The 143,609-nt window shown below is 44.9% G+C and overlaps 2 protein-coding genes, 1 long non-coding RNA gene and 1 pseudogene across 5 annotated transcripts; 2 read left to right on the top strand and 2 right to left on the bottom strand.

Annotated features, from left to right (window-relative positions):
- Window positions 1-6,502: 6,502 nt before the first annotated feature.
- PI4KA (phosphatidylinositol 4-kinase alpha) lies at window positions 6,503-110,556 on the top strand. Of its 2 annotated transcripts, XM_081893169.1 has the most exons (55): window positions 6,512-6,943; window positions 16,881-16,997; window positions 18,336-18,429; window positions 19,622-19,710; window positions 21,249-21,321; window positions 22,998-23,257; window positions 24,321-24,387; window positions 27,377-27,525; window positions 28,172-28,237; window positions 29,152-29,248; window positions 31,245-31,436; window positions 31,858-31,958; window positions 33,849-33,978; window positions 36,203-36,332; window positions 36,627-36,722; window positions 37,267-37,450; window positions 39,777-39,880; window positions 40,822-40,990; window positions 41,410-41,460; window positions 60,099-60,207; window positions 61,554-61,690; window positions 63,502-63,635; window positions 65,278-65,360; window positions 66,510-66,580; window positions 67,869-67,993; window positions 68,146-68,227; window positions 69,292-69,375; window positions 70,937-71,026; window positions 76,166-76,285; window positions 77,263-77,355; window positions 78,223-78,379; window positions 79,013-79,140; window positions 81,489-81,647; window positions 83,502-83,653; window positions 84,970-85,077; window positions 86,178-86,305; window positions 86,396-86,515; window positions 89,294-89,373; window positions 90,053-90,246; window positions 90,963-91,053; window positions 92,123-92,290; window positions 93,112-93,165; window positions 94,121-94,241; window positions 94,764-94,893; window positions 96,601-96,671; window positions 97,168-97,240; window positions 97,465-97,535; window positions 99,934-100,043; window positions 102,062-102,166; window positions 102,588-102,713; window positions 103,535-103,655; window positions 105,520-105,679; window positions 106,157-106,246; window positions 108,698-108,781; window positions 109,814-110,556. In XM_081893169.1, exons 1-55 carry the CDS (start codon window positions 6,776-6,778, stop codon window positions 109,863-109,865), a joined length of 6,318 nt encoding a protein of 2,105 aa, XP_081749295.1. In that variant the 5' UTR covers window positions 6,512-6,775; the 3' UTR covers window positions 109,866-110,556. The 2 variants fall into 2 exon arrangements, with proteins under 2 accessions (XP_081749296.1, XP_081749295.1); XM_081893170.1 differs by lacking the exons at window positions 99,934-100,043; window positions 102,062-102,166; window positions 102,588-102,713; ... (3 more) ...; window positions 108,698-108,781; window positions 109,814-110,556 and adding an exon at window positions 98,094-98,239 and having other exon boundaries at window positions 6,503-6,943; window positions 97,465-97,639.
- LOC309359658 lies at window positions 44,900-70,900 on the bottom strand. The gene is made up of 2 exons (XR_014163903.1): window positions 70,636-70,900; window positions 44,900-44,976 (listed from the first exon to the last, which is right to left on the bottom strand). It is a non-coding gene; the product is annotated as an uncharacterized lncRNA (long non-coding RNA).
- On the bottom strand, window positions 45,904-57,898 carry SERPIND1 (serpin family D member 1). The gene is made up of 5 exons (XM_081893385.1): window positions 57,849-57,898; window positions 53,089-53,972; window positions 50,762-51,035; window positions 49,591-49,735; window positions 45,904-47,598 (listed from the first exon to the last, which is right to left on the bottom strand). The coding sequence occupies exons 2-5, from the start codon at window positions 53,954-53,956 to the stop codon at window positions 47,407-47,409; spliced, it is 1,479 nt and encodes a 492-aa protein (XP_081749511.1). The 5' UTR covers window positions 53,957-53,972; window positions 57,849-57,898; the 3' UTR covers window positions 45,904-47,406.
- Window positions 110,557-140,168: 29,612 nt separating the features above from the next.
- Window positions 140,169-140,852, top strand: LOC309359203 (cytochrome c oxidase subunit 6C pseudogene; annotated as a pseudogene). Its single transcript has one exon. The product of its transcript is annotated as a cytochrome c oxidase subunit 6C pseudogene (transcript).
- The last annotated feature ends 2,757 nt before the right edge of the window (window positions 140,853-143,609 follow it).

Below are 143,609 nucleotides of genomic sequence, written 5' to 3' on the forward strand. Positions count from 1 at the left end.
GTTGGGAAAGATGGAGGGCACAAGGAGAAGGGGGCGACAGAGGACGAGATGGTTGGATAGTGTTTTCGAGGTTACCAGCATGAGTTTGACCAAACTGCGGGAGGCAGTGGAGGACAGAGGTGCCTGGCGTTCTCTGGTCCATGGGTGACGAAGAGTCGGACACGACTAAACGACTAAACAACAACAATATATATATATATATTTCCAGAATATGGATATTTTTTCAAAATGAGAGCAAGAGCATCAAGCGATATGGAGGACAACCCTAGTTGTGATCCAGAATTGCCATTTGAACAGTGCTGGAGAAGACTAATTGAAAACTATATTTTGGATATGCAATGACTTCCCTTCTTCTCCTTCCATGGTTTATTTTACGTATCATACTTTCCTGCACATTTTATTATAACTATTCAAATCAGTTTTCCACTTTTACATTTGTCAAAAATTATTTCAGGTGACAGCAAAGGTTGCAAGGTTTTTAGCTGGGGCAATCAGAGTAAGATCCACTATTTGACTATTGATTCAAAATCCTAAAATGTATTTTATATACTTGACTTTTTGTTGCTATTCTTTGTATATTGTATTGTTGTTTTATTGCTATGGCCCATAGCTGACGCAAATAAAGATTCATTCATTCATTCTGTCTGGGTTATTCCCAACAGAAAAGACTCTGGGTTTTTGTTTTGGAATGTAGTTTTAAATACTTTTTTCAATTCATTATAAATCATTTCCTAATATACTTTTACCTTTTTACATGTCCACCACATGTGAAAAAAGTTTCCCTCTGCTTCTTTACACTTCCAACACGTTTTATACTTTCTGGATGTTTCACGATCATATTATGCCAGGCTTCCTCCCCCCCTTTGGCTGTGCATCAGCAGAACAAAGAAATTTAAGTTTACCAGTTTAAGAGTGCTTAATGATCAGAGCAAAAGAACAAAGCAACCCTTCTTGGAACGAAGGTGCTCCCAATTAAGCTTTCCTCTTACTTCCCCCTTCTTGCAACCTGATGCTGCAGCCACTGAGCCTTCTCCTTGCCCTTGGAGATAAAGGCTGGGTGCTTTCTAGCGAAGGGGAGTCAGTTCTCTCAATCTCTTCCTGTTCTGCTTCTCCTAGTTGTTCCCTGCTGAGTTCTGCCCAGCTGTTGTTTTCGAACTATGTCCCTCTGCAAACCAATAATCTAAATCTATGCCACTCCACTGTTCCCAGGCAGCTTCAGGATCCTGGTCAGGAGCAGGAAGTGTGTGTGTGTGGGGGGGGGGGGTTCCCACCATTCCTCATCAGAGCTGTAATCCTCATTCTGGTCTCTAACATATTATAAAGTACGTAACTGTGTTCCACGTTATACAGTGGTACCTCGGGTTAAGTACTTAATTCGTTCTGCAGTTCCGTTCTTAACCTGAAACTGTTCTTAACCTGAAGCACCACTTTAGCTAATGGGGCCTCCTGCTGCCGCCACGCCGCCGGAGGACGATTTCGGTTCTCATCCTGAAGCAAAGTTCTTAACCTGAGGCACTATTCCTGGGTTAGCGGAATCTGTAACCTGAAGCATATGTAACCTGAAGCGTATGTAACTCGAGGTAAAATTGTATATAAATCAAGCACTGCTAGGAATTATTTCCTTTTGTTATGCAACATATTTCTTATCAATAAAATTTTTGGTGTAGCATGAGCAAATATTTACAGTGGTACCTCGGGTTACATATGCTTCAGGTCACAGACTCTGCTAACCCAGAAATAGTACCTCGGGTTAAGAACTTTGCTTCAGGATGAGAACAGAAATCGTGCTCCAGCGGTGCGGCGGCAGTGGGAGGCCCCATTAGCTAAAGTGGTGCTTCAGGTTAAGAACAGTTTCAGGTTAAGAACAGACCTCCGGAACGAATTAAGTACTTAACCCGAGGTACCACTGTATTCTGAAAGTGTGTCCCAGAGAAAGAAGTTTGAGAACCGTTGTTTTAGGTCCTTGCTAAAGACTTCTCTGTTTAACAGCCTTTTCCTGCCCTGTGATCCAGGCAATTTGCTTGCATTGCTGAAGCAGGCTTACCCAAATATACTAGCTTTAGGATCTGATCACAAGATACAGGGCACTAGGACAAGAGCATCACAGAAGCTAAGAAGAGGCTGTCTGAGCAATAATAAACTAAGACACCAAGGCTGTGTACAGGATGATCCTTATCATGTGCACTTGGAAGCAAGCCCACACAGAGCAATGAGACTCATGCTATTGTCAACTGGTAGTTGCCAAATTCTTTAGGACTTACTTTGCAGGAAGTGCAAGTAACAATGCAGAGAATGCTCCTGGGCCCTACTCCAAGTGCTAATTTTGGCACTTTTGGCACTTCACAGCTTAGAATCAAGGTAGTTAAATGATCAATTAGCTCCATATGTACCTGTTCAGATCTTAAGTCTTCTTCAAGGTGCCCCTACCAGGTAAGGTGTGGCAGAAGGATACAGAAGAAAGGATCTTTTTAGTAGTGGCATCCCAGCTATGAAATGCTCCCATCCGAAAGGTTCACTTGGTGCCCACCTTGACATCATTCCAGCACCAGACACAGGCATTTAAAATTTGTTTCAGTGTTAAATTTCATTTTTATCAAGGCTACTGTTGCTATGTTTTTTATAACGTTTGACTAACTTATTTTAGGCTTTTTAGATTTGCATTTATTTTTGTTAACAGCTACCCTGAAAACATAGCCATGGGATGGCACCATACCAACATTTTAAAATAAAATTAAAAATAAATACTACTCACAGACCTAGGTCAGGTGTTGGGCTAGCAGCAGCCCTAACTCTGGGTTTAAAAATAAAATAAAAAATAAGCCACTTTGAGGACTATTTTGGCTCAAACAGCAGGATAAAAATAAAACAGTACGCCAATGGAATTACTATCATGAACCCAATTACTCATCACTGCTAGTTTATTACCATCATCAAAAACACACACCATACAATTCAACATAATCTTAAGTATTGACCAAAATACAAAGCAAAGTATAACTGGTGGGCAAAGGGATAGAGGGTTTTTTTAAGCGATCTGATGAAAGACTATCCCCCCACCTGTTTCGAAAGGGGAACCTGTGGCCCTCCAGATGTTGCTGAGAAACAGTTCACATCCTCCCTGGCCCTTGGCCACGTTGGCTGAGACAGATGGGTGTCGGGAACTGAAAAGCATCCAAAGAGCACCAGCTTGCCAATCCATGGCATAGAACAGGGCGTCCCAAACTTGGGTCTCCAGCTGTTTTGTTTTTGGACTACAATACCAATACCAGATTGCTTTTAAAAAATCTCCATCCCTTTGCCCTCCGGTTATACTTTGTATTTTGCTCAGTACAGTGTTTGGTGTGCATGTTTTTGTTAATGGCAATAAACCTGTGGTGATAGGTAATTAGGTTCGTGACGAGTAATTCCATTGGTGTACTATTTTATTCCTGTCCTGCTGTTTGATCGAAAATAGTCCTCAAAGCGGCGTGCATATATACACACGCACACATATATATCATCTATCTCATATGTACATATACGGTTTACACACACACACACACACACACACACATATATATATATATTTTACACACACACACAGTATATCATTTCAGGAGTCAGCAAACATTTTCAGCATGGGGCTGGTCCACTGTCCCTCAGACCTTGTGAGGGGCTGGACTATATTTTGAGAAAGAAAAAAAAAGAATGAATTCCTATGCCCCACAAATAACCCAGAGATGCATTTTAAATAAAAGCACGCATTCTACTCATGTAAAAACACCAGGCAGGCCCCACAAATAACCCAGAGATGCATTTTAAAGAAAAGGACACATTCTACTCATGTAAAAACACGCTGATTCCCGGACGGTCCGTGGGCCGGATTCAGAAGCAGATTGGGCCAGATCCAGCCCCCGGGCCTTAGTTTGCCCACCCATGATATATCATATATAAACCTCAACATGAGGCCTGCTGCTAGCCCAACACCTGACGTAGCTCTGTGGGTAGTTTTTAAAAATTCGTTTATTTCTAAATGTTGGTACGGCGCCTTCCCATAGCTACATCCTCGGGGTAGCTTTTAAACAAAAACAAATTTAAAATAAGTCAATCAAACATTTTAAAAAATAGCACCCCTGATCCCCTGGTGCTGCTAACCTTGGGATGATGGGAGCATAGCTGTCAACTTTCAGATTTGAAAATAAGGGACCAGCAACCTCACCTGTCCCGGGGACAGTCTACGGGATAATAATAATAATAATAATAATAATTTATTATTTGTACCCCGCCCATCTGGCTGGGTTTCCCCAGCCACTCTGGGCGGCTTCCAACAAAGATGAAAGATACACTAAAATGTCACATATTAAAAACTTCCCTGCTATCCGGGATAGCAGCGGGAAACGGCACTGGAATAAGGGAATATCCCGCAAAAGGTGGGCTCACCCAAGGAGCCACCTTATCTCTCAGCCCAACCTACCCGGCAATGCTGTTGGGAGGACAAAGCGACTCGCAAGCCTACCTCGCAGGTTTGTTGTTCTGAGGACAAGGAAACACGGGGAGGCGTGTGAACACTAGGAATGTTTCCTTTTGCTCCTTGGGGGCGGGGGGGGGGTATAAACCTGGTTTATAAAATGTCAATAGTTCATCCTGAGGAAGGGAAAAAAGAGAGAAAAAGCTGCTTTCTGTTAGCTCCTTTCCCCGTCACTCACTCACTCACTCACCCACCAGCAGCGGCGGTCCCCGCTCTTCGCCTTCTCGCTTCCCGTCACGAGTCGAGTCTGCTTCCTCTCCTTCTTTTCCTCAGGCAGGTCAGGCGGGCCAAACCACTTCTCCACCTAAGGCGGGGGGAGCAGGCCGTGGAGAGGAAGAGAGAAGGAAATGGGAGGGGCGAAACAAGATGGACGCGGTCGGACTGAACCAACACACCGCTTTGAGAGAGGGTTTTTTTTTTTTTTGAAAGAAAATAACACAAAATAGTAATTTCAAGGCTTTTTGATCCTCGGGAAGAACAGCTCACGGTGGGCGGAAGCAGACGTTGGATTTATGTGCCCAAAGTGGTCAACACGCTTTGGGCACATAAATACAGTCTAGCCTGAGTTAGTTGGTTGAGTCTCTTTTTTTTTTAAGGTCGGGATTCCAGGAATGAAGCCGCTGCGGGCGCCGCCATGTTTGTCACGTGCCATTGACACACACACACACACACACACACACACACGCGCGCGCGCGCGCGCCTTGCTTTTAGACTTTAATAAGAGGGGTGGTGGATGGTGATAGGAAAAAGAATTATCTGTGGGATGGAGTGTAGGTATGTTTGAACATTTTTAAGGATTGTATGAAATGTATGTTTGCATATTTGCAATATGTGTGTATTAATGCTGAGTTATTTTAACAATAAAAACTTTTCAAAAAATATAAAATAGACTTTTATAAGTGGATCGGCACAATCTGCGGTCCTTTCGATGGGAAGGTGTTGGATTCAGACTTGCCCATACTTTAGAGTAGGCTCCCTGAAATAAAAGCATTTTAAGGATTTTTATTTTAAGGGGGTATACGCAAAATCTGATTTAGAACTCCCCAGACAAATTGAATTCAGTGCTGCAGGTGAGCAGACATGGTTAGGATCGGGCTGTAAAGTACCGGGCAACTCTAACAAACAGCTGTCAACTTTTCCCTTTTCTTGCGAGGAATCCTATTCGGAATAAGGGAGTTTCCCTTAAAAAAAGGAAACGCTGACAGCTATACTAACAAATTTCTTACGGCATTGGCTACAACAATCCATGTTTTGGGCAGCCACGAAAGTTTATGGCGTAATAAATTGGTTGCATCTTTGCTGGGTTTGCTTATGGGCCATTGTAACAGTTTTGCTGTAATGTATTTTTCTCTCCCTTTCTTACAATTATGTTGCATACCTTTGGCTCTTAATTTCTTTTGTAACTTGAGGACTCCTTTGAGGTGATCGACTCATAAGTCAAATAAATAATAACATTTATAATTAAGAACTGAAGGTGCCACAACACTCTTCGTTCTTTCTGAAACAGACCACTCCTCCTAATGCGAAGTACTAAGCAGCTTCTTCAGTTTTTGAGTCCCCAGATACTTATCCCAACCTTAACGATTGGGATAAACTGGCTGGGGCTGAGGTCCATGTACAGGCACATTATGGTAAAAGAAACACAACCCTGTTCAGATTATTTATATATATTTGTTATTTGTTTCATAAAAATTACACACCGCTTTGTTGTAAAAAATACAACAACCTCAAAGCGGTTTAGAAAAAGACAAAACCATAAAATCAGGGGGGAGGGAATGCAGGATACCTTAAAACATACCATGCTAGAACAGATTAAAATTCACATCACCATTTCTAAATATAAAACACGTCCAAAGTCGCTCGCTTTTCCCTTTTATTTATTTAAACCACTAGTTCAGCTTCGTGCGCCACTCTACACTCTCCGCCCCTTACGTCTCTCTATGTGCAAGGTTAGTACATTACTGGACCTCGGGAGGAGCCCACGGACCGCCTCCTATTCCTCGCCCCAGCAGCCGCTGAACTACAACTCCCATCAGCCCCGGCCAGCAAAGCCCTCGCCAAAGAAGGAATGAGGGCAGCAAAGGCTGCCGGGAGCTGTAGTTCATCCGGGGCTGGTTCGCGGTGGCCGGCGTCGTTCTCGCGAGAAGTCCGACGCGAAGCCGGGCTGCCGGTTGCTGCTGGAGAAGCAGGGAAGGGATGAGGGGAGGGGCCCACAGGCGCGCGAGAGGCCGCGAGTGACACTCTCGCTGTGAGGAGGCTCCTCGCAAGATGTCGGCTCTGGCCGTGGCGACGGCGGCGGCTGCCACCGCGGCGGCCGTGACCGCGGCGCGCTCGGAGAAGCCCAGCAGCCCGGGCTCGTCGAGGGGCTTCTACTTCAACACGGTGCTGTCTCTCGCCCGCTCGCTGGCCGTGCAGAGACCCGCTCCGCTCGAGAAGGTGAGGGAAGGAGGCGCTGCCCGAGGCGACTGCCCGCTGCTCCCAGTTACCTCAGGGGTGGGGTGGGGGGTCTCGTTTACGTCACCGCGCACGGCGTAGGTGCGGGGGCGGGTCTGCGCTTCGCTCCTTGGACGACTTGCTTACGTTATTTCGTTTCATTCCATCATATTTGATTTGCAAAAACAACCACTGCAACAGAAAGTGCAACCCCTTTAATAATAATAATCAGCCCTTTAATAATAATAATCAGTGCTAATAATAATCAATGTTTAGGGCTACTCTCATTCCCCCCCCCAATTTTTTTATTGATTTTCACAAAGTTATAGACACACAAACAAATAAACGAACATAAATCACAACCTTGTTAAAACTAATCTTATTAACATTGTTAAGTGACTTCCCCCTAGTTGAATTTCATTGCATATCCTTTTAACGGTTTTCCAAATCAAAATTCTTATAAACTTAACTTAATCACTTAACATCTTTCTTTCTTACCAATTCAGCATTAAACATATTAATTCATCATATTACATATTTAAATCCTAAGCCTATCTGGTAATTGCAAGCTTTTTCCAATTAATTTAACTTAACATATTAAACTAAGTAATCATTAAATTTCGTTCATTCTTCCTGGTATTCCTCCTCCTCCTGGTCACAGACTCTTCCAGTCAGGTCGGCTAGGTCCGGAAAATCCATCATCTTCATCTGCCGTTCTTCCACAGTTGGTACTTCTTGCAAGGGCTACTCTCATTTTGACTCAAAGAAAAAATCACCATTTTATAGTTCAAATCCGGAAAAGTAAATACAGTAAATGGGCAAAAATACAAATATTCACAAAATGCTTAGGGGTTTGCGTACCCCTGTGTCCCTCCAGAAAAAAGCACTGATAAAAATAATAATTCCAAGACATACCTACAGAATTGCCTCAAGTTTCCTAGACCCCAGATCTGAGTAGGCTTAAGCCTTAAGTAAGGACCTTTCCTGGCCGAAAAGAGGGCAGTTGAAGAAAAAGGTGCCTGATTCGGATTAAGTTGATGGATTATTATGCCAAAATGGCAAAAAAAAGATGGAAGAATCTGAAATCAGGAAGACCAACGTTTTAATAAGGCATGGGGGGGGATTTATAATTTATCTTTTAAAAATCATTGCAAACAGTTAAAATCGTTATTAGGATTGGAATAACACTTGTAGTTCAATGGTGAATTTTAGATAAAAGATTTGGATGTGGGAGGAAATGACTAACAGTGGGGGACCCACAAAGGGGAGGAGGGAAGTCCAGGAGATTCTGTTGGAATTTCTATGATGTATGTTGGATACGTGATTCTAAAACTTTAATTCGAAAAACCAAATAAGTAAATTTATTAAATTAAGAAAAGGTTCCTGCTTGGTCTCTGTAGGCGGGGAGTTCCAAAGGGCTTTGGATAAATGGCCAGCTGCAGGGGTGACAACTTGAACGAAATGTTGGGGCTCCCGGGTAAAGCCCTTGCCCCACATAATGGATTGATGGCAATGCCCATCAACTTTGGGAAGAGGGTGAGGATTGGCTCCTACGGCCAACTGGGCTCTTACAAATGTGGAAACAGGTATTCTGTGGCACCTGTGTTGGGGGCCGGCTCACAAGGCAAGGTGAGGTGACTGCCTCAGGTGGCAGGATCCGTAGGGGCAGCAGATCCTGATGTCTATTGCTCTTCATGTAGGTCTTCACTCACCCCTTTTTCCCTGGTGGGGAGTGGGGCCACCGTTTTGTGGTTTGCCTCATGCCAAAATGTCTTTGGTTGCCTGCTTGTAGTGGTGCCAGTTCTGCCTCCAACTGAGGCAGATCTCTCTCTTTCAAAACATTATTTAAGCTTTTCAGGTTTCTACATTTCACTCATTTTACAATCATTTTAACATTTCAAAACTTGACTTCCGTCCCCCTCTTTCTGCAGTTCCTTAAATTTATTTTTAATATCATCTGCATATCCAAATTAACGTACCATATTTTTCCGTGTATAAGACTTGGTTTCCCCCCTAAAAAATAATGTCAAAAATTAGGGAAGCGTCTTATACACAGATATATTTCCCCCCATTTTCTTACTTCTGAGTCCCCCAAATTAGGGGGTGTCATACATGGGGGCGTCTTATAGACGTGTCAGGGAACTGCCATCGGAAGAACTGGAGGTGCAAAGGCTCATTGAGGTTGAGAGAGAAGTAGCAGCGGAAGAGGGAACCAGTAGAGGGCAAGCAAGAACTCCAAGGGAAAGTGAGTCGGAGGGATGGCTCAGAGACGCTTCCAGCGAAAACAGTGGGGAGGTCTCAGGACCTCCTATAGGGACACCCACTCCTCGCCGGAAACTGTCACGCCGAGAGTCCAGAAGACGTGTTTCCGTTAAAGAGCTTTTATGTTGGAAACGATTCCGAAAGCAACCACTTTCGGATTCTACTAGCGATTGACGCAGCCATGCCGGAGGGGCTCCGTCACAGGCAGAGGTTTGAAAACCTGATCAAACTCTGAGGGACTTGCATTTTACGCACAAGCAGCTCATCATCCCATCACAAGACGGAAAAATACAATTTGCTCATTTATTCATCTACTTTAAATATATTATTCTCATAATAATAATATATTATTATTAAATATATTATTCTGCAATAATAAGGCAGGTTGAGTGGGCACATGTGATCTCGTAGGTAAATTGGTCCCAGTTTGTTAAGCTTGTGTACTGGTTTTCTCTGGAAGTACAGCTGGATATGCCAGGGGAGGTGATGGTGGAAGAGGATGATTTCTTCACCATCTACCACAAGGATTGTCTGGTCTAGGAACGTTGTTATTCTTTTACCGTTTAGCATTTTCCATTAGGATTCCCTGGACAGGATGATTATTCTCATTTTAAACATAATTTCAAAATCATAACCCCAAGAACTGCCACCCCTTGTTGTGAATGGGGATGGAGAAATAAAACAGTGATAATTCTGAAATGGCGATAAGGAAGATGATAATGTCAAGATACTTATTGTGATATTTTACTATCAGCGTTTAACCACAATGATTGCCTGATGTAAGGGTTATTCTTTTTTAATATTATATTTAATGTAAGAATAATCCTGAGATGCGGCAATCCTTTGGCAAATGGTGATGGTGAAATGTAACAGTGATCATCCTGAAGATAATAATTAGTTTACTACTACTATTTCTTCACTATTTGTCACTGGGATTGTGTTCCTTGTAGCAAATGTTTATGATGAAATATGGTAGTGATAATAACCCTGAAGTAATAATGTGCCCATTCAATCACCACTGGGATTGCTGGGTCTCAGGATTCCTGTTCTTATTTTTGATTTTATATATATTAAAAAATAACCCTGAGATTTAGTGATCCTATTGGTAACTAGTGATGGTGAAATATAATAGTAGCAATCCTGAAATCAGGTGGTTTTTGTGGTGATGGTGAAATTGTTACAATATTACAAATACTAATCTTGAGGCCTGACAATTCCTGTAGTTAACGATGATGGGGAAAATTATAATATTGATTTTGTATTGTGATTGTACAGTCATACCTCTGGTTGCGTTCGCTTCATGTTGTGAATTTTCAGGTTGCGAATGGGACAAACCTGGAAGTGTATACTTCCGAGTTTCACCACACACGCAGAGCCACTTCACGCATGCGCAGAAGTGCTCTGCGGCACTCTACTTACGGACTTTTCAGGGTGCAAACGGCACCCCGAAACGGATTGCGTTCATAAGTAGAGGTACTGCTGTACTTTTCTTTTATGTCAATTGCACTGGAATTTTTTTACTGCAGGGTAGTGTAGAAGTAAAAGTAATATACAAATCCCCAAGACCTTGTGGTAAATGATGATAGTAAAATAAATAATATTAAATTTCACCATCATCACTGTCCGTTGGAATTGTTAGGTTAGGGAAAATAATAATAATAATAGTAATAAAATTTTATTTATACCCAGCCCTCCCCAGCTGGAGCCAGGCTCAGAGCAGCTGACATCATATAAATAATACAATATACATAAAAAACAATTGATTAAAATGCATCCCAAAATTAATTCAAATGAATTAAAATTAAAGTTAAAACTGAACAAATGACAATCCTCAGGTTAAAACTGAAAGTGATTAATACTCGCCAGGATCAACTGTTTCCACTGATATTATAAGGACCTGTGAGCGGGCTGGGAAACCTCCTTCGTGCTTGTTCTTAGACAAAGAGAAAATGAGTCAGACTGAACCCTGACCAAAGGATAGTCGTCTGACACATATTAACAACTCTCTTAATTGTCTGACTGTCAGTCTTTAGGCTGTCAAAACTCATGCTCAAGAGGGTGGTACTGGCATGCTCAACTATTATTATTTTTTGAGGGGAGTGATGACTGAGCATGTTCAGTGGGTGTGGAATTCAGGCTGATTATTGGGAGAATGGAAAACAGCACTTCTACATTTAAAGCAGTCTCATTCCCACTTTAAACAGACAGGGCTTCTCCTAAAGCAGGGGTCAGCAAACTTTTTCAGCAAGGGGCCAGTCCACTGTCCCTCAGACCTTGTGGGGGGCCAGACTACTGGTATATTTTGAAAACAACAGATGAACAAATTTGTATGCCCCACAAATAACCCAGAGATGCATTTTAAATAAAAGGACACATTCTACTCATGCAAAAACACCAGGCAGGCCCCACAAATAACCCAGAGGTGCATTTTAAAGAAAAGGACACATTCTACTCATGTAAAAACACACTGATTCCTAGACCGTCTGCAGGCTGGATTTGGAAGGCGATTGGGCCAGATCCGGCCCCTGGGCCTTAGTTTGCCTACCCATGGGCTAAGCAATGGTTTCAGGTGTAAGGTACGGTATTTTAGATAGTACCTCTGAACCGTAATAGCCATTCAACACAGAAACAGTTCAAGAACTTGCATAAAACCATCCTTAAGGAGACATAACTATTGTGGTGTTTGAATCGGCAAGGCAGCATGAGAAACCATGATTTGATATGGGTTTGCACTTCATGGTTTGTGCTAATTGTTTTGCTATGGTCTTTGAATTGATAAACTATAGCTATGGCCATCACTGTCTCCAGACGTGGCTGCTCCTAGGGACTGAAGTGATGAGCAGGAGGAGAATAAAAGCAGACAGCTCAAAACTAATGTGTGCCTAGAAGTTTGGAAATCGTGTTTTAGATTCTCACTGGTGGTTGGTGAGTTTTTAGTGGGATGCCTGAACTGCGCGTGCCTGTAAGTGTATGAGGATAAAAGTAGTGGAGTCTTGATAAAGCTATATCAGCAAACAAACAAGGCACATCAATCCAAAAATTGTCATATTTTTAAAAAACTGTTCTGTAGGTAATTGAATGGTCTGCCTTTTGATTACAGCTTTTTAGTAGTTTTGCATACCTTGGCAAATTAATGATATATGAAAGCGGAAGGACTTTATTATAAGATTTCCTTTACCAAATATGAAATTTATGGGAAGTTGTTTAAAATATATGTTTGTTACGAGGATCACTGAATTGGTTTGAACACCCAACATCAACATGTTTTTCTCTTCTATGTTTAACACAGGGCAACATCAAAAGGGGTAGTGGTTTAGCATGAAGTTAGATATGCAGCATATACAATAGGTATGTCTGACCTATGAGCTGATTTCCTTCTTTGTTTTGTTTTAGTGTTAAACAAAACAAAGACCCTGAACAATTTGACATTGTTCAGAGCTCCGTAATTTGTTATGTGCAGATCTATTAGGTAAGGGCAGGCTTACTGGAATCAGATCGTGGGTCCTTTTTTGGGTGTGTGCTCTAAACCCCAGAATATTACAAACATATTATGAATCATTAAGGATGTATGATGAATCGGCATATAACGTTTGTGGAAGGCTCTTTTTCTAATCAATTTAATATGAGAATTTTAGAAAGAAGTACCTTCAGGTGCAAAACCCTGGCGAGACTAATTGTAGTTTGGGAGAGTAGTAATCAAGGAAGACACTTAGTACTCTTATGTAACAGTACTGAAACTACGATTCCTTTTAGAACTTGCAATATAATCCATTTGCCTACTTACTATTACAAACAAGTGGATTATATTGCAATGCTGTAGATTGGGGTGGAGAACCTGTGGCTCTTCAGATATGGACGGAATAGAACTTGCGTCATCCCTGATGTGCTGGCTGGAGGAGAATTGGAATCGAATAGCTCCAGGGCCACAGGTCCCCCCCAATCCTCTTGTAGCTGAAGTTAACATATGCAGTGCATGCCTGTGTATGTTCACTCAGAAGTAAGCCCTGCTGAATTGAGTGGCTCTTTCTTTCAAGTAGATTAAATCGGATTGCAATTTATGGCAGTCCTGCTTATGTCCTGTTGAAATCATTGTGGCAAGCTAGTCATGACAAGCTTAAATCCCATTGAAATCAATGGGACTAACTTTGGCTGCAATCCTGTGCCCTCTCACCTGCGAATAAGCTCCATTGAATTCAGTGGTACTTCTGAGTAAATATGCATAAAATTGCACTGTAACTTATTCTGGATCCAACATGCTGGGTTCTGTTCAATTCTTATATCCAAATAAGTTTCTCATTTTTATTCATTCATTTTTTGCATTTACAGTGGTACCTCGGGTTAAGTACTTAATTCGTTCTGGAGGTCCATTCTTAACCTGAATCTGTTCTTAATCTGAAGCACCACTTTAGCTAATGGGGCCTCCTGCTGCTGCTGTGCTGCCGGAGCCTGATTTCTGTTTTTATCCTGAAGCAAAGTTCTTAACCTGAAGCACTATTTCTGGGTTAGCGGAGTGTGTAACCTGAAGCGTATGTAACCCGAGGTACCACTGCATGACGAATCCATTAGATAAAGAATTCATACTGCAGAATAGCACTATTTCTGGGTTAGCGGAGTGTGTAACCTGAAGCGTATGTAACCCAAGGTGTATATCCCACCTTTTTTCTCAAGGTGGTTCTGTGCTTCTCCTGCTCCTCATTCTCCTGCTCCTGAAGCACTATTTCTGGGTTAGCAGAGTGTGTAACCTGAAGCGTATGTAACCCAAGGTACCACTGCATGACGAATCTATTAGATAAAGAATTCATACTGCAGAATAGCACTATTTCTGGGTTAGCGGAGTGTGTAACCTGAAGCGTATTATAACCCAAGGTGTATATCCAACCTTTTTTCTCAAGGTGGTTCTGTGCTTCTCCTGCTCCTCATTTAATCTTCACAACAACCTTGTGAGGACAGGTAGGCTAGGCTGAGAGGCATAAGGTCACCCTGTGAGCTTCACGACCGAGTGGGGTTTTGAACCCTTGTCTCCCAGGTCCTTGTCCAACACTAATTACTTTGCCACACTGGCTCTCGGGGAAAATTAGGGCTGCAATCCTCTACACATATCATACCTGCTAGTAAGCTAAGTCAGTAAGGCTGAAGACAATGTGGTTTATCTGCAAATAAACATGCTTAGGATTGTGTTGCTAGTCACTTGATTTTTTTTAAACGGATCACATTTTATGCTCTTTTTTTAATGCTACTGGGCTTTTGAGAATACTTGCTTTTTGTGCACCATGCGACACCAATCACACACAGAAATTGTTTTGAACACTGGGTGAGAACGAACACAGATTTTAATGCTTAATTTTGGCAGGTTTATCTGCTGTTTAATTGTGAAGATTTAAATCCATCAGGCACACCTTATTGGGAAACATTGTGTGCTTTAGCAATAGCCATGAGCATGCAGAATGTGTTGGCTCAGCAATACCAGTATCACTGCATGGCCAAGAACAGTTTCTGCCCACAAAACCGAGCCACGGCTGAACCATGTAATTCTTACAAACACACACAAGTACTTTATGTATCCTAAAAAGCTACTAATAGAATAAGACACTATGCATTTTTCCGGGAGTAAGCATCACAGTGGGACTTACTTCTGAGTAGGCATGCCTAGGATTGCATTGTTAGTTTGTTTAGAGGTGGGCGCTTCTGTCCAAGATGGGTAGCTGGTCCCATTGCATGAACAAAACAGCTTTTTGGGGGGGGTCTGAAAGCTGTTCAGTATTGTAGACTGAAATAAAATACCGTATTTTTCGCTCTATAACACGCACCAGATCATAACACGTACGTAGTTTTTAGAGGAGGAAAACAAGAAAAAAAAATTCTAAATGAAATAGTGGATATATGATTTTTGTGGTTCATGCTGTGGCCACAGACATGTGATCTGACAGTGAGTTTGGAGTAGCCCAATGCAAAAATCATGAGGATCCATGTGGATCCATGTTTTGTAACCACGGAGGAGGGAAGGAAGGGGAACCATGGATCCTCTGCTCACGACTGCAGCAGATCCCCCCGCCACCCGCAGGCTTTCACTCCATAACACGCACAGACATTTCCCCTTACTTTCTAGGAGGAAAAAAGTGAGTGTTATGGTGCAAAAAATACAGTAAGTAAATGTTGCTGTAGAGAGCTAAAGTGGGGGAAAGGAAAAAGATGGATGCAGCTGCCTGGAGACAAATTATTTCCACCTTGTTGTTTGTTTTCCCCCTGTGTGCTTGCATTTCATTTCGCCAAACCCTCCTTAACGTCATTCTCCTCCCATCTGTCTTTCTGATACCCATCTGTCTTTCTGATACCCATCTGTTTAATCATTTAATTGTTTGATACTACCCAACAGCCCGTGAAACTGCCCATGTTTGGAATCCTGCTTTATTGAGTTGGGGGCCTCTTTGTTGGTGATGTCCAGGCTCTGAACTCCTCCTTTGGGAGGCTCATTTGTGCACCCACCCAGTCACCCACCCACCCACCCACCCACCCACCGTTGTTCACCATTAGCCACCAAGGCAAGTCCCTGTTGTTCAGGCTATGTTGACCTTGTGCTCCATACTGCTACCTCTTCTGTTGGTTACCTAATGCTTCTGCTTATTTATTACCGTATTTTTCGCTCTATAGGACACACTTTTCCCCCTCCAAAAATGAAGGGGAAATCTGGGTGCGTCCTATGGGGCGAATGCAGGCTTTCGCTGAAGCTTGGAGAGCGAGAGGGGTCGGTGCGCACCTACCCCTCTCGCTCTCCAGGCTTCAGGAAGACATCCGCAGCCTAGGCAGCCCTGCGGGAGGTCCCGCAAAAATGTCTAGACTGCGGATAGCAGCCTGCTTCCTGGAGCGTCGGGCGCCCTGAAAGCAGAGCGCCCGGCGCTTCGGGAACACATCTGCAGCGTGGGGAGCCCTGCAGGAGTTCCCCGCAGGGCTCCCCGCAGGGCTCCCCACAGTGCGGATAGCAGCCTGCCGCCCGGCGGGCAGGGCGCCCTGAAGCAGAGCGCCCCTCGCGCTGGGCAGACATCGGCCAGCCCCACAAGCTCAGGGGACATCAGGGAGGCGCAGCGCCGCCACCCCGCTGTTCCTCGACCTGGTTCGGTTTCCCCGACCTGCTTTTGGGGGGGAAATAAAGGAAATTCCCCCCTTTATTTCCCCCCCCAAAAAACTAGGTGCGTCCTATGGGATGGAGCGTCCTATGGGACGGAGCGTCCTATGGGACGAAAAATATGGTACTTAAAAGATACATTAAACCACCTTTCAGGGCACATGCCTCCACAAGGAGACGTGTAAGACTCCAAAATGCATTAATATGCAGTTGCCAAACCTGCACATGCACTCAAATCCTAAGACTCATCTCCGTCAGCAGGAGTATTTGGGCATGGTTGCTTCCACCCACAACTTTTAAATGGACTCATGGCTTAAAAGGACATAATTTTGTTCCTGTGGTCTATAGGGAATGGATGGTGAGATGATTGTGCTGCTGATAATTCCCCAATGCTTGCTGAGCTTTAGCATGGTGGTATGGAAGGGGCTTAGAGCTTTAGATGAAAATGTCTGGGTCTTTTTTAATCCTTAACGTGTACTGTTGTTGCTTGCAGATGTTTGGGAAAGTATGACTTTTTAACAATAGCTATTTTCACATCCTCTGTTTTGCTTCTTATAGGTACAGAAACTACTCTGCATGTGCCCAGTTGACATCCATGGGATCTTTCAGCTGGATGAGCGCCGCAGAGATGCTGTGATTGCTTTGGGAATTTTTCTAATCGAGTCTGACTTGCAGGTACAATATGCTTCCTACTCTAAAATATGTTTGTTTACTTGATGGGATTTATAATCTGCCAGTTCAACAGCTTCCAAAAAGTTTTAAATCCTTGTAAAACTAAACAAACAAATAAACAAACAAACAACCCTGTAATATGAAAGTAGCATAAAAGCAATATACTGAAGTTTAAAGAGGCTGGTAAAACAAAACTATCATCTTGGTCAGGCGTCAGGATCCTTTTTCAGCTTTGGGCCGGTCCACCATCCCTCAGACCGCGTGGTGGGCCGGACTATAGTTTTTTGGGGGGAAATGAACAAATTCCTATGCCCCACAAATATCCCAGAGATGCATTTTAAATAAAAGCACACATTCTACTCATGTAAAAACACCAGACAGGCCCCACAAATAGCCCAGAGATGCATTTTAAATAAAAGGACACATTCTACTCATGTAAAAACACGCTGATTCCCGGACTGTCCGCGGGCCGGATTGAGAAGGCGACTGGGCCACATCCGGCCCCTGGGCCTTAGGTTGCCCACCCCTGTTCTTGGTGCTGAAATCACATCTAGGTAGGTGTTTGGTGGGCCTCCTTGAGAAGTTCTTTCCAGTCAGGGTGCCACCACCAAGTAAGTGCTTTTTCTTTGTAGCTATTCACTGCATCTCAGTTGGGGGCACCCAAAGAAGGGCCTCCATTAAAACTCCTACTGGAATGTTTTAATTTGATCTGTAGCATCAAATTTAGTTGGCGCATTGGCTTTGAAAGGATATTAAAGCTGTGTGGCGATAAACATAATCAGATGGCTGTTCCTTTTCCTCTGCATACAATATCTAGTTTCACAGTCTTCTTGCCTTTGCCTTCAAAACTTTCCATGGCCTTGTCCCTTTGTATATCCCTGGGCTTATTTCCTGTTGTATCCTTTCCTGTGTGATTCGGCTCCACCACATACTGTTGTCTGAAGATGTCCCACCTTCGCTCAGTTCCGCTTGGTGCCTGGTACTAACCGCCTCTTTGAATGCCTCCTTGCACCCACGTGCTTTATTTCTGTTAAGTTCCTCCTCAAAGTTTGCCTTTTTCTGGGAGACCTTTGTATCAGTCCCCTAATCCCCATGTCTTATCATAACCGAGGCAAAGTCCATGTAATTGAAATAATCACATCTTCTTCCCCTGTCTATCCACCCCTAAATTATCTGTATTCCTTTACTGTTTGCCTGAGTCTATTTTAGATTGTTGACCTCACCACCTTGGGGCAGGAACTGTCATACCGGATATTTGTAAAGCACCATGTACATAGACGTCACTGTGTTAATTTAGTAAATTAATTCAGATGGTTCTAAAATTTCCTCTTTCCATTCCAGCATAAAGATACTCTTGTTCCTTATCTTCTCCGGCTGTTAAGGGGCCTTTCCAAAGTCCAATGGATAGAAGAAAGCAATTCACGCAAAAGCAGAGGTGAGGTTTTAGATTCTTGTTGTCAGAATATGGTCCTTGGTGGCCTTTTTTTTGTAAGTAAATGACTAAGTTTTGTAAGTGCAATCCTATGCATACCTGCTCAGAAATAAATCCCATTGAGCTCAATTAGACTTACTCCCAGGCAGTGTTATTTTGGTAAAAAGATGAGGTAAAAGGTAAAGGTACCCCTGACCATTAGGTCCAGTCGTGGCTAACTGGGGTTGCGGTGCTCATCTCGCTTTACTGGCCGAAGGAGCCAGCGTACAGCTTCCGGGTCATGTGGCCAGAATGACTAAGCCACTTCTGGCAAACCAGAGCAGTGCACGGAAACGCCGTTTACCTTTCCGCCGGAGCGGTACCTATTTATCTACTTGCACTTTGACGTGCTTTCGAACTGCTAGGTTGGCAGGAGCAGGACCAAGCAACGGGAGCTCACCCCATTGCAGGGATTTGAACTGCCGTCCTTCTGATCGTCAAGTCCTAGGCTCTGTAGTTTAACCTACAGCGCCACCCTTGGAAGATGAGGTACTGGTACTCATATTTTGATAAAAGTGCTGTGGGTGCCAGAGTGAAATAGTTGCCATGGGTAGCAAAGAAAAGCAGTGATGGTACTCTGTACAGTGGTACGAATTTAATTCATTCCAGAGGTCCGTTCTTAACCTGAAACTGTTCTTAACCTGAGGTGTGCTTTCCCTAACGAGGTCTCCTGCCACTGGCACATGTTTTCCGTTTGCATCCTGGGGCAAAGTTTGCAACCTGGAGCAACTACTTCCAGGTTAGCAGAGTTTGTAACCCGAGGTACCACTGTCCTGGTGCACACAGTCACAAAAAGAAAGCAAGTGCTTCCAGGTAAGTGTGCAAATATGTAGTGAGGATTCTTTTTCAGCCCCACAAGACATCCAAACTGGAAAACTAGCACTGTTAACTTATCAGAAGCTGATGCTGCTTTGATATGCTGGTCTATAAGCCATGCTTAAATCATGGTTTCCCATGGGAATATGTAGTTTAATAAATCAAAATATCTTTTTCAAATCTGCTAGCAAGGGCAGGAATGAGGATCGGGCACATGACTAACTCTCAGTCCAGTAAACCATGGTTTGTCTGAACTAGACCTTAAACAATTTGTGACTTGTGATGGATTGCAGTTGTTGGTGCTAGTCATAATCTTGATTTGCTTCTTCCATACTTGTAGGCATGCTTCCTATTCCAGAAAACTTCAGTTTCTGTTTGGTGACTTTGTTGTCAGATGTGGCTTACAGGGATTCTGTTCTGAGAGAACAGGTAAAATTCACCGGGAAAATGGGGCATGCATGTCTTGGGTAGTAAAATAAACGTTTCCTGTATTAATCATAGTTCCATAACTTGTGTATCAACAGCTTTTTAAAAAAAAAAACAAACCCTGAAAATATTTATTGACTAAGGCAGCATAAGTAATGACATTTGAACAGATATATAAATTATTAAATAATAATCTATGAAACCAGGAGTTGTCTTCCTTCTTTTTCTCTGCCCCCGCTCCCCCCCCCCCCCAGCCAGGGAATTAATAGTACAAATCCTTCTAAATGTTCTCATTCTTCAGTGTATTAATTACACGAAAAGCTTATATGGAGCAACTCATAAGAGGGCTTCTAAAATGCGGACAGTTTACCAAACTTTCTCCCTCCTGCTAGCAATTCCTTTAAGTCAGCAGTCTTTTTAGCAGTCTGTTTAGGGAAGTTTTTAATGACTGATGTTGTAATGTATTTTTAATCTTTTGTTAGAAGCCGCCCAGGCTGGCCGGAGAAACCCAGCCAGATGGGTGGGGTATAAACAATAAAAATATAATATAATATAATATAATATAATATAATATAATATAATATAATATAATATAATATAATATAATATAATAATATAATATAATATAATATAATATAATGTAATGTAATGTAATATTATATTATGTTATAATATTTTTTTATTATATTATATTATATTATATTATATTATATTATATTATATTATATTATATTATATTATATTATATTATATTATATTATATTATATTATATTATATTATATTATATTATATTATATTATTCTACCATGCTGTAAAAAGTTGCCATGATGCTGATCATTGCAAAGTTCTCAGACCATTACAGACGGTTTTGGTGACTTTACATACATTGATTTCATTGACACAAATGACAAATAGGATCTAGTAGAATCTAGAATCCTATCATAGTAGAGTCAATAAGATCTACTTTTTTGTCCCCTTGTATATCAAGCAGCAATTGATTTCCCATATATGCTAAGGGTGTGAAAGTGTCCCTTATAAGAACCACTTTCAGAAGTGTTCCTTCACGTGTTCGTGAGCATGGAGAAGGAGGGTGTGCCCAGAGTTCCTTCTTCCAATGTAATGACCCTTGATCCTTTGAAAATGGAGCCTTTATTAACATGTGTGGGCTTCCCATTCAGACCTGTTGCCAAGTATGCAGAGGTTAAGGTGTGGTAACATTGGTGGGTTTGGCCAGCGGGTACAACCCTGTTCCCTCTCAAAACACATTTGGTTAACATGTAAATAGCACCAATAAATTGGGTCTAAAGGAAATCGTTTTGTAAATGGTTATTTCCTATAATTCTGTTGTCTCGGGATATTCTGCGAACTTAATTTTAAATATTAATGCCTCCCCCCAAAAACCTGGCTGAAATTATAGAGTACACTGCTAAAATTCCCACTCTGTCTTAGTGTTGCACCTTTAAGGTGCCATACTCCTGCACTGCAGATTGAAATTCATCCCACCTGTAGATTTTTAAAATGCCTGTTTTGATTATTTCAGATTTTAGAGGCAATTTTGCAAGTGATGCAGGTCCTCCTGGGAATGTGCCAGTCCCCAGAAATCCAGGATAAAGGTATTGAAAATGTTCCAGTAGGTGCTGCTGTTTTTATTATTACAAATGTAAATTCAATTGTGCACTCTCACTCTCTAGTTACCTTCATGCTGTATGGTATACTTCACAGTGGGTTTTCTCTGAAACCTGCTCCCTTGAAGTTCCTCAGAACATTTCTGAGTAGAACTTGTGGTCCTTTGCTCTTGCAAATTGAGAGTCTGGTTCATCACAGCACCCTCTTATTGGCTTCTTTCTTTTTTCTGTGTCCAGATTCCTCCCTCTTCCGTCTCTTGGATTTACCACTGTGCACAATTACCGTATTTTTTGCTCTATAAGACTCACTTTTTCCCTCCTAAAAAGAAAGGGGAAATGTATGTGCATCTTATGGAACAAATGCAGGCTGCGCAGTTATCCCAGAACCCAGAACAGTAAGAGGGATTGCTGCTTTCACTGCGCCATGATCCCTCTTGCTGTTCTGGCTTCTGAGATTCAGAATATTTTTTTCTTGTTTTCCTCCTCCAAAAACTAGGTGCATCTTATGGTCTGGTGTGTCTTATAGAGCGAAAAATACGGTAATACAGAAATTACTCCTCCTCTTTCCCTCGGTACCATGCTCCTTTATTCACCTCATCAGACTTCCCTTTTGCTCTTAGGAACTGAGGTTGACACATTTCATGGACTATATCACCCCTGACCCTTGGCCATGCTGATTGGGGCAGATAAAAGCTGAACTCCAGCACCAGACTGGAGAAGGCTGATACGTAGGCTCAGTTTAGATGCAACTGGAAACCATGGCTTTCTCTTATGTAAATAAGCAGAGCTGAACCTTGGATTTACATGCCTCCATTCTCTGTCCTTTTTTGTGGAAATGGGAAAAAGATCAGCAGCATCTTCTCTTTGCAGTTCCCTGGAAAAAATGTTCCTGTGGCGTGTTCAAAGTCTACTTAGTGCAGGCATAGGCAAACTCAGCCCTCCAGATGTTTTGGGACTACAACTCCCATCATCCCTGTCCGCTGGTCCTGTTAGCTAGGGATGATGGGAGTTGTAGTCCCAAAACATCTGGAGGGCTGAGTTTGCCTATGCCTGACATAGTGAAATCAATTCAGGTTCTAAAGGGAACCAGACAGGGGAGGGGGCCTTCTTGGTAGTGGCGCCCTCCCTGTGGAACGGCATCTCTTCAGATGGCAAGGAGATAAAGAATTGCACAACTTTTAGAAGACACCTGAAGGCAGCCCCGTATCGGGAGGTTTTTAACATTTGATGTATTATGTTTTTAGATATTCTGTAAGCCGCCCAGGGCGGCTGGAGAAACCCAGCCAAATGAGCGGGGTATAAATAATAAAGTTGTGGTGATGATGATGATGATGAAACCCCAGTTTGATTCTGATTTTGCTCTCAGTAAGTAGAATGTAAACAAGCCACAGTACCATAAGTTCAAACGTAACAGAGAACTGTGGTTTGCTTGAAGGCAGAAGCAGATGCTTCTGATTTCCTTGCAGCTGCAAAAGAAGGAGATAAATGGTGGGATTTGAGTCTTCCTGCAACCCATTTGCAAAGCAGGAAAAAGAATGGTTTCCAATGATGTCTGAACTGGGACATCGTGACAGTAATGTTGTTTAAAAACCAACGTTGCATTTTCCAATTGGAAGAAGCAAACTTTTAGAAGCCAAAGATCAATGGACTACTTTGTTTTCCAGAATATTTATGCAAATACGCTGTGCCATGCCTGATTGGAATTTCACGAGCGTTTGGGCGCTACAGCAACTCGGAAGAGTCTCTCCTGTCAAAGCTTTTCCCTAAAGTTACTCCGCATTCCCTCAGAGCCCCACATGAGTTGGATGGTATTCGTAGACGCTCTTTTAATGACTTCCGGTCGATACTTCCACATTCTCTACTGACAGTCTGCCAAGAAGGATCTCTCAAGAGAAAGACCAGCAGCGTATGCAGCATTACACAGGTTAGTTCAGTTGGTTTTGGAATAAAATTAACTTATCACCTCTTTTCTGAACCATGGATTAGTTTTTAGTATACAGGATATCACTAATTTAGCATGGCAGGCCCCAAAACATCTGGAGGGCCAAGTTTGCCTATGCCTGGGCTAGATGGACAGCTTCCATTATTAGCATCTTCTCCAGAACCAGATGTTTTCATGATCTCAGAAACTCATTGTAAATTCCACCCAGTGGCGTAGCGTGGGGGGTGCAGGGGGGGCCGGCCGCACTGGGCGCAACATCTGGGGGTTAGGGTTAGGGGGCGCAAATCCACGGGTTAGGGGGTGCAAATTACTTGCCTTGCCCCGGGTGCTGACAACCCACGCTACGCCACTGATTCCACCTAGCCCTTCTGTGTTGAAAGAGCTGAGGAAATTAAAGCAGAGATTTTTTTTGCATCTGGAAGTTTCTAAGGGATGAAACACTTACTATATATCCTGATGGGGTGGGTTTGGCCACAGATTCTAATTACCATTGGGTAGTACAGTCGTACCTTGGTTCTCAAACGCCTTGGTATGCATATGCTTTGGCTCCTGAACGCCGAAAACCCGGAAGTGTTCCGGTTTTCGAAGGTTCTTTGGCAGCTAAATGTCTGACACTACTTCTGCGGGTTCTGATTGAGTACAGGAAGCTCCTGCAGCCAATCGGAAGCCGCGTCTTGGTTTTCAAACGGTTTCAGGAGTCAGACTCCCGGAATGGATTAAGTTTGACAACCAAAGTACCACTGTATCTCAGAGCTAATGTTCAGCATGGAAGTTATATAGGCTCTTATAGAGCTGTCTGCAAAGTGAGGAGTGTGGGCTTATCCTTATGGGGCTGTTGTTTTTTCAAAGAGGGAGTGGAATCTTTGTTTATATGCAGGCCTGAGATGCGTAGATTTGCTGGAGATTTTCAAAATCCCATCAGCTTCAAGGAAATTGGGCTATAGCTACTCTTCTGGAAATTTCAATCAGAGTATGTGTGGGGTTTTTTTGTATGTGAAAAGTGACCTTTCCATGACCGCATTTTGTGTCCATTGCTACAATTCAGGTCAGTCCCGAACGTGGAATTCCTCCTCCCAGTTCCCCCGGAGGCACTACTGTGCAGTACTTTGAAGGTATGTTTTTGCCTTTTGGTGTAAAAGATTTTGAATAGGGGCGTAATAAGAGCTATTGACCAATTTATGGTATGACTTTAAACAGTTGTCCTGCAATGAACATTCTAGGGGTGATTCTCACCATCAAGGTTAATAAAACAAGTGCAAGCAACCAAATAAATAACACAGCCTAAAAATAAGCAAACAATTGCTAAGAGCAGATCAATGTCAATTGCTCTTAAAGGCCTGAGATAGCAAGTCAGGCTTTGCTTGGTGTCTGAAAAGTAATGGCAGTGACAGACCCATTATCTTTGGGAAGAAAATTTAACTATCAAGTTTTCACCTTAGCTCAAGTAGTCATCTTTGAAGGTGGAGAAGCTCAGGGCAGAGCTTCTGCTGAAGATCTTGGCTGATAGGCAGGACGGTATGGGGTGGCAGTGTTTAAATTTATGCAATTTATCCAGCGCCGAGGGCCTTCTGGTGGTTCCCTCACTGCGAGAAACAAAGCTACAGGGAACCAGGCAGGGGGCCTTCTTGGTGGTGGCACCCGCCCTGTGGAAAGCCCTCCCACCAGATGTCAAAGAGAAAAACAACTACCTGACATTTAGAAGACATCTGAAGGCAGCCCTGTTCAGGGAACTTTTTAATGTGTGACATTTTAATATATTTTTAATCTTTGTTGGAAGCCGCCCAGAGTGACTGGGGAGACCCAGCCAGATGGGCGGGGTACAAATAATAAAATATTATTATTATTATTAAGCAAACCCCACAAGGTGCATGCACCCAGTTGTGCAGCCTCCCATTGGGCCGATGGAGGGCATACATTTGAGGTGTCTGAAACAGCTTGTCCCTCTCTGTATTCAGGAGGAAAGCCAGTGCCTATATATTTAGCGAAGGTGCTCATTAATAATAATAATAATAATAATAATAATAATAATAATAATAATAATAATAATAATTTATTTGTATCCTTCCCTCCCTGGCCGAGGCTGGGCTCAGAGCAGTTAACATAATAAAAAAAACCCATAACTTTAAAATAAGCAACCTACATCAAAAAAGTAACGTTCAACAATCATTAGGATAGTATAAAATAATAATAATATCACCATATAAAAATTAAACCGAAATCCACTCAACAGTTACAATAAATAATTTCTAAACTATAATCAATAAAACAACGGCAAGCCACAGTACATAAAATAATACAATACAAATTGAGAAGCAGAGACTAGAGGGTGGAGCAAGGCAGGTGTTTAGACCTATACACCTTTATTTGGGAGTAAGCACCTATGAATTCAGCAGGAGTTACTTCCAAGTAGGTATGCATAGACTTAGATTGCACAGCAGCAGTCCAAAGTTTATTTACCTCTAAGGAAGTTTCCTTGAAATCATCAGGACTTCTAAGTATGGAAAGATAGGGTTGGACTGTGAGCTGCTTTTTCTCAGCATTCTTTTGGTTTTAAGGGTAGGCTATAGCCTTTTGTTGCCTCCCATGTTTTTAGCTGCAAAGAGCTTTGTCGTACCAGCTAACACGTAATTTAGAAGATTAACCAGACTAATCTTAAAACAAAAACAGGTTGTGTTCAGCTTTGCTAAAATGCCTAATGAGAAAGGAGGGATCTTGAATTTCCTTTTACAGTTGCAAAAGAAAAAAATTAAGTTTCATTGCGAGCGCAGTTTCTCATGCCATGGTGAAAAAACCATACCTGATACCCTTTTTTCTGTGCCGCTATTAAAGATAAATGAACTCTGTGCTCTTTGCATCTATTTACTCCCTCTTTTGTTGTTTCTCTGCATCTCTCCTTCACTTCAGAAAGAAACCCAAGCAAACATAGAATGGCATTAGCCTCTTTAGGTTCGAATACAACCCTCTGTGGATCTCCTCCCCAATGAAACCCACTGTGGATGCACACTAAACTCTTCCACTGAAGCCAGGGCTGGCTCCAGAGAGTGGCAAAGTTGGGCATTTCCCCAAAGCTAAAAAACATAACAGAGGGCCCACAACCCTTACAGTGCTTCCACTTCCATTTTGCATGGAGTTTCCAAGACGATCATCTGATGCAGAGAAACCACAATTAACGTGTCCTACCTTTTCAAGCTTAGCCCCTGTCAGCACACACACGCAGAGGCTGCTGTGTCGGTGGGCCCCCCAATTCTGGATTAGAATTGACTAGAAAGGTAAAAGTAAATGACCCCTGGACGGTTAAGTCCAGTCAAAGGCAACTATGGGGCTGCGGTGCTCATCTTGCTTTCAGGCTGAGGGAGCCGGTGTTTGCCCACAGATCGCTTTCTGGGTCATGCGGCCAGCAGGACTAAACCTCTTCTGGCGCAACGGAACACCGTGACGGAAACCAGAGCGCACGAAAATGCCGTTTGCCTCCCCGCTGCAGCGGTACCTATTTATCTACTTGCACTGGCGTGCTTTCGAACTGCTAGGTTGGCAGGAGCTGGGACAGAGCAACAGGAGCTCAATCTGTCACGGGGATTCGAACCGCTGACCTTTGATCAGCAAGCCCAAGAGGCTCAGTGGTTTAGATCACAGCACCACCTGCTCCCAATTGACTAGAAACTATGCACTGGTTGAAGGCCAGTAAGTTAGTTTGTTAATACCCCATTACAGCTAGAGATCATGCAGATACTGTCTAGGGTGTTCTTCATCTCATCGTCTTTACCTTTGTATTCTGAATTTGTATTGGAATGTGTGTATATATAGCATGCATATATGAAATTATTTATTTATTGTTTATTGTTGATGCTTTGATTCAATCTCTTTGAGGTGTTTTATAGAAAGCTATTCCTGAATGGAAATAAATAACGTTTCCCCCCTAATGAAGATGCTGCAAATCAGTGGAGCTAGCATAGCCCTGTTCACTTTTTAACCTCAAGTATGATTTGTTTTCTGTGTTCTTTTGATGAATGGGCTACAGACGGCATAGGCAAAGCAGTAATTAAAGAATAACTCCAATGTTTTCTGCCTCTTCTCCCTCCACCTTTAAAAAAAAATAAACAGGGTCCTACCTACCTGATGGGAGTGCGTTAGATCCCGATTATTACTTCTCTACAATCAGTTCCAGCTTCTCGGTCTCGCCTCTCTTTAACGGCATCAGCAACAAAGAGTTTAACATTCCACTGGAAATGCTCCGACAGCTGCTGAACATGGTATGTCACGAGGCACTTAGGCTAGCCTTCAGTAGCCTGCTGCCCTCCAAGATGTTTGGGACTACAGGTCCTATCAGCTGTGCTGGCTGGGGCTGATGGGAGCTGTAGTTCAAAACATCTGGAGGTGCCAGGTTGGCAGGTAAAAAGGTAAAGGGACCCCTGACCATTAGGTCCAGTCATGACCGACTCTGGGGTTGGGGCGCTCATCTCGCTTTATTGGCCGAGGGAGCCGACGTACAGCTTCCGGGTCATGTGGCCAGCATGACTAAGCCACTTCTGGCGAACCAGAACAGCGCACGGAAACGCCATTTACCTTCCCACCGGAGCGGTACCTATTTAGCTACTTGCACTTTGACATGCTTTCGAACTGCTAGGTTGGCAGGAGCAGGGACTGAGCCACGGGAGCTCACCCCGTCGCGGGGATTTGAACCACTGACCTTCTGATCGGCAAGTCCTAGGCTCTGCGGTTTAACCCACAGCGCCACCCGCGTCCCGCCAGGTTGGCAGAGGCTGGTCTAAAAAAATAGCAATGTTGCTAGCATGCCTCTTTGAGCCAGAATGCGCCAGGGCCTAATTTGTGGGTTGAAGAAAGAAACACTTTTAATAACACTGAAAGAATGTCTGGCTTTTGTTTTTGTGCATGTAGGTAAAACAGATTGTTGGGGATTCAGTCCTCCGAAACTTAGATGCCGTTGTCTCTGAGGTTATTGAGGTATGTTAACTTCTTTACCACATTATTATTTTTAAAAGAACTTAGTTTGCTGCTTGCTATTGTGAATTGGATGGGCCTGGTTCTTAGAGTTTAATCAAAAGCTTAATGCCTACAGAGGATTTTCCACACATATTATTAACAAATATATGGGGGGGGGGGCTTCTAAAAATTTGAGGTTATCTATAGTATTAGCAATGTAGAAGTAATGTTTGAACTCTATAGATTAGCATAGGTTACATCAGTGTTCCCCAGCTGTTTTTGGACTACAACTCCCATCATCCCTTGCTAACAAGACCAGTGGTCAGGGATGATGGGAATTGCAGTCCGAAAACAGCTGGAGACCCAAGGTTGGGGAACACTGGGTTACATGATTAATTTATGCCTCATTTAATTCTTTTTTAATATATAAAAATAGTAAAATCTGTTCAGAAAGCAATATATGTGATGGTCATTCATAGGCTTACTTGTGTTTCAACAGTATATTTGTTGTAAATTATTTATAGTATCAGCCGGTGCTTTTTTTTTGTGGCGGAACACAGGAGTACGCACACCCCTAAACATTTTGTGAATCTCTGTACTTTTGTTGATTTACTGTATTTACTTTCCCCGATTTGAACCATAAAATGGTGATTTTTCTTGAGTCAAAATGAGAGTACGCCTAAACATTTTTAAAGGAAAAAAATCACTGGTACCAGCCATATATGTGGTGCTTTATAAAGAATTGGGTTGGGGGCAGGTCTTTGGCCTAAGCTGCTCAGTCAAAGCTCAAGGAAGATGAAGGGAGGAGGGAAGAGGAAACTCAATCATTCTACAGAGATTAATCCTGGAAGAAAGCTTTGGGTGTTCCAATATTGCTCTCCAGATGATTTTTCAAATTGGCTGTACGTAACTACAACTCTCTTTCCGTTTTATAGGAAAATCCCCATGCAGATTTGTTCTACAAAATGTTCAGTGACCCACTTTATGTTGCCCAGTTCAAGATGCTGAGAGACACGTTGTACTATATGAAAGGTGATATTTGAATTGATAAGCTTTTACCCTTGGTGACGAAAGAGAATTGCAAGTATATGAGTTTCATGCTTGACATTGTCGACCGGCTTAAATATAACCAGCTGTGTGAATGAACTGGACTCACACAGTTTCCCTTTTCTTCTTCTTGTGCAGCAGCGAGGAGGAGGTCAGAAAACCTGTGGTTCAACTTTTAAACAAACTTCAGTTTCCTATTATACCTAAACTTAGGAAACGGGGGGTTGTTTAAACTAGGGTGGATATGGCCCTCCAGATTTTGCTGAACTCCAGCTTGTGTCATCCTTGACCATCAGCTAAGCCATCTGGGGCTGTTGTTAGTTGAAGACCAACAATATCTGGTGGGACATGTGCTTCCCACCCTTGGTTTCAAATGTAGTTTGTTAGAACAAGCCAGAATAAAGCTGGTGTCCTGAACCACAGTTTAAATAATCCTTAGTTCCCTGAATTTGGACATAATGAGGAACTAAGCCATGAGCTCAGGTTCAGGCTACATGTTGAGCCTAACCATGCCTTAGCACAGCAAAGCAGAACAAGCAGAGGAGGCAGATTTTGTGATGAACTATAGTTTGACGTGTGAACCAGGCCCCTGCCAAGCCAAGCATCTCCAGTGCTCTAAATATCTAAAAATTAAATTACTATCATTCAAAATATATTACTGTAAGCTAAAAATAACTTTGCTGCTTTATATAAAAACCTCTGGTGCCTTATGGTATTCCTTCTAAGTGTGTATATGCTTATTTGTCTTTATGTTTAAGACTTTTAAATAATACACTTTTCCACAAAGCCTTTCCTTTAGTTCTTATTCTGTGTACTATTTCTTGTCAGTTAACTTCAGTCCTCATCATTCAGTACTAATCTCTGTCCCAGGGAAAGGGACCTTGTGGCATTCCAGATGTTGTTACACTCCCAGCATGGCCAGTGATAATATGAGTTGTAGTCCACAATTTTAGGAGGACTACAGGTTTGCCACCCTGTTCTTTTAATTCCTTCAATTTTTCTCTTTCCATTTTTCTTAGGCTTCAAAACTCTTGAGAATCGCTGCTCTATAGCATGCAAATGTCTTTAGGGTGAATGATGGTGCAAAAAGGAATAGTTTAAGTAAGGCGTCAGCAAAATTTTTCAGCAGGGGGCCGGTCCACTGTCCCTCAGATCTTGTGGGGGGCCGGAATATATATTTTTTTGGGAAATGAACAAATTCCTATGCCCCACAAATAACCCAGAGATGCACTTTAAATAAAAGCACACATTCTACTCATGTAAAAACACACTGATTCCCGGACTGTCCACGGGCCGGATTTAGAAGGCAATTGGGCCACATCCGGCCCCCGGGCCTTAGGTTGCCTACTCATGGTTTAAGTCCTCAGGAATAGACTAGGTAGCGAGACTGTGAATTGACTGGTGCCTTACACTTTGAAATAAGTTTGTTTTAGAAAAGTGCTGTCGTGTTTCACCAGTGTCAGGGAACTGCCATCGGAGCTAGAGGCGGAGGCAAGGCTCCAAAGCGGTGCTGGAGAAGGGCCCAGCAGGGAGAGAGGCAGCTCATCGGCTGGGGAAGGAAATCAGCGTAATACCAGGGATAAAGGGGGGCAGATGGGGGAATCGGTGAGGGGGTTCCAGGACTCCTCGCCGGAGACCAGCGGGGAGAGCACGGTTCCTCCGCTGCCCACACCCACCCTGCGCAGAAGACTTCCGCGCAGGGAGAGTAGGCGGAGACTTGGCGTCAAAGAACTTCTTTGCTGGAAGAGGTTCAAAAAACGCCCAGTGATGGATTCTGCCAGCGACTGAAACAGCCACGAAGTGAAGGGCTGTCCAGCCAGGAAAGGTTTAACCAGGCTACCTAGCCAGGAGTGGTGGCAACTTACGCACGAGCAACCCCTATAACCATTACAACCAGCTTTTAGCTTTTGTTGCTCCTTTCAGTTTAGAGGTGACCACTGTAAGAATCTAAGCTCCCCCTCCGCTCTCTTTACCTTCTCAGATCTCCCAACCTCGTTTGTGAAGGAAATTCACGATTTTGTGCTGGAACAGTTCAACAGCAGCCAGTCGGAGCTCCAGAAACTCCTTCACGACGTAGACAGATTACACAATGAGCTGAACCCTCTGAAGCTACGTTGCCAAGCTAACGCTGCTTGTGTGGATCTCATGGTGTGGGCTGTGAAGGATGAGCAAGGTGTCTTGAAGCATATTTTTTTAAAAATATATATTTTAAAAGTTTCTGGCAAAATAGCTTGCGCTATTTTTGGTAGGCTGCATTTACCCCCCCCCAAAAAAACCACACACCCCAACCCTGCATGACATTTTGTAAAGAGCTTTTAATCCAAGTTTTGGGGTGGATGGGGCGTTGGTGGGAAATCTCCACAAAATTCATTATCTAGCACTTTCCCCCAGTTTGCCTGAAAGGCTCCTTGGGTGTCTTTTGAAACACGCAATTCAGTTGGCCTTTTCCCCCAAGAGAAAGCTAGTAATTAATCATTCATTCTTCCAATGCGGACTTCATAAAAGTCGCAGCTGTCAAAAGAAAAGAAAAGAAAAGAAATTATTCTTAGATGGCCAAGCATGCTTTTATATCCTTTTGTTCTTTTGCAAATAAGGTGCAGAAAACCTGTGCATTAAACTGTCGGAGAAACTGCAGTCCAAGACTTCCAGCAAAGTAATCATTGCTCACTTGCCTCTTCTGATTTGCTGCTTACAGGTATGCTAGTAATTTTGAAATGATTATGTAAGTATGGTGTAAGCTCTATTTCCACCACCAGGATTGGGAACTTGTGACCTTCCCACATGTTACTGAGACTACAGTTCCCATCACCCCCCCATACCACATGCCCAATGGTCAGGGATGATGGGAGTTGTAGTCCAACAGCACCTGGAGGGTCCTAGGTTCCCCATCCCTGGTATAGACACTGGACTGCTTCAGACACAATAGCCAAACTCCTTCCAGATAAATTATTCAGTGGTGGTAATAATAATAATAATAATAATAATAATAATAATAATAATAATAATAAATTTTATTTATATCACGCCCTCCCCAGCCGAAGCCAGACTCAGGGCGGCTAACAACAATAAAATACTGCAACGTTCTAAAAACATTTCATTATAAAAATGAATTAAAATCAAATTGATGGCAACCATAAGCTTAAGTTCTGTAAAGATTGCCAAAGGAGGGAGTCAGGCTGCGCCCTGACCAAAGGCCTGGTGGAACAGCTCTGTCTTGCAGGCCCTGCAGAAAGATGTCAAATCCCGCAGGGCCCTAGTCTCTTGTGACAGAGCGTTCCACTAGATTGGAGCTGTAGCCGAAAAAGCCCTGGCTCTAGTTGAGGCCAGCCTAACCTCTCTGCGGCCTGAGACCTTCAAGATGTTTTTATTTGAAGACCGTAAGTTCCTCTGTGGGACATACCAGGAGAGGCGGTCCCGTAGGTACAAGGGTCCTAAGCCGTATAGGATACAGTGCTGAGATTCTTCTGTACATAATGATGTTTCTTTATAGTACCCCTGCATTGCAGTGACCCTCACTTTTAAGGTCAGGGAACAGATGTGTGGAATTTTGCACACATTTGTCAGTGTCACATGGTTGCACGCCGCCTTCTGCTGTGCAATATTAGAACACCACTTAGAAATGTTAACGATTAAACAGCATTTGATAAAGCCGTGAGCTGTCAAGACATAATTCAAGGTGTTAGTACTAGCGTATGAAACCCAAAATGGCTTGGGACCCAGGTACCTAAAAGAGTGCCTTCCCCAATACAGTGGTACCTTGGTTCTCGAACGTAATCCGTTCTGGGAGTCCGTTCAACTCCTGAAACCGTTCGGAAACCAAGGCACAGCTTCCGATTGGCTGCAGGAGCTTCCTGCACTCAAACAGAAGCCGCATTGGACGTTTGGCTTCTGAAAAATGTTCACAAACTGGAACACTTCCGGGGTTGCGGCGTTTAGGAGCCCATTTGTTTGGGAGCCAAGCCATTCGAGTACTGAGATACCACTGTATCTTAGATGCCCCTATCAGAATTTGATACCTTGGGTGTGCCACCACTGCAGGCTGCCTGCTTGGTGCCGACCAGTGGCAGGGCCTTCTTGGTAGTGATGCCCTGTTTGTGGAGTGCCCTCCTCGGCAAGGTGCCCTATTATTGACTTTTAGAATGATTTTTTAAAAAGAAAATACCTGTTCAACCAAGCATTTGTTGAGTGAAAAATATTGTTCATGGCAACCCTGAAATCACTAGCTGAGGAGACCATTCTTAGGATTCTAAAATTACAGTGGTACCTCGGGTTAAGTACTTAATTCGTTCTGGAGGTCCGTTCTTAACCTGAAGCACCACTTTATCTAATGGGGCCTCCTGCTGCTGCAGCGCCACCGGAGCACGATTTCTATTCTCATCCTGAAGCAAAGTTCTTAACCCGAGGTAATATTTCTGGGTTAGCGGAGTCTGTAACCTGAAGCGTATGTAACCTGAGGTACCACTGTATTATTGTTGCTGATGTGCTTGCTAAACTGGGCTCCTCTGGGAGGAAGGGTGGGATATAAACTGAACGAATAACTCTCAATTGAACTATTAACTAAATAATACAAATATCTTTCTCTTAGGGTCTAGGCCGCTTGTGTGAGCGTTTTCCTGTGGTGGTTCACTCGGTCACTCCATCCTTGAGAGACTTTCTCGTGATCCCTTCTCCAGTCCTGGTGAAACTTTACAAGTACCACAACCAATATAATACTGGTATTATGTTTTTTTTATCGCGGTATGGCCTCTTTTGTGATAAGCTGATCTAATTTGTTGTGTCTGTCTGCCTCTCTTTATTGTGACATGTCTTGATAGTGCTAGTCGAAGTTACATTGATGAATATCCTAACTGCGTTTTTATCCAGCCTTTCATTCATGGAACTGCCGGCATATATGGTGTTCCCTCTTCCCATTTGTCCTTGCAGAAACTATGCGGGAAAAGTTAATCTGAGAGGTGGTGGCTGGCCCATTCACGACTGAGCTGGGATTTTTTTAACTTGAGTGCCTTCGGTTCTCCTTCAAAACCCTCTATCCCAAGGGGTGCCAACCTTTTTGAGCCCATGGGAAATTTGGAATGCTGAGAGAGTTTTCTGGGCATCGCCACCATTTGTGTTCTCCCCACCCCCAGAAAAAATATTTTTTATTTTTAACACAGAGGCTTTTCTGTAAGGTTTGGATAAAGGTTGGATCCAGGAGAATTAGGACATTTGCTTAAATTTGCAAGGGGTCTGCAAATAACCCCCACAATGAAGTTAAATCTTCATTTGGCAGCTCACAAAGTAAAAATCACAGGTCCAGTGCTTGCCAGCACCACAGACATAGATCCAAGGCATGGACCTTGGTTAATTTTACATTGGCTGGTGGTTTTGTCATTATTCTATCTCTGAACATATCTGTGGGCACAAAGGCACTTTGATTTGATAGTGGCTTGTGGGACTCCCTTCTTTAAAAAAAACAACACATTTTTGGATCATAGAATTGGAAGGGAGGCCTGAGAATCATCTGGTCCAACCTCCAGCAATGCAAGAGGAATAGATGTGTGTTTGAAGATGGGAGGCCGCACATGAATTGCATTAAACATTCATCATAATTTTAACTGTATTTCCATTGCTTCTTTTAATATACAGTCATAGGTAAAGGTAAAGGGACCCCTGACCATTAGGTCCAGTCATGGCCGACTCTGGGGTTGCGGCCCTCATCTCGCTTTATTGGCCGAGAGAGCCAGCGTACAGCTTCCAGGTCATGTGGCCAGCATGACTAAGCTGCTTCTGGCAAACCAGAGCAGCGCACGGAAACACCGTCTACCTTCCCGCCGGAGTGGTACCTATTTATCTACTTGCAGTTTGATGTGCTTTTGAACTGCTAGGTTGGCAGAAGCAGGGACCGAGCAATGGGAGCTCACCCCGTCGCGGGGATTCGAACCACCGACCTTCTGATCGGCAAGTCCTAGGCTCTGTGGTTTAACCCACAGCGCCAACCATGTCCCTTGATATACAGTCATACCTCGGGATAAATACGCTTCAGGATAAGTATTTTCGGGTTGCGCTCCGTGGCGACCCGGAAGTAATGGAGCACGTTACTTCTGGGTTTCGCCGCATGCGCAGACGGTCAAAATGACGTATGCGCGGAAGCAGTGAAACGCGACCCCACACACACACAGTTGCATCTTACGTTCTGTTCGGGATGAGAACGGGATTCTATAATGGATCCCGTTCGCATCCTGAGGTACCACTGTATATATTCTTAAAATAAAGCACAATACCGTGGTACCTCGGGTTAAGTACTTTATTTGTTCCGGAGGTCCGTACTTAACTTGAAACTGTTCTTTACCTGAAGCACCACTTTAGCTAATGGGGCCTCCCGCTGCCGCCATGCCGCCGGAGTGTGATTTTTGTTCTCATCCTGAAGCAAAGTTCTTAACCTGAAGCACTTTCTGGGTTAGCGGAGTCTGTAACCTGAAGCGTATGTAACCTGAAGCGTATGTAACCCGAGGTACCACTGTATATGCAATCCTCTGGGATAGCTTAGTCAACAGAGCACGAGACTCTTAATCTCAGGGATGTGAGTTCGAGCCCCACGTTGGGCGAAAGATTCCTTCATTGCAAAGGGTTGGACTACATGACTAGTGGCTCCATCCGACTCTACAATTCTATGATATAGGAGAAAAATAAGAAGCAATTAAAATAGAATTAGAAACTTGACAGCATCTAGCACAGTGTGTTACGGTTGCTACAACAAGCAGAAAGATCAATCAGTGGTCTGCCAAGACGCTCAGTCGTTTTCAAGTAGGGGGGAAAAAGTTTGGGAACTGCTGGCTTAGGGAAACCTTTCGATCCATAGCTGCCTTTCATAATTAACTCGGAAGTCGCCGTTCTACAGACACACACCAAAGCTCCATTAAAGCATTTTCTCGTATCCTTTTGTTGTTGTTGTTTTGTTAGGAGGCAATGACATCAAGATCAGCATAACAAATGAGCATGCCGAGTCCACTGTAAGTGTAATGTCTGGCAAGAAGAGTCAGACCTCCATGTATGAACAACTGCGGGATATTGCAATCGATAACATCTGCAGGTATGAACTGGGTTTTAGACATAGATTTGTCTTCCAGACATGGTCAGAAAGCAGATTCTGTTGTGAAGAGTGGCTGGGGAAACCCAGCCAGATGGGCGGGGTATAAATAATAAATTGTTGTTGTTGTTGTTAATTAATTAATAAATAATAATAAGTGAAGTATAGATTTTGAGAGAGTTATTTGGGCCTGCTAATTTGCGGGGAGGGGGCCAGACTTTGGCGTTAAATGGGGTCCACTTTTCTGTTTTATTACACCCCAAATACATTCTGGCTTATGTTCACCGCTTCTTGCAGGTGTCTGAAAGCTGGGTTGACGATAGACTCGGTAATTGTTGAAGCCTTCTTAGCCAGTTTGTCAAACCGCCTGTACATCTCGCAGGAGAGTGACAAGTAAGTTGTTTGTGTGCAATTTGGCTACTCTTTCCCCTAGCATTGCCTTAAAAGGTGCAGAAATTTCTTACACATGCGCCTGTGTCTTTGTAAAGCCCGATGAACTGAATCTGGCACATCTTACGAGCTTCTGCAAGAGATCTGCAACTTGTGCACGTCAGGCATAATAACTTCATCGTTAGGCATTTACAGTGGTACCTCGCAAGACGAATGCCTCGTAAGACGAAAAACTCGCAAGACGAAAGAGTTTTTCGTTTTTTGAGTTGCTTCGCAAGACGAATTTCCCTATGGGCTTGCTTCACAAGACGAAAACGTCTTGCAAGTTTGTTTCCTTTTTCTTAAAACCGTTAATACCCAGGGAAACGGTGCTTTGCAAGACGAAAAATTCGCAAGACGAAAAAACTCGCAGAACGAATTAATTTCGTCTTGCGAGGTACCACTGTATTTTTTTCTTCCTTAATTTGCCTTTTTAGATCACCAGTAGGGGGAGGAGACATGCATTTCTGACGGTGATGCAAACACATTTTTTACTGGTCTGTTTTAGGGAGGCCCATCTGATTCCAGACCACACAATACGTGCATTGGGGCACATTGCAGTAGCCCTGAGGGACACGCCAAAGGTGATGGAGCCGATTCTTCAGATCCTGCAGCAGAAGTTCTGCCAGCCGCCTTCTCCTCTCGATGTGCTCATCATTGACCAACTGGGATGCTTAGTTATCACTGGAAATGTAAGAAGATACGAACTGGCTGGGGAGCTGTCAATGGCAGCTGATGCATGGATGCTTCTGGGTAGCCTGTTGCTTGAGCATTATTTAACCCAAATTATTTGCAAGGAGACTAGATGACGTTGGCTATTTAAGGAGCATTCATTCACATTTGTGGGGAGATTAGATGATGTTGCATCAAAACCAGTGTTACCCCACCCTCTCCATTGCATTTTTTCAGGGGGAAGTGAGTTTGCTGTTCAAGAGCGCCAGATCCACTATAATTGCACAACCTGAATTTGCTAGTGGGTGATTGAATCACACCCCAAAATTGCAAAAGCGTGACAGCGCCTGTAGTCTGTTGCTCTGGGGGTTCAATGTCCTTTGTGACTGAAAGCTCACAAAACCCTGTTTTATAAATGCTGCAGCTGCATTTATTTTGTGTGCTTTGTTTGGGTCGCTCCTTTCTGAACAGGATCTCTCTTCTCACCTACCAGAGATATTGTAAAAGGGAGTCAAATCCAACTAACTCCTAGTCAGTGTAGACCAATTGAAATTAACAGACCTAAGATAGATAGGTTCATTAATTTCAATGGGTCTTTTCAGATTAGGACAATGTTTTTATGTAGCTTTTGGTTTTATGTCCCATTTTGTATTTATCTTTTTGTAAACCACTTGTGAATCCTCTTACAATCAAGAGGTGCCTAAATTTTATGAAATCAATTCATTAATTATTGTAAATTGTGTTTTACTTACTTACTGCAAGCCACCCAGAGAACATTTTATGTTATGGGGTATCATAAAAAGGTAAAGGTAAAGGGACCCCTGACCATTAGGTCCAGTAGTGGCCGATTCTGGGGTTGCAGTGCTCATTTCGCCTTATTGGCCAAGGGAGCCGGCGTACAGCTTCCAGGTCATGTGGCCAGCATGGCTAAGCCGCTTCTGGCGAACCAGAGCAGTGCACGGAAACGCCGTTTACCTTCCCGCCGGAGTGGTACCTATTTATCTACTTCACTTTGACATGCTTTCGAACTGCTAGGTTGTCAGGAGCAGGAACTGAGCAACGGGAGCTCACCCCATCACAGGGATTTGAACCCACAGCGACACCCCATCCCTCTATGGGGCAGCATACAAATGCCAAAAAGGATAAAAATTAGAATGGGAGCTGTCTCCCTACCCTGTTTTGGCAGGTTGGGCCCATTGGGTCCTGGGCGAGGCCTTTTGAACCTTGATTGTACACACAGGGTCATGTGATGGGTGGCGACAGGTGATGGGAACCTGGGTATCGGTGCCAGGGATAGGCTACAGAAGGACAGATAACGGGGCAGGAGAAAGAAACTAGGTGATCCAAGGAAAAGCCGGTGTTATTTTGTAATCCTTGCAGAGAATTGGTGGGAATTAGTGGTGCTTATAGGGACGTGGGTGGCGCTGTAGGTTAAACCACAGAGCCTAGGACTTGCCAATCAGAAGGTCAGCGGTTCGAATCCCTGCGACGGGGTGAGCTCCCTTTGCTCGGTCCCTGCTCCTGCCAACCTAGCAGTTCAAAAGCATGTCAGTGCAAGTAGATAAATAGGTACTGCTCCGGCAGGAAGGTAAACGGATTTCCGTTCGCTGCTCTGGTTTGCTAGAAGCGGCTTAGTCATGCTGGCCACATGGCTGTACGCCGGCTCCCTCGTCCAATAAAGCGAGATGAGCGCCGCAACCCCAGAGTCGGCCACGACTGGACCTAATGGTCAGGGGTCCCTTTACCCTTTAGTGGTGCTTATTTCTTCCCCTACCCACCAATTTCCCCTTGCAATTCCCCTACCCCTGCAACAGTTTTAAGTGGTTCAGTCCCACAGCTAAGCTGCAGAAGTAGAAGTGAGCCTAGCTTTGGGGGGCAGGGGGTGGAGCAGCACTTGTAGGGAGAAGCAGTGAACTCGCGAGCTTTCCCTGCAAGTACATTCACCTTTTATTCCCACCGTCTTGACGGACACACGGTTGAGCTCTCATGTTTGCTAATGCAATGTCTAGTTCTGCCCAAAGTTTTTGGAACGCTGGCTGTTCAGGACATGAATAGCTCCAGCCGCAGCAGGAGACTTGGAGTCCTTTGCATCTAGGAGCAGACCTGATGGCCTGTATCCCCCCAAGTCCCTCCTCTCTGTGAAGAGCAATGAGGGATTAAAGAGGCCACACTCTGGCCCACAACCTTGTGCTTCCTCTGAGTGCTCTGTCTCTGTGTGTTTTGATACAGTGTTCAAAATTAATTAGTTGTGCCAAAGTTCTTTGCCTTGCTGTTTGTGAAGGTTTTGGATTTTTGTTGTTGTTGTTCTGTACTTGGTGCTAATTTTATATTTTTATTTCCATTCAGCAATATATTTACCAGGAGGTATGGAATCTGTTTCAGCAGATCAGTGTTAAAGCTAGCTCAATTGTATACTCTGCAACAAAAGACTACAAGGATCATGGATATAGGTAATCTTTATTATGCTTGCTGGCTCATTGGAATTTTTTTTTTAAAAGGAAGCATTATTGTCTCATTAATGTCTGTGGATTCCTCCCAAAGGCATTGGTGTTTAATTTTCCTATCTAGCAGCTGACACGTCTATTAGTCCTACTCAGAGGAGACCACTGAGATTAATGGATGTGACTGAGATTGATTAATTTTAACGGTTCCACACCAAGTATAACTTAGTCGGATGCAACTTTTATGTGGTAAAGCAGGTTTATCCAATATGGTGCCTTCCAGATGTTGTTGGACTACAACTCCCATTAGCCTCAGCCAGCATGGTCTGTAGCCAGGGATCATGGGAGTTGTAGTCCAGGAGCATCTGGAGGGCATCATGTTGGCTAACCCTGCGGCAAGGCATCAGATTCTAGCTGATCTGTGAATACACAGTATTCTTATGGTTCATTCTTACAACATTCTTGTTTGTTTATTATTATTTACTTATGAATCCAAATTTATTGTAGCCTGTCCATCCTCCCAAAGGACCAAGGGCTACAAACACAAAAAGTTAAAACAGTACAATTAAAAATAACATCTAAAACATAGAACATCTAGCTCAGTGCTTTCCTTGACCTCTGTCTCTTCCCACTTCTGCTGTGGATGAAAAAGGGAACTACAGTGGTACCTCGGGTTAAGTACTTAATTCGTTCCGGAGGTCTGTACTTAACCTGAAACTGTTCTTAACCTGAAGCACCACTTTAGCTAATGGGGCCTCCTGCTGCTGCCGCGCTGCCGGAGCACAATTTCTGTTCTCATCCTGAAGCAAAGTTCTTAACCCGAGGTAGTATTTCTGGGATAGCGGAGTCTGTAACCTGAAGCATATGTAACCCGAGGTACCACTGTATTTAATCAATGGGCTGATTCTCTTACTGATTCTGCCTTTTTCCGTCACCCCCCTTCCCGCCAGGCACTGTTCCTTAGCTGTTATTAATGCCCTCGCAAACATAGCTGCAAACATCCAAGATGAACACCTTGTGGACGAATTGCTGATGAACTTGCTGGAACTGTTCGTACAACTCGGGCTGGAAGGGAAGAGAGCCAGTGAGAGGGCAAGTGAAAAAGGCCCAGCGCTAAAGGTAGGGTGCGAAATGAAGCTTCTTGCAGCTGTTCAGAATAGAAGCTATTAGCTCTAAATGCAGTCAGAATCGGCCATACAGTACTGGGCTGACTTGGTGTAGGCTGTTTTGTATGCTCTTAAGTGGGACAGAGCTGTCTCATTAACCATAGGCATGCTGTTTTACTGGGTCAAGCCATTTTGTTTGCTTTAGAAGCTAAAGCAGCTTAAACAGCTCTTACTACCAGTAACTAATTTCATTACAAGGGGAAATGAGATCTGATTGAGCAGCCAGCGGCTTCCTTGAATGCCCATGTGCCAGCCTCTACTCACGACCTTGCAGTTGCTTTTCTATCATTGTTACAGGAATTTCTGTTTTTTCCCCTGCAGCTTTTCTGACATCTCTTCCCCTCTCCCCCTTTTTTCTTTTTTCTTCCTTAGGCATCTAGCAGTGCAGGGAACCTGGGAGTTCTGATTCCTGTTATTGCTGTGGTGAGTGTTTTAAACCCAGGTCATTTACTTTTTGGAGCAGGGCACTGTGCTTGGAAGCTGGATATTTTGGGGAAATCTGAACGGAGAAATATGTAAAATGATGATTGACCCTCCCACCCCCTTGCTAAAAGTACAAGACAGTGATCATCTGTTTAAGAACATGATTTCATTGAAACTTGTGAAACTGTTTAATATAGTTCTGTCTTGTGAACTGAAAAAAAATATAAAGTGTGTGTGTGTGTGTTGGCTTACTGATCCCAGGATATTTCTGTTAACAATAGGTGTGCTTTTTTAATTGCCGCTGTTAATAATCGTTCCCATCCATACTTTCTGCATTTCATTTCCTTCTAAAGTCATTGTTTACCATTCTTCCCCCATTTTTGTGTATATACAGTCGTACCTTGGTTTTTGAACAGCTTAGTTCTCAAACGTTTTGGCTCCCGAATGTCACAAACCTGGAAGTGAGTGTTCCGGTTTGCAAAATTTCTTTGGAACCCGAACGTCCGACGTGGCTTCTGCAGCTTCCGATTGGCTGCAGGAGCTTCCTATAGCCAATCAGAAGCCACACCTTGGTTTTTGAACATTTTGGAAGTCAAATGGACTTCCGGAATGGATTCCATTCGACTTCCAAGGTATGACTCTGTGTGTGTGTGTGTGTGTGTGTGTGTGTGTGTGTGTGTGTACTCATGCATCTGATGTAGTGTATTGCAGTCCACAAAAACTTATGCTATAATGGGTTTGTTAGTCTTTAAGATGGGTGGGGAACCTATGGGTCTCTAGATCTTGCTGGGCTACATCTTCCATCATTCCTGAACACTCACCTTGCTAACTGGAGCTGATGGGAATTGGACCCAATTTAAATTGCCGCAAAACCTAGTTGGTTTAGAATCATTCCCTCTACAGTGGTACCTCGGGTTACATACGCTTCAGGTTACAGACTCTGCTAACCCAGAAATATTACCTCAGGTTAAGAACTTTGCTTCAGGATGAGAACAGAAATTGTGCTCTGGCGGCGCGGCGGCAGCGGGAGGCCCCATTAGCTAAAGTGGTGCTTCAGGTTAAGAATAGTTTCAGGTTAAGAACGGACCTTCGGAACGAATTAAGTACTTAACCTGAGGTACCACTGTATTTCCAAAGTTGAGGCGGTGAGTGTTGCTGCCTATGTTGCCAAAAGGGAGCCACCCATCTGATTTGATTTCATATTTATATTCCACTAATCCAACAGCAGTGTCAAGCTCAAAATGGCTCACAATAATAGCAATAGCGTTGAAGATGGCTCAATATGATCACATAGCATTCACAAGAGGGGAGGTACCAGCAGCCTTGGGGAGTACAAAAACAAACAAACCACTTTATTATTTTTTTTCCGTAAATTTTTATTAAGCGTTTCAAAATAGAAAAAGAGAACAGAAAACAGATCACTACAAAGTTAAAACAGAAAAAGGAAAAAGAAAAATATACACAGATAACAATACATCAAATAGATATTTTTACGTCACTTCTTTCGCATAGTTGTTTCTTTCAAGACTTCCTTCAGCTAAATCGCAAGTCATTCGTAGCCAGAAGTAATGTCCGCGTTTCTTCATTTATATTGTCATTATGTCTACTCTTACTCTCTATTTTCTTTGCACAATAACCTCTGGTCTGTTACAGTACCTCTTTAAATCCCTTGAGCGTTATTTTTCCATCACTGACATATTCCAAGTAATCTACATATTTCCCCCAGTCGCTGATAAATACCTGGTCCTTTAAATATCTAATTCTCCCCGTTAACTTATCAAGCTCAGCATATTCCGATAATTTGCATCTCCACTCCTCCACCGTCGGGGTTTCTTGTTGTTTCCACCTTTGCGCTATTACAACCCTTGCTGCCGTAACCGCAAAAAACCACTTTAGGAGGGAAAAAAATCTCTGAGGGGAGAACTTTCCGAAAAGCAGCCCAGTGAGTAGTGAGCATTCTCAGTGGCTGTGGAATGCTTCCTGCTTCTTGGGGAGAAAATTGGGGAGAAAATTGGGACAGGTGTGTGGAATGGGGTGGTTGGTATTCTGTGTGCTGCGACAAATGCAAGCCTTTTTTTATACAAAGGAAGAGGCATGCAGTTGTGTAAAAATAAAAGCCATGCGTAGCTCTGTATTTGTTCCTGTATGAGAGAGAATTTTTTATTCAGGCTGGTTTATAGACAGCGAGAATTCTGAAAAGCAGTAATTTCTCTGTCTACAAGCCAAGACCAATTCCTCCTCAGGAAAAAAAAATGTTTACACTAAAGACTTCAAAATATATACTTCAAGGCCATTATGGTGTTTGATCTGAGACCCCCTAATCTGCATTTTTTCAACCATTAAGCTCTCTGTAAATACTGTTATGAGCCCTAACAGAAGTTAATGGTTACATTGAGGGCCTGTAAACCAAATATTTAGTTTTCTTGCACAATTTGTGGTGATCAAGAGTTCCCAGCTCCTATTGCAAGTGCTTTTCTGCTTAGCCTTTTTTAAAAGGTTGCTAGCTAGGAATTGATCTGTTTCCGGAAAGAGGGCGAGGAGTGCTCTTCAAAATGGCCACTTAAGGCACAACATCGTATATACCTGGCATGGGGAACCTGTGGCCCTCCAGATGTTGCGGAACCACAACTCATTTCCTCCTTGGCCGTAACATCTGGAGGACCACAGTTTCCCCGTTCTTGATACAGTGGTACCTCGGGTTGCAGATGCTTCAGGTTACAGACTCCGCTAACCCAGAAATAGTGCTTCAGGTTAAGAACTTTGCTTCAGTATGAGAATAGAAATCTTGCTCCGGCAGCGCGGCGGCAGCGGGAGGCCCCATTAGCTAAAGTGGTGCTTCAGGTTAAGAACAGTTTCAGGTTAAGAACGGACCTCCAGAACGAATTAAATACTTAACCCGAGGTACCACTGTACATGCTAAAACCCAGCTCAGGCACTGGGGGATGATTGTTGTAGGGCCAGTGAGAAATAAGACAGGATGGTATCCGTATTCTTGGGAGGAATGCTAGATTTTCAGAAGTGGGGGTGGGGTGGGGACGACGACCCAAAGCAGCTCAGTGATGACAGAGTGGCAGCCAAATCCAGTGTGTCTGGAGCAGTGGGTGAACTATAGGAGATTGGAATAGAGTGCCCTAAAAGATGGTATGGCTTGTGGCCTGGAACACAGAATTCAAGCGCTCTGTGCTCTACCATTTTGCTGCAGGTCTTCTTGCTTTTCCATCAGGGAGATGATTTATGCAAAAGGGGATGGGGAAGCATGTAGTCTTCTTCTGACGAACGTATGAACTCATCTCTTGATGCAGGAATGTGTTTGGGAGCTGATTAGCACATGCAACAAAATAGAAACTGATTTACACAGATCTTTGTGTGCAGCTGGTACACATTCTCCCCCACCTTCCAATATAGAAATTACTTCGATACAGAAGTTTCATGTATTAAATGCTTTTTAAAAATTGTATTTATTAAATATTTTCTCGGATTACAGTGACATCTTTTTTTAAATGAGTACAGTCGTACCTCGGAAGTCGAACGGAAGTCCATTCGACTTCCAAAACCAAGGTGCGGCTTCCGATTGGCTGCAGGAAACTCCTGCAGCCAATCAGAAGCCATGGAAGCCACGTTGGACATTTGGGTTCCAAAGAATGTTCGCAAACCGGAACACTCACTTCTGGGTTTGTGGCGTTCGGGAGCCAAAACATGAGTCACAAGGTGTTTGACATCCGAGGTGTGACTGTACTTGCTTATAGGGCTTTCAGCCCTGTTTCCAGGATGGGTTTCCTCCCCCCATCCTCTTTCTTGCTGGTAACCAGTGGCGTAGCGTGGGGGGTGCAGGGGGGGCCGGCCGCACTGGGTGCAACATCTGGGGGTTAGGGTTAGGGGGCGCAAATCCACGGGTTAGGGGGCGCAAATTACTTGCCTTGCCCCGGGTGCTGACAACCCATGCTACGCCACTGCTGGTAACTCCTCAAATTGCTGCCCCAAACTGAGCCCTTTAGTATGTGGTTTTAGTGGCTGCAGCTGGAGAATAGGATCAGTGAAAATTGGGGTTTCCCCTTGAGCCTGGGGCTCTTTTGGACGCAAATCAGAGTTTGTAGCCATCCAGAACTTCTGTATAAATCCTGCCTTTTGGATAAGAATCATTTTAGGTGGTACTTTGGCTTGCTGCAATAGTGTTGAAAATTTTCATGTACCATCTTTGCTTTGAATAAAGACAGGCGTATCGAAAAGCAGGCAAGGAAAGAAAATAATAACTTGCGCGCGCACACACACACACACAGAGCATCTAAGCCTAATTGGTTTCAGTGGGACAGATTAAAGCACATGTTTAACTTGAAATGTGTGAGGCAATGTGCTTATATTTAAATGGCTGGTGCTTGAATTTTCTTCTACAAAAGTCGCCTTATACTGGTGGCAAAGAAAATAAAACTTCATGCAGCATCCAAATTCAGGATTTCAGCACAACCTTTTATTAAATATGAAATAACTTTCTAATTATGTTGATACTCTCGGAGATAATGAAAACTTTTTTATATCAAGCCTTCTCATAACTCCAGGGTACGCTTCTTTAAGAAATAATATAGGAACAATCTCTGCATGTGTACATGATTGCTTGTACTTTAGTTAGGACCTCTCTGGGTTGCATAAATGTCAGTGCAACAACTATGCTGTTCAAAGTGCAGATTTGTTCTTGCTTCAGACAGGTAGCGTATAGTTACAGAGTGAAAGTAAGTGTTTGTGTTCTTGCAAAATGATACTGTTTGCCCTATATGGATTCCTCAAATAATGCAGCTGAGTTCATGCTCTTTCTGTTCAGCCCTAAGCTGACTTTAATAGGAGAGGAGTATCAGTAGCAGAACACCTGCATGGCTTGCAGAAGGCCCCATGTTAAATCCCTGCCACAGCCACTTCAAAAGCATTTTGAGCAGCAGTTCCTTCTCTGTTTGAGAACTCAGGGGAAGCGTGGGAAACCTTGGGCCCTCCAAAAGCTGCTGAACTACAACTCCCATCAGCCTCCATAAGTGTGGTCAATTGCCAGGGTTTATGGGAGTTGTAGTTCAGCAAAGATATGGACAGACAGAGGTTCCCCTTGGCTGTCTTAGGGAAGACAATACTAGTTAAGAGTAGGTAATTCTAGGCTAGATGAACCAACTGGGTTTAAGGCAGCCTGCTGTGTTCATCTGGATGCGACTATTTTACGTTTTTTTCTTCCATTATCGCTACATTTGATTTTGTAATATTTTGTTCAGGGTTACCACCTCTCAGTCTTGGATCCCAACATCCATAAGTGTAAGACTTTTTCTTCTCTTTACGTTGTTAGACCTTCCCGATGGTATGTGGACAGCGTTCACTCTCTGCATTTTCATCAGTCAAGCTGATGAGGAATCGTGTTCCCCCCTAGGTCTTTGCACATTCTCTCTCCTCACCCACAAATAATTCATGTAGCATCCTTAAGTTTCATCAAGTTTTAAATGAAACCCAGTTCAATATTCCTGATGAGTATTTTGTATTGCTCTTGTCAAACATTAATGGTTCTATTATAATTAAAGTTTAAAATCTCTTTGGCCGACTGGGAAGAACATAGACAGCATCCATTTTTAGTAACTGAAAAGCTGCTGCTGTTAATAATCTGACTTTTTGAAGCTCAGTGGAGCCAATTTTTATTCACCCTTCAGGCGGCATGAAAATGTTCTCCAAGAGAATGCCTCTGACCTCCAGGTAGCTTTGGATGAAACAGAACAGGGTGTTTTTAGTACTTTGCAGCAATATTTCCTCTTACAAATTGTAATTAAACAATATATTGCTGTGGTTTTGATTTGGTAGCCTTACATTTTTCACGCAATAGCACTTACGACTAACACAGACACTTAATTGGCATAGAAAAATGGTTCTATTTAAGACGCATTAAGGTTGCCTAGATGTACCTATCTCGAAAGCTCGTCTCTTCTTTTACAACTTGTTTGGGTTGACGACTCGGCCCATGAAAAGCAGGCAGTTGGTGCGGTGCTCATAGATGAGAAAGATAAAAGGGCGATCAATGATGAAGCGAATTTGAGCTGAAAGGGGCATGAAGGCTACTGTGGTCACCGACGCCGCCTCGGTGCCTTCTTCATTCACTGTAATTGTCCCCTGGTGATTGAACTGTAAAAAAAGAAGGGGGAAATTATGGAGCGCAAGCATGCAGTAGAAGACCAAACACCATGTCTTGGATACCTTTACTGTACAAAGGCCTGGCCAAGCCACAAACCATCTCTATAACCTTTAGCTCAGTCATTGCTGTGGCTTCCATTTCTTCTGCTTTGGTGATGTTTTTGAGTTGTCCCCTTTCTCAGCCAACACTTGCAGGGTTCTAAAAAACTTAGCAGGAGGTAAGCTTTGCCTGCTGCAAAACAATGGGTCATAATCCAAGCACTATTGGGCACCATCATGGCTAGAAACTGATGTATTGGAATGATTGCAGATGGTTGGGGAGCCAGGGCTCCTGAGATGGTCGTCCACAGTCAGATAACCAAGAGCCCAGCAAGTTGCCTTAAACATGGTATGATTTGAACTTATGCCTTTAATAGAACGGAGAGTTTCTGATACTGCAGATTTTGGACTCCTATCAGCCCTGGCCATCCTGGCCAATGGTCAGGCATGCTGGGAGTGATAGTTGAACAGCACCTGGAGGGCTACAGCTTTGTTGATCAGATTTCTTGCCTGTTATCCAATATTCTCTGCTGACAGGTCTTTCCAGAATCCATCACCTGTTTGCTAGGCTCACCTGCTTCCTAAAGGTCAAGGCATGAGTTGCCATTCAAGTACTTTCCTGCCTTCTGCCTCAGCTTATTGGTACCACATTTCTGATGAAGGGGTGCTCTGGAATCTTGTTGGGTGGGTAAAAGTGGATTTCCTTTGTGTTCGGGAGACTCTGGGCTGCTGGGTGCCAAAGATGTGAATATGAGGGGAAGCACCCAGCCAAAATCTGAGTCTCTCTTCTGCCGGGTACTTAAGGGGCAGCTATTCATGTATCTGCCCACTGACATATAAAGTCAGGGTTGTCTGGGTGTCTCATTTACTGTATGTTTTGGAAGGTTTGTTTGTTTGTTGGCTATGCACTTGGATAATGCCTTCATTTAGACTCAGGAAACACCTGCACCAAAATCGGTCATTAATACTTTATCTACTCTGTGTTGTATCCAGCTGACCTTTGCTCTGAATAGACCCACTCAGATGAATGGGCCCAAGTTAGCCATGCCCATTCATTTCAGTAGGTCTATCCTGAGCATGACCAATGCTGTATACAACCAGAAATATTTTGGAAAGCTGTTTGCTCGCTTTACATTTGAATGCCTCTTAAGATGCCCTAACCACATTTTGCATGATGGTTTCTGAAATGAAGGAGCAGGTTTTCATCCATGTTTGGGTGTGTAGCTGAATGAATCAAGATGGCAGACTGAACCTTTTAGAACTGCACTTTTTCTGGTTTTTTAAGAATTAATAATAATAATAATAATAATAATAATAATAATAATAATAATAATTTTTATTTATATCCCGCCCTCCCCAGCTGAAGCCGGGCTCAGAGCGGCTAACAGCAGTAAAATGATACAACATTCTAAAATCATTTCATTATAAATTCAGTTCAAAGGCAACCATTGGGCTAGAGTGCCAAAGGAGGGAGTCAGGCTGCGCCCTGACCAAAGGCCTGGTGGAACTGCTCTGTCTTGCGGGCCCTGCGGAAAGATGTCAAGTCCGACAGGGCCCTAGTCTCTTTTGACAGAGGGTTCCACCAGATTGGAGCCACAGCCAAAAAAGCCCTGGCTCTAGTTGAGGCCAGCCTAACCTCTCTGTGGCCCAGGACCTCCTAGATGTTTTTGTTTGAAGACCGTAAGGTCCTCCGTGGGACATACCAGGAGAGGTGGTCCCGTAGGCAACACTTGGTCCAAGTTTGCATAAAAGGGAAGATGCAAGTGAGAGGAGCCAAACAATTTCTCTTTACCTGCGTAAATAACTTTTCCTCTAGGCTCACTCTGAAGCAATAGAGTGAAGAGAGAGGTGCTGACGGGGAGGATGGTTTTGCGCCAATGTGCTTTATTTTGTTATGCAATGCCATCCTTGAGAGGATGATCAGGTTATGCCAAAACTAGTTACCTTCTCAATGTTGATTCTCTCTTCCGATATCCCAGAATAGTTGCCATTTTGGGAGAACAGCTCATTTACTCCCAGTTTTTTCAGATACTCAATCAAGTCATAGCTCTTCTCCAGCTTAAATTTAGGTAGCATTATTTCTCTCGTTCTAGGGAGAACAAAACAACGTCACAGGCTTCAATTGACTCAAGCCAAGGGTTTAGAACAGTTCTTAATCCATGTTACGCAGTGTTGGAGCCTCTTGTCATACAGAGTTTAAATTATACTGTAGCACGCCTGCCTTGTACAGTGTGACTAATTCTTTGGTATACATCAGTCTCCTCATTTAGTAACATTCCCTTTGGAGCTGTAGCATTGAGTCTATTGGCTAGATGGATAAGGACAGAAGGGTGTTTTTGAACTCCTGGGCAGGACCAAGGAATTGGAAGCTATTCCTAATTTCCTGCTCTTTCCCCCCCACCCCATTTGAGATCATATTCCACTTGAGTTTAGTTGTGCTACATCAGACTTCCTCAACCTCAGCCCTCCAGATGTTTTGAGACTACAGTTCCCATCATCCCTGACCACTGGTCCTGCTAGCTAGGGATCATGGGAGTTGTAAGCCAAAAATATCTGGAGGGTTGATGAAGCCTGTGCTAAATTATTCAGCTAAGCTAGACTCAGAGTAGACCCACTTGTTGTATCCAGTGTTCAACTTACTCAGAGTAGACCCACTGAAATTAAAATACCTAGTTAGCCATGTCCATTATTTTCGATGGGCCTACTCTGCATAAGTTGAACATTGGATACAACCCAGTTACAGCAGTTTGGCTACGACTGCGTTGGACGGTTTGATGCAGTGATGTGCATCAAATAACACATAGGTTATTCATGGGAGCCAGTGTGGTGTAGTGGTTAAGAGCGATAGACTCGTAATCTGGGGAACCGGGTTTGCGTCTCTGCTCCTCCACAAGCAGCAGCTGGATGACCTTGGGCCAGTCACACTTCTCTGAAGTCTCTCAGCCCCACTCACCTCACAGAGTGTTTGTTGGGGGGGGGGAGGGAAAGGAAAATGTTAACCGCTTTGAGACTCCTTCAGTTGGTGATAAAGCGGGATATCAAATCCAAACTCTTCTTCGTATCATGCAGTGAAAGGTCATTAGGAAAGAAACAAAACCCCGAGTAAAGGAATTACCTGTTAGTCATGCTCTCCTGCCACTTCTCTACCAGCTGAGGAGTCAGTTGCTTCTCTAGTGTCCTCATGCTTGACGGCTTATACGGCAGTACAATCAACATGCTGATGTTGCCCACGTATGGCAACTGGAGCACCCCGCAATCTAGCTCGTGATCTACAGTGGCCAGGAAATTGGCCTTCGTCTGCATCATGGAAACTTTCACAGTCTCTTTCTCGTTCAAGCGGAATGTGTGTTTGCGTGTCATTTCCACGGGAAACTTATTTTCCCAGGTTCCTGTCAACACAGAAGAAAACTCAATACATAAAATGTAGCTTGGGAAGGAAAAGAGTTACGATTTGGCATAGTTTCAGGTATTTCTGAATATAAAAATATAAGCCGAAAGCAGTATTTCATACAGCTTTGGCACTTCCAAGGAAGGCCGCTATGCATTTTGAGAGGTGGCACACTTTTTCTAATTAACATGTTTAATGAAGACTTCAACACATGGAGGACAGTTCAAGCAGGGATTATTATGTCCCGCCCGCAAGCTCAGAGACAGTACAAGTTTCTGGAGAGCGACAACTGGTAAGCCATAGTTTGTTTTACTGTGATGTGTGAACAAGGCCTAAATGCCCAACCTGTCCAGTGTTCTGATCTCCACTGCGACCAGATGCCTCTAGGAATCCCACAAGCAAGACCTGAAGGTCTCGTTCACACATCACAGTGAGCCCAAACTATGGCTAACTAGGAATGCACTGCTTCATCCCTGGTCCTTCAGCACAGCATGGCGTGATAGGCTTGGCTTAGAACGTTGTCCAAGCCCTGAATTGTACCTAATGTCTCTCTACTCCTTAACCATGGCCTGTAGCTAAGGATTGATCTTAACCACGATTCAGGTTTAGATGACACACTGAGTCAAACTGACCCTTGACAAAGAAAAGGGGTGTGGACTCCTTACTGGGAGCTGGCATGCTTGCCTGTTTGGCTCACAAGATCTGGTCTAGCAGGGCTTTTAAGATATAGTTCTGACAAATTGATATGTTTATTAGCTCCTCCTTTTTTAAAAGAACAGCCAGCTCCTTTTCGTTAAGACTTGGTATCAAATGTATTGGGACGTGGGTGGCGTTGTGAGTTAAACCACAGAGCCTAGGACTTGCCGATCAGAAGGTCGGCGGTTCAAATCCCCATGACGGGGTGAGCTCCCGTTGCTTGGTCCCTGCTCCTGCCAACTAGCAGTTCGAAAGCACCTCAAAGTGCAAGTAGATAAATAGGTACCACTCTGGTGTTTCCGTGCGCTGCTCTGGTTCGCCAGAAGCGGCTTAGTCCTGCTGGCCACATGACCCGGAAGCTGTACGCCGGCTCCCTTGGCCAATAAAGCAAGATGAGTGCCGCAACCCCAGAGTTGGCCACGACTGGACCTAATGGGCAGGGGTCCCTTTACCTTTTATCAAATGTATTCTGGAGGATACCACTCATAGTTGCTCATGATTGATGAATGCAGCTGAATGAGTAAACTGCACACACTGCTGGCTATATCAAAGGTGGAGTCATAAACAGCTAATTTCCAGAGAGGGTAACTGTGTTAGTTTGCTGCAGAAAAAGCAGCTAAGTATATTTTGGCACCTTGAAGAAGAAGAAAGCTATTATGGCGTAAGCTTTCCTGGACTAGACTAGTCTGTTTCATAAGATATATGAAGTGTAATCCTCAATATATATGCATGTGGGGACGATGGGGTGTGTGTTAAAAGTTGGAATTAAATGGCAATGAAATACAAAAAGTAAAGTATGTGGCAGTTCATTTAGCGCTTGGAATATGTACCAGTATCAGAGCAGTGAAACAGCAGCTGTATTTGGTCTTTTTAACCTTATGTAACCTTTGGTTGTTTATGTCCTTAATATGTTTTAAGAGATGTTTTCTGTGAAGCTGGCTGAAATGCTGCGTTTAATATCGATAGTTGCCTGTTTTTAAAAACAAGAGGATTGCAGTTGGTAAAACCAAGGCTGATCACTTGTCTAGTCACTCTTTTTTATGTATCGTATTTTTCGCTCTAAAAAGTAAGGGTAAATGTGTGTGCGTCTTATGCAGCAAATGCAGGCTGCGCAGCTATCCTAGAAGCCAGGACAGCGAGAGGGATCTCTGCGCAGCGCTCCCTCTTGCTGTTCTAGCTTCTGGGATTCAGATTTTTTTTTTTCTTGTTTTCCTCCTCCAAAAACTAGGTGCGTCTTATGGTATGGTGCATCTTATAGAGCGAAAAATACGGTAGTTGCTAGGATTGTGATTGGTAATCTCTTAGTTTATGCATTTGTACGTGGGTGAAATCGCCATTGCTTCGTTTTGTTTCTTTACCTTTAAAGTACAAGCAGTTGAGGAGCATCATGATGGTGGTTGGGGGTACGTTCACCAGAGCTTCCTTTATCAATCCTTTGGTGAGCTTCAGAATACGTTGGTTGGCTTTCGAGATGAAAGTTGGATCTGAGAAGTCGGCCAGTTGAGCCTCAGCAAAATAGTGCCTCTTCATGTTGTTTTTGAATTCACTGAGGACAGGGAATTGTTTCTGGATATAAAGGTCATTGACTGACCTGAGCGTGTAGCCAAAATTCCTTCTGAAGAGCCGGTGAGTGAGTTTCTGGAAAAGGTTGTGAATGGTCGTAATGTCATATTTGGAGCTGGCATTGACAAACTCGGTGAAGCCAAGGGAATCCAACACTTCCTCCTGCGTCTGACCTTTCAGTCCCATTGAAATCATAGCCATGGCTGTGGAAATTCCAACTGGAGCCAAAAGGATGTTCTCTGAGGAGTTGGCTTTGTCTTTCAGACTCCGGTAAAGGTTGAAGGCAAAGTTTGCATTGAGGATATTGAGGCGCTGGATTCTGGTTTTCCCTTGGAAAAGTTTAAGAATATTCCCTTGTTTGAACTCAGAGGTGATATCTGGATCAATTATGTCAACGTCGTCGTAATCTTCTCTGAACAAAGTTTCAAAGTCAAGATAGTCTTCCTCTTCCTCACCTTCAGTGCTCAAGTCATTGGTCACCGTATTCTCCTGGTGAAACTCGGGCGAGAGATTGGCCACGCTAAGACTCCCATTGTTGTGGAGCCCACGAGGACTGAGAGACTGAACATTGAGTTGTTCAAAATGCTCTTGCAAACCTTTGATTCCACACAATGCAAGTGTTACTGTGAGGGAGAAGAAAGCGGAACGCAGCAGCAGCTTCATCTTCACAACCAAGACACTGGAAGGTTCAAAACATCACAGTTAGACACTCTGGAACCAGAAAGCTTTTAGGAAGCTTGCTTGGGAATCGGTTTCCCTTTGCGGAGGCTGTGATTGGATTGCACAATGGGAGGAACCTAGGAACCTAGAAAGGTGGCTTATGCCAGACCAGACTGTTTGTCCATTGAGCCCAGTCTTAGGGATGAGGGAAGAAAATTCTATTCAGTTTGTATTTAAAGGCAAACCCAGCAAATCCTTGCTTTTCAAACCAAAAAACAGATATCCTTCAAAATTCGTACTCCTTTATACTTACTTTATCAAACCTTTATTAGGCATTATGGAAATAAAACCTTAAAAGAGAAAATAACATATAAAAGCCTTGAAATATATATAAAAAAGGCAGCAGTTTGCTAAGTACATATATATATATACATATAGAGTCAGTGGTATTCCTTGTTAACCTGCTCCTTGGAGGACTGCTGCCAAAAACTCGGCTACCCCCGCCGTTACCCTTTGGTCAACGTCGGATAGGTAGAATCCCACACATTCACCTTGCTGCGGTTCCAGACCACCCAAAAGAGGGGACAGCACGCGTTGACGGAGCGTACTGTACAGTGGGCAATGAAGGAGAATATGCTCTACAGTGTCCGGGACATTCATAGAGCATCTGCAGAGTCTCTTGTTTCTAGGAATGTTTTGATATCTTCCCCTGACAAATGCTGAGGGAAAAACATTCAAGCGGGCCAGCATAAAAGCCCTACGTTGGGCTGGGATTATTAGTTTAGTGACGTAATTGGCTCTGCTATCTAAGATATTTAATTCATAGAATATGGGGGAGCAAATTTTGTTTACAGCTGCCGTAATATTTTGTCTCTCGACATCCTTTAGTCTAGTTAGGATATTATGGGAAATATGTTGCTCATTAGAATTGTACAGGGACTCCAGCTCGACGCCTAAAGATTCAATCTTTTTTTCGAGGTGCTGATACCATCTTGATTTATAGGAGTCTTGTACTCCTTTATATTTTACACTGCAATTCTCCAGCCAAGTAATGAGTTTTCAATTGCATATACTAGGGTAAAGTGTGGAAATTGTATACAAAGATGAATTCTGTGAGAGGAAATTGCTTGCAAAAAAAATATATGTGTGAGCCAAAACTGCACACACAAACGCGTTTATTAGGAGACAATTGTGCTAAAATGCTGGTGAAATTTCATTAGGAAAACAAACTCACGAATTGGTGTGAAAATGTGAAGGACTGAATTTAATATCGTAAAAATGAGGAACTTGGGGGACAGAAGTTGACATGTTTATCCATCCCTAAGCCCAGTTTTGTGGGTCCTCCTCCGACCTGCAATAGTTTTTTGGTATTTCTTATCATGCGATTGATGGGATATGCTGGGGTTAGGAGCCTAGATTTTGATGGGGGCGGGTAGGAGGATTCTGCCAGTTGGAGCCAACCCTCCTAGCTCAGTGAGAGCTCAGGGAACAATGGGTGCTAGTCGGGCTGAATTGTATATATTGAACTAATGAGCCAATGACTTGACTGCAGGCATCCAGTTCATTTGAAATAGAGCTAGGATATCAACATGAAGCCCTTCAGCACCTTGTAATCACAGGCCTATTTTACTGAAATGGGGTGAAGCACAGATGCATCTGCATATTAGCTTTCATTAAAAAAAAAAAAAACAGACCAGAAATTCAGCATTCACACCTTCAAGGCTCAGTAAGGGCTAATTACTTTGCATCTGCCGAATGAGCAAAAACAAATAATGGATGCTTTTTTGTAAATTGGAAATGGAGTTGCTTTCCCAGAATATAACACTGTGCGCACAGTTAAGCAAACAGCTGATTCAACGCCCAGGAAAACATGAACAGGCACCAATCTCATCGGACGGGAGGAAGACCTGAGCCGGTGGGGGCAGGTGGGGACAATGAAGGGGAATGTCAAACACCTAGTGAGGCCGTGGATTAAAAGTCACTAGTGCAAGCTTAAAAAAAATCAGCTTAACCCCCCCCCCTGCAGAAATCTCTTAGCTTTTCCAAAAGGTATTTCCTTTATAACAAAAGGTGAGGCTTCCAAGACACAGGCTCTAATCAGTAGAAAGGTTGCAAAGATCCTTCTATCAGAAGTGATCCATATCTATTGCTTTGGGCCAAAGTTCCCATAAAGGACTGGCAGGTGGTCCATTTCATTTAGTATCTTAGGAGACTGCACAGTACCCATAATCCCTTGTGTGCATCTGACTTGAGGCAGGAACGTACATTGGCCGTTCACAACACACAGAAAAACCAGCTGCAAGAAGGGCACACCTTCCCAAGCAACTATGCATCGAGAACTGGAGTTCTGTAACAGAACCTACAGAGTGCAGTTGTAAAGTTTTGCATTTAATGCAGGCATAGCTATTTCATCCTAGCAGCCTTGTACCTGAGATTGCTTGGGAATGCTAAGAAACCCAAACATCAGGGCAGTTTTGAAAGGTTAAGTCTGCTATCTGGATTCAAAATGTTCTAGCCAAACATAGATGAAAAGTTGCCCCTTGGATCTCAGGAGCTGTCATGCAAAACTCTGTTATGATATCTTAAATTCAGAGTGAGCGAACAACTTTCTGTAATACATATATGCTTCTAGCCAGTGGTAGTCACACTCAGGGTAGACCTATTGAAATAAATGGATGTGGCTAACTTGTGTCCATTGATTTCAGTGGGTCTACTTTGAGGCAAGGTTATCTGGATACAACACGAAGTAGATAAAGTATTCAATGAAAGTGTTCACTGTGTTTAAATAACGGGATTTATAATAAGTAAATGTAATGAAGTTAAAATTAATTCTGCCTTGGATGCATATGCTGTATTTGCTTGAATGTAATGAGCACCTTTTTTGGCCAAATCACGTTACGAAAATTAGGGTGCACATTGGATTTGATGACGCGTTTACATCCGACAGCAAATACCTTTTCGGTTTCAAGGCTTTGAAAATTAAGGTGCGCATTAGATTCGATGGAACACTACATTCAAGTAAATACAGTATATGGAAAGGTAAGATATAGATAGATAGATAGATAGATAGATAGATAGATAGATATAGATATAGATAGATGTATTAATAAATAGATGAGAAATTGGTGTTGGCTCTTAGAAGGAAGGGCAAGAAGTGTAGATAATCCAGAGAAATTTGTATATGCATGCAAAACTCTCTCTTCCTACACACATATATTTGTGTGTACACACATATATACACAGAGAGAAACAAACAGTAGTGTTGGGAATTGTAATTGAATGTTACAATCTGCTAGCTGTTTCTTGGGCTGCAAATACCTCTCACTACATTACATTTTTTTTGGGGGGGTGGCATTTCAGGGGGTGTAGGATGTTGTCACTGGGAGGGGAGCTGGTAAGCCTTTGCATTGGTGCAGAACCAGTCGTTATTTTCTCTGGATCAACACCTCTGCATTTGTTGAGGATTTTCCCTCCCCGCTTTAACAATGAATCCAAAGCAAACCAACCTCTAACAACCAGCTATTACATGAATGAATTTCAGAATACTTTGAAGACCCAGAAGAACAAATATTCTGATGTCCTCTCACTGCAGACCCATTCAACCCCTGTACTAGAGAAGGGCAACAGCTTTATAGCACAAACCTATGCATGTTTACTCAGAAGTAAGTCCCGTTGTGTCCACTGGAGCTTATTTCTCAGTAAGGGTGTTTAGATGTAAGTCTTTGAATGCTTGCTTGAGCCTCTGTTGCAGTAGCGTTGGCATTAATAAAGTTGCAGGTGTTTTCTGGTCTTTTCAAGCTATGCCTCTTTTGGGGGTTCATGCATTGTTCTGCCCCGCTCTTTTAGTCCAGAAATAACTTTTAATTAATCTCCAAAAGAGAGAAATACTTCTTACCTCCTCTGTCGCCAAACAGTACGATCTGAAGAGCAACTCAAATAAAGAGGATGAAAATGTTTGACTGTGAACTTTGGTGTATGGGTATGGGCTAAAGTAAATAGGCTGTAAATCAATCACTTCTAAGTTTATCTTGTCAGCTAAAATCCCTCTAGTTCATTTGCCGCCTCTGCTGATTGATCTTCTGCTCTTTCGAATGCTCACATTTTATTTTAGTTTTATACACAAGGGCAAACCCCCCCCCCCCCAGACCTTTGCCTTACCATACATTGTGACACATTGTGGGGTCTTTGACAGCTCTTAATGATCTAGCAGGCTAAACCATTGTAATCCATGCTTTCTGCTGGAGTCACAGGCCATTTCATTTTCTTTGGCTGTAATGAGTCATTTTCAGTGGTTCCATTAGGAGGCCCACCAGAGATGATTCTTAAGACCAGGAACCAGCATAATGTTCAGCATAGCTTTGGAATGGCATTTCCACATTCACGTCGCCCCAGAATGCACGTTGACCCCATGGCAATGGATCATTTTACATTGATCTCCTTCATGGCAAGTTGAATAAATGAAAATTAGAGGTGACATGCAGTCACCATTTCTTTTCTTACGCAGGGGAAAAGTTGAATCGGGGGAGTGCAGTTTTGAGGGGGGGAAACTGCTGGAGGGATTATGATCAACAGTCTCTCTCTCCCCCCTTCACTTCCCCTGCTCAAATTTTCAGCCACACAAGGCTTCTTTTTAGTTTTAAAAACACATAGAACAATTGTGGGATACAGCCTAAAACCGGTCACTTTGTTGTGATAAAAATGGTTAAGAGAATGTAAGCTTGTTATCCAAGTGTCCCTTGCTTTTCTAAATTTTCTAGGCGTTTTGATTGATGCCTAACATAGTTGAGCTGTCTTTGATTGCACCTTCTAACTTATGAGCTACATTTTTAATTCCATAATCATCCTTAACATTTCAGAATTGATAGTGTTCAAACAAGGAGAATGCAAGCCTTGGAGTCTGAGTGATGTCATGTTGAAATAGTTAACTGTTGCCTGCTTTCTCTGTAGCATCTAAGTGGACGCTCGGGTTGCGAACATGATCCGTGCGGGAGGCATGTTCGCAACCTGCAGCGTTCGCAAGCCACAGCGCCGTGTCTGTGCACACGCGAGTTGCGATTCGGCACTTCTGCGCATGCACAAAGCATGGTTTAGTGCTTCTGCGCATGTGCAAGCGCCGAAACCCAGAAGTAACCTGTTCCGGTACTTCTGGGTTCGGTGCGGTGCACAACCTGAAATCGTGCAACCCAAAGTGTCTGTAATCCGAGGTATGACTGTATAGGTAATCTGTTTTGGGAACATGCCTTATATTGAGTCAGACCATTGGTGCATCAACTCAGTATTGTATACCTTGATTGGCTGGGCATCTCTAGGATTTCAGGCAGGGCTGTCTCCCAGCCCTAACTTGAGATGCCAGGCAGAAATTGAACATTATCATCATATATCATATCATATCATATCATATCAGTACTTTTTGACTGGGTTGCCCCAGCCACTCTGGGTGGAATGGACCCTCTGCAGGCAAAGCAGATGCTCTACAGCTAAGCTATAGCCCTTCCACAATAACATTGGGCATGTCTTGCAATGTATGTCCTTACGGCCCTTGAGAGTCTTTGCAATAATTAATGTACTTTAAAATTGGAAACCTCTAGTTTTGTTCTCTCGACAATTCTGCTGGGCAAGGGTGGTCCACCAGATGATGTTGAACTCCATCTCAGCTCAACAGGACCCCCCCCCCCGATCAGGGATATTGGGAGTTGTATCCCCCACTACATCTGACGGCTCAGTGGCTCCCCATCTTTTCTGTAGAGTAACTGCTTCTTGTTGTTAATATTGTTAACATGAGTCATGGCCAGTGGCGTAGCGTGGGTTGTCAGCACCCGGGGCAAGGCAAGTAATTTGCGCCCCCTAATCCGGTAGGGGCAGAGAGCTGTGAGTGCGAGCGCCCCCCCAGATGTTGCGCCCGGTGCGGCCGGCCCCCCTGCACCCCCCACGCTACGCCACTGGTTATGGCAGAGCTAGGACTCTTAATCCAGTGGACCACCATAGTTGATGGACTAATGTTGATTAGTATGATCTGCATTTTATTAGGTTGATGTTTAGGTGAGAAATCCAATATCAGAAGTACCAGAATATCTGCATGCATATCATTGCATTTATGTTATCAGATAGGTGGTTAACGTATTTTCCCTTCCATTTACTCTGCTAGCTCACAAGACGCTTGCCACCCATCAAGGAAGCTAAGCCCAGGTTACAGAAGCTCTTCCGCGACTTCTGGCTGTATTCGGTGCTTATGGGATTTGCTGTGGAAGGCTCAGGTACTCCAGAGATTCCTTTTTATTTGGACAACCGCTTCTCAATGGAGAGGCAGGAAAATATGCCAAATAGCTGCCTGTTGCCACATTTAAAAGTTTTCATTTACCAACGACTTCACTGCTGAAGAATTATGCTAATTTGTTGTAGCAGCAGCAGCAGCAGCAAGAAATATCATGGCTGTACTGTCCTGTTGTGGTTGTGACAAGAAATCCACAAATGGGGATAGACTGAGCAGTCTAAATTCTATACTGTTTCAGTTTCACTGGCACTCAGTTTTAAGTCCATTGGGTTCTGTCCTGCTAAGTTCTACCCATCACACCTGAACAGGCAAACTGTGTTTTTTTTGTGTGTTTTTTTGCCTGCCCTCTAAAACCAGAGTCATAATCCAGCTGTCACTCATAGTTTGGAGGTCAAATGGTGTGGTTTGTGACAAAAAGGAGGAAATCTGATTGGATGAGGGGAGGAGGGAGCATATGAGCCCAAGGCTCAGTCAATTAACACCAAATTGCGACTGCATGCAAACCAAGCTTTAATCTTTTTGAAAGGGTTTCTTATATCCAAATTTAAAAAGCCTAGTGTGACTCAAACTAATTTTTGTTACTTTTACCTTTGATAAAAGTTCTTGGCACAATGACAGCATCCTGGTTGGACATAGTTCTGGTCTTAATGCCCAGAGATGATGATGATGATAATGATAATAATTTATTTGTACCACGCCCATCTGGGCGGCTCCCAACAGAATATTATTATTAATAATAATAATAATAAAAGTGATAAAATATCAAACATTAAAAACTTTGCTAAACAGGGCTGCCTTCAGATGTCTTCTAAAAGTCGGATAGTTGTTTATTTCCTTGACACCTGATGGGAGGGCGTACCACAGGGCGGGCGCCACTAACGAGAAGGCCAGGCATAGGCAAACTTGGCCCTCCAGATGTTTTGAGACTACAATACCCATCATCCCTGACCAGTGGTCCTGTTAGCTAGGGATGATGGGAGTCGTAGTCCCAAAACGTCTGGAGGGCTGAGTTTGCCTATGCCTGGAGAAGGCTCTCTGCTGGTTACCTGTAACCTCGCAGTGAGGGAAGAACCAGGAGGCTTTCGGCACTGGACTTCTGTGTCTGGGCTGAATGATGGGGGTGGAGATGCTCTTTCAGGTACCCAGGGCCGAGGCTGTTTAGGGGTTTAAAGATCTGTACCAACACTTTGAATTGTGCTCGGAAATGTACTGGGAGCCAATGTAGGTCTTTTGGACCGGTGTTATATGATCTCGGCGGCCACTCCCAGTCACCCGTCTCGCTGCCACATTCTGGACCAGGTATAATGTTCTTTTGTCTCCAAATTTTAGGTCTTTGGCCAGAAGAGTGGTATGAGGGTGTTTGTGAGATAGCAACCAAGTCACCGCTACTGACGTTTCCTAGCAAAGAGCCTCTCCGCTCTGTTCTTCAGTACAACTCAGCTATGAAAAACGACACAGTCACTTCCGTAAGTCCTGCCCCCTTCTTTTCAGACCCTCATTAATGCACAGAGTGAATGGGTTGCTGAAATCATAAAAATACCCTCTTGTGTTATGCAGCTCCCACCTTAAAGAGAACAAAGGTGTTTTTTTAAGGAGCAGCTTCACTGAAATCCCCAAGCAGAACTAAACATTATACAGGCTAGCAATGCAATGAGGCGTGTGGATCTTTTGCAAGGAAGAATTGGCAGGAGGAGGAAGGGGCGCTGAACCTTTCTCTCCCAGGACTCCCACCAATGCTTCCACTCTTAAAAACACCCAAAGGGAAGGGCATGTGGGAGAGAATCAGTAGGCAGCCAGAGAGGTCAAGCGCTGCCTGCTGTTTCTCCCCACAAAGGCACTACTGCCTAGACTTGGTCTTGTCAGGAGCTCGTCCTACACTCAAGTAGGACCCTGGCAGAGACACATGCCCGACTGGCATGTTCTCTTCCTCCTGGTTGTTCATTCGGGAGCTTCAAAAGCTTTCTTCTGCCCGAACATCACAGTTACCGATGCCAACAGACACCGGCACACTTAGGGATCCGCAGAGTCTTCGCAGTTTGCGTAACAGAACTCAGCATTTTGCCTAATCTACGTTTATTTACATACAAACACACACGGAGCACTGCAACATGGCTCCCTCTCTCTCTAGCATCAGACAGCAAAGAGAAAAAGAACAAAGGAATAGTCCCACTTCACGGAACACAGTGACACAAACATCCTATCTCCGTCACTTCCCACTCTGTGGAGTCAAAACATACACCGTCATGTGATAGACAAAAATCCCATGACAGCAATCACGGAGCAGGAATTCTAACAGGTATTACAAGGCAGTTATGGGTTTTGGGCACCCCCAGATTGTCAGTACTTTGACCGGAGGGATTTAATCAAACCCTGGAAATGTAGTTTGCACAGTTAAAGTGGAATAAGGCACCTCTTCCCCTGGCGCAACAAATCCACTTTAAAAAACAAACAAACAAACAGATTTTGCAGCTTAAAAATGTGACAGGGAAATGCACTGAGGAGTGTGGAGTAAATGTCTGATTGCAAACAAAACGGAATGGATGCTCAGCAAAGACATTGTATAACCTCCACCAAAGCAAACCAGGGCGAATGTCTGATAAAGAGGAGGTCTGGAGGGATCCTATGTTAACCTCATAACATGTAGTTCTGCCCCAGGGGTATCAGTTGAGAGTGAGGGAGAGAGAGAGAGAAAGAAAGAAAGAAAGAAAGAAAGAAAGAAAGAAAGAAAGAAAGAGAGACAGCCCTTGTTTTTCCTCCTTTTGATTCTTACCTGTCAAGACTTTTGAAGTTGTGGCAGACAGCAACTTGGTTTTGTTTCTCCCTGCCCTTTCAGAAGTTATTTGCATCGATCCAGTTTCCTGATTCCCTCCCCGTATCATAAGCTGTAGTACTCCTCTGCTTGTTTGCAAGTGGAGCAGTTAGCTGGCGACTGCTTATGCTCTTACGATGGAAGAAAAATAAAAGCCGACACCTCGTGAGAATCTTTCTTTTTTTTGGCAGACTTCATCCTGACTTGTGATGAATCGCATTGAGCTGCATCAGCATTCTTGCATCTTGATACTTGTAAGCCAAACACATAGTGTTTGTCTTCTCTCAGGATGTGCTGTGAAACACTTTGAGCACCTTTCTGTATCCTGCCAAAGGATTTTTTAATGCTTCTGTTGTTTTAATTCCCTTTGTATAAAGTACAAAAGTCATGACTGTTCAGAGGAGTTCTACAAGTTAAGTAACTCATGTTTGGAGTAGCTGATGGTTGTTTTTCTTGTTTTGCTCTTAGGCTGAACTGAATGAGTTACGGAGCACCATCATCAATCTTTTGGATCCTCCGCCAGACGTATCTGCCCTGATCAATAAGCTGGACTTTGCCATGTCTACCTACCTGCTCTCTGTGTACCGTCTAGAATGCATGAGGTAGCTTTTAAAGCCCTGCTCGTGATTTTGTAGTGACCTGTTTGCTTGTCATATTAAACCACACCGTGGTTTAGCACGAGCACACAGGCTCTGGGAGATGAGATCCCAGTCATCTTGCTTCTGCCCTGGACTGAGTTAAGCCATGGCTTGGCTTCCTTGCCATCTGAACCTGGGCTTGTAGTTTAGTTCTCTTGGTCAAACCAGGGATTGCAAACCATAGGGCAGACCTTGGTTTACAGCTCATGGTTTGTCTGGGAAAGCTAAGCCATAAGGATGAGTTTGGACAACATGTTAAGACAACCTGTGGCTTAGGCCAGCGTGGCACTTCAGCAAAATGACTTGGGAGGAATGAAGTGGTTGCCCTCCTCCTCTTAGGGAACCTGGAAGCTTGCAGTTTTGTGCCACATCTTGGTTTGTGCCACACCTGGCTCCCGGTGGAGTACAGGATCAGGTTCAAGGTGCTGGTTTCAACCTTTAAAGCCCTATACGGCCTGGGACCCTCGTACCTACGGGACAGCCTCTCTTGGTATGTCCCACAGAGAAACTTACGGTCTTCAAATAAAAACATCTTGAAGGTCCCAGGCCACAGAGAGGTTAGGCTGGCCTCAACTAGAGCCAGGGCTTTTTCAGCTGTGGCTCCGATCTGGTGGAACGCTTTGTCACAAGAGACTAGGGCCCTGCGGGACCTGACATCTTTCCGCAGGGCCTGCAAGACAGAGCTGTTCCAACAGGCCTTTGGTCAGGGCGCAGCCTGACCCCCTCCTCTGGCAACCTGCACAGAATTTTGCTTGATGGTTGCCATTAATTTGATTTTAATTAATTTTATAATGAATGTTTTTAGAATGTTGAACTATTTTGATTGTTGTTAGCCGCCCTGAGCCCAGCTTTGGCTGGGGAGGGCGGGATATAAATAAAATTTATTATTATTATTATTATTATTATTATTATTATTATTATTATTATTTGGTTTTGCATTAGGTCCGAACCAATTTCTGGCATTTTGTGCACTTTGACTTTGTGCTTTCCTCCCACTAATTCTTTAATCCTTTTTCAAACTGGGCAACTTAATGCAAATGGTTCAGCTGCGTCCCTTGTTTTTCCATTAAACAATTACAGCTGTGTGCAGGGAGGTTTAGCCTTCCTAATCCAGCCTCATGAACTCCCCCTCCAGCTATGAGCCTAAGTAAAAAAAGTTTCCAGTAATGGTAAGCAAAACAGGACCTTTTTTTTTTGACCCTGCCGTGTAGCTGTAATGGGGGTTGGTGGTTTTGCAGAGGTTGTGGCTTGGTAGGGAGGGGATAAGCCTCCCTGTGTACTACTTTCTCTGTTAACAGTTCTCTTTCCCCCCCTCAAAATCCCTGTGGCTATAATTAATTAAAGAATAACATTAAGCTGCGCAATAAGCATGACATGAGCTATTGTCACATCTTATGCCAGTAGATGACATGATGAGTACAAAATGGAAGGCAACTCCTGCAAGAGTTTTAGCTTTTAGCAGTTACATTTTAAAACAAAGTTCCTTTCAGTTAGAATTCCACACCATGTAAGGAAAAGACAGCTGTTTTCCCTGAATGGGCACTATAAAAAGCCTCCTTCACCTGTATTTCTATGTCAAACGCATTTCTCATAATCTCTCTCCTAGGGTATTGCGTTCAACAGACCCAGATCGCTTCCAAGTGATGTTTTGTTATTTTGAGGATAAAGCTATTCAAAAAGACAAATCAGGTGAGACTGTATATAGATTGTGTTTTACCTAAGGTAGTCAGATTTGTGTTGGGCTGTAACAGAATTAAATGAACTTTTACCAGCTTTCATTTCAAATAAAGGTAAAGGGACCCCTGACCATTAAGTCCAATTGTGGTCGACTCTTGGGTTGCGGCGCTCATCTCGCTTTATTGGCCGAGGGAGCCAGCATACAACTTCTGGGTCATTTGGCCAGCATGACTAAGCCGCTTCTGGCGAACCAGAGCAGTGCACGGAAACACCATTTACCTTCCCGCCAGAGCGGTACCTATTTATCACTTGCACTTTGAGGTGCTTTCGAACTGCTAGGTTGGCAGGAGCAGGGACCAAGCAACGGGAGCTCACCCAGTCGCAGGGATTCAAACTGCTGACCTTCTGATTGGCAAGTCCTAGGCTCTGTGGTTTAACCCACAGTGCCAGCTGCGTCCCTCATTTCATATAATGTAGCATAATTATTGGGTTACCTTTTTGGTGGCTTCCTTCCCACAAGGAGGTAGGTGGATAATTTTTGTCAGGACTCTGGTAGGGAAAGGGAGGTTTAAGCCCATCCCCACACGCACAAAAATTGTGCAATTTCCCTTATGGTGGCTAGTTAAATAAATAAAAAATAACATGCACATCTTGTGTGTTTGTTTATGATACTCGTTTGCATCCTGCCTCTTCAGGATACAAATCTATCCAAAGCAACTTCAAATATTTCAAACTGCACCAGTAAAATCATAATGAACAACATCATGACAAAGCATCAAGATCCTTCCCCCTGGGCAGTGTGCAGTAGACAGGCTTGTGGGGAGAAGAGATTCTCCAGCTGTAACAGAAACAGGCCCCCAGTGTTGTCTTCACCTGCCTGCTTGTCTCCTGGAATCTTTAGCATCAGGCAGTTGGTGGGAAATGGTTTTCATGCAATTAAAGTCACCTTTAATGGAGACTTGGAGGATTTAAAGGACTGATGGAGATTAGGCAATACGTTCATTAAGTCCAGGGGAAATGATTTTTAGGATGGAGGCGTGAGTGATGCAAAACCTCCCCCTTTAGCTCTACCGAGAAGGAAATCTGTCCCAGAGTTTCAGGAGAAAATGGGTAAAAAATAAGCATAGCCAACATTTCATTTCTTTTGCTTCCTCCTTTCAGGTATGATGCAGTGTGTCATAGCTGTAGCAGATAAGGTGTTTGAAGCCTTCCTCTGCATGATGGCTGACAAAGTAAGTTAACCAAGGCAACGACAAAACACCTTCTTAGGTCAACCCAAATCTAGAGTGCTTTTGCAAATGTAGTGCAGAACAGGGATGGGGAACCTGTGAATCTTCAATGTAGCTGGAGTACAGTTATTGTCATCCTTTACCGTGGCCTCTGCCAACTGAGGCTGATGGGAGATGGAATCTGACAACATCTGGACAGACACCAGTTCCCTATCCTTGACTTGGGGCTGTATCCAATTTCTCTGTCCACTACGAAAGGACCCTTGTGCTAATGGATGGGTGAGTTTCAGCTGTGCACAACTGAGGAACCCCAACGCAACAGTGGTGCTGGCAGAAACTCCTTGTGCAACAGATCTCACAGTCTATCATGAAACAAAGCTACTATGCTAATGTGATCCCTTGCACAACGTTTCACTGGCACAAAACGTTTCACCGGCATAACAAGTCAACCTCAAATTGACTTTAATAAGCGCTACATTGGATACAGCCCTGAAGCACTTCCACATTAAATCCTTAGGCTAGCTTGGCTCCTCTGCTGTTGCTCTGACACATTGAAAAACTGTTGCATAGAAACGGCAGGTGGAACTTCCTTTCGCCCTTGCTTGAAACCCGTCCTAAAAACCTTCAGAGTGGGTTTCTCCCTGCATTTAGAGCAATGTGGATCCAGGAATAGAGGAGAACAATCTGAGGGTCAGTTCAGATTCAACACAGAACTGTGGCTTGGGTGGAACAACAAACCATAGTTTGCTGCTAGCCTGGAAGTTAGGCAGAGAATTATAGCGTGGAGAGGAAGAAAGAGGAGGGAGCATATGAGCATGAGGATCATTCACATGACACTAACCCATGAAATCGTTAGCTAATAACATGGCCTTGTATTTCCTTAACTTTACGTGGAACTGAAAAACAGTGTGGTTCTGTTGGAGAGAGATCTATCGATCACATGAATTCAGGGCTCATTCTTCTTACATTGCAAAGCAATAGCAAATGCTCTAGGTGACGGCAGAACCTTTCTGAGGAGCAAACTTGGCAATGGTTTTTATTGAGTACTGATCAAAATAGGACATTAGGGTTGAGCAAGCTGGCTGCTATCTTGTTGTTACTCTCTACCTAACTCATTAATGGTGCTAGATAAGATATAAATCCTAATGCAGAGTCAAGTCCTGTTTTCCTATAATGGTCTTAGACATTTTTATCCAGATATTAGTGTACATAGTATTGCAAACTTAAGCAGTGATTTAGCAACTGTTTTAAAGGAACAACAAAAAGCCTCATGTTCCTCTTACACATTTAGGCTAAAACGAAAGAAAACGAAGAAGAGCTGGAAAGACACGCTCAGTTTTTGCTGGTGAATTTCAATCATATTCATAAGAGGATCAGACGGGTTGCCGATAAGTACTTATCTGGACTTGTAGACAAGTGAGTGTATTTTTAAATATGCTGTCCTTATTTTGATGTTCGTGCAACAGCAACTCTCCCTTGGTTTTGTAATTTCCTCCCTTCATTACCACCCTCCGTCGTGTAACGACGAGACTGATGAAGACTTTTGTACGTGTCTTTTTTGTTCCAAGGTTCCCTCACTTACTTTGGAGTGGAACAGTGCTGAAGACCATGTTAGATATCCTCCAGACCCTCTCCCTGTCACTGAGTGCAGTAAGTATTTACATATTAACCATATTATTATTATTCAATTGTGAAACTCCTTTGTAGAGTTCTTGCATTGCATAGGTTGCCCTGCCCACATTTGCTTCTGCAGAGCAGAAGCGATTGCGTCCCTTGGGCTGAAACATGGTTCCTTATCCTTGAAATAACTGGCCTGCCCCTCTTCGTTTCCTCCAGGATATTCTGTTTCACTTCTCCCTTGGTTTTCTGTTCCTTCCTGCAAAAGATGCTCATCATTGTCCTGTAACTGAGGATGCTCAGCCTTTGTTGGGTTGTTGAGAACGCCTGGGGCTTTTTTCCTGAAAACTTTTTGAATTTCTGCAGACGTTGGGTTCTCCCATGCATGCTGATACTTCCCTCTGGAGTAAATCTGGCACAAATCCAGAGTGGAGTCCCTAAGATGTTTGGGTGGCGGCTTGTACACTTCCTTCCAGCAACTCCTGCAGCCAAGCTGGTGCCAAATGTATTGCTCTGCTTTCCTTTGGGCCACATCAGGGAGGCAGAGAGTGGGGTCTTGTTGTCTGGGCAGCCCAAGACCTCCAGACACACTGCCCAGGCTTGCGCCTCGGGGAAGTCACTTCAATGCTGCCAACACAGCAAAAACAACATGGGAGGCAGTAGTTACAAATTACCCTCTCTGCAGCCACAGCAGGCACTGTGATTCTGCAGCAGTTTGACTCTTCCCCTGGAGGTGCACTCCAGTGAGCCAGTGTGGTGTAGTGGTTAAGAGCGGTAGTCTCGTAATCTGGGGAACTGGGTTTGATTCCCCGCTCCTCCACATGCAGCTGCTGGGTGACCTTGGGCCAGTCACACTTCTCTGAAGTCTCTCAGCCCCACTCACCTCACAGAGTGTTTGTTGTGGGGGAGGAAGGGAAAGGAGAATGTGAGCCGCTTTGAGACTCCTTAAAGGGAGTGAAAGGCGGGATATCAAATCCAAACTCCTCCTCCTCCTCCATCATTGTCTTTTCAGACAGACGGATGTCAACACACAGCATTTCTAAGACAGTTAAAAACGTGATCTGATTCTTGTTAAAGGGGTGTTTTTTCCTTTCCAGGACATTCACAAGGACCAACCCTACTATGACATTCCAGACGCCCCGTATAGAATTACTGTTCCCGATACATACGAAGCTAGAGAGGTAAGACACGCCAGGATGCAGAAAGATGAATACTGTGACCTTTTCTAGATTTGCATCTTCTTGCTCCTGTATGTGGTTAATGCTTGAAGGCGACTAATTACTCATGTCTGGCCTCATATATTTTTTGGAACATTTCTGTTTCCTTGCACTGCAGCAGTACCGAACTGCAAAGGCCTTTCCGTGAAAGACAAGAGTAGCATTTTGCCTGCCTTTGCCAGGCTGGAGTAGATGGGCTTACCTAGTTGCATATGGGCGGAGGAGCAAGAGCCCATCTTCCTCCCCGCTTGCCCAGTGTGCCCACCCCATTTCCTTTGTCCTAGTTGTCCACATGTGGGGACTGGTACATAGGAAGCTCCCTTATACTGAATCAGGCTGATTTGGTCCTTCTAGCTTAATGTTGTCTTCACTGCCTGTGGCAATCACACAGGGTCCCCGGATGTTTGACGGTCTATTGATCCCTGTGCCACCACTGTGATTGCCTCTTCGCTGCCACCAACCCGTTTCCCTCGGGTACACACGGAGTCCAGACAGTTGTTAACATCAAAAAATAATCAAGTTTATTTTTATAAGCAACTTCAACTTCCTAACAACTTCAAACTGATTATCCCAACTATCTATCTGACTCCACCTAACCTCTCACTCTCTCACCACACAACTCGACCAACCCACAGACATATCCTCCCCCTTCCTTCACCAACTCCCAACTCTCAACTGACTCCCACACCCTCCAACTCTAACTCTAACTCCTCCTATCAGTTTCTCTCTGGCCAATCACATCACACTCATTTAACCCTTTCCTTATGACCCACCTAGGAGGCAAACGCCACACTGTCTGACAGTGGCTCTCTGGGGAAGCTGGGGGATGAACCTTGGACCTTCTGCATGCCAAGCAGATGTTCTTCCACCAAGCTAATATTGGTGAAAGGCAAATAAGAAATCTAAATAAGGAAGAAAAGAAACCAAATTCTGCTCAGGCTTGTTTGAAATTAACGGACCTAAGTTAGCCGTGTCTATTAATTTTAGAGGTTCTACTCTCTGAGTTGGACCAGCCACCCAAAGAATACTAAGTACATTTATCAAATATTAATAATGTGGGGGGGACTGATCAATGTTCTAGGTAAAGCACAGGAATCAAATGCACAATTTCAAACCATGCCAGAGCCTGCTTAGCTTTTCAAATGTGCTAGCAGTTTTACTGCCGCATGTTGGATATTTTGCATGTGCGCCCGACCCAGCTTAATATTTGCTTTATAGTCGTACCTTGGAAGTCGAATGGAATCCATTCCGGAAGTCCATTCGACTTCCAAAACGTTCGGAAACCAAAGCGCGGCTTCTGATTGGCTGCTGGAAGCTCCTGCAACCAATCGGAAGCCATGTTGGATGTTGGGCTTCCAAAAATAGTTTGCAAACCTGAACATTCACTTCCGGATTTGCGGCGTTTGGGAGCCAAAATGTTTGAGAACTAAGCTGTTCGAAAACCAAGGTACGACTGTATTTTGCTTTTATTATTCAGCACAACAATTCATTTTACCAGCTGACTGTTTTGTGTCCCCTTTTTTAGAGTATAGTAAAGGATTTTGCCGCACGGTGTGGAATGATCCTCCAAGAAGCCATGAAATGGGCTCCTTCAGTCACCAAATCTCACTTGCAGGTAACTTCTGCAAGTTGTAGCTAAATATTGTGTGTGTGTGTGTGTGTGTGTGTGTGTGTGTATATGTGTGTGTGTGTGTGTGTGTTTAAAGATGGAGGTATACTTGTTGGAGATAAGCAGTGTCCAGTGCACAGCGGAATGATGAGAAGTATGTGCCAACATGCTCTATACTACTTTATTTACAGTTCAAAGCTGGTAAATTACAGAAAAACATTTTCCCTCTGCCGGAGCAGAGAAAGCGTCATCTCTCCTCAAAGGCACGGAGAGAATCACAAACTGAAACTGCAAAGAGCAGTGAAAAAACAGGAAACCAGTATACGTCACATCCAGTCTCCTATTCCCGTGGGAAAACCTCCAACAGTACAGACTCTGTGGAATGTAAACACCTGTCTCGTGACAAGCACTTCGCTGCACAGAGAAGAAAGCAGAAACCAACATCCTCCCCCTTTCTGTGAACATCTCTGGGCAGCGTGTTCGTACAATATCAGTACAAACCCAACTTCTGCACATAGGTACAGTGTTGATCCCTTGATACAATCTTGGACAATACATCAGCAGGAATTTCATTACCTGGCATATAGGACACCGTTACGAGTCCCTTCTGAATACGTTCCCTAGCATGTTGCACCTTCAATTGCAAGTGCTTCGTGCTTTGCTTACAACCTTCAGAATTCAGCAAAGCCAAACATGCTTTGTTGTCCTGGTAAACCTGGATTGGACATTTGACAGGAATTTTCATGTCTTTGCACAATTGTAACAACCATTCACAATCTTTAAGTGAATAAGACAGTGCATTCAGTTCAGCTTCACAAGTACTTAAGCTAACTGTTGTTTGCTTCTTGCATGACCAATCAAATAGACCCTGATTGTACTTATAGCAAACTCCAGACGTACTTTTCCTGTCTGTAGTGTCACTTCCAAAACTTGCATCTGCAAATATCTCAAGACCACCAGACTTCTGATTGTTAAATCTCAGTCTGTAATGCATAGTGCCTTTCAAATACCGCGCTATGCGTTTCAGAGCTTTCCAATCCTTAACAGTAGGATTGTTGACTTGTCTGCTTAGCAAATTACAGCTTACAGCAATGTCTGGTCTTGAACATCTGGCAATGAAGTTTAGCTTGTCTAGCACACTTCTGTACAGTGTAGTGTCAGAAAATGCTTCTTCAGTGTCATCTACCTGATAACCTGTTATCATCGGTGTGTCTACAGGGTTAGCATCCATCAGGTTTAGTTTGCTTAACACATCAGCAATTCTCCGTGACTGGTGTACTAGAATGTTACCATCTTGATCTCTCTCTATTTCCAGAGATAGGTAGTTGTTTACCTCACCAAGATCTTTCATGTCAAAGTGCTCTTTCAGTTGAGCTAGGGCGTTATTGTACATTGTGACATCTTTCCAAAAGAATAAAAGATCATCAACATAAAACAAACAATACAGTTTCTTTTGCCCCTCCTCTTTGACAAATACACATGGATCAGCTTTCCCTTGCTGAAAACCTAGAGAAAACAATACTTCAGTGAGTTTTGTGTGCCAACACCGTGCACTTTGTTTGAGACCATAAAGGGACTTCTTCAGAGCACAAACAAATCCCTGTTTTACCTGTACGCCATCAGGTGGAAGCATATAAAGTGATTCACCTAGAGATCCGTACAGAAAAGCTGTATTCACATCATGGTGACTAATGTGTAGATTTTCCTCTGCAGCTAGCTTGAGCATAAGCCTAATGCTCTCATACCTCACTGTGGGTGAGTAGGTCTCGTGATAGTCTTCACCTGGTACCTGAGCAAAACCTCTGGCTACCAATCTGGCTTTGTGTCTGACTATCTTGCCATTTTGATCAGTCTTCGCTTTGAAGACCCATTTGCTTCCAAGCAATTTCATTCCTGGAACTACTGGAACAAGGTCCCATGTTTTGTTCCTTTCCAAGGAATCAAGCTCGGCCTTCATGGCATTTAACCATGGCTCAGCTTCCTTTGAATCCAAATCCTGGATTTCTTGGAAACTTGAAGGTTCAAATACCTTCTTGGAGCTTTTAACAGCTGTTACTGCTATCTTAGCAAACTCATCAGCAAATCTCTTTGGAGGTCTGCCTTTTGTGGCTCTCTGTGACCTGCGAATTAGCCTTAAGTCTTCAACACTCTCCTCTTCCTTCTTAGGAGAAAAGTGACCTATTGTGAACAATGGTTCCTCCAATTCTTGATCAGAGCTTTCAGAGGGTCGCATAGAGGCTTTCGCACTCTTGAAATCCTCTGAATCACTCGATTCAGTGTCAGACTCAGAATCAGAACCTTCATCAGTGGGTGTGGGTTGTTGCGGTTGCTTTTGACTATCCTCAGTCTCATCACTGTCATCAGGATAACATTGGAAAATTCCCACATTCTCCCCCCACTTGGCATTGTACTCAACACTTCTTGTGAGCTTAATTTCCTTAGTCATCATTATTCTGTAAGAACCTTTCTGATAACCTAGAAAGATACCATGCAATCCACGCTTGTCTAACTTGGAGTTTTGTGGTGAGTGAACCCACATGTCCGAACCAAAAATTTTCATGTGTTTGATGTTTGGCTTCTTGCCAAACATCTTCTCATAGGGGGTACAACCAATCGCTGAAGATAACCTGCGATTGTAACTGTAAACAAAGCATGAGAGAGCTTCGGCCCAATAACTCTCTGGAAGATTTGCATCATGCAGCAAGGTTTTTAACCCTTGAAGCAATGTTTGATTTGCTCGTTCCGCAAGTCCATTCTGCCATGGCGAGCGAGGACTAGACAAATCGTGTTGAATTCCTTTCTCAGCCAGAAAAGCTTCAAACTGCTGAGAAGTGAATTCTCCCCCGCGGTCAGTGAAAAGAATCTTTATCTTCTTACCATGCACATTTCCCAACCAAGCACAGAATTCCTTGAACCTAGGAAAAGCCTCTGATTTCTGCTTGAGATTGTACACATAAATATACCTGGAAAATGCATCAACGAGAACCATGAAGTACCTATTTCCACCCAAAGAGGGCGCTAGTGGTCCAACCAAATCAGCATGAATAATTTGGTATGGTTCTGTAGCTTGCCTACTAGACACCTTACCTTTCGCAGCCATTTTCACCTTGTTTGCTGCGCATGCCTTGCACTTCATGTGGTACCTGCAGGGTTTAATAGTCATACCTTCAACCAAGGCAGGCATTTTAGATACTGCCTCAAAATGCAAATGACCAAATTTTCGATGAAAAGCGTGAATACATTCTGCATGCAAACTTTTGTTAGAACCTGCAATGCAACAAGTGTCATCCTGCACAACATCATCATAATACAAAACAAACAAACGACCAACAAATTCAGCATACAATTGATAATCATTTTTCTTAGTGATGATGCATCTATTGTTCTTAAAGGAAACGTCAATCTTCTTCTCAACCAGCTGTCCAACGCTGAGCAGATTATGTTTCGCATCCGGCACATAAAGAACATCCTGTATCGATAAGTCCAAACTGTGAAGAACAACAGTTCCGTAGCCTTTACTGGGAATGGTGTGGTCATCCGCCTGGTGAATCGCACCTTCCTGCGGTGTAAAAGACACGAACAGTCTCTTATCGTTGCACATGTGATGCGTTGCCGCTGAATCAACAACGAAGAAAGATCTAGACGTCTTCTGGACCTCTGCAACCTCTGCAACCTTTGCAACCTTTGGAGCGAAGCGTGAGACCATTGCCTTGTGCTGCGTTGTCCTGGACACCGGACCTTTGCCTTTGCTCTGGCCTTTTCCACGCGATGAGCTTTCGCTGCGCTGCTCCGTCTTGGCCCTGGGATATTTGCATTCCCTCTTCATATGGCCTAGACGTCCACACGAGTAGCATTTCACTGCCTTCAAAGCTTTGGCGCCATCTGGTGGTTCCACTGCACTATGGGATGACGACTGTGAAGTCTCCCCCTTGTTGATGCAGCTAGCACCCCGCCGATCTGCTTCATTCTGAATCATGGCAGTAACATAGTCCACTGTCAGCTGAGCAGTTGGCTGTACAGCAATCTGAGTCGCAACAGACTCCCAACCTGAACCCAAAGATTGTAGTATCATGAAGGAATACACAGCCTCAGGAAAGTTGAGTCCTCTCTGTTGCAGCTCATGTCTCAGATTCTGCATCTCCATCAGATGTATACGCACATCTCCACCTTCAGCAAGAGCCATATTATGCAGCTTGTTAAAGTAAAACATTGTGGATCCAGCTTCTGTCCTCAAGTGAGCCTCTCTCTGTTGCCCTTTAATTCTTGCTGCGTCACATCTGCAGCTGCTTTGAAACAACAGCACTTCTAAAAGTTACTTTCGATTTCCCCCAGCATAGGAAATCTTGCCCTTTTAGCCTTTTGCCTGTGCCACGGCAAAACCGGCTATTAAAAGTTCAAAGTCCAGCCATAAAGCCATTAATTAGAAGCTGGCAGGCTGCCCGGAGCAGTAGCACATACCTTCATCAATCATTTTGACGCGCAGAGCAGATTCCGATCCGATCTGTCCCTCTGCCGGCACTCCGTTTCTTTGCTCCTTTGTTCCTTTGCCAGGAGCCCGACTTCTGGAGTCCATTCTCAAAACACTGCGTTTTTCTGGGCCCGGAACCAAATGTTGGAGATAAGCAGTGTCCAGTGCACAGCGGAATGATGAGAAGTATGTGCCAACATGTTCTATACTACTTTATTTACAGTTCAAAGCTGGTAAATTACAGAAAAACATTTTCCCTCTGCCGGAGCAGAGAAAGCGTCATCTCTCCTCAAAGGCACGGAGAGAATCACAAACTGAAACTGCAAAGAGCAGTGAAAAAACAGGAAACCAGTATACGTCACATCCAGTCTCCTATTCCCGTGGGAAAACCTCCAACAGTACAGACTCTGTGGAATGTAAACACCTGTCTCGTGACAAGCACTTCGCTGCACAGAGAAGAAAGCAGAAACCAACAATACTATCTTTAAAGGCACTAACATGGTACTCCCTGTCTTCTCCCACAGAAGGGAATGCCATTTTCGGTATATTGTATTAGACATTGTTTTAAAGTAGTATCAGTATCAAACTTTATTTCGGTCACAGACCAGCATAAGATAAAACATACAGACCTTCTTTTAAATTTTCTGCTTGCGCTCAGACTATTCTTCTTCTTTCAGGAATATTTAAACAAGCATCAGAACTGGGTCTCTGGCCTCTCTCAGCACACAGGGCTAGCTATGGCCACGGAGAGCATCCTCCACTTCGCAGGCTACAACAGGCAGAACACAACTCTGGGGGTAAGTGAGGACAATCACCTCTTTGGTTAACTGGCCAGAGTTTGCTGTGTTTTTTTCTTGGTTTTGCGACTATTTTATACAAGTGGAGCCCAGTGCTCTCTGGGGAGTTAACAGTTTTCATTGAGGAGGGGTACACTCTGAATTCACGTAACACTTTCAAGTTTTACAGTGCCGTATAACTCAGTTGCATCGCAGTGCCAGAGCTTGTTTTTTTCCTACTGCCTCCTGCTCCCTTTCCCCCTTTTGTGTCCTGTTTCTTAGATCGGAAGCCTGCAGGCAGGGACTGTCTTATAACTGTGGTCGGTAAGCCGCTGCAGGAGTCTTTTCCCAGCTAAAGAGTGGGATTAAAACACCAAGAACACCACCACCTAATTCAGTTAGCAGATTCACTGCCACAAGACGTGGTGATGGGTTCGGGCTTAGTTAGTTTTAAAGGCGAGGGGGCTGGACAAATCCATGGAGATCTGTGAGTGGCTATTATAGATGCAGTGTCTGTGTAGAACCTCCATGTTCAGGCATAGCATACCACTGAATACCATTTGCTGGACAGCAGCAGAAGGGGGGGGCGGGCTGTGTTTGTGTGTGTGTGTGCGCGCGCACACACACACACCACTTATATCAGGGGTCATCAAACTTTTTCAGCAGGCGGCCGGTCCACTGTCCCTCAGACCTTGTGGGGGGCCGAACTATATTTTTTTGGGGGGGGGGATGAATGAATTTCTATGCCCCACAAATAACCCAGAGATGCATTTTAAATAAAAGCACACATTCTACTTACGTAAAAACACCAGGCAGGCCCCACAAATAACCCAGAGAAGCATTTTAAATAAAAGGACACATTCTACTCAGGTAAAAACATGCTGATTCCCGGACCGTCCGTGGGCCAAATTTAGAAGGCGATTGGGCCGGATCCGGCCCCCAGGCCTTGGTTTGCCTATCCATGACTTACATAGTAATTGTATGGTTTTTTTTTGTAGGCAACCCAGTTAACTGAAAGGCCTGCCTGTGTAAAGAAAGACTATTCCAACTTCATGGCTTCACTTAACTTGCGAAATCGCTATGCTGGAGAAGTAAGTACAGCAGTCTAAGCCCTGTGGCATTAAAACAGGGGTCATTATTTGTTTCCTTTTTGCTTTGTTTCTCTTCACTAAAGCGAGTGAGATTTGCTCATTTACAGTAAGCTGTGTTGTGGCATGAAACATTATTTTGAACCTTATACGTTTTAGTATCTAAAAACATTTTATGTAGAAGTGAAAACAAACCGAGTAACGTTTCTGGCATCCATCATATTCTTCCTGAGCTCCTAGTACTTTTAAAAGCTTTTGGCTGACAGGGATTCTTTCGTGGATCATTACGTGCAAACAGGATGTTTAAACTTGGCCATTCAAAAGGGATGCATGAGAATATTTGGGAATGTTTTATTTTAATCATTTTTACCCAGTTCTTCTTTACCTGAAAAAACTCTCAAAAGTGGTTTGTAGAATAAGATTGATTAAAACATCATGAACTCACAAAATGCAGAATCCACATTTTGCAAAGGCTATAGAGTGGTACCTCGGGTTAAGTACTTAGTTCGTTCCGGAGGTCCGTTCTTAACCTGAAACTGTTCTTAACCTGAAGCACCACTTTAGCTAATGGGGTCTCCCGCTGCTGCTGCGCCGCCACCGTGCGATTTCTGTTCTCATCCTGAAGCAAAGTTCTTAACCCGAGGTAATATTTCTGGGTTAGCAGAGTCTGTAACCTGAAGTGTATGTAACCTGAAGCGTATGTAACCTGAGGTACCACTGTAATAGTAATCTTGCCATGCTTTGACAGGGCTGAAAAGCTCTTCTTAGCCGTAGAGTAATTGGAAAACATTCAGGTGACCGCAAAGATAAACCCTAGACATTTAAAGGTTTTTGCAAGCCCTGTTAACTGATTGGAAATTCTCTTAACAGGTCGCTGGGATGATTAATTACTGTCACGCCACAGGCCGCACCTCAGATCTCAGTAAACTAATGATCAAGCAGCTCAACGAGGCCCTGGAACCAGGCCAGCCTGAACACTACACTCAAGTCATGTTTAAGATGACTGCCATGTTGATAAGTAGCAGAGGTAAGGACAACAGTTCGATTTTCCTTCCTCTGCCATGTGTACGTGCATATATACAAGTTTTAGAGAGAGAAGCCACAGAAAAGGATGCTAAAAGAAGAATTTCAAACTGGTTCTTTTATTTCTCTATAAAAGAGAATTCTGTCTACTGGTTGATGGGCAAATAATTATTCAGCTTTGTACAGCTGTAAGGATGATTGATTGATTGATTGATTGATTTGTTTATTTGTTTAATCAATCAATCAGTCTCTTGCCCATGCTTCACCATAAGGTCCCAGGGCATGTTACAGCTATTTATTTAAATATTTGTAGACCACACTTTTTTGGGGGGGGGGATGTATACAACACACAAAATTGCAAAAGCATCACTAAAAGCATCAGTGCCTACCCTTAGATCATAGGGTCGCAGGATTAAATAGCTACAGATGCTTATAGTTGAACAAAATGTTTGTGTGATAAATGCAAAATGTTGCTTATTTGTTTTGTAACTTACGCACCACTCCTTTCATTTCTTTCCCGGAGTCCTATTAATTTAAGTGGGTCTACATTAAGTATGACTAAGTCTGGAACCAACCCATTTAAAATACTCTTTTAAAAAAAAAAGTATATTGCTACGTATAAATGTTTCCATTTCAGACACTGACCCTCAGCTCTTGCACCACCTGTGTTGGGGCCCCCTGCGAATGTTCAGCGAGCACGGCATGGAAACGGCCATCGCTTGTTGGGAATGGCTACTCGCTGCCAAGAATGGAATAGAAGTGCCGGTAAGGAAAACAAAATCACTCACAGCACAATCTGAGATGCGTTTATGCAGGAGTTAATGTGTTCAGGGACACAGGTGGCGCTGTGGGTTAAACCACAGAGCCTAGGACTTGCCGATCAGAAGGTCAGCGGTTCGAATCCCTGCGACGGGGTGAGCTCCCGTTGTTTGGTCCTGCCAACTTAGCAGTTCGAAAGCACGTCAAAGTGCAAGTAGATAAATAGGTACCGCTCCAGCGGGAAGGTAAACGGCGTTTCCATGCGCTGTTCTGGTTCGCCAGAAGCGGCTTAGTCATGCTGGCCACATGACCCAGAAGCTGCACGCCGGCTCCCTCGGCCAATAAAGCGAGATGAGCGCTGCAACCCCAGAGTCGGCCATAACTGGACCTAATGGTCAGGGGTCCCTTTACCTTTACTAATGTGTTCAAGGGTCCCTAGTAACTGTCCCTAGTAACTCTTTTCATGGTTGCAGTCTTAAGAGCCATTCTCCAGAAGGAACCTGAAGGAACCTGGAGTAAAAATTTGACAGTAAGAATAGACGCGTGTTTAAAATCACCTGTGCTAGAAATTATTTCTTCTCTGTCTGTTGGGTGGAAGAGGATCTCCAGGGCTGGTTACCCACTTCCTCTTGTTCTGTAGGTGAGGTTTATGAAATAACTTGGGAGTATCTTGCTAGAAAGATGTCCCTCTTTACTTCCAGACCTGCAGGTTTCTCTTCGCTGACTTTGCAAGACTGGAATAATCCTCTCCCAGCTTCCCCTGTTATTTAGCCAGGGTGGAAGGGAGTCAGATCCACCTCATTTGCCCTTCTGTTTGGTGTTTCTAATTGCATAGGTAAAGGTAAAGGGACCCCTGACCATTAGGTCCAGTTGCAGACAGCTCTGGGGTTGTGGTGCTCATCTCGCTTTATTGTTCAAGGGAGCTGCTGTACAGCTTCCGGCTCTTGTGGCCAGCATGACTAAGCCGCTTCTGGCAAACCAGAGCAGCACACGGAAACTCCGTTTACCTTCCCGCCGGAGCGGTACCTATTTATCTACTTGTACTTCGTGCTTTCAAACTGCTAGGTTGGCAGGAGCAGGGACCGAGTAATGGGAGCTCACCCCGTTGCGGGGATTCGAACTGCTGACCTTTTGATCGGCAAGCCCTAGGCTCTGTGGTTTAACACAGAGCGCCACCCACGACCCAATTGCATAATGCACAGTAATAATAAATAACTATCCAGCTATTAAAGCATACTTAGTGCATTTGTTTTTGCTGCAAATATAGCAGAAAGGAAAGCAAAAGAAACAACATAAACTCACATTAACTGTAAGAATATCTAATTTAAACACCTATATTGAAGTAGGTCGTCCATAGATATCTGACAGCATCTCACAGTACACTCCACTCAGTCTTTCCTGATTGGCTGATGGTCTCACTAACTCACTGGTTGCTGGGACACCAGGAGGCAGACCCAGCGCCTGTCCATCAGAGGGAGCACTAATAATACAGCACCCCTGACTTCTCCCATAGTCACCACTCACTCTCCATATCTTGAGAGGCATAGAGAGACATGGAGATCACGGTCTTCAACTTCCACTGCTGTCTCTGCAATAGTAGTGACACTTTTAGCCCAGTAGAAGCTGGATAACCATGCGGGTGGTGCTGTGGTCTAAACCACTGAGCTTCTTGGGCTTGCCAATCAGAAGGTTGGCGGTTCAAATCCATGCGACGGGGTGAGCTCCCGTTGCTCTGTCTCGGCTCCTGCCAACCTAGCAGTTCAAAAGCACGCCAGTGCAAGTAGACAAATAGGTACCACTGTAGCGGGAACGTAAACTGTGTTTCCGTGCACTCTGGTTTCTGTCATGGTGTCCCATTGCGCCAGAAGTGGTTTAGTCCTGCTGGCCACATGACCCGGAAAGTTGTCTGTGGACAAACGCCACAAAGCGAGATGACTATGGCAACCCCATAGTCTCCTTTGACTGGACTTAACTGTCCAGGGTCCTTTTTTACATGTAACTACTGTGCTTGGCATATTACTTCCACACATTGGGTAGTGGTAGTTTGTAAAGATTGTACCATGAAATGTAGAAATGCAGTCAGTTTTTCTAGCAAGAGTGGATAACTTGGGCCAATTTTCTTTGAAAGGGCCTCATGTTGCTTTTGGAATACGTGTGTGTTTAAAGGAAATATTCTAAAAATATCCCATGAACTAGGTGTACACATGCATGCATTTCTGTGTACTAACTAGCATACAGAACCAAAAAATGTGTCTCATAGTTCACTGTATACCCCAGCACTTAGAATAGAATTCAGACCAGTGAGCAGGAAAATGAAGCAAACCTTTGTGTTCCTCTTCCCTCCTGCCTCCCAGTTCATGCGAGAAATGTCAGGGGCCTGGCAAATGACCGTGGAGCAGAAGTTTGGCCTGTTCTCTGCCGAGAGGAAAGAAGCAGATCCCTTAGCTGCTTCGGAAGAGAGCCAGCCCATACCGTGTCCTCCAGAGGTCACGCCGCATTACATCTGGATAGAAGTAAGTGCTCCTCTCCTGCAGTCGCTAGATCCTTACAGCAGAGATGGAGCAATGTCCTGGTGCTGGTGGATTGGGCTCACGGGAGAGTCGGGAGGGTACAGATCCAGCAAGCGTTCTGGAATGGAAGGAGAGGGTATCCAGGGTTTTGTCAGGGCTAGGATGCCTGACAAGGGAGGCTAGTAGCAGATCTTTCAGGACCCTGGACAGAGCCCTTGGATCAGACAGTTTGCACTGGTAAGAGCTTCCAATACCCTTTCAAGGCTTGCTTGTCTGGAGCCTTAGAGGGGCAGCCTTTGGGCACGGAGCCTAGCATTGAGGGGTTAATGCTGATCACATGGCCTGGGTTGGCAGGACCCTAAAGAGTCACTGAGGGACGCAGGTGGCACTGTGGGTTAAAACACAGAGCCTAGGACTTGCCACTCAGAAGGTCGGCGGTTCAAATCCCTGCGACGGGGTGAGCTCCTGTTGCTTGGTCCCTGCTCCTGCCAACCTAGCAGTTTGAAAGCACGTCAAGGTGCAAGTAGATAAATAGCAACCGCTCCGGTGGGAAGGTAAACGGCGTTTCTGTGCACTGCTCTGGTTTGCCAGAAGCGGCTTAGTCATGCTGGCCACATGACCCAGAAGCTGTACGCCGGCTCCCTTGGCCAATAAAGCGAGATGAGCGCTGCAACCCCAGAGTCGGTCACAGCTGGATCTAATGGTCAGGGGTCCCTTTACCTTTTAAAGAGTCACTGGCAGTGGATACCAGATGGAGAAAATACATTCTATCAAGGCAGCTTCATGTTTTCCTTGCATTACATCATTAAAGGACATTGATTTGATATCTACAAACCTAAGGAGTGATTCTTTAAGTAGCAATCCCTTCCAATGAAATGCTAGACAGCAAAAGTTGTTCCGTTTTCCCCTTGGCAATGCAAGGCCATCAGGTTGGGCTATGACACCACCTGGTGGTTGAAGGCAGGATGAACATTTTGGGAAGTAGACAGCTCCCAGAACCACTGTCGAACAGCTCTTGCTGTCAGAAAGTTCTTCCTGGTGTTTATATGTCACCTTCTCACGAAACGTCAGGGCAGTGTACAGTAACATTTAAAAAAACAAAACCAGAGCCAGTAAAATGACTGTCTACTCAGAAAAAATTAAGCAAATTGCATGGGCTTGTTGGCATAAAGTCTTCAAGAGACTCCTGAAAATCGAAAGCTTGCTGGAACGGTGTTCTGCAGCATGGTGGCAGTAAATGCCTGATTTGTAGTTGAGGCCATTCCAGTCTCTGTAACACAGGTAACAATTAAGATGGCTCCTTCGTATGATCTTGGGTGATCGGGCTGGGATATGAGGGCCTTCATGTTATCCCCTTTTGAGATCCTTTAAGGTGTAAGCAGGGACGGGGTGGCGCTGTGGGTGAAACCTCAGCACCTAGGACTTGCCAATCGCATGGTCGGCGGTTCGAATCCCCGCGGCGGGGTGAACTCCCGTCGTTCGGTCCCAGCTCCTGCCCACCTAGCAGTTTGAAAGCACCCTTAAGTGCAAGTAGATAAATAGGTACCGCTGTATAGCGGGAAGGTAAACGGCGTTTCTGTGTGCTGCTCTGGTGCCGGTTTGCCAGAGCAGCTTCGTCACGCTGTCCACGTGACCCGGAAGTGTCTGTGGACAGCGCTGGCTCCCGGCCTCTAGAGTGAGATGAGCGCACAACCCTAGAGTCTGTCAAGACTGGCCCGTATGGGCAGGGGTACCTTTACCTTTTAAGGTGTAAGCATGTCTTGTGGACAGTGAGTTCTGTGAATTTAAAAGCGAGCTTGCTGTCCATGTTTTAATTCTGTTGGGAGATACATATAAGCATTTCTCTTGTTGACACAGTTCCTGGTGCAGAGGTTTGAAATCGCAAAGTACTGTAGCTCTGACCAGGTGGAAATCTTCTCCAGTCTGCTCCAGCGATCCCTTTCTCTGAACATTGGGGGATCAAAAGGCAGTATGAATCGGCACGTGGCAGCGATTGGGCCACGTTTCAAGTAAGTGGGTGCCTTTTTTCTTTTTGGGGGGGTAAAGAAAGAAAGAAATAGGAAAATGCAACATGGGAAAGGCTTTGAAACCTGGGTGTATACTATCCTAGTCCTTGACCAGTCTAGCCTCTGGCTCTGTTACAAGGGTAGCCAATATGGTGCCCTCCAGATATTGTGGACTCCACCACCCATTATCCCTGACCATTGGCCACACTGACTGGGACCAGTGGGACTTAGTGTCCTCAACATCTGGGGACATCATGTTGGTTAGCCTTGCTCTGTTGCACCCAACTATGTGCAAAAGAAAATGAGCCTAGGACAGATCTCTAGTTGGGAGATGGATAAAAAGGTGTTTACTGGCTCTCTCTTCACAAATTAGCCAAATCCATTGATATGGAGCCGTCTTGAAGATGATGGTTCAGCCTAACTCATTGTTTGCACCTCTATTCACATGAGCAAAAGCAAAACCAAACCTATTTCCCATGTTCTCTGCCACACCTGTAGCATGAATCATGAATGGAATCCAGGTCAGAGCTATGAAACTTAAATGGGCGTGATTTTTCAGATAATAATAGGTTTGATTGTCAATTACATTTATGGGACAATGTAATCAGGACACAATCTAGGGTAGGTTAGAGTGGGAACGTAGGATTAGCAGTTCTGCGGTTTCCATGTTTCACTTGTCTAAATTATAGATTTTGGAAGCAGTGACTCAGGGAGAGTTAATCCCCCTTTCATCTCTTCTGAGCCGTTCTGCCTTTGCACCACCGAAATCTGGAGCTGACCAGCTTTCCTTCAGCACTGGATTTTGACTGCTGTCAATAGAACACCATGCTGCTGAAGAGTACAGCCGGATCACATTGCAGGGGACGTGCCTTCATTTTTATTTTCATTTTTAAAAAGAAAGAGCTTGCACTTGAAGCCTTGGTGCAAGAAAACAGGGGTAGGGAATCCCTGTGGCCTTCCAGATGTGTTTGGACTCCAGCTCCCCCCAGCCCCAGGTGTGATGGGGAGTTGTAGTCTGGCAACACCTGGAGGGCCAGAGGTTTCCCACCTTCAATCAGGCATCCTCCATAAAATGTGGCAAGCACTGTGTGCATTTGCCCACATTCAGAACATGTGCTGTAACAGGCTCCTGAGCCCCAATCAGTAATATATGCTTCTGCATCAGCTTGCACAGGATTATTATTATTATTATTATTATTATTATTATTATTATTATTATTTTATATAAGTGAAATCAGAAACCTGTTAGCATGTGTAGGGAAGAGTATTCACATGCCTTTTCATGTATTTATGTATTCATTGCTTTTGGGATTATTTAGGCTGCTGACTCTGGGATTGTCCCTGCTTCACGCTGACGTGGTCCCAAATGCAACGATTCGCAATGTCTTGAGAGAGAAGATATATTCAACTGCTTTTGATTATTTCAGGTATTGTTGCGTTTTTGCTCCTTACTTAACCTGTGAGAAAGGTAAAGCGGACAATTCAAGCGCCCCCCCCTTATTTCCTCCCCTGTCCCAACATACCAGCGCAGCAATAAGATACTGCAACTCTGTATGTTTTAGGTAGCTGCCCTGAAAGTGGAAAAGAGCTAAGAGTTAAGAAAGGCTGGCAGCTTTGAACTGTGCTCCTAATAGCCTGGTTATGTGAATGAGTCTTGGGCTTACCTGCTCTCTCTTTTTCTCTGGATGATCACAGTCTTTTATTTCAGTTTTAACTGCAGTATTTTAAAAAAAGAGAGTGTCAACTTTAAGCTATGATTTATGATCCTGGCTTGTTTCCCTAAACCAGCTATGGTTAAGCTGTGGCCCTTCAGATGCTGTTGTAGTACAACTCCCATCACCCCCAGCCAGCACGGTCAGTGATCAGAGATGATGGGATTTGTAGTCCAGTGATATCTGGAGAGTTGCAGGTTAGCCATCTCTGCCCTAGGTCATAGTTAAATTTAGCCACAGCTTAAGGTTTGGACAGAACGATAGACTGCAGTTGATTTAAAATGGAAGTGAAAGCTGATCATGTTTTCCAAGCTTCATTCATGTAAACATTATAGCATAGTTTAGCATTTCATCTCAACCAGGCCATTGTCTCTTACCCGAAGCACCTGCACTCTTCTAATTAATGGCAGACGAAATTAATGGACTATGCAGAATTGGACAAAATGACAGGAAGGATTCGAAACCTGTGGGACCAGAGATATACAGAAGATTGGAGTATATGAATTATTTGAAAAGCAACTGTAATCAACAAATTAAGCTAGTAGGACTACAAGAAGTTTTGTAAGGAGTAATATACGAAGTGTTACAAAGTAGAAAAAGATAGAGATATTGGTTATGAGTTTGAAATGTCATAGGGAAGATAAGAAATGCATACTGAGAGATTAGATTGGAAGATTTTCAGACAGGATTGATGGAAGACAAAAATTTGAATAAGATGTAAAAGTATGTTTAATTACTGTTGAAAATGATATGTTAGAAAAAACTAATAAAAAATTATATTAAAAAATAAATAAATTATGCTTTGTGTGTTTAAGCTCTGCTCCAAAGTGTCCAACCCAAGGGGAAAAGAGGCTGCGCGAGGATATCATCATCCTAATCAAGTTCTGGACTGCCATGTTCTCCGACAAGAAATATTTGACAGCCAGCCAGCTTGTTCCTCCCGGTGGGTCTTAGATAAGAAACTATAAAACAACTTTCCTTTCCCTTTTTCAGTTGTCTGGTTTGGTGACGGGATGCTTCCTTTTCTTTTTAGATAATCAAGATACACGGAGCAACTTGGACATCACTGTTGGGTCTCGACAGCAAGCCACCCAGGGATGGATAAATACATACCCTTTGTCCAGCGGCATGTCAACAATCTCAAAAAAATCAGGTCTGTCTCACATGACATTTCCTTATCCTGAACCCTGCTAAACCCTTCTTAATTTATGTTTGATATTCCCATCCCCTAAAGGAGAACAAAGGGGCACACATACTCATTTGATTCTCTGCAAAACCTTTAGAGGATTGTGAGGTCTAGACAGAATGACTCGTTTAAGTTCACCCTGTGAGTTTTCATGGCTGAATGACACTTGAAGCAGGATCTCTCCAGTCTTGGAGTGACTCCGTAGCTATTATGCTACATTGGCCTAGTATGACAAGTTTTGGCCAACAACAGTCTGCAAGCTTAAGGTTGTTTTTAGCACTGTTTAAGGTTGTTGGGACGCAGGTGGTGCTGTGGGTTAAACCACAGAGCCTAGGACTTGCCGATCATAAGGTCGGCGGTTCAAATCCCCGCGACAGGGTGAGCTCCCATTGCTCAGTCCGTGCTCCTGCCAACCTAGCAGTTCAAAAGCACGTCAAAGTGCAAGTAGATAAATAGGTACCGCTCTGGCGGGAAGGTAAACGGTGTTTCCGTGCGCTGCTCTGCTTCGCCAGAAGCGGCTTAGTCATGCTGGCCACATGACCCGGAAGCTGTACGCTGGCTCCCTCGGCCAATAAAGCGAGATGAGCGCCACAGCCCCAGAGTCAGTCACGACTGGACCTAATGGTCAGGGGTCCCTTTACCTTTACCTTAAGGTTGTTTTTAGTGGCAATGCAGAAAATCAAACCTGAGGCCTTTTATACAAGAAGCCCTGTGTTCTGTGTTTTTAATTTTTATATATATGACCCAGTTTCAAGGGTTGTTGTTGCTGCATGAACTTGCATAACATTGACCTTGGCAAGAACCAAAAGTAAGGTTTCAAATCCAACCGTTTTACTTTCCTGGTCTGTGCATCTCTAAATGCAGAGAATGCTTCATCATCATCATTATTAATAAGATTGCTTCTCTGTGCTTCACTCTGCAGTCCCAGGGCAAGTTATAACACTTTGAAGGTACCATATTCAAATCGGTTAAAACAAATTTACAGTCAAGAGAATAGGTGGGGTCCTACAAAGTACACATCTGAGGGGGTCAGTGGCCAGTGTAAAGAGTTGTTTCTTCAGCATATGATGAGTATTTCAAGGACTTCTCAATTCTAGTCAAAGCTGTGTGTCCCCCATGCATAGTAGTTCTACGATGCTGCACTTATATATGATGGGAAGCTGCTTACCGTATTTTTCGCTCTGACCATAACACACACATTGTTTTTAGAGGAGGAAAACAAGGGAAAAAACATTCTGAATGAAACAGAGGATGTATCATTTTTGTGCTTCATGCTGTGGCCACAGACATGTGATCTGATGGTGAATTTGGGGTGACCCAATGCAAAGATCCTGAGAATCCCTGTGGATCCATGCTTTGTAACCACGTTTTTGCACCATTGCAGCCCCATTGTTGCCCCATTGTTGCCCCAGGCAACAGTGGGTGTGTGATTTTGGGGGGGCAGGCTGTAGCCATGGACATGCTATGTGCTCTAATGGTGAATTTGGGCTGACCCAATGCAAAGATCCTGAGGATCCATGTGGATCCATGCTTTGTAACCACGTTTTTGCACCATTGCAGCCCCAGGCAACAGTGGGTGCGTGATTTTTGGGGGGCAGGCTGTAGCCATGGACATGCTATGTGATCTGATGGTGAATTTGGGGTGACCCAATGCAAAGATCCTGAGGATCCATGTAGATCCATGCTTTGTAACCACATTTTTGCACCATTGCAGCTCCAGGCAACAGTGGGTGCGTGATTTTTGGGGGGCAGGCTGTAGCCATGGACATGCTATGTGCTCTGATGGTGAATTTGGGCTGACCCAATGCAAAGATCCTGAGGATCCATGTGGATCCATGCTTTGTAACCACGTTTTTGCACCATTGCAGCCCTGTTTTTGTATCAGATCATTGCTATGTGATCTGATGGTGAATTTGGGGTGACCCAATGCAAAGATCCTGAGGATCCACGTGTAACCACGTTTTAAGTGGGGAGGGAAGGAAAAATATAGAAGGGACAAGGAGCACGAGAGGGGTGTGCGGAGAAGCAGCTGGCTAAGAATGCAGGAGAGGGGTTTAAAGGTGGGGGGGAAGGAAGGCAAAAGTCCACCCACCCACTCAAGCCAGCCCTCTCTCTCTCTCTCTCATCTGCATGTTTTCCGCTGCCTGCCGAGTCCCCAGACGCAGCAGCAGCAGCACCGGAGCACGGACGCTCTGCTTTCCTCTCTACTTGCCTGGAGGGGAGGGGATTTCACTGCTCTTTGTTCCGTCTGAGCAAACAGCAACCGAAACAGAACAGGGTGGGCAGTGAGACCCTGAGGCAGAATGCAGGAAAGCAGCAGCCTCCTCTCCTCCGTGAGGGCGCAATATGATTTTTGCCTGATTTTTGCCATGCACTTGGGACAAACGGCTCCAAGGACCACACATTCGCTCTATAACACGCACAGACATTTCCCCTTACTTTTTAGGAGAAAAAATCTGCGTGTTATAGAGGGAAAAATACGGTATATGTGATAGGAAGCCCAAAGCCATGTCGTTCAGCATTGTCTATGGTGATTGGCAGTCGCTCTCTAGGATTTTGGGCAGGAGGCTGCAATAGTCCGCTACTTCATGAATGGCGCTAAAATAGCACAGCGCTGAAAACCAGTGTCCACTTTGGTCACTGCAAAGCTGTGGTTTTGTATGGAATTAGTCCCCCATCAGAAACCCTTACAGAGCAAGAAGATATGAAAAGAGACTTGAGAAAGCTCGCTGTGTTCTTTTTAAGGAATGTCCAAGAAGACCAATCGAGGCACCCAGCTTCACAAGTACTACATGAAAAGGAGAACGTTGCTGTTGTCACTGCTGGTAAGCTGCTTTTACTTCTTCAGTAGAGTGGATTTGGCTTATACACTTTTGTTAGGCACCAGTAAGCAAGAGTTGAGTTAAGATAGTGAAGGAAAATGCAGGAAGCTGTTCTGTTCCAGGCCAGTCTGTTCATCCATCTAGCCCATGGGTAGACGATATGGTAAAGTCCACATGTTGCTGGACCACAACTCCCATCATCCCTCCCCCAATGCTGGCTGGGGCTGATGGGAGTTGTAGTCCAACAGCATGTGGAGAACACCAACTTGGCTACCCCAGTCTAGTCTAGTCTAGTCTCCGTCTGACAGCAGCTTTCCAGGGTCTCTATAAGGCAGGCTTCCTCAAACTCGGCCCTCCAGATGTTTTGAGACCACACTTCCCATCATCCCTGACCACTGGTCCTGCTAGCTAGGGATCATGGGAGTTGCAGGCCAAAAACATCTGGAGGGCCAAGTTTGAGGAAGCCTGCTATAAGGGGTCTTTCCCATCACCTTGCAACATGATTATTTGAATTGGAGATGTCATGAATTGGACCTGGAATCTTCTGCATGCAAAGCAGCTGTCCTGCCACAGAGCTGTGGTCCGTCCACGCAATGCATGCATACTATATGTGCAACATTTCATCTTTGATCTGACAGAACTTTGTTTTCTCTTCTTTTATTTATTTATTTTCCCTCTGAAGGCTACTGAGATCGAACGCCTCATTACATGGTACAATCCTCTCTCATCCCCGGAGCTGGAGCTGGATCAGACCGGGGAGAACAGCGTTGCGAACTGGAGGTCAAAATACGTCAGCCTGAGTGAGAAGCAGTGGAAAGATAACGTCAATCTGGCATGGAGTATTTCGCCTTACCTGGCCGTCCAGCTTCCCACCAGGTGAGAGTCCCTCTTTAAGGAGGAGATGAGACTTCATTCCACTGTTCTTTTCAGGGCAGTGACCTTGCTACTTCGACCTTTTGAAGTTGCCGTGAGCCAGTGTGGTGTAGTGGTTAAGAGCAGTAGTCTCGTAATCTGGGGAACCGGGTTCGCGTCCCTGCTCCTCCACATGCAGCACCTTGGGCCAGTCACACTTCCCTGAAGTCTCTCAGCCCCACTCACCTCACAGAGTGTTTGTTGTGGGGGAGGAAGGGAAAGGAGAATGTTGGCCACTTTGAGACTCCTTTGGGTAGTGATAAAGCAGGATATCAAATCCAAACTCTTCTCTTCTTCCTTGTGAAATATCTGGGCCTATCTGATTTTGGCATCATGTGAAACAGACCTCTTGATAATATGCTGGCTGCCATATGCCCTCCTGCAGAATGCAGCGATCAGTTGGCCATGAGACTATCTTTGAGTTATCCCGATCCCAAGCTGTATATGGCTTTGCACACCAATACAAGCACCTCAAACCTAACCTAGGTTGACCATCTCAATGAGAACTACTAGGCCTCTACTTGGCCAATCCAGCCTTTGCTCTAAAGGCCGACTCCTTTGGGCCAAAGCTGCAGTACCAAATGACGTTTCTCCCACCTCCTGATGACAAGTAGGGAGAAGGGACCGCGTCGTGTTCCTTGTGGTCCCAGTCATCCGTTCAAACTGCTTGTCGCTCCTAGGTTTAAAAACACAGAAGCCATCGGAATGGAAGTGACTCGTCTCGTCCGCTTGGACCCAGGAGCAGTTAGCGATGTGCCAGAAGCAATAAAGGTAACCGTCTGTGCTTGTTCTGGCTGTGCCTGTAACCTAATGCGGATTGCTTACGAACACCACGAGGAACACATTTGCTGCTCTGAAGATGCTTCTTGTAAGCATTAGGCCCAAAGTGATCAGGCATCATTTTCCTGGATGCTGTAGCATCTTCTAGCCTTCCTTAACCTGGATGCCTCTGGATGTTTCGAACTGCAGGGCCAGCATCTTGCTTATCTGAATCAAGCTTGCTGCATCATGACCCTTCAGGCTATGCCAGGGGTCCTCACCCTATGGGGGCCTTTGGGGGAATGCGCGGTGGTCAAAATGCCTGACGTGGAGCAAATTCTGTGCCATGTAAAATAATAATAATAATAATAATAATAATAATAATAATAATCAGATTCCAGCCCCTCTTTCCATGTGAACGGGGCAGACACAGGAGCAACAGGCGTGGCTGTCCTTTCGCAACTTGTTTGGTCCCAAGAATCCCTTCCATTTTTTCAAAATCGCAAAGGTGCAGCATACTGGTTTTTGTAACTATGAGGCTTAAATTTGTGGATGGTGAGAATGGGCCTTTTCTGTGGTAGTTCCTTGTTTGTAGAATGCTCTCTCCTGGGAGGCTCGCTTGGTGCCTTTGCTTTAGGTGCCAGGTGAAAACATTCCTGTTCTCCCAGGCCTTGGACTGATTAAACAATCTGGGGGCAGGGGCATAGTTTTGTTCGTTATGCATTTTTCTTTGTTATGTATTTTTGTGCTTTTATACTGTAAACCGCCTCAGTGTTCCTCAGATGAAGGGCAGTATATAAATTTAACAAACAAGTGAACAAATGGTGTTTAAATGATTAGCAGAAAGGAAGCTACCAGCATGAGTTTGACCAAACTGCGGGAGGCAGTGGAAGACAGGAGTGCCTGGCATACTCTGGTCCATGGGGTCAAAAAGAGTCAGACACAAATAAACGACTAAACAACAACAGCATTCTTCAATCTTGCTTCTTTCCCGTGGGCCCTTCCCCATTTTGGCCACTTGAGTGACTGACTCCTGTCTTGGCTTTTGGTTCATTATTCCCCCCCCCCTTTCTGCTTTCAGTACCTTGTCACGTGGCACACGATAGATGCAGACGCTCCTGAGCTGAGCCACATCCTTTGCTGGACGCCGACAGACCCTCCAACAGGCCTTTCTTATTTTTCCAGCATGTATCCTCCTCATCCTTTGACAGCTCAGTACGGAGTTAAAGTCCTTCGTTCTTTCCCTCCGGTAAGAAACCCAGCCTTTTTTTTACAGGATACTCTTAGAACTCAAGGGATGCGGGTGGGTGGCGCTGTGGGTTAAAACACAGAGCCTAGGACTTGCCGATCAGAAGCTTGGCAGTTCGAATCCCCGCGACGGGGTGAGCTCCCATTGTTCCGTCCCTGTTCCTGCCAACCTAGCAGTTCGAAAGCATGTCAAAGTGCACGTAGATAAATAGGTCCACTCTGGCGGGAAGGTAAATGGTGTTTCCGTGCACTGCTCTGGTTTGCCAGAAGCGGCTTAGTCATGCTGGCCATACGACCCAGAAGCTGTACACCAGCTCCCTCAGCCAATGAAGCGAGGTGAGTGCTGCAACCCCAGAGTCGGTCACGGCTGGACCTAATGGTCAGGGGTCCCTTTACCTTTACCTTAGATCATTTGTGCAAAATTAGGGATTTTGGTTTTTTGTCTTTGTGTGCTGGAGGGGAGGAGCAGGATCTATTAACTGATCTATTAGCCCTGATCTATTAACGTTACTGTGGCAATATTTTCGTTTTAAATGTTACATGTTGGCCCTTGACAGCATCAGGTTGGGGAAAATTAGTACCACATCTCTATTTGTTTTAAAGGGAGCATTTCTTCAAGGTGGGGGCCAACGGGTAGTTGTCAGTAATATTCCAAGCACTGTTGTGACGGTAAGGGAGCAATCTGTTTCTGAAGCCAGGATTAGGTTAAATGTGTTTGCTCTTTCAAGAGAAATTTATTTTCCTTCCCTAACTAGAGAAGAAGCAAATCCTAACTGCTTTTCTCTTTCTTCTTTTCTCTCTTTCCCTATTCACACCTCCCAGGATGCCATTTTATTTTACATTCCACAGATCGTGCAGGCACTTCGATATGATAAGGTAGGCTGCACAAGTACTGAACAAGCCAGGAATCTTTTTATTTGTTTTAAGGAATGCATCGGCCACCTCTCAGGACAAAAGCCCCCTCCCAAGTCAGCTTGCAAACCCTGGTTCCAGCAATATAAAAGTACAGAAAAACAATCCAATTCCAAATTTAAAAACAGCAGTCTCAAAACCCATCATGCAACACCTCAATAGAAGTCAGAAGGAAACAAATATTTCTAAGGCTTGTTTAAAAAATGGATAGGACCATAGGTGCCCCTTCTGGAAGAGAGTTCCAGAGATGTGGAATGAGTTGTTTAATGCGTATCCCGTTTAATGCTGAAACAGACTTCTAAGTGGTTTACAAGCACAGTGGTACCTTGGTTCCCAAACGGCTTAGTTGTCGAACAAATCAGCTCCCGAACACCTCAAAACCCTGAAGTAAGTGTTCCAGTTTGAGAACGTTTTTCGGAAGCTGAACGTCGGACGCGGCTTCCGATTGAGTGCAGGAAGCTGCTGCAGCCAATCGGAAGCCGCGCCTTGGTTTCTGAACGGTTTCGGGCGTCGGACGGACTCCTGGAACAGATTAAGTTTGAGAACTAAGGTACCACTGTATACGAATCAAGTGCATAAGCAATAGAATAAAAATAGCCATAATTTAAAAGGTGCGACAAAGCAGTCCTCATTAAAACACAGTAAGCGTAGTCATAGAATCTTAGACCAACAGTATCTGGAAGGATCCGGGTTGCGGGAGGCTAGAATAAGATCTTAATGGGTGGGTGGATTCATGTGTGAGTGGGTTGTCCGTTATTGTTGGCACCTGTCTGTCTCGGGAGACGGTGGAGGAGTGTGCCTTTGGGAGCAAAGTCAAGCTGTTGGAAGCGGTCCATTAGGCCCCATTCATATTTCAGTCCCAAAATGCTAGCTCTTGGGGGAGATCCTCTGGGTAATGGGACTCCTTGCGTTTTCTCAGATGGGCTACGTGAGGGAGTACATCTTGTGGGCAGCCGCCAAATCCCAGCTGCTGGCTCACCAGTTCATTTGGAATATGAAAACCAACATCTTCTTGGACGAAGAGGGACATCAGAAAGACCGTAAGTGCTTTATACCTTGGGCTCTTTCCCGACATCAGGGGTGGGGGCCCTTGGACCTCCATGTGATGATGGGACTACAACTCCCATCATTCCATCATCATCCTCCAAGCTGATGGGAACTGGGGTCCAAGCATATACATAGAGCCACAGCTCCCTTATCTCTGCTTTCCAAGTTCCTCGGGTTATGAAGCTTGTGGTGGCACCATTTTAAGCCCTCCGCCAAAGTTCCCATTACCCAAATGTCATTTTTCCAAAAAACCCCACCACCTTGCTGATGAGCGTATGAGTCCACCCAGTCTGGCTGAGGGCATTTGTGGCTATCAAGTAGTTTTCAGCGCCGAAGTTGAGGGCATGCATTTCTACCCCACGGGCCCAATTAAATAGGATTTTGGTGTGCTGAACCTTCGCCCGGCTCTTTCCCAATGTTTTTACTCCTTGGAAAGCGCATTTATTGTGAAGTGATTTTGGAGAACGTAACTCTGAGTGTCTCATGTTCCTTCCTTCGCTTGACGCTTCACGCAGCTGACATCGGGGAACTGCTGGAGCAGCTGGTTGAGGAAATAACGGGCTCATTATCTGGGCCAGCAAAGGAGTTTTATCAACGTGAATTTGATTTCTTCAATAAAATCACCAACGTTTCAGCCATCATCAAGTAAGTAATAGACGCTCAGAAGATTGTGCAGACAATTAGTGGTCATGATTGCTCTGCCTGGGGCCTGAATCTCCTCCACCCCCTCAACCTTGCGGGGGCGGTCTCCCCAAAATATATTGGGGGTGGGCCAAACAGTTTGGCCCCCATGAGTTGGTGCCCCTGATTTTGGATAAAAATTTAATGGTTTTTTAAAAATGTTGCTGTAACCCCACCCCCCGGTATCTTATGAGAGGGAGGTATATAATTAACTTGTACAAATAAATTAATTAAAATATTTTTTCTCTCTGCTTAAAATATTACTGGTAAAAACCTGCTTATGGCAATATAATGTGTTTTTGTTTGAATGTGTGAATATTATAATGTATTTAGGTTTATGTTTCTAAATACATTGCAAGTCGCTTTTAAGACCTCTATCACAAGCGACTAACAAGTCTCATCCACAATAATAATCATAATTGCAATAAAACTGCTAGCATATTTGCAGAGCTATGCAGGATCCGGTTTTGTTTCAAATTGGATGGGGGGCTGTGTGTTGATATCCCTGATTTTCCTGCATCGCAGGGGGTTCGACTTGAAGACCCTTGGGGTCCCTTCTAACTATGATTTTATTATCACTGTCATGCTGTGTTATAAACTTTATTCTGCTGAAGACTTTGCCTTTGTAGTAATGTGTGAAAAAAGGAAATAGGAGCTAGTTATACAAGATTGCATTGTCAGGTCTATAATCTGTACAGTAAACAAATGTATCTATATTTGCATTTAAGATTTGCCTGCCCAGTATGTTTAAACTTGGGCTATTGCTTCTCTTTGCATGATGTTTTTGTGGTTCAGCTGTTTGACCAAGTGCTCTTTTATCATAATTCCCCAAATGGTGACTTGGCCAAGAATAACCTTTTAACTTGATTGCATGCCGGAAAGTCTCCTGAACCTTGAGAGGTGACTTTTTTGAAGCACAAAAATACCTGCTGTTTACTTCTGGCTCTGGGTGGAAACCCCAGACTCTTTTATTGAGCATTCGCTCTCATTGGGCAATGACATAAATAAAAAAATTTAAAAATTTTCCAGTAGCACCTTAGATATCAACTAAGTTTGCTCTGGGTATAAGCTTTAGTGTGCATGCACACTTCTTCAGATGACAATAACAGTAACTTCTTCAGGTATCTGAAGAAGTATGCATGCACACAAAAGCTTATACCCAGAACAAACTTAGTTGGTCTCTAAGGTGCTACTGGACAATTTTTAAATTTATTTCGACTGCATCAGACCAGCATGGCTACCTACCTGAATCTGGGCAATGACATGTTTTGCAAAAGTAAAACTCTTTCTGTAGACCCAAACTTATCTTCAGGTGACAAAAAAATTATTGGTCCAGTTTAAGTCTGTTTGGTGTGTGGTAAAACTGCATCACCAACCCTCATTGTTGTCTGAATTCCTGGGTCTGAAAAGTGGCTTTTAGCCAGTGGCCAATAGCCTCAAGATGAAAGTTCTTGTGCTGTCTCCTGGAGCCAAGCTGTAGGCTTTTAATACCTCTGAGCTTGGATACAGCAGACAAAACACACTCGCAGGATCGGCCGGTTCCAACTTCACCTTTTCTGCTATCAGACCCTCCCAGTGCTTGTGTGACAGATTTCCTCATTCAGGTTCAAACACAATCTTCTTCTTCTTCTTTTTCTTCTTCTTCTTCTTCTCCTCCTCCTCCCTCCATAGGCCTTACCCTAAAGGCGACGAAAGGAAAAAGGCTTGTTTGAGTGCTTTGTCCGAGGTGAAAGTGCAGCCCGGTAAGGAGATGAACAATTATTATAAAATTTCTTTTCTTTTGGCGTTGATGCACAGGAACCATTTTGTTTATATTGATCTTATGTGAGCTGCCCATGGAGCTTTTTCAGCTGAAATAAATAAACCGTAGCTGAAATACGCACACACACCCCCCTCCCACATTACTCCATCTTTATCCCACATGTCAGCCAACCATTTCTCAATGCTTGCTAGCTGTTAGGGAGAAAGAGTAGCTAACCATTTTCCCAAGTAATTATACCACTGGCAAACAAACTGCTGTGTGTGTGTCCATGGGAATTAAATTTCCTTCTGCGGAAGAGCTTGGGTTTCTTCCAAAGGCTGCAGGCTGTGATCTGAATGTGATAGCCACATTGTTTCAGACACTAATTCCTGGACCAATGTGCAAAGCGATAAGAGGAATGCCTCGTTGAGTTCATTATCACACCAACATGGCAGCGCTAAGTTGATTTACTGGGGAATTCTCTTTCTCTTGGACAGGTTGTTATCTGCCCAGCAACCCCGAAGCGATTGTCTTGGACATTGACTACAAGTCAGGAACTCCTATGCAAAGGTATGGTGGCCTTGTTTTCTTCCTCAGCTCAGTTTGCCTCCAGTAATAAAGACTTGGATTCCCTTCCCCTTCTAAACCCAGGGATGGGGGGTGTCTGTGGACTACAGCTTCCACCATCCCTTGCAGCCAACATGGCCAATGGTCAAGGGGCTGCAGCCCAACCACACTGGCCCACTTTCATTCTGTATTATTATTCACTTTTCCTACTCTTAATGTCCTTCCAGCGCTGCCAAAGCACCTTACTTGGCCAAGTTTAAGGTGAAGAGGTGCGGAGTCAGCGAACTCGAAAAAGAAGGTCAGTACAGTAGCTTCCCAGTACATATGATGTCTGTCCCCATTTGCATTAGAGTTTCCTGCAGTGATTTCCCCCCGCTTCCTGTATTTTAGCTGAAATATACCGTATTTTTCGCCTTATAGGACGCACCGTCCCATAAGGCGCACCTAGTTTTTTGGGGGGGAAATAAAGGGGAAAAATTATTTTAACCCCCCAGGCGCGGGGCTGGGGCGGGGGAGGCCCGCCCAAGCTTCCCCCGACCCCAGCCCCCAAACAGGCAGCTCTCTGCAAGCCGTGGGAGCCCAGTGCTGGTTCCCGCTGCTTGCAGAGAGGTCCGCAAAGCCTGGACGCGCTGAGCTCAGCACGCGCAGGCTTCAGCATGCAGGCAAATCTCCGCAAGCAGCGGGCTCCCGCTGCTTGCAGAGAGGTCCACGAAGCCTGGAGAGCGAGAGGGCACCGACCCCTCTCGCTCTCCAGGCTTCACCGAAAGCCTGTATTCGCCCCATAGAACGCACACACATTTCCCCTTCATTTTTGGAGGGGAAAAAGTGCGTCCTATAGGGCGAAAAATACGGTAAGAATCTGTGGCTTCCCCTTGAAGAGGAATATAATTTACATGGGTGTATTCCATATGCTTTTCATATTGAGTGCCTGTGAGTTATAAGGAAGTGATTGTTACAGTCAGTAAGATCAACCTTCTCCATGAAGCCTTTGACACAGTCCCCTAGATCCTATGACCTCACTGTGTGTCTACTCCTAAGTATATGCAGAGGAAATAATTGTACAGTGGACGCTCAGGTTGCAAACGTGATCCGTGCGGGATGCACGTTTGCAACCCGCAGTGCTGCGTCTGCGCACGTTTGGGTTGTGATTTGGCGCTTATTCACAAAGCACGGTTTAGCGTTTCTTCGCATGTGCAACCGCCGAAACCTGGAAGTAACCCATTCCGGTACTTTCGGGTTTCGGCGGTTCCGTAACCGAAAAAATGCAACCTGATATCCTTTCCCTGTTTACTCCAGCCTCCTCATTTCTGTTGTGTGAAACTTTCTATTTCTTTATTCTACTCATTTGGTTCCTGTCTGACCTTTCGATCCAGAAAGATCACCACGGTGGCTTGCTCGGATTGCTTTTACTTCCTGTGGAACATGGCATAGTTCTGCAGTTGCCTCTCCTCTCTTTCGGTGCTGGCTGGTGCCCATTATGGCTGGTTGGATGAAAGACGGGAGGCTGGCAGTAGGTGGCGCCAGAGCCAATGACCAGCAGAGCCAGCTCAAGCTAGCTTTGTCTCCCAATCCTCCTCCTCCTGGCTGGCTAGCTGGCTAGCTATTTATCTCTTTATCTATAGCACATTCAGTTTAGAAAATCCAATAAAAAACAGCAGCAGAACCATTCTACTAGGAAACTCAGAAACAAATGATGATTATTTTTTAAGGGAAGGAGAAGTAATATTTTAAAGATTGTATCCAAAAATAGCATCCTGCACATTAGGCAGAAAAAACCAGATGCACAAATATAGGGCGGGGGATGCCTGGCTTACTAGCAGTACGTGTGAAAAAGATTTAGGGGTCTTGGTGGAACACAAGCTTAACATGAGGCAACACTGTGATGCAGCAGCAGCAAAGAAAAAAAAGCTAATACTATTCTAGGCTGCATCAACAGAAGTATAGTGCCTAGTTCGAGGGAAGTCATAGTACCACTCTGTTCTGCCTTGGTCAGACCACACTTGGAACACTGTCCAGTTTTGGGTGCCACAATTTAAGAAGGATGTTGACAAGCTGGAATGTGTGCAGAGGAGGGCAACCAAGATGATCAAGGGTATGGAAACTAAGCCTTATGAGGAGCATTTGAAGGAGCTGGGTATGTTTAGCCTTGAAAAGAGGAGACTGAGGAGGTATGATAGCCATCTTCAAATATATTAAGGTCTGTCACATGGAGGAGGGAGCATGCTTGATTTTTTCTTCTCTGGAGGGTAGGACTCGAACCCATGGCTTCAAGTTGCAAGAAAGGAGATTCTGACTAAACACTTGGAAAAAACTTTCTGACTAAGAGCTGTTCAGCAGTGGAACAGACTCCTGTGAGAGGTTGTGGTCTCTCCTTCCTTGGAGGCTTCTAAACAGAGGTTGGATGGCTTTCTGTCATGGATGCTTTAAGCTGAGATTCCTGCACTTCAGGGGGTTGGACTAGATGACCCCTGGGGTTCCTTCCAACTCCATGATTCTACGATTAAAGCTACAGCTCTTGCAATTATTCTTGGAGGCGGTGTTCCTTTCAGGAGGATCTCTTTAGTATTACTGCTAAAGGGGAAGTGTTTTTGTTATTTAGTTGTCTCCTTCTCTTGGCAAGCTTGCATGGAGTCCCAGCATTTTTTCTCCCCAGTGAAACTGCATTTGGTTTTACTTGGATTTCACCCTCTTTCCAGGTCTGCGCTGTCGTTCGGACTCCATAGATGAAAGCGGAGAAGATGGGGTGGAGAGCAAGAAGATTTGCTGGCAGGCAGCCATCTTCAAAGTGGGCGATGACTGCAGACAGGTAAGGAGGCCGCAAGCCCTTTCTCAGCAGCAACCAGTTGAACTGTGGCAGTAATAAGCGCGCATATTACAGTGGTGCCCAGCAAGACGAATGCCTCGCAAGACGGAAAACCCGCTAGACGAAAGGGTTTTCCGTTTTGGAGGTGCTTCGCAAAACGAATTTCCTATGGGCTTGCTTTGCAAGACGAAAATGTCTTGCGAGTTCCTGCAGTTTTTTTTCCTTCCCCCTCCTTTTCCCCAAGCCGCTTATCACCTGATCCGCTCACCTGCTAAGCCGCTTAACAGCTGATCCGCTAAGCTGCTTAACAGCTGATCCGCTAAGCCGCTTAACAGCTTCCAACTCTATGATTCTACGATTAAAGCTACAGGTCTGTTCCGCTAAGCCGCTTATCAGCTGATCCGCTTATCAGCTGATCTGCTAAGCTGCTAATAGCGCTAATCCGCTAAGCCGCTAATGGGCTTGCTTCGCAAGACGAAAAAAACGCAAGACGAAAAGACTCGCGGGACAGATTCTTTTCGTCTTGCGAGGCACCACTGTATTATTATTATTTTGCTTTCTCCTGAGAGCGAAAAAACCCCACGCCTGCTGCCCCACTGCATACATAGGCTTTAATAATAATAATAATAATTTTATTTATATCCCGCGCGCCCCTGCCAAGACCGGGCTCAGGGCGGCTAACAACCAATAATAAAAACAAGTTGATTAAAATACACTTTAAAAACAATATTAAAATAAAACATTAAAACATTAGGATGCAGCCTCTTCACAGGAGGAGAAAGGAAAAACAAAGAGGGGGAGGGAATCAAACTGATTCTAAGCCAAAGGCCAGGCAGAACAACTCTGTCTTACAGGCCCTGCAGAAAGAAATCAGATCCTGCAGGGCCCTGGTCTCATGAGGCAGAGCGTTCCACCAGGCCGGGGCCAGTGTTGAAAAGGCCCTGGCTCTGGTTGAGGCTAATCTAACTTCCTTAGGGCCCGGGACCTCTAGGGTGTTGCTAGTTACTCTGAGTAACTCTTACTCAGTTGGATAACAACTTCAGAATTTATTGCAAGCAGTGATATGAGAGCTATTTATTTATTTTTATTGGTAAGATTCTTCTCCCCATCTTTTTCAAAAAGAGATTTCAAGGTGGCTCACTGTGCAGAGTGACACGAAGGGGCCAGGGCTGCAGCATACAGGAAGTAGGCATGAGGCCTGCTGTTTTAGAGCTGGGAATGCCCCCTGTCTGAAAGCCCCCCCCATGGCCACCAGCCAATATAGACCAAGGTGGTCCCAACGCATGGTCTAAGGGCCACGTGCGGCCCTCGAAGCCCTTTTCGGCAACTGTTGGGCAACATTTGACACCTGCAGCCCTCGTGCTTCTTTCCCAGAGTTGGGCAAGGAGGTGCTGGGACTTGGGTCTGGCAGGTCACCTCCTTCCCAAAGCGTTCTCAGCTTTGGGAAGGAGGTGGGTGGGCTCTAGGATCCTGCCAGAGCCTCATGCCTCCTTTCCCAAATCCTGGTGCCTCGCTTAGGTGGCTATCGGAAGGTGCACAACGGCTGGGTGTGTCAAATTTTGACCTCAAACCCCCCCCCCCAGTGTGACAAGACAATGTGCAGCCTGCGGGTTCCATGTCAAAGTGCTCATGTGGCCCACTTGTTATGAAAAGTTGGGCTGCCCTGATACAGACGCTGCTTAGCTACATGGACCAGTTGTTTGGCTGTGTATGAGACAGCGTCCTATGCTTAATAGGAGCCTTCTGCAAGTGAGCCAACTTAAAGCCTGCAGCAAAGAAAGATGGAGAAAAAGCCAGGGTGACATCCCCTCTCATGGCATAAGTAAGGCATGTTCTAGCTCTAAGGCTATGCTTTGAAGCACACTGTTGAGATTAAGTGGACGTGCTCCAGCTATTGGATTTACACAATTCCCTGCCTCCTTCGGCCAAATCGGTTTCAAATCCAGTTGCTTGCCTCTGTTTGCCTCTGCTGAATCTGATTTCGTTTCCTCCTAACATGTCTTCTATGCGTTGTTAAACAGGACATGCTGGCGTTGCAAATCATTGACCTCTTCAAGAACATATTTCAGCTGGTGGGTCTAGACCTGTATGTGTTTCCGTACAGAGTAGTGGCCACAGCCCCAGGGGTGAGTATTTACTTTTTGTCTCTTCAAATGGAAAGACAGGATTTAGTGCCCCTGGGAAGGGGCAACTTGCCACTCCCTTTCGAAATCCCATATATCTCTAACAATGTGAGTGTTTTTCTCTGACAAACCTCCTTTTCCTCTTGCAGCCTCCAGGCGGTCCTCTATAGGGGGCTGCACAACTATAATTCCCATCAGTCCCAGCAAGCATGGATGATGGGAGTTGTAGTTCGGCGTCAGCCAGAGGGCCAAGGGTTCTCCCTGCCTATTCTAAAATGTGTTCCTGACCTTTTATTGTATTGTATTTCTATACGATGTGCAGCACCTAGCACATACCGGCAACGTTATTTTTTTAAAAATGAGCCTTGCTGTACGGCAAGGTCCATGAGTTGTGGTCGTTAATCTTCCTGCTTCCTTCTCCTAGTGTGGCGTCATCGAATGCATTCCTGATTGTACGTCCCGTGACCAGCTGGGCAGGCAGACAGACTTTGGGATGTATGACTACTTTACAAGGCAGTACGGAGATGAATCAACCTTGGCTTTCCAAAAGGTATTCTGCCCGATGCTGAGCCAGACTTGGTTGTGGTAGTGATTTCACAACACCCCTCCACCCCCCACTCATCCACCCTCAGCCTGCAACAAGACCCTCACCAGCAGCCCATACTCTCAGGAGGTTTAGGAAGAGATTTGCTCTCCCTGACATTTGCCTTTTGCTGCTGTCAGCCTCCTCTAGAGTCAGGATATGGGAACCAGCTGTATGTAATCTACCCTTCCTCTCTGAACTATATTTAAGTCAGGCTCTTTGGAGTACAGCAAGACTAGTACCAGAAACTTTATGTAACTTTCATTTTTGCTTTATATTTATGTACCTAAGCCTAGATATGGTAAGGTTTTTTTTTTCCGTAATAATGAATTTAGTCTGTGTTTGCTAAATTGTTGGTTTTTTTCATTTTGAATTTACTGGCATGTTCTGTATTTGGTATGTTCGCATTTCCAATATTCTCTGTTTTTATGTTTTGGGTGTCTGCCATAAGCTGCTTTTGGCGCAGGTCATTGTGGGAAAGCGGCTTATAAGTAAAACCAATCAACCAGCTGATATAATAACGACCAGGGATGCAGTTCAGCAGCATCCCAAGGGCTACACATGTGCCATTTTTTAGAGGTTAAAAATTTAAAAATTAAAGGCACCCCCCCAATTCTGCAAAAGTCAACTTAATCACCCCTGTAAAACTGTTTGCTGCAAGACTGACAAAATTATTGGTTTCAGAGATACTGGCTTCTACCCCACTCTTCCTATTATCTGTAATTTCTCAGTGATGATCTGAAATTTATATTTCTTTTTCTTTGCCAACACTTGACTCATCCTTGCAGGCTCGTTACAACTTCATCCGCAGCATGGCTGCCTACAGCCTCCTGTTGTTCCTGTTGCAGATTAAAGACAGGCACAATGGCAATATCATGCTGGACAAACACGGACACATCATTCATATTGGTTAGTTCACTCCTTGGTTTTGTTCTCTTTGTTTGTTTGTTTTTGGCATTGAGAATTTTATTCTTTTCTGCACAACTCAAATACATGTAAATATGTTCTTACGCAAGGACATATCCAGTTAGAGAAACAGCACTAAGTGGTACCTCGGGTTACAGACGCTTCAGGTTACAGACTCCGCTAACCTAGAAACAGTACCTCAGGTTAAGAACTTTGCTTCAGGATGAGAACAGAAATCATGCGGCAGCAGTGGGAGGCTCCATTAGCTAAAGTGGTACCCAGGTTAAGAACAGTTTCAGGTTAAGAACAGACCTCCAGAACGAATTAAGTTCTTAGCCCGAGGTACCACTGTTTACTGAAATTAAACACCAAAGCAGTTATTTATATTCTATGCAATGTGTTTCAAAGCATTATAAACTGTTACCAACCTCAGGTATGCTACCATGTCTTAGTTTTCATTGTTTAAATCTAATAAAATTGTTTAGTTTAGCCATTGTTGTAAATTCCCCACAATGTTTCTACCCATTCTTGGAATATCAGAAAACCTCATGGTGTGCTGGTTAGTCTCTAGGGCAGAGGAGACCTGGGTTCAAATTGTCTCTTGTCTGCGCAACTCAGAAGGGGGCCTTGAGCTAGTCGCCATCTCTCATCCTAACCCGCTCCACGGAGTTCTTGTGAGGATCGAAAGGGAGGGGAAAACTCTGTCTAGAGCATGGGTAGGCAAACTAAGGCCCGGGTGCTGGATCTGGCCCAACCGCCTTCTAAATCCGGCCTGTGGACGGCCTGGGAATCAGCGTGTTTTTACATGAGCAGAAGGTCTCATTTTATTTAAAATGCATCTCTGGGTTATTTGTGGGGCATAGGAATTTATTCATTTCCCCCAAAAAAATATAGTCCGCCCCCCCCCCCCACAAGGTCTGAGGGACTACTGAAAAAGTTTGCTGACCCCTGGTCTAGAGCTCCTTCAAGGAAGGGATATAAACATAATAAATAAATAAAACCAATTGGTAGAAGAGGTGCTCTTCTGTTTATGAATGTACTTCCGCTTCTTATGTGTGATGTAAAATTTCATTGGTCCTTGTCCAAGGATGCTTAGGCCACACTTTCAGAGGCAAAGAGTTCTCTCCTAGCAGAGACTTAGAGCGCCTATATACTCAAGACAAAACCGACGAGTGCAGGTGATGTTTAACCCTTTCCCTGCCAGCTATTTCCCCGCTGAAAATCACGCGCCCTGATGAGCCTCAGGGCGTGTATTGTAAACGCAGACCCCAAACTTCAGAGGGGGGAGGAGCGGCACTTGGCAAGGTTGTGTGCGGAAAGGGTAAAAAGGTTCTTTTTCTCCTTGCCGTTCCTTTCTCCCTGCCGTTCCACTCCTTAAAGGGTGCACGGCTCCTGTGGGCTTTTGCGGGAGGTGGGGGAATTGCCATAGCCTTGCGCAGCCTTTCCCGGCCGGAGAGGCTGTGCACGGCTAAAGAAGCCAAGACAGCGAGCGGGATCCATCCCGCTGGCTGTCTTGGCTTGTGCCATAGCCGCGCGCAGCCTCTCCCGGCAGGATGGATCCCGCTCACTGTCTTGGCTTCTTTGCTCTTTGGGGCTGGGTGGGGGGAAACCCAGGCTTCCCCTGGCAGCCCCGAGAAGCTCTGCGTGCAGCCTGTCCGCTTCTCTTTGGGACTGGGCGGGGGAATAATATTTTTTTCCTTGATTTCCCCCTCTAAAAACTAGGTGCGCCTTATGGTCCGGTGCGCCTTATGGAGCGAAAAATACGGTAGTACTTTTGAATGAGGGAGCAGAATGGGCCTGTTTGATCCTTCTTGTGTTTTGTTTTGTTTGCTTCCCCTCTCCCTCGTCCACCCCTTCCCTGGCACAGACTTTGGTTTCATGTTTGAGAGTTCTCCCGGCGGAAACCTGGGTTGGGAGCCAGACATCAAGCTGACCGACGAGATGGTTATGATAATGGGAGGGAAGATGGAGGCCACGCCTTTCAAGTGGTTCATGGAGATGTGCGTCAGGGGGTACCTGGCAGTCAGGTGAGGAGGCTTGCACTCTGGAGTCAATCTCGAGCCCCAATAATAATAATAATAATAATTTATTATTTGTACCCTGCCCACCTGGCTGGGTTTCCCCAGCCACTCTGGGCGGCTTCCAACAAAGATTAAAAATACATCAAAATGGCCAAATTACACCGAAGGCCAGCTCATCTTTCCTGAGGTCCATTCCTGCAACTGCCTTGTGGTGTGAGGAGGGAGGTTGGCATCACAGCTGCCAGTCCTAGAGGAACGGGGGCTGCCTTTCTTGCAGTAATTTCGTTATGGCTGATAGATTGCAGGTGGCAACCCAGCCTCATCGGCAAACGGGTGATGATTTAATTACAGTAATAAGGTGTGGTCCACCCCCAGACCGAGTCCCTCTGGTTTTATTTTCTTTCTTCAGGTACAGGAGAGGCTCTAATAATTCCCTCTCCTCTCTCTGTGCATGTCTATGTCTCCCCCCCCCCCCCTGCACAGGCCTTACATGGATGCCGTGGTCTCTCTGGTGACGTTGATGCTGGACACAGGGCTGCCCTGTTTCCGAGGGCAGACAATCAAACTGTTAAAGTAAGTTGTGCCTCTTTCCTAATGGCGGGGGATGCCCTCTGGAAGAACAAGTTAAGCAGGCCTGGGCCTAGTTTGGGCCTGAATTGGAGTCTGCCTTGAGTTCCACACGGAGCCTTTTCTTAATGGGCACAGCCAGACTCAGAATGGGCAGCCATGGGGTGGGTCTGGGGGGAGGTTGCTGTTCAAAGAACAACTTTTGGGCAATTCGAAAAATAAGGGTCGTGCAAAAGTTGCATTTTGTTAGTTGAGGCACAAAGTGACTGATAACAATAGGAAAAGCAAATCGTGCAGTCCAGGCTCCCCTAGATTTATTTATTTGAAGCGTTTGTGCCCCACTCTTCAGCCAAACAGGCCCCCAGAGTGGCTCACATGCAGCCAGTTAAAACAAGTCTCTGCCCACATGCTTTCCATCTAAAAAACATGATGCACAAGGGTGAGGGGACAGGGAGGGAAGTGGGGGGAAAGCAAAGTTGGGAACCATTCTTAAGTAGTAGCTTTTACAGGTAAAGGTAAGGTAAAGGACCCCTGGAGGGTTAAGTCCAGTCAAAGGCGACTATGGGATTGGGGCGCTCATCTTACTTTCAGGCCGAGGGAGCCGGCGTTTGTCCACAGACAGCTTTGCGGGTCATGTGGCCAGCAGGACTAAACTGCTTCTGGCGCAATGGGACACTGACAGAAACCAGAGCGCACGGAAACAGCGTTTACCTTTCTGCCATGGTGGTACCTATTTATCTACTTGCACTGGCGTGCTTTCGAACTGCTAGGTTGGCAGGAGCTGGGACAAAACAACGGGAGCTCACTCTGTGGCGGGGATTCGAACCGACGACCTTTTGATAGGAAAGCCCAAGAGGCTCAGTGGTTTAGACAACAGCGCCACCTGCATCCCCTATAGCTTTTACAACGACCAACTGGCACAGAAAGGCTGGAGGTACATTATGGAGCTGGTCTTTCAGCAAAGCGAATGGGATGAGCCACGCTTCCCATTTCTTCCCCTGTGGCAGCCTGATGGAATGGCTGCTCCTGGGTGACAGAAGCATCCAGTTGGCCTGATGGAGCTGGTCTTTCAGCAGAGCTTGATGGAACAAGAATGCCTTGAACAAGCATTCTTGCGTCTCCTTCCTCTGCCTAAGGCGCTCCTCAGAATACTGTCAAGTTCGCAGTTCTGAGGATTTCCTCCTACTCTTAACACAGGCTTCCAGATAAAACGTGTCCTCTGAGCAAGGAAGCATCTGTCAGGGAACTGACATCGGAGCCAGAAGTGGAGGCAGGGCTCCCAAGCGATGCCGGAGAAGGGCCAAGCAGGGAGAGAGGGGACTCAGCGGCTGGGGAAGGAAATCAGCGTAACACCAGGGATAAAGGGGGGCGGATGGGGGAATCGGAGAGAGGGCTCCAGGACTCTTCGCTGGAGACCAGGGGGGAGAGCACGGGTCCTCCGCTGACCACACCCACCCTGCACAGAAGACTTCCGTGCAGGGAGAGTAGGCGTAGACTTGGCGTCAAAGAACTTCTTTGCTGGAAGAAGTTCAAGAAACGCCCACTGACGGATTCTGCTAGCGACTGAACAGCCATGAAGTGAAGGGCTGTCCAGCCAGGAAAGGTTTAACCAGGCTACCTAGCCAGGAGTGGCGGTAACTTACGCACGAGCAACCCCATATAACCATTACAGCATCCCTGAGGAAAGGGCACAGGTGTGAAAGAGCAGCACACACCTGGCGTGCAGATTAGAATCGCACCCCTCTGAGCAATTCTAAATTTTCCTTTTAAAAAAGCAGCCCTGGTTCCATAAAGTGCAGTGATTTTTTTTTAAAAAAATGTATAATTTTTTTATTAATTTTCACAAAAACAAAAAGCTTGCATTCAAGAAAGAAGCATAAAATAAAACGTTTAAAACAGCTATATACGTTGTCAGTATTGAATCCACATTATGGGATTACTTGAATCCCTGAAGTGCAGTGAATTAACTGAATGCCCGAAGCGTGGCACGGCATTCTAGAGCGTAGGCATCGGATCGTTTCCATATCTGGAAGTGAAACAACATGGGACTTTAGAATAAATGGGATTAGGATTCAGCTGCCGGGCATCAGCCCGATTTCCACAGAGCAGCCTGTGTCTCATTTTGTTGTCAGAATCAGAGGCCCTAACTAAGAGATGAGACATTTTTGTCCTCGTAAGAACATATTCAATTTGGAGCAACCACTGCGTTCTAGGGGAGCGAGTTCCATAGTTTGTGTTGCTTGAAGAAGTCCTGTTTTTCCCCCATCTCTCCTGAATCTTCCAACATTCAGCTTCATTGGATATCCACAAGTTCTGGCGCTGTGTGAGAGGGAGAAAGAACTTTTCTTCCTCCACTTTCTCTGTCCCCAGGCATGATTATGTCTCTTCTCACTTTCCTTTTCTCCAAACTGCAAAGTCCCAAACTCTTGAGATCTCCTCTGCTTCCTCCTCCAACAGGAACAGGTTCAGCCCCAACATGACGGAGAGAGAAGCGGCCAACTTCATCATCAAAATCATCCAGAGCTGCTTCCTCAGCAACAGGTAGGCCTCTACGCGTCCGCTGGCTTATTTCCTGGTCCTTCTCTAGCGAGGGAACCTTTCTCAGCCCAAGGGCCGCATTTCCTTCGGGGCAGCCTTCCAGGGGCCACATCCCAGTCATGGGCTCGAGCCGGAGGCAAAACCAGGAGGAGCGATGAATGAGAATTGTACCTTTGGCGCAGTAGGCTCCATCCTCCGCCAGACAAGTGGCATTACCACCCTGGCATTCCTTCTTCTGTAACTGACCCTTGGCAGTGAAAACAGTGGAAGCTTCTGTATTTCCCTCAGTCTGCCCGGCTCTGAAACCCTAAAAGGAACTTTATATGTACTGCCAGGTGTGGTCATTTGCCACCCAAACCTGCTCCACACCGTCTAGGGCTGGATCTCCACTGATCTAATTAAAAACACGCTATTTTCCATTGGCGAAAGATCGCTGCTCTACAGCACCCTCTGGTGTCACATTTTTTAAACACCTTTTTCACGTTACAGTGGTGGTACCTTGGTTCTCAAACTTAATCCGTTCCGGAGGTCCGTTCCAAAACCAAAGTGTTCCAAAACCAAGGTGTGCTTTCCCATAGAAAGCAATGCAAAACAGATTAATCCATTCCAGACTTTTAGAAACAATCCCTAAAACAGCAATTTAACATGAATTTTACTATCTAATGAGACCATTGATCCATAAAATGAAAGAAATAAACAATGTACTGCAGTCACACAATCAATCAGTAGCTGAACTGGGTTCCACACAGTCAAAAAGAAGAGCCACAAAAACACAAAATAAATAACAAAAGCAGACAGACCTCAGCGTGACACTCAAAATGGAAGTGTGGAACTCAAATCGGAAGTGAGACACTCAAAACGGAGCATGTTCAGCTTCCGAAAAGAGTTCGCAAACCAGAACACTTACTTCTGGGTTTGCAGTGTTTTGGTTCCAAGTTGTTTGAGTACCAAAGCGTTTGAGAACCAAGGTACCACTGTATAACTCACCGGTGACCACTTCTGAATCACCTTCTGTTTCTGTTATCTTTTTTCCAGGAGTAAGACCTACGATATGATCCAGTACTACCAGAACGACATTCCTTACTGAACCCAGATGGGGTTATCCTGGGGGATCCACGACCCTGTCTCCGTCGTTCCAGCCTAGAAACGTGATTTCCTGGAAGTCACTGAGTCCTGCCTCCGGTCAATCCTCTCTGCGTGCGTGTGCATGTGAATGTGGGTGTGCCCGTTTTACAAGACCCTTGTAACAATCAGCACCTCTCAAATAGTTCCTCTTATCTTCTCCAGGGTGTCCGTGTCCCTAGATTGCACAGCAGCTGGCTGCAGTCACGGATTTTTAAAAAAACCTGTCGCAGCTACGAATGAGTGTAAAACTCAGCAAGGAAACGATAAACCTGAGGAGTGTGGCGATTGCCAGGGGGTTTTGTTTTGGCTTTCGGAAGCAAGTTCCATCAAAACGCCCACTCTGTAGGATCCGGCAGCAGTCAAATGCTCTAGAGCCGCTGCTCAGTGCGGCGAGGAAGCATTAAGTTGCCCTGGTGAATGCTGTAGAAATTGTAATGATAATCGTCTGTAGGTGGTGATAGCCCTGCATCTGTGTTAATATTGTACTTTGCACTGTAAATGGTTCCTGCTCCACGGTCAGTATTTCTTACCTACATGAAGAATGTATTTCCTCCCCCCTTTTGTGTGGTTTTAAGGAGAGAAACTCTATCCAAGATATATTTAATCTAAAAAAAAAAAGGAATTAAAAAAAAAGAAGGCCTTAGGATACTTTACGTCTTGGCTCCAGCGTTTCTTTCTGTTTTTTAAAAACAACTGGCTTCAGAGATCATGAGGATTAGGCAAATTCACGAAGAACAAAGGTATCGGCAGCTACTAGCCACAGCAGTTGCCTCCGCCGTCTCACTGGCTGCTGAGAATCGCAGGTGAGCAGAGTGCTGTCCTGTTTGCAGGCCATGGCCAAAGGTCAGGAATGATAGGAGAGCAACACCTGAAGGTGGGGGCATCGTGGTGGGCGTGGCCAGAGGCAAAAGTGGGTGGAGCAACAGATGCAAATTTTGCTTTTGGACAGTAGCTCGGTTTCAACACACACTTGAACACTCCTCTCCAGCCTCCATCTGGAGGAGCAAGAGGCCTTATATAATAATTACTAATTACTAATTATTTATTATTCATGCCCCTTTCATCTGGCTGGTTTTCTCCAGCCACTCTGGGAGGCTTCCAACACAATATTAAAAGTACAGTAATGCATCAAACATTAAAAGCTTCCCTAAACAGGGCTGCCTTCAGATGTCGTCTAAAAGTCTGGTACAGTGGTACCTTGGGTTAAGTACTTAATTCGTTCTGGAGGTCTGTTCTTAACCTGAAACTGTTCTTAACCTGAAGCACCACTTTAGCTAATGGGGCCTCCTGATGCCGCCGCACCGCCGGAGCACGATTTCTGTTCTCATCCTGAAGCAAAGTTCTTAACCTGAAGCACTATTTCTGGGTTATCGGAGTCTGTAACCTGAAGTGTCTGTAACCCAAGGTACCACTGTAGTTGTTATTCTCTTTGACATCTGGTGGGAGGGCGTTCCAGAGGGCGGGGGCCACCACCGAGAAGGCCCTCTGCCTGGTTCCCTGTAACTTGGCTTCTCACAGTGAGGGAACCACCAGCAGGCCCTTAGCAGAGACGAAGGGTTCTGTATTTCTGAGCGAGGTGCAGCACGGAATCTCTTACCACTTTGCAAAATATCCCATCCCTTCCCTGCTGTCATTGGGAATCCCGCATTCTTTCGGACAGAGGTTGCTTTTCCACACCGGCGTTGCCAGCTGCTCGGTTTGTCTCTGCACAAAAGAAGCCGCCCCTGCCTCCCCGGAGAACAGAAGAAGCAAAATTTATAGCTTTGCATTTGCTGGGCTACTCGATCAGCACTATTCAAGTGCTAATCTTATTCTGCTCGGTGCAGATCAGAAAGCTCGGGGAAGAAGCTGGCGTAGTAACTCGCCAGCGTGATGCAGTGGTTTGGACACAACATTGATTGCTCCCTCCCACACACCTCCTCACAAGCCCCAGAGATGTGCAGTTGAGTTTTCCTCTTCCCCTACTTTCCTTTGGGCACTGGAAGTTGTTACGCGGGGAAATTGGATTTTTAGGAGGCGGTGGACTTTGTAAACTGAACCATGTACGCCACCTTGAGCCCCTTGGAGAAAAAGCTGGGATGTAAATGCAAGCAAAAAAGAGAAATAACAGCAAAACAGAGCGAGGTTTGTCCCACAAACCTCATCCAGCCCTACCTGTTCACCTGCCTAACTTAAACACAGTTTCTTAGTCTCAGCGTTGACCTCACCAGAGAGGAGGATGGAGCAAGATTCGAATTACCGTATTTTCCGCTCTATAAGACGCACCAGACCACAAGACACACCTAGTTTTTGGAGGAGGAAAACAAGAAAAAAAAATATTTTGAATCTCAGAAGCCAGAACAGCAAGAGGTATCACTGTGCAGTGAAAGCAGCAATCCCTCTTGCTGTTCTGGCTTCTGGGATAGCTGCGCAGCCTGCATTCGCTCCACAAGACGCACACACATTTCCCCTTACTTTTTACGAGGGAAAAAGCGAATCTTGTAGAGCAAAAAATACGGTAGTTGACTGTGCCTCTGATTGGTTCTGGTTCTGCCTGCTGTTTCGACCCCTTTGCCTTCATCTCACTGGTATGAGTGTAGCAGTTAAGAGTGCTGGGCTAGGACCTAGTAGTCCAGGGTTTGAATCCTCAGTCGTCCAGTTCACTGGGTGACCCTGGGCTAGTCGCTGCCTTTCAGACTGACCCTACCTCACAGGGTTGTTGTGCGGATAAAAAGCAGAAGGGGAGGAACATGCCAATCCTCTTGAGCTCTTAGGTGGTATATAATGTAAGGAATAAATAGAACAAATGGTCACGAGGCACCCCTGACCCGGGGATCCTCAACATGTGCCCTACCACTGAGCTATGGTCTCACTGCGGCGTTCTCTTAAAAACAAGTTCCTCTCAGTAGCTTGTTCCACTGACTTCTGTGCTGATCAAGCTGACCCGACTCCTTGCAACGGAACTACCTGGCTTTAGAGAAATGCTTGATTTATATTGCCATCACTGCTGCCATCTGTCGAGAGACAATGGAGTGCACCTCTGGGGGTGAAGTCACACTGTTGCATTGGCAGGACCAAAGTGACCATTCTGACGTAAACCTGAGTAGTATGTATGGAGATCCTGAGCTGCTCAGATGACAACACTCCCTTCTCGGCCTTGCTGATGTGGACCAAAGGAAATACGTTTGGCACTGGCTTGGCTGCAGGAGTTACTGGAAGGAGGGATAGAAGCCGCCATCCAACCATCTTAGGAACTCCAGTCTGCAGTATTTACTCCTTAGCATTTTCTTCTCCTGCAAAGCAGCCGAGGTATAGGATCAGACTTTTCCTTCTCCTAGATGGGCTACTGTCAGGGAACTGCCATCGGAGCCAGAGGCGGAGGGAAGGCTCCAGAGGGATGCCGGAGAGGGTCCCAGTAGGGAGAGAGGCAGCCCATCTGCTGGGGAAGGAAATCAGCGTAACACCAGTGGTGAAGGGGGGCAGATGGGGGAATTGGAGAGGAGGCTCCAGGACTCTTCACCAGAGACCAGTGGGGAGAGCGCGGGTCCTCCGCTGCCCACACCCTCCCTGCGCAGAAGACTTCCGCGCAGGGAGAGTAGGAGGAGACTTGGCGTCAAAGAACTTCTTTGCTGGAAGAAGTTCAAGAAACGCCCACTGACGGATTCTGCCAGCAACTGAGACAGCCACGAAGTGAAAGGCTGTCCAGACAGAAAGGGTTCAACCAGGTAACCTAGCCAGGAGTGGCGGCAACTTACGCACGAGCAACCCCTAGAACCATTACAGCTACCTTCACAGGTTGATGAGCCCCATCTGCCTCTCACCTCTCTCTACAGCAGCAGGTGCAGAAACCGCCTTGTGGACCGTTGGACCTAAAAATGGTCCTGTCCGCTCAACCTTCTGGTGCCTGTCTTGGCATGCAAGGGGAAAGTGTCACAATCACTTTGATTTTCACGAGAGTTGCGCAGAGCTGCCGCCAGGAGGCGCTCTGCAACAAATCCGAGGGCGAACCCAATTGAATCAAACACTGATTTTTTGCCGTGTTGGGTAACCTCTTTCGGTAACCTCTTTCGCCTCTTTCGGTTTGGTCCAGGCGGCAGTGAAGTGTCTTATATTGGGTGTTTTAGGGCTAGACCTTTGGAAGCTGTCTTCTATTTTCCCTGTGAGATTTGCCCATCCAAACCCATATGAGAATGGAAACGAGTTATCCTTTGAAACTCGCACTTCTCCAAATTCCACAGTACGGTTCTCCAGCCAAGTAAAAGGGGGTGGCTCATTTGGTAGAACACAAGACTCTTAATCTCAGGGCTGTGGGTTTGAGTCCCACGGTGGATGAAAGATTCCTGCTTTGCAAGGGGCTGAGCTAGATGACCCCTGGCCAGAGTGGCTGGGGCAACTGAGATGATGATGATGATGATGATGATGATGATGATGATAATAATAATAATAATAATAATAATAATTTATTATTTATACCCCGCCCATCTGGCTAGGGACTCTGGGTGGCTCCCAACAGAAACTGAATTGGTGGCGCATGCCCTGCTGGCTTGCACTCTTGAGGAATGAGGTTATCACCCCTCTTTTATTGTCCATTTCGGGTCGCCCAGCCACTGCCACAGTGTCCTTTCTTTCGGCAGATCAAGATGAGCAGGTGACAGCAAAGGTTGCAAGGTTTTTAGCTGGGGCAATCAGAAAAAGATCCACTCTTGACTATTGATTCAAAACCCTAAAATGTATTTCTTATAATTGACTTTTAAATTTTTATTCTTGTATATCATATTGTTGTTTTATTGCTATGGCTGATGGCGGACGCAAATAAAGATTCATTCATTCCCCCCTGGGCAGCTCCCAACAGAATATTAAGAACATGATAAAACATCAAACATTCAAAACTTCCCTAAACAGGGCTGCCTTCAGATATCTTCTAAAAATCAGATAGTTGTTTATTTCCTTGACATCTGATGGGAGGGCATTCCACAGGGCGGGCGCCACTACCGAGAAGGCCCTCTGCTTCGTTCCCTGCATCCTCACTTCTTGCAAGGAGGGAACTGCCAGAAGACCTTTGGTGCTGGACCTCAGGGTCTGGGCTGAATGATGGGGGTGGAGATGCTCCTTTGGGTATACAGGGCTGGGGCCGTTTAGGGCTTTAAAGGTTAGCACCAACACTTTGAATTGTACTTGGAAATGTACTGGGATGAGTGGAGCATAAATAGTAAAATTGTTGTTGTTGGATTGTTGTTTAGTCGTGTCCAACTCTTCATGACTCTATGGACCAGAGCATGCCAGGCACTCCTGTCTTCCTCTGCCTCCCGCAGTTTGGTCAAACTCATGCTGGTAGCTTCGAGAACACTGTCCAACCATCTTGTCCTCTGTCGTCCCCTTCTCCTTGGCCCTCAGTCTTTCCCAACATCAGGGTCTTTTCCAGGGAGTCTTCTCTTCTCAAGAGGGGGCCAAAGTATTGGAGCCTCAGCTTCACGATCTGTCCTTCCAGTGAGCACTCAGGGCTGATTTCCTTCAGAATGGAGAGGTTTGATCTTCTTGCAGTCCATGGGACTCTCAAGAGTCTCCTCCAGCACCATAATTCAAAAGCATCAATTCTTCGGCGATTAGCCTTCTTTATGGTCCAGCTCTCACTTCCATCACTATGTTTTTGGATAGAACATGCCTATTTTCTTTGGAGAAATGTTGGAGGGTGTGAAAGTTCTTCACACAGCACATTCTTAAACCACAAAGGTCTTGGTCATCTCCATTTTTGTCTGTAGCCACTGATAACCACTCAGCCTCTATGGATTTCTCTAATCCTCTTTTAAAGACATCCAAGTTGGTGGCCATCACTGCTTCACGTAGGAACCACTTCCATAGTTTAAACATGTGCTGCACGGAGAAACCAGCTCCTCTGACTCTTCCCCTGAAGCCAGGAGGATGTTTGAGTCTCATTTTGGATCTTTGTTCCTCTGGCCCAGCTGCGTTCTCGCCGCCAACCCAGCCTTCGAGAAAACCATGACGTTCAATTGATGAAAGAATGAGAGACAAGGATGGGAGGCTTGCCAGGGATAATCTGGCAATGCAATCAGAGAGCCTGGAAAGGTGGGGGGGTGGGAATTGGAGGGGGGAGCATCTGTGCGGCTTTTCTGCCCCAGGTAGGAGAAATAGATGAAGCTGGGCTGCGGGATCGTGCACAGCCCAAATCAAAGTATGTTTAAATTAAAAGATAAAGGGAGCTGCGTGCTGGCTGCACCTTGCAGGCCTCAGATCCAGCCGCTGACAGCTCAAAGGACCAGACAGCAGGTAACAGGCAAGCCAAACACCTGTATGAACAGCTGCAGAGCTGCACTGCCAGTCAGAGCAGACACTACTGGGCTACCTAGAAGAATAGGCTGTGCCTATGCTGTGGGTTAAACCACAGAGCCTAGGACTTTCTGATCAGAAGGTCGGTGGTTCGAATCCCCGCGACGGGGTGAGCTCCCGTTGCTCGGTCCCTGCTCCTGCCAACCTAGCAGTTCGAAAGCACGTCAAAGTGCAAGTAGATAAATAGGGACCGCTCTGGTGGGAAGGTAAACGGCGTTTCTGTGCGCTGCTCTGGTTCGCCAGAAGTGGCTTAGTCATGCTGGCCACATGACCCGGAAGCTGTATGCCGGCTCCCTCGGCCAATAAAGCGAGATGAGTGCCGGAACCCCAGAGTCGGCCACGAGTGGACCAAATGGTCAGGGGTCCCTTTACCTTTACACCATACATTTAAAGCACAATCGAAAGCACCCAAAAGAACCATGGGAACCGTAGTTTCCTGCCATGAAACTACAAGTCCCAGCACCGTTGAACCACAGTTCCCAGGATTCTATGGAGGGAGGGATGGGTTTTTAATCACACACACACACACACACACACACATCAATTCTGGGGGTTTCCTTTAAAAATTGGGGGTTTTCCTTAAATTCAGTCTGACATATCAGAAGGCAGCTTCCTAGGCCACCACTAGGGGGCAGCATCAGCCTGTCCCCCATGACCCACGAGATGCTCTGTGAGAAGACTCTGCAAAGTTCCTTTGCCCATTCGAGGTTTTTGTCTTTCTTTCCCCCCCTTTAATTACAGAAGGGAAGCTAGATATGGGAACCTCTGGGTGAACCTGGGCCTGCTTTTCCATTATTGCAGACATATGTTTGAGCATGCACACATGGGCCAAGCCTGAGGTGACAGGGGGAGATTTATGGGTTGGGGCTGGAGCTGTGGAGAGGTTTAAGTTTGAAACTAGACAAATCTTGGCTCGGGTTCCGCTTGGGGAATCTGAGAGAGCTGGAAACAGACTCGCAGGCTTTGAGGGTCTCTCCAGCGCTCGGTTCCCAAAAGGTGTGAGTGCGAGACCCTGCGTGTGAGAGGGCCCAGCCCTGCACGCCACCAGAAGGTTGTAAGGCAAAGCAAAAATAGCACAGCCCTCTTTTGAAAGCAGCAAAGCTTCTGTTCTGTTGGAAATAGAAGAGAATGGAATCTGCCATGGGTGTCCACATGGTTGAGAGAGAGAGAGAGAGAGAGAGAGAGAGAGAGAGAGAGAGTGTATATGTTTGTGTTCACTCTCATTTTCCGTGTTGAGTTATATATATATTGTTGTTGCTGTTTAGTCGTTTAGTCGTGTCCGACTCTTCGTGACCCCCATGGACCAGAGCATGCCAGGCACTCCTGTCTTCCACTGCCTCCCGCAGTTTAGTCAAGCTCATGCTGGTAGCTTCGAGAACAGTATCCAGCCATCTCGTCCTCTGTCGTCTCCTTCTCCTTGTGCCCTCCATCTTGCCCAACATCAGGGTCTTTTCCAGGGAGTCTTCTCTTATGAGGTGGCCAAAGTATTGGAGTCTCAGCTTCACGATCTTCCTTCCAGTGAGCACTCAGGGCTGATTTCCTTCAGAATGGAGAGGTTTGATCTTGATTTTAACATATAAATGATAAAATGTACCACAAAACTTATCACTTATACAATTTTTTTTAGACTTCCATCAGCACCTCTGATGAGCCACCGTTTTAACCACTTCTTATGCATTTCTTAACTTTATATTGCCTTAACAAATCATCCTTCCCCTTCTCCACTTTTGCAATACTTCCAATAATACTCCCCACAAAACTTCTTGCAAACCTACAAACGTTGTCTGATTTTCACAAATACTTTTCAAGTAGTCTGTAAATTTACTCCAGTCTTCCGTGAATTTATGGTCCCGCCAGTTTCGAATCCTTCCTGTTTGTTATTTTCCGTGTTGTTTTGAACAGGTTTTTAAAAGCTATTTCAATTGTATTTTGTACATCACCTTGAGAGGTGAGTGCAGAAGGCGATGAATATATGCATTATAAAGCAGAATAGGGGCCCCAAGCCACCAACTAGGATAGCTTGAAAAGAAGAAATTTTATTTTATTTTATTTTTATCCTGCCCATCTGACTGGGTTGCGCCAGCCACTCTGGGTGGCTCCCTACAAATATAAAAGCATAATAAAACATCAAACATTAAAAGCTTCCCTAAACAGGGCTCCCTTCAGATGTCTTCTACAAGTCAGATACAGTGGTACCTCTGGTTAAGAACTTAATTTGTTCTGGAGGTCTGTTCTTAACCTGAAACAGTTCTTAACCTGAGGTACCACTTTAGCTAATGGGACCTCCTGCTGCTGCCGCGCCACCTCCATGCGATTTCTGTTCTCATCCTGAAGCAAAGTTCTTAACCCAAGGTAACATTTCTGGGTTAGCGGAGTCTGTAACCTGAAGCACCACTGTGCCACTGTAGTTGTTTATTTCCTTGACATCTGGTGGGAGGGCGTTCCACAGGGCAGGTGCCACCACCGAGAAGGCCCTCTGCCTGGTTCCCTGTAACTTGGCTTCTCACAGGGAGGGAACCGCCAGAAGGCCCTCGGAGCTGGACCTCAGTGTCCGGGCTGAATGATGGGGGTGGAGATGCTCCTTCAGGTATAGGGGAACTGAGGCTGTTTAGGGCTTTAAAGGTCAGCTCCAACACTTTGAATTGTGCTGCAAAATGTACTGGGAGCCAGTGAAGCTCCTTTATAAATTCATGGAGGAGAATCCTACTGATGGCTCTGCTCTGTTTCCATAGACAGAGGCAACGAGTCTTCTGAACGCTAGTTGCCGAAAACCACTAGAGGAGCGAAGGCCTTGTGTTTGCATCCTGCTTGCTGGTTTCCCACATGGATCTGCTTGGCCTGATGTAGCAGGACTGTTTAGTTTTTTTGTTTCGTTCAAGTGCTGGCAAAGGCTGGCTGCTTCATATTGAACAGAGGACCACTGTCAGTCTTGAGTACTGGAGTAGATGAAAAACGCTCTGATCTAGTCTAGAATGGCTTAACATTCCCACTTACCCCTGAAGCTCACTGGGTGACCTTGGGCCAGCCACAACCTCTCAGCCTAATCTACCTCACAAGGTTGTTGCAGGGGGAAAAACAAGGACGAAGAGGACCATTCCTGCCCCCTTTAGCTCCTGGGTAGAAAAGGTGGGAGATTAAAGCAGTAAATTCCCAACAAAAGTGGTATTCAGAGGCATATTCAGTGGAGAAAGAACGTCTTTATCACAGTCTGCCTATTTCTATTGGATCTGAAATTCTTTTTACATAGGAAAATTGTCTTTGAGATATATGGAATTGTTTGTATGCATGGACTTCGTTTTTAATTGTCGGCGTCCTTACTGTGAAAATGCTGCAAGATATTTTATGGGAAGCATAAAGACAAAGAAAGCAGTTGTGGCGAGTAGCCATTGACAGCCCTTTCTGCCTGAATTTGCCTTGGTCCTCTTTTAAAGCCATCTGAGTTGGCAGCTATCACTCCTTCAAGTGGGAGTGAGTTCCACAGTTTAACTGCCTACTGCTTTCTCCTGTCCTGAATCTTCCAAAAATTAAGCTTCTCTGCCTGTCCCTTATCAAAGGAGGAGAAAGAAGCCTCTCTTTATCCACTTTTCCTGTGCCATGCAGAATTTTATATACTTCTATCACGTCCACTCCTCGTCCTTAAACTCGCTTCCTCCATAAATAGCCTCAGGTGTTGTAGCCTTGCCTGATACAGGTGTTCCTTCTCTCTTTTCCCACCCCCCTCACTTTGGTTGCCCTAAAAAGCGAGGCATGGAAAGGTCCTTCTCAGTTTCAAGCGCTGGCTTTGGGGCTAGTGGGTGGGTTTTAAACTTGCCTGTTTAAAAAATGTGTCGTCTAATTGGGGCGCCTTGGGAGATGCCATAAGGAATACGCGAGGCCAATTCAGCGCTCAGACAATGCATCTCACGCTCATTAACTCCATTAGCACCACTGGTGGCAAAACAAGAACCAAGTAAATAGATGAGAAAACCCTGGAAACCTTCCAAAAGAGCACATGAAGAGTCAAAGGCAGGCAGAATGAGAGAGAGAGATGCATTTTGACATCCTAGGGGTGTCTCCAGGCTCCCCATATTTTGCAGGAGAGAGGTGAGGGCCTACCAGAACTATTTAGCCAATTATGGAGTACTAGAAGGGATGCGGGTGGCGCTGTGGGTTGAACCACAGAGCCTAGGACTTGCTGATCAGAAGGTTGGCGGTTCGAATCCCCGCGACGGGGTGAGCTCCCGTTGCTCGGTCCCTGCTCCTGCCAACCTAGCAGTTCAAAAGAACGTCAAAGTGCAAGAAGATAAATAGGTACGGCTCCGGCGGGAAGTTAAATGGCGTTTCCGTACGCTGCTCTGGTTCGCCAGAAGCGGCTTAGTCATGCTTAGTCATACTTGCGCTTGCTTTCGAACTGCTAGGTTGGCAGGAGCAGGGACTGAGCAACGGGAGCTCACCCCGTCACGGGGATTCAAACCGCCGACCTTCTGATCGGCAAGTCTTAGGCTCTGTGGTTTAACCCACAGCGCCACCCGCGTCCCTCAGGTATACTGGGCCAACCTTTATTGTTACGGTCAATGGCCAGTATGAAGAACGCACAATAAGAAGCACACACAGGAAATGACCCAGGTGCCTCGAATAAAGGAGAATAAAAAGAGATGGAAGAAGCACAAAATGCAGGAAAATGTTGGATGTGCTTTAAAAGTACGGTATGCAGGAGACCGGTGTCTAACCACTGCGTAAGCTCTGTGCAAGCAAATGGATGCTAATTCCATGGGTCATATGGATCTAGCTGCATCCCAGTGTGAAAGAGATAATAGCATCTCCCAACAGTGAGGACCAGGCGGATCTCTGAACAGCCTCAGATTGGGGGTGGGGTGGGGGAGCTGCGCTCCTCAAGCAATGCCATTCGCCATGTGTTGTTTGGCTGGTCTTTGCCATGGGGACAGTGAAAACAGCCCTCCCAGAAGGCCCTGCCTGGAAGCATTTTATTTGGCAGAGAGGCAGAAGTGGGGGTGGGGAGGTAGCAATTAATTAAGCCTCCGTTCTTTCCTACCTCTCTGCATTTCTCTCTCTGGCAGGGTCTCTGGAGGCTTCCGCTTCCTCGCCCCTCTTCTGTAGCTCCTCTCCAAGTCGGCGGGAGTGGTAAATAATTCAGCAAGCTCTCAGCCCTGCAAACTGCAGGAGGCGGGAAGTGGAAATGGAAATGGAAGGAGGGAAGAAATCGGTGGGTCTCCTGCGATGAAGGGAGCTTCATCTGGTCCAGACTGCCGACTGGGGCCTGTTACAGGGAGGCTGTTCTACTCCCCTGTTGAAACAGCTACTGGTCCATTTACAGTAGGGGTCAGCAAACTTTTCCAGCAGGGGCCGGTCCACCGTCCCTCAGACCTTGTGGGGGGCCAGACAATATTTTGGAGGGAAAAAATGAATGAATTCCTATGCCCCACAAATAACCCAGAGATGCATTTTAATTAAAAGCACACATTCTACTCATGTAAAAACACCAGGCAGGCCCCACAAATAACTCAGAAATGCATTTTCAATAAAAGGACACGTTCTACTCATGTAAAAACACCAGGCAGGCCCCACAAATAACCCAGAGATGCATTCTAAATAAAAGGACACATTCTACTCATGTAAAAACATGCTGATTCCCAGACTGTCCGTGGGCCAGATTTAGAAGGAGATTGGGCCAGATCCGGCCCCTGGGCCTTAGTTTGCCTACCCATGATTTACAGGCACACTCTCAATTGCTGGTGAGGACCTATACAATAGCCCTATATGGCTTGGACCTAGGCTACCTGAAGGAGCTTAGCTCCCTTCACAAACCTACCCAGGTGTTAAGATCCTCATGTGAGAGCCTTCTCTTGGTCTCATCGGCATCAGCAACATGGCTGGTGGTGATACGAGAGAGGGCCTTTTCTGTGTCAGGTCTTACATTGTGGGATTTCCTCCTGAGAGAGGTTAGACTGCCTTCCTCTTTATTGTCCTTCTGCCAGCAGGCGAAGACCTTCCTGTTCACCTTTGGAAAAATAAGGTGCAGACGATGCTGGTAGATGCTGGAAGAAGCAGCACCTCCCTTACTCCTGGGTGTCGTGAACCCTGGCACAAATCGAGATGGGGAGTCGGAGGCTGCAGAAGCACTGGATAAGGAGACGGAGCAGTTTCTTTTCTTTCTTTCTTTGAATATTTTTTATTAGGAATTTCAACATAACAATTCATCAAAGACACATCATACTCATTTTCCATCCCCATTTTCCCCTCCCCCCCCTCCCCAAGAAAGAAAAACTCACCCTCTCACACACCCCTAGACTTCCCCCAGGCTCCCCTCTCTGGTTTTTCAGCACATGTTATTCTCTGCATATTATAAAATTGTAAAGATCCTTAATTTATCTATCTATTTGTTACCAATAAAAAGTTTGTGAGTGTTTATTCAAAACCTGCCAAGGAGTCCAATTCATTTTGTTGTTTCTTTAAGTACTTTGTAAAAGGTTCCCATTCTTCTTTAAAGTCACAGTTGTCCTTATCACGTAGTTTATGTGTCAACTTTGCCAATTCCGCATAGTCCATCAGTTTCTCTTGCCACAGTTCTTTGGTTGGGATTTCTTCGTTCTTCCATCCTTGTGCTATTAAGACTCTTGCCGCCGTTGTCGCGTACATAAAGATGTTTTTCAATTTCCTTGGCAGGTCTTTCCCTACAATCCCTAACAAAAACGCTTCAGGCTTTTTTTGCAAATGTTAATTGGAACATTTTCTTCAACTCATTGTATATCGTTTCCCAATATTTTTTAATTTTACTACAATCCCACCACATATGGTAAAAAGTCCCTTCTTTTTCCTTACATTTCCAAAATCTATTTGAGCTGGTTTTATACATTCTTCCTATGAGACCGAGCAGTTTCAGGTGTCTGAGCTGGCTGGTGGGGATCAGGAGCCCCCAGAAGAACCTCCCATACCACCTAGGCTTGTAGGGTCACAGCCAGGTTCCTCACAGGGACCTTCTCCTGAGGAACCCACAGGACCTCCCTGGTCAAGCACTGCGGGACACATACCAGGCTGCAGACTGTGGGAAAGGGGAGGGCTCTTCATGCCCAAGGGCTGGCCCTTTACGAGAACAGGTCATCCGGAGGCAAAGGCTTAAAGGGCCTTTGCCTGCTCTCAACCTCTGTTGGGGCATGTCCTTCACTTGGAGCTCTCCATGGTTCTGCAACGTCTGATCTGCCTTGCCCATGTGATTCAGCATGAGACCAGAACATGACCCTAAGCTAGCCTGCTCACTAAGCTAAGGTATAGTGGAGGAGGTCATCCAATCACCATTTCTAAAGTAAGAGTCGTCTTCTTCTTCAGATTCATATATCTTCTTCTTTAGTGATCACTCGCAGCCGAGTAAGATTGTCTTCCACAAACACGGTTTTAACAGTGAGTCCGTAAGTGACTGTGGAGGCCAATTTTGTATCCACACATCCTTCCACAGTGGGGACAGAGGTTTCCAGGCTGGAGTTGATCACGGTGAGGGTTTGCCAAGCGTGCCTTCCTCTTAGCAAGTTTCTCCCTTTCGAGTTCAAGTGTCTTCAAAGCCCATGACACCTTTGGTAAGGGCTGTTCTCCAACTGGAGCACTCGCAGGCCAATGTTTATCAGTTGTCAGTGTTTATACTACATTTTTTTAGATTTGCCTTGAGAGAGTCTTTAGATCTCTTTTGTTGACCACCAGCATTACGTTTTCCATTGTTATGTTCGGAATAGAGTAGTTGCTTTGGAGGACGATCATCAGGCATCTGCACAACATGACCAGTCCAATGAAGTTGATGTTGAAGAATCATGCTTCGACACTGGTGATCTTTGCTTCTTGCAGTACACTGGCATTAGTCCGCCTGTCTTACCAAAAATTTCCAGAGACACTGTTGATGGAAACTTTTGAGGAGTTGGAGATGGCGTTTATAAGTGCTCCATGTTTCACAAGCATACAGTAAAGTTGGTAGTACAATAGCTTCGTAAACAAGCATTTTGGTTTCCTTGTTAATGTCCTGGTCCTCATACACTCTGTACTTCCATTGGAAGAAAGCTGCACTCACCATGCCCAAGCGATGCTTGATTTTGGCATCAATGTCGGCCCTTGTGTCACCGTTCTCATTAAGATCATAAGAAAAGCCTCCTGGATCAGGCCAATGGCCCATCTAGTCCGGCAACCTGGTCTCATAGTGGCCAACCAGATGTCCCGATGAGAAACCCGCAGGCAGGATCTCAGCGCAAGAGCCCTCTGCCCTCCTGCGGTCTCCAGCAACTGGGCTTCAGACGCATTGCTGCCCCAACTGCTAGTGGCCTTCATGGGTGTGTCTTGTCCTCTTTTAAAGCCATCTAGGTTGGTCGCCATCACTGCCTCCTACAGGAGCAAGTTCCCAGGGTTTAACTATGCACTGTGTGAAGAAGCGATGATTGTTTCTGATTATCATCACCTTTCCACCATGCCTCAAGGCTGCAAAGGTCATCTTGCCCCTTCATATGCTTTGCCATCTTTGTAGCTCTGGGATCCCACAGCTAATTCTCCCCTGGTCTCCTCGCTGGCCCAAATAGGACTAATTTAGCCAGCTAGCCCTGGTGATCATCTAATGTTTATTCGATGGATTTCCTCCTAAATTTATTTTTGAATTCTGAATTTATTGTTATTCACATTTTATACTGTATTTTATGCTGTTTTTTGGTTGCATCAATTAAGTGTTTTAAATTTGTTGTTAGCCACCCTGTGCCCGGTTTTCTGAACCGGGAAGGGTGGGGTATAAATAAAAATTTATTATTTATTATATTAGCATATACTTCCTTTTCCAGGTATGTCCTTTGTGATATGAGATTTCAAAATGAATGGGACATTGAAGCAGCGTCGACGTCCCAGCGTCAAAAAAATGTGTCCACTTTTGAGCTGCGCGGGTGCTCTTGTGACTAAGTGTACCCATGAATGACCCTGAGAACATCTTTCGTATTAGAAAACACCAGCTCCAAGAGCCCCTCATTCATACAGGTCTGACCAATGGGAGGCAATCCATCCCAGAATGTTTCCTACACATGCTCTGAATTAAATGAATTTCTTAGTTTTTTACATTCCCCTGCTTCCTGAATGTGTGCAAAGTGGGGGAGGCGATCGTATTTTGAATCCACGCTTCCTGTTACACGTATATCACTTTTAATCTCCTCAAGTCCTGGTCATTCTTCGTTCTCTCCCCACCCAGGAAACTCCCCAATTCTTCTTCTCTGCTTCCGTTTGCTTTTAGGCATATGGGCAAAGATGGCAGCTGCGGAATATTCTTTCTCCTCTCCACCATCAGTTTGGGGTAGGTAGCCAGATAGAAAGTTAGCCCCCAAGAAGTTATGAAAGAGGGAGGGGCTGTGTGCGATCAAAGGCACACTTCTCGTGACTCTCTCATGAGGTTTTGTTGTTGTTTAGCTGTTTAGTCGTGTCAGACTCTTCGTGACCCCATGGACCAGAGCATGCCAGGCACTCCTGTCTTCCACTGCCTCCCACAGTTTGGTCAAACTCATGCTGGTAGCTTCGAGAACACTGTCCAACCATCTCATCCTCTGTCATCCCCTTCTCCTTGTGCCCTCCATCTTTCCCAACATCAGGGTCTTTTCCAGGGAGTCTTCTCTTCTCATGAGGTGGCCAAAGTCTTGGAGCCTCAGCTTCAGGACCTGTCCTTCCAGTGAGCACTCACTCAGGGCTGATTTCCTTCAGAATGGAGAGGTTTGATCTTCTTGCAGTCCATGGGACTCTCAAGAGTCTCCTCCAGCACCATCATTCAAAAGCATCGATTCTTCGGTGATCAGCCTTCTTTATGGTCCAGCTCTCACTTCCATACATCACTACTGGGAAAACCATAGCTTTAACTATACGGACCTTTGTTGGCAAGGTGATGTCTCTGCTTTTTAAGATGCTGTCTAGGTTTGTCATTGCTCATGAGGTTACTCCGTGGAAATTCTGCTACATAAATCAACCAATAATTCGTCGTGTAAAAGATCATGTACCACAATTCATAATTCTCTTCCTGTCTCAAAGATTATCCCTCGCTTTCCTGAACCTCTTGCTCTGCAATCTCCATGAACGAGTGGCATTCGGGCAGGAACACATTGCTCAGTGGAATAAGATACACATGTTGTACAGTGCAGCATAGCAGCTAAGTGACTGATATCCAGAAATCCCCTGGTCAGATCTCATCATTGACTGTGGAGCAATGGGCATTACCATCTGGGATGAATAAATAAGGCACCCCTTTTTTAAAATATGCAGACTGTGAGCCTAGTAAAATTGCCACCCCTGCTGGCTGTCATAGCTTTCAAAGAAACAGAACTATCTTAATCAAGATTTTAAAAAAGAAACATCCATTCTTTTCTTTTTTAAAAAAAAAGGGATATCCATTTTCCCACCTTTTGCCGAATTAGTGTTTGCAGAGAGAGAGAGGTTGTTGGTTTGCTTTCGTATTTTTCATGTTTTATTATGTAAGTTGTATTCTGATTTAGTGTTTTTGTGCTGCGAAGCGCCCTGTGATCTTCGGACGAACGGTGGCATACAAATTTAATAAATTAATAGACTGTAAAAAAAACAATGTGTAGCATGTTGAAAAATAATAACAATTGGGAATTCCAGAGAGTACTAGTTGCTAGACTGCTCCTCCAAACCATTGAAGGCTTTATAGACCATATTTTTTGCTCTATAAGACGCACCTAGTTTTAGAGGGGGAGAACAAGAAAGAAAAAAAAATTCTCCCTCTCTGCGCAGCTCCCCTTCAGTGAAGCGGCAGGAGAAACGGAGCCCCTTCCATTTTTCCTCCCGTTTTGCTGAAGGGGCGCTGTGCAGAGAGGGAAAGCTGCGCAGCACTTCTCCAGCGAAGCAAAGCCAGGAGAGCAAGAAGGATCGGTGCGCACCACCCCCTCTTGCTCTCCTGGCTTCAGGGATAGCCCCCCGAAGCCTCTGGAGTGCAGCAGGAGCTCCCGCTGTGCTCCGGAGGCTTCGCGTTGCTTTTGCTGAAGCCATGGAGCCTGCATTCGCTCCATAAGACGCACACACATTTCCCCTTACTTTTTAGGAAGGCAAAGTGCATCTTATAGAGCAAAAAATATGGTACTAATTGTGACACCTCAAATTTGGCCTGCTAAATTGGCAGCCATATCAGGTGTCATCTGCAGACAGGGTCTCATTCCTACACTGAAGGGTGTTGCAAGGGGAGTGTGTGGTCTGCCCTGGGTGTCATGCCTAGGAAGGGGTGACAAAATCCCTCCAGGCCTCTGCCTACACTGGATCCTAGTTCAACACAGCTGATGGGACAGGGACCCACAGCACCCGAGACTCATTTAGGAGGCACTGGGCAAGCTGCACGCCCCGCGCAGCTCAGTCCTCCAGCCAAGATGCTGCCACGCCCTGCCCCACAGCAAATGCTGCCTGAAGCTGCTACCCCACTCTGCTTAACGGTAGGGCCGGCCCTTTGTTTGCTCCGGGAGTGGGGAACTGGATCAGTACCGAAGTCCCCCTCCAGAAATAATTACCCACGATGATGAGAGGCATTCATATTTTTTGACATTCAAATGATCCTGGCTATTTCTAAAATTGCAGTTATATATGTATAAATTAGCATGTGCAAACATAATGCAAATCTCTGTATTTCTTTGGGCCTGTATTTCTGTGGGGGTGGGTGTATAAATCTGCTTCTCGCCCAGCTTCGCCTCCCCTTAATTCCCCTTATCCACAAAGCCTCAATAATCCCGTCTATTTACAACCTCACCTCATTGATTCTTCACGTGTCAATGACTGCAGCCATCTCCAGGCCCCTTTGAGCCCACGAGGGAGGGAATAAAGCCTTAATTTAAAACTACATCAAAAGGGCAACTGCGATCTTCTCCATCAGGGCTTCACGGTCCTCTTCTTCTTCCTCTTCAGCATCCTGGGGGGGGGGGGGGAGAGAGAGAGAGACCTGCTGAAGACATTTCCTCTTCCAACAACCCTTCTCTGTTAGACAGATCTTCTCCCCTATCTCTGTCTGTATTGGAATTGTTTCTAGATGTGTTAACTGGTTTAGAAGACATCTGAAGGCAGCCCTGTATAGGGAAGTTTTCAATGTTTGGTGTTTTATTATGTTTTTATATTTATTGGAAGCTGCCCAGAGTTGCTGGGGCAACCCAGTCAGATGGGCGGTGTACAAATCATCATCATCATCACCATCATCATCATCATCATCATCTGTGGTTTTTTTCTTTAAAAAATGTTTAGGGGTACTCTCATTTTGACTCAAGAAAACCACCATTTTATAGTTCAAATTGGGAAAAATAAATACAGTAAATGGACAATCGTACAAAGATTCACAAAATGGTTAGGGGTATTGCATACCCCTGCGTCCCCCCAGAAAAAAGCACAAATAATAATAATAATAATAATAATAATAATAATAATAATAATTCATTTTGTATACTTGCCACCTTTTGGACTGCTTTGGGAGGAAGGATGGCGTATAAACTCAATTAATTAACTAGCAACACTAAAAGCTCAGGTTTTACTTTTTACACATCTGACGAAATAGAGCTGTATTTTTATAAGCTCGGTGGATCATTCTCCTACAGAGAATAATTTTCCTAGTTGACTCGTTTTCCAACGAGTGTTATTGGGGGAAGGCTTTTCCGGGCGGGAGCTATGGGATTCTGCGTTGATGCCTTGTTCACTTATGAAAAACCAATCAACGCTGCAACATTATAATAATTTTTGATATTATTTTTAAAAAGTCACCCATGATTTCTTAGACACACACACACACACACCTCTCAAGTGCCCTTGCTTGTCCAGGCTGGGGCAAACCTGAAGATTAAATTGTTTTCTGTTTTTAAACTGGCCATTGTTATCTCCAGTGGTGTATGTGTGTGTTTATGCGTTTATTCTGCCATTGGAAGCAATTACAGGCAAAATTCAAGACCCCTGGCAGCAGTTCTATGGCTTTGGAAACCAGGGGGCTCCCAGATTCTGACAACGCTGCCTTGGCCAGCACCTTCTCTGCTGAATTGACATGTTCCATTCCTCCTCTGATTGGCAGCCCGCTGCAACTCTCTGGGGAAGGCAGTCTCCTTTCTCCCGTGGCTATTGTCACGAAAATGAATAAATATCTCGCCTTCCTCCCATCCGCCTCCCCCTTCTACGCTTCCCTGCCTGCTGCCGGTCTTCAAATTATCTCTGAGCTTGAATTCATTTGGCATGCTTTCCCTCCCTCCCTCCCGCTTTCTGAGCTGAGCTGCGTCTTTCGTGGTGGCACCAATTGGCAAAACCCAGACTTGCAGGAATCACAGAATTGTAGTGTTCAGAGGTAACCCAAAGTTCATCAGGTCCAACCCATTGGAATCACGGTTAAAGGGAGGTTACCAGATTCCCCCCCCCCCCAATGAATCTGGGGACACTTTTCAACTTCCTAGTAAATAGATGGATTTTGTCACAGGACAGGACTGATTTGTAAATCCGGGGACTGTCCCTGGGAAATGGGGAGGTCTGGTTGTTGTTGTTGTTTAGTCGTTTAGTCGTGTCCGACTCTTCGTGTCTCCATGGACCAGAGCACGCCAGGCACTCCGGTCTTCCACTGCCTCCCGCAGTTTGGTCAAACTCATGCTGGCAGCTTCAAGAACACTGTCCAACCATCTTGTCCTCTGTCGTCCCCTTCTCCTTGTGCCCTCATTCTTTCCCAACACCAGGGTCTTTTCCAGGGAGTCTTCTCTTCTCATGAGGTGGCCAAAGTATTGGAGCCTCAGCTTCACGATCTGTCCTTCCAGTGAGCATTCAGGGCTGATTTCCTTCAGAATGGAGAGGTTTGATCTTCTTGCAGTCCATGGGACTCTCAAGAGTCTCCTCAAGCACCATAATTCAAAAGCATCAATTCTCCAGCCTTCTTTATGGTCCAGCTCTCACTTCCATACATCACTACTGGGAAAACCATAGCTTTAACTATACGGACGTCTGGTAACCTTAGGTTAAAGATTCTCCAAAATATGGCAGACTCTCCAAGTGTCCCTATTTTCCAGGGACATCTCTGACTTACAGAAGCCATCCCAGTTTCTGATTTGACCCTGGAATGTCCCACTTTTCCTTAGGACATCCCTGTTCTGATTGGAAAATTTTTGGAGGGTATGGAGTTATCCAACCCACGAGCCGTCTGAAGGCAATCCTGTATAGGGAAGGGTTTTTTAAAAACTGTTTAATGTTTTATTATGTTTTTATATATGTTGGAAGCTGCCCAGAGTGGTTGGGGCAACCCAGTCAGATGTGTGGGGTAAAAGGTAAAGGTAAAGGGACCCGTCACCATTAGGTCCAATCGCAGACGACTCTGGGGTTGCGGCCCTCATCTCGCTTTATTGGCCAAGGGAGCTGACGTACAGCTTCTGGGTCATGTGGCCAGCATGACTAAGCCACTTCTGGCGAACCAGAGCAGTACATGGAAACGCTGTTTACTTTCCTGCCAGAGTGGTACCTATTTATCTACTTGCACTTTGTGCTTTCGAACTGCTAGGTTGGCAGGAGCTGGGACTGAGCAACCCCGTCGTGGGGATTCGAACTGCCAACTTTCTGAGCAGCAAGCCCTAGGCTCTGTGGTTTAACCCACAGCGCCACCCGCAGACCTTGTGTGGGGTATAAATGTGTGGGGATATTTTTACTATGTGTGGAGTATAAATAGTAAAATTATCAGTATGGAATGGGGCGTCCCTATTTTAATTGGAGAAATGTTGGAGGGTATGACATGGTTCTCCCTGTTCCTTGTTTAATCCTCACAACAAGCCCTTAGACTGTTGTTGTTTAGTCGTGTCCGACTCTTTGTGACCCCCTGGACCAGAGCACGCCATGACCCGAAACTCATGGAAACGTAAAATGTACGGTAAACTGCTAGTCTGAGGTTGGGACTCTCTGCCTCCTTCCTTGTGACGCAGGGTTTTGAGAGCTAAAGAATTAATACTTCAAAGGCTTAATTAAAGACATGCAACCATAAACTGCTGATATCAAGATCTGCCAATCAAACAAATTGTATGCTTTTTTATTTCATCGTGTGTTTTTTAAAAAAGTTTAATGTTTGGTTATGTGATCAACTCCCGCCGGGAACTAATGTCCCCACTGTGGAAGGATGTGTGGGTCCAAAATTGGTTTACACAGTCACTTATGGACTCATTGTTAAAACCGTGTATATGGAAGACAATCTTACTTGGCTATGAATGATTTCCAAAGAAGAAGATATACAGTGGTACCCCTGGTTACAGACACCTCAGGTTACAAACACTTCGGGTTACAGACTCCGCTAACCTGGAAGTAGTACCTCGGGATAAGAACTTTGCTTCAGGATGAGATCAGAAATCGCGCACCGGCGGCATGGTGGCAGTGGGAGGCCCCATTAGCTAAAGTGATACCTCAGGTTAAGAACGGTTTCAGGTTAAGAACGGACCTCCAAAATGAATTAAATAAGTAACCAGAGGTACCACTGTATGCTGGAAGCTGCCCAGTGTGCTGGGGCAACCCAGTAAGATGTGTGGGGTATAAATAGGGAAATTATCATTATGGAATGGGAGAAATGTTGGAGGATACATCCACTACCTTCCAAAAAATTCTTCCCAGTTTTTAAGCAGAATCTCCTTAAAATGAGATTGATTTGCATGATTAGAGCACAATCTTGTCAGCTTTTGAAAATGCCCCCGACTATTCACGCACACTTCAATCTAGCAATACTTTTTCTCATATTTTTTTAATGGCATATACCTGCATAAATACGTTTGAACTTTTTACGGCTTCACAAGTGTGGGAAAACCCCTTTTGGGGAAAGAAATGGTGCAGTTTATATTTATCACTTCAAGATTCATTGCAACATGCTGTTTGGCATTAATGCCACCCGCCCACCCACCCCACCCCGCCCGTCACTTTCCCTTAAAGAAAAAAAAGGGGGGGAATACATATGAATTGCAAATAATCAAACATATTCACGCTCCAAGCAAAAACAGCCAGATTAATGGCATTTTGCCAGGATTGGCTTGGGTGTGAAATTTCTTGGTCGTTTACATTCATTGAAGAAAAACCCCGCTTTTCTCGGCGTGAGATTCCTTTGCCACCCAGGAAAATAGGAAGAAAAGGGCTATGCAGTGATTTGGGGTTGATTTATGGAGACAGTAATTAACTTTTTGGTCCCACACCTAAAGGTCTAATCTGAGATTTCGGTTGCAACTGCTACACTGAAACCCACCCCACCCCATTTTTCTGGGTGCTGTATTTATCTTAAAACTCTTCACTGGTACTGTGGTAACTTTCACAGGTTTTCCTCTCATCACTATCCAGAGGTACAACTACCTGTCTTGGGCCCCCACTAGGTGGCCATTGAAGTTTCCCACAATGCTCATGATGTAGTGTCTCCTCAGAGCATTATGGGAAATTAAAATGGCCAATTTGTAGACCCAATTTGAGTTGCACTTCTTTTGCGTTGTACGTGCTTCAACAATTCCAAAGTTTGGTATCCGCAACATACAAAATACTACTCCAAAATCCCACAAGCTCCCTAGACACAACAAAAAAACAATGGGAAGATGACATAGGCTATGAGATTAACCCCACTCAATGGACCAGAATGTGGTCTAAACCCCCCTTTAAAACCATATCAACAAAAGAAAAGAACTCACTCTGAAAATCACCTACAGGTGGTACCTAACACCAAGAAAACTAGCGCTAATATGCCCAGGAACCTCACCAAAAGGCTGGAGAGGATGTACCTCCACAGGCACATACCTCCACATGTGGTGGGAGTGTCCCAAAATCCAACTATTCTGGACAACAGCCATACAAGAAATATGTAACATAACCAAGCAAGTATTAGAAATCACCCCAGAATTGGCCCTACTAAACATCTTCCAAGACAACAATGCTCACTTACGCCACAAAGAACTCATAACCCACCTACTCTCAGCAGCCAGAAACATCATAACCAGACACTGGAGAGACCTGTCAGGAATAAGCATGGACCAATGGTACAAAATAGTATGGGAAACAGCCTTACTAGAAAAATTAACCAATAAACTGAAACTGACACGGGGACAAATAGAAGAATACACCTTCACCCTGGTATGGCTCCCCTTTATCACATACACAGCCCAACAAGACAACGACAAAAGTCCACCATCAGCATACAAATCAATATGGCTAACCTGATCCAAAACACCCACCTACCCCACTCACACATGAAAACAAAGACCACCACAGCCAACCACAAATGAACAGCCATACCCTAGGCCAACCCCAACCTCTCTCACCACCAAAGGAACACAAGCGAACAGCAAAGAACCTGCACAAGCAATGCTGACACATATATTAAGTAATATAGAAACATCACCACCCGACCCCACCCCCGCTCATCTTCCTTCCCTCCATCTCTTTCCTCCTATTCTTCCTAATGTCTCAACAAATGAAACTGATTTGTAAAAAAAAAAAGTTACATTGAAAAAACAAAACGAGGGAGACATTGCATATACCTTTGTAAATCAAGAATTTTTAAAATAAAAGTACAAAAAAACCCACGAATTCCAAAGTTTGAGAGTCAGTACGGCAGATGTTGCAAAGGTGGAGTGTTGTGGTAAGTTGGCTGTTCTGCTGTGGCTAATGTCATTTCCCACCCACCCCCTTTTTAACAGAAGTCAAGACCCTAGGGAAACAGACCCTCCAAGTGTCCTTATATTCCAGGAACAGTGCTGGATTTGCAGAAGCTGTCCTGGTTTCTGATTTGATCCCGGAATGTCCCACTTTTCCTTAGGACGTCCCTATATTCATTGGAGAAATGTTGGAGGGTATGGAACTATGTGACCCCCGAGCCAAGGAGATAAGTAACTATACAACTTTTAGAAGACATCTGAAGGCAGCCCTGTATACGTTTTTAAATGTTTAATGTTTGATTATGCTTTTATATATGTTGGAAGCTGCCAGGGTGGCTGGAGAAACCCAGTTGGATGGTAGGGGTATTTTTGCTGCTACTATTATTATTATTATTATTATTATTATTATTATTATTATTATTTGAATAGGATGTCCCTATTTCCATTGGATAAATGTGGGAGGGTATGGAGGAATAGCAAGGAGTTCACAAAAATACTTAAGTAGATGCCCAAACTGCGAACTTACAGAATATTTGTGGTGATGTGTTGTGGAACAACCCCACTGAAGAAGACAACAGTGGTTACCTAGACCTCCTTGCTGGTTATGAAGGCTTGAGCGTCAAGCTTCAGGGCCTTCAGTGTAGGTCTACTGAGTTATTTGCAGGTCACTCTCCTTCCCAGGCTGAGAGGAAAAAATGGTGAAAACAGGTTATTTATTGGGACAGTGTGATTTTTGCAGCTGCTGTTGAAGTTGCAAAACAATGAAGCACAGGACAGAGCAATGGGGAACTTCTGAAACAACCGTGGGATATCAACACCACCCAAGGCGTGTTGGAGAACAGCAACAACCGGGTAAAGATAGACATAATATTTTACAAGGACAGGAAGAAACAGCATGGACAGAATAATTGCCACAGACAGGAAGAACAAGGATATAGTTTGAATGCTTCACCTGTAGCTTTATAAATCATTTAATGTGTCAATACGGATGGAAGTCGTTAATACTGCCGTTGTTGCATAAGGGATTGTTATTTTGACTGGAGTGTAACTGAAATTAATAAGATTTTGGAACGCAGAAAGAAAGTAAATAATCAAACCATCAATTCTAGCATGTGGGGGGGATGGACCTAAATTACATAATTTGGCATCTGAATGATTGGTATTAGTAATTGCATTATAATTTGGCATTGTTAAGATGAGGCTATTATTGGATTATTGTAATTGAAAACTAATAAAAATTATTTTAGACAGATAGAAGATAGATAATAGACAGATGATAGATAGATTGATAGATTGATAGATTGATAGATTGATAGATTGATAGATTGATAGATTGATAGATCGATAGATTGATAGATAGATCGATAGATCGATCGATCGATAGATGATAGATAGATAGATAGATAGATAGATAGATAGATGATAGATAGATGATAGATAGATGATAGATAGATAGATGATAGATGATAGATGATAAATAGATAGATGATAGATGATAGATAGATAGATGATAGATAGATAGATAGATAGATAGATAGATAGATAGATGATAGATAGATATAGACAGACAGATAGATAGACAGACAGATAGATAGACAGACGGATAGATTCTTCTTCTTTGGCGATCACTCGTAGTCAAGTAAGATTGTCTTCCATAAACACAGTTCTAACAATAAGTAAGTGACTGTGGAGGCCAATTCTGGATCCACACGTCCTTCCACAGTGGGGGACATAGGTTTCCGGGCGAGGTTCCATGGTGTGGATTTGCCAAGTGTGCCTTCCTCTTAGCACATTTCTCCCTTTCGAGTTTGAGTGTCTTTGAAGCCCATGACACCTTTGGTAAAGGCTGTTCTCCAACTGGAACACTCGCAGGCAAGTGTTTCCCAGTTGCCGGTGTTTATACTACATTTTTTAGATTTGCCTTGAGACAGTCTTTAAACCTCTTTTGTTGACCACCAGCATTACGTTTTCCATATATGTCGGTCTACCACTGCACCAAGTAAACACACAAGAGAGCTCAACACGGTAGAAGACCCACCTGGAAGCAGTTGGGGTAGGGGCAAAAGTAGAATTAGTTGGCAAGGCCTGCTGTTGGTTCTGCCTACTGTTTGGCCCCCCTGTTTTCCTCCTCGTCTGCCCCAATGGGCACCATCCACCACTGGATATAAGAAGGGGTCTAGGCAATACTCTCCCCACTTGGGATACCCAGCAACTCTGACCAAGGAGGCAGAAGTCTGATCTTTTGTCTCTCCTGAGTCCTCTCCAACGTTCAGCCCCAAGGGCACCTGGAGCCCAGTTTCCTTGTCAATTGCCTTTTCTAATGAGTCCGACCAATGACCTACCCAGGCCTGCCCAGTTTGCCGGGCCTGGCAAGTGCCTTCCTGGCACTCCAGACCCATTTTGCATTTCACATCACCCGGGAAGTGACAGACTGCTAGCTCAGGGTTATACCATAAAATTAGGCAGACTTTTGACATTCTGAGCCTGAGCAATGGACAGCTGGAACGAAGCAAGCATGAAAACACTGAAATCTCTTCCCCTTCTTCTTTTTTAACTGAAGAATAAAGAGTTTGCTTTCATTTTTTCGCAGCTCTGGTCTTCTCCCGGGGAAGCGGGAGGGCGGAGCGCTCCTTTAACTAAACGATGAGAACAAAACAAATTGCGAGGAAGAGGCCAAAACGCCCTTGAGCACGAAACTTCCATGCCCTCATTTGGTTTAATTGCATGTCTGCGCTTTCTTCCTCCACAGAAACCCTCAATTTGGGGCAGGGTCTGTGTGAGGCTGTGGAAAGAGCAGGCTTCTGTTGGCGGGTGGGCTAGGCCGTGATTTTACGACTCCTTTTTATAATAATAAAATTAATGACTGATAAGGTTGATGATGGGGCAAGGGCCCACCCACATCCTATCGTCCTGAAGCGTAAAGTCTGTGTAAAAGATTCCTGTTTTTCTCTGGTTCCCACCTCACTCTTCTTTTTCTCCTGTAACTTTATGATGAGTCCAGCTGGATCAACTCAAAGGCCCACTCAGTTCAGTATCCTGCTTCCTGCAGATGACCAGAAGTCCAAAGGCAATCTAGGCTCCCTCCACACCAGTATTTGTCCCCATTTGTGTGGGTTATGGGAGTGTGTGGGCATTTTTTCTCTCCCTCCCTCCCCCTCTAGCCATGAGAGTAGTTCTTTTGTTCCCTTCTTTTTCCTTTCTTCTTTTTATTTTTTTTTTATTTTGACAAAGTAATAATCATAAACAGATAAGAATAAAAATGTGCACCCCACCACTGAGACCATTCCACTGTAACTATCCAACCTCCCAAAATTTCAACACCTCTCGCGATGGTTTGGCCCCTTTCCGTTTTAACAGTACAAATTCTACAAACAGCCTCCATATCTCCTCAAAATAATTTCTCCTGCATATTCCCCGCCTTACCTTAATGGCAAATGTAACAGCTATTCCCCACACCTCTTTATACCGTTCTTCCATTTTATATTCTACTTGCCCCTTCCACTTCCTAGCTATAATAATTCATGCAGCTGTCAATAAATTTGTTAGCAAGTCCTTCATAGACTATGAACCTTCCACCCCACCGTAAATTGATAATAATGCTACCTCTGGGCTTTTGGCCAGTTTTCACCCAGTGATTTCTGTTATCTCCTTAAAAACCCTTTGCCCCCCAGAATTGTACATATTTACACCCCCACCACATGTGAACATAATTCTCTGTTTCCTGGCATTCCCTCCAACTTAACGCCAAATATTCATGAGAGTAGTTCTACAGGTTTGGTTTATATGTGATTTTTGTGTATACACAGAACCCTTGGGACCTGACTGCAGCGTAAGATGTGATTGGTACTGTATGCCTATAGACCTACGATGACTAAAAATGGTTAGGTTTTGGGGCAAGGATAATGAATGGAATCCTTCTCCCCTATAGATAGCCCTCCATTCCAACTCTACTTCGAGATCATACGTCTTCAACCAGATGTGTTGGAGCAAAGCTTTGCCGCCATGTTGGATTCCAGCTTGGATTTCAAGTGGACCAAAGGAGAACAACAAGTGTATCTGAAACCACAACATGCCCGCCTGACAAAGTGCTCATTTTATCAATTTCCACTGGTGGATAGAGCAACGCATGTAAATTTTACTTTTGTATACAGTGGTACTTTGGTTCTCAAACTTAATCCGTTCCGGAAATCTGTTCCAAAACCAAAGCGTTCCAAAACCAAGGCGAGCTTTCCCATAGAAGGTAAGGCAAAACGGATTAATCCGTTCCAGACTTTTAAAAGCAACCCCTCAAACAGCAATTTAACATGAATTTTACTATCTGACGAGACCACTGATCCATAAAATGAAAGTAATAAACAATGTACTGCAGTCACACAATCAATCAATCAGTAGCTGAACAGGGTTCCACACAGTCACAAAAGCAAAACGAAAAAGAGCCACAAAAACGCAAAATAAATAGCAAAAACAGACAGACCTCAGCGTAACACTCAAAACGGAAGTGTAGCACTCAAATCGGAAGCATATTTGGCTTCCAAAAAAAGTTCGCAAACCAGAACACTTACTTGCAGTGCTTGGGTTTTCAGTGCTTGGGTTCCAAGTTGTTTGAGTACCAAGGCATTTGAGAACCAAGGTACCACTGTAGATTGTACACATCCATATACAATCTAGGTAAAGGTAAAGGTACCCCTGCCCGTACGGGCCAGTCTTGACAGGCTCTGGGGTTGTGCGCCCATCTCACTTAAGAGGCCAGGGGCCAGCGCTGTCCGAAGACACTTCCGGGTCACGTGGCCAGCGTGACATCGCTGCTCTGGCGAGCCAGAGCTGCACACGGAAACGCCGTTTACCTTCCCGCTAGAAAGCGGTCCCTATTTATCTACTTGCACCCGGAGGTGCTTTCGAACTGCTAGGTTGGCAGGCGCTGGGACCGAAAGACGGGAGCGCACCCCGCCGCGGGGATTCGAACCGCCGACCTTTCGATCGGCAAGCCCTAGGCGCTGAGGCTTTTACCCACAGCGCCACCCGCGTCCCATATACAATCTACTGTCAAGCAAAAACTGGCACTGGGGAGGGGGGTGTGGCTTGGGGAGAGTTCTAGGGGCCTGATAGAGTGGCCTGGAGGGCCATATCTGGCTTCCAGGGCCTGAGGCTCCCCCTCTCTAGAGTTCAAGGAAGCTGGATCCCACCTTCTCTAAAGAGAAGCTCCCTTTCCTACCAGAAAAATGCCATTTATTTGGCCCTACGCAGCAAGTCGTTTTCTGTTTCCTCTCTAATGATGACACCGTGGATTATTAGACGGCTTCGAGCTACAGAGCCCCAGGGGCGCATCTCGCCCGAGGTTTTACTTAATTACTGGCAAACTCTGTCATTTAGCAACCGGAGCCGGCCAAGCCACGCACAGAGCCAAGGCGTCTAATTCGATTCCGCGCTCTCAGGAGCTGCCCTTCAATGAATCGGCATTTGATATCTTATCTGGGAGATCAGGAAAAGAGAGAGGGAGAAAGGAGAGATAAGGAGGGGGAGCTCCTTTTGGAACCGATGAGTAGGATCTCTTTAAAGCTTTGTGAGCGCTCCCATGGCCATCTCTCCCAGTTAAAATCATTTGGGATGTTAGTGTAAGAAACAGAATTTGCCAGCATTTGAATGTGTGCCCTGAGCTTTAGTTCCTACACAGTGGATCCGTACGACATCACTTGATTCCATTACAACTTGGGGAGAGAGATCTCTCGTGTTTTTTTTATTTTACAATAATATTTATTTTTCATACATAAACATAACGAGAAAAAGAAAAAGTTGACAATAATAATGGAAAAAAGAAAGAAACAGAAAAAGAAAGAAAAAGAAAAAAGAATATGAAACCTGCAACAGATCATCACTTGACTATCACTTAATTAATTAATTAAAATCCATCTTCATAAACATATTATTTGGCTTCCTCAAATCTCTTCCATCTGAATTTCTTAGTAATTATATATAGCAGTTTCCAGTATCATTATTTCATAAACCATATCACAGTCATAATCATATTTCCTTACTTTTCATTTTGTACATTTTCTTATTTATATATTTAATCCCAATTCAATCCTAGGCCTAATTGATTCTTTCAAGTGATTACATATCTTTAATATTACAATATTTATTCAAATAGTCTTTGAATTTCTTCCAATCTTCTTCGTGTTCCTCTTCTTTCTGGTCGCGGATTCTCCTGGTGAGGTCAGCCAGCTCCATAAACTCCATCATCTTCATCTGCCATTCTTCTACCGTTGGTAATTCTTGTGTTTTCCATTTTTTAGTTAATAAAATCTGTGCAGCAGTTTGGGCAGTTCAGAACCTGTTATTCCAAGGAGAGAGGCCTCTGGTTTCTTCATAAAAGTGTATTTCATCATTTTTTTTAGTTCATTATAATTTTTTCCCCCAGAAGTCTTTTACCTTTGAGCAAGTCCACCACATATGATGAAAAGTACCTTCCTTTTCTTTACTTTTCTAACACAAATTATCACAATTGTGGTAGATCTTCTCTTCAGCTCTCGGCCTTCCTTCACTCAGAAGTAACTCTGGGTGGTGCGCAGGCGGGAGCTGCGGTTTGGAAGGTGAATGCGGAAGGACAGGGCAGGATACTTCCATGTATGAGGAGGACCTTACGGTTCCAGCGCTTTCTGTGAGAGGAGAAAGCATCACCATGTCTGCTGCTTTGTTGCCCAAGCCCCAGATGAGAAGCCTCCTGGCCAGTCGTCTGAGAAAACACCTTGTAGTGGCTTTCCTTTTTCCGATGGGATGTGCAGTTGGATAAAAGTTTGGTGTGGCTGAACCAAGGAAAAGAGTGTATGCTGAGTTCTATAAAAACTATGACGCCATGAAGGAGTTTGAGGCCATGACAAAAGCTGGGGGGGTTGAAAGTCCACCACTCAAATGGTCATGAACCCTCCTCTCCGGATACCTGACAATTGAACATCAATGTTTCGGTGAACTATTCCTTGTGATCCACTTTGGTGCTGATCATGCTGTAACATTGATCATTAAATTAAGTACAGTGGTACCTCGGGTTGCATACGCTTCAGGTTACATACACTTCAGGTCACAGACTCCGCTAACCCAGAAATAGTGCTGACAGCTCTCTCCTCCATGACAGCTCTCTCCTCCATGACTGTGTCCAATCTTCCTTTAAAGTGCAGTGGTTAAGAGAGCCAGTGTGGTGTAGTGGTTAAGAGCGGTAGTCTCGTAATCTGGTGAACCGGGTTCGCTTCCCCGCTCCTCCACATGCAGCTGCTGGGGGACCTTGGGCCAGTCACACTTCTCTGAAGTCTCTCAGCCTCACTCACCCCACAGAGTGTTTGTTGTGGGGGAGGAAGGGAAAGGAGAATGTTGGCTGCTTTGAGACTCCTTCGGGTAGTGATAAAGTGGGATATCAAATCCAAACTACTACTACTACTACTACTACTACTACTATTCTTCTTCTTCTTCTTCTTCTTCTTCTTCTTCTTCTTCTTCTTCTTCTTCTTCTTCTTCTTCTTCTTCTTGCCATGCTAGTTGGTTGTGACAACTGCCTCTGAGGGGGGGGGGCGGAGTTTCATAGCTTGGCTATGCTCTGCTTTATTTTATTTGCCACAATCTTCTCTCCCTGGAGAGAGGTTAAAACAGAAAACCTTTGCTGCAGTTCTAACCATGTCTTTTCATCTGTAAGTCCTACTGAATTCAGCAGGGCTTCCTGATTGGAAGGTCGGCGTTTCGAATCCCCATGATGGGGTGAGCTCCCGTTGCTCTGTCCCAGCTCCTGTCAACCTAGCAGTTCGAAAGCACAACAGTGCAAGTAGATAAATAGGTACCGTTGCGGCAGGGAGGTAAACGGCGTTTCTGTGTGCTCTGGTTTCCGTCACGGTGTCCCGTTGCACCAGAAGCAGTTTAGTCATGCTGGCCACATGACCCGGAAAGCTGTCTGTGGACAAACGCCGGCTCCCTCGGCCTAAAAGCGAGATGAGCGTCGCAACCCCATAGTCGCCTTTGATTGGACTTAACTGCCCAGGGGTCCTTGACCTTACCTTTACCTTACTCCCAAGTAAGTGCAGTCTGGAGTCAGGACTGCAACCACTGCCCTAATCCTGGGCCCATTTTTAGTTCAGGAGATGACCCTAGTTCTGAAAATATAAGGAAATGCTACTTGCTACTCCGGGAAGGGAAAGCTCCTTTGGTTTGGCTGATGCCTCTTCACTCTAGGGCAGGGGACCCCTCCCCCTTCTCCAGAGCCCCACACCACCCATTTGCAGGAGAGCTGGTAATAGGTAATAGGGACCCCTGACCATTAGGTCCAGTTGTGGCCGACTCTGGGGTTGCGGCGCTCATCTCGCTTTACTAGCCGAGGTAGCCGGCATACAGCTTCCGGGTGATGTGGCCAGCATGACTAAGCTGCTTCTGGCGAACCAGAGCAGCACACGGAAACGCCTTTTACCTTCCCGCTGGAGTGGTACCTATTTATCTACCTGCACTTGGATGTGCTTTCGAACTGTTAGGTTGGCAGGAGCAGGGACCGAGCAACGGGAGCTCCCCCCGTCATGGGGATTCGAACTGCCAACCTTCTGATCGGCAAGTCCTAGGCTCTGTGGTTTAACCCACAGCGCCACCCGCTGGTTTCACCCCAATTCACCCACCTATTCCGCTGACTTCATTCCTTCCCTCTCTTGGCTCCCCATCCCTATTGAATGAGATTTCCTTCCTGCATACAACACCTTGGCTCATAGGAAGAGTGGGGCAAGTGCAGACTTTTGCCCCATATGGCAAAATCCGTAGATACCAATACTGTACCTGAATATTTCCTACTTGAAGCTCATCACCAGTGCATTCCAAAAGGGCAAGAGGTGCCACCACACTAAAGGCCCTGATCCTATTGGACGGACCCTCCAAGTTCCTCTATTTTTCCAGGGACAGTCCCAGATTTACAGAAGCCATTCCGGTTTCTGATTTGACCCCAGAATGTCCTGCTTTTCCTTAGGACGTCCCTTTTTTCATTGGAGAAATGTTGGACAGTATGGAGCTAGGCGACCCCGAGCCAAGGTCATGAGACAACTGTTAGAAGACATCTGAAGGAAGCCCTGTATAGGGGTTTTAAAAAATGTTTTCTGTATGTGCTGGTCCCGGGGGCTAACCGAGAGGCGAGGTCCGAGTCCAGTCCGAGGTCAATGGTGCAATGAAGGCAGTCCATATAAGTCTAAGCTGGGTGCAGGGCAGTGCGTCGGGTGAGGTTAGGAGCTCCTGCAGGGAAGCAGGTCAGGGATCAGGCTGGAACTAGCTACCGACAACATTGCTCCTGCAACTTGGGACTGGGGCTGGCTAGTTTTTATCTCCCCCGAGGCATAGGGCGGACCCAATCCTCAGGTGACTCGCCTCTCCTGGCCTAGAGGCGAGCACTCCTCCTGCAGGAACTTAGTTCCCTCCGCCTCTCTGCCCTGAGCCTCTGCAGCTCAGGAGAGGCTGGAGGGCTACCAGACCCAGAGGCAACCTCAGCTTCCTCTGATGGGGCTGAGAGTGGAGCACCTGCAGGCAATGGGTCCTCCATCACCTCAGGAGCCAGAGCAGACGCAACTGGTGCCTGCACCTGAGGATCCAGCACAGGTGAGGACCCTTCAGGCTCAAGTCCCAGCCCCGGCTCAGCTGGTTCTGGAGGCGGGGAATCCTGAGCAGGCTGGGATTCCTCAGAGTGGCTGTGGCAACCCAGTAAGATGGGTGGGGTATAAATAATATTTTTTTATTATTATTATAGAATAGGACATCCCTATTTTCATCTGTGAAATGTT

Source organism: Podarcis melisellensis, assembly GCF_964234715.1.
Source record: "Podarcis melisellensis genome assembly, chromosome: 16".
Classification (NCBI taxonomy): Eukaryota; Metazoa; Chordata; class Lepidosauria; order Squamata; family Lacertidae; genus Podarcis; species Podarcis melisellensis.

Excerpts from the sequence above, each read along its gene's own strand:
- PI4KA (XM_081893169.1), top strand. The coding sequence starts at position 6,776 with ATGTCGGCTCTGGCCGTGGCGACGGCGGCGGCTGCCACCGCGGCGGCC. Across the intron at positions 65,361-66,509 it reads TATTCAAAAAGACAAATCAG|GTATGATGCAGTGTGTCATA; the intron begins GTGAGACTGTAT and ends TCCTCCTTTCAG. Across the intron at positions 103,656-105,519 it reads CGGACACATCATTCATATTG|ACTTTGGTTTCATGTTTGAG; the intron begins GTTAGTTCACTC and ends TCCCTGGCACAG.
- SERPIND1 (XM_081893385.1), bottom strand. The coding sequence starts at position 53,956 with ATGAAGCTGCTGCTGCGTTCCGCTTTCTTCTCCCTCACAGTAACACTT. Across the intron at positions 51,036-53,088 it reads CAACTGCTTGTACTTTAAAG|GAACCTGGGAAAATAAGTTT; the intron begins GTAAAGAAACAA and ends CTGTGTTGACAG. Across the intron at positions 47,599-49,590 it reads AGAGAATCAACATTGAGAAG|TTCAATCACCAGGGGACAAT; the intron begins GTAACTAGTTTT and ends CTTTTTTTACAG.